Source organism: Oryzias latipes, chromosome 12 (genome assembly GCF_002234675.1).
Source record: "Oryzias latipes chromosome 12, ASM223467v1".
NCBI lineage: Eukaryota > Metazoa > Chordata > Actinopteri > Beloniformes > Adrianichthyidae > Oryzias > Oryzias latipes.
The window spans coordinates 21,623,299-21,767,477 of NC_019870.2; the positions used below are offsets into that span (position 1 = coordinate 21,623,299).

General features: G+C 42.3%; 2 protein-coding genes across 7 annotated transcripts; both read left to right on the forward strand.

The window, feature by feature from the left end:
- The first annotated feature begins 32,856 nt into the window (after positions 1 to 32,856).
- phf24 (PHD finger protein 24) lies at positions 32,857 to 110,327 on the forward strand. The gene is made up of 9 exons (XM_020701796.1): positions 32,857 to 32,876; positions 36,881 to 37,296; positions 44,151 to 44,336; positions 70,342 to 70,420; positions 78,987 to 79,189; positions 96,950 to 97,113; positions 100,011 to 100,043; positions 103,934 to 104,011; positions 109,069 to 110,327. The coding sequence occupies exons 2-9, from the start codon at positions 36,883 to 36,885 to the stop codon at positions 109,163 to 109,165; spliced, it is 1,254 nt and encodes a 417-aa protein (XP_020557455.1). The 5' UTR covers positions 32,857 to 32,876; positions 36,881 to 36,882; the 3' UTR covers positions 109,166 to 110,327.
- Positions 110,328 to 121,081: 10,754 nt separating this feature from the next.
- LOC101155912 (5'-AMP-activated protein kinase subunit beta-1) lies at positions 121,082 to 136,243 on the forward strand. Of its 6 annotated transcripts, XR_002874266.1 has the most exons (10): positions 121,082 to 121,217; positions 122,895 to 123,077; positions 123,210 to 123,379; positions 128,090 to 128,183; positions 130,453 to 130,567; positions 131,609 to 131,742; positions 131,964 to 132,032; positions 134,125 to 134,251; positions 134,621 to 134,682; positions 135,287 to 135,328. XR_002874266.1 is itself a non-coding variant. In XM_023960682.1 (9 exons), exons 2-9 carry the CDS (start codon positions 122,928 to 122,930, stop codon positions 135,297 to 135,299), a joined length of 807 nt encoding a protein of 268 aa, XP_023816450.1. In that variant the 5' UTR covers positions 121,082 to 121,217; positions 122,895 to 122,927; the 3' UTR covers positions 135,300 to 135,415. The 6 variants fall into 6 exon arrangements, 4 of the variants coding, with proteins under 4 accessions (XP_023816450.1, XP_023816448.1, XP_023816449.1 ...); XM_023960682.1 differs by lacking the exon at positions 134,125 to 134,251 and having other exon boundaries at positions 135,287 to 135,415; XM_023960680.1 differs by lacking the exon at positions 134,125 to 134,251 and having other exon boundaries at positions 134,621 to 134,672; positions 135,287 to 135,410.
- Positions 136,244 to 144,179: the final 7,936 nt, after the last annotated feature.

Sequence of the window (144,179 nt, forward strand, 5' to 3'; positions counted from 1 at the left end):
CTCCCTCCTGTCTTTGAGAAGTAGACGCAAATGTGTGTGAGAAGGAGAAGGGAGGGGGCGCGGGGCGAAGAAGGAGAAGGGAGGGGGAGCGGGGTGAAGCGTGCAGGCTGAGAGGTGAGCACGGAGCACAAAACGCATGCGCAAACCTGGCTGGATCTTCTTCCAGGGGGGCAACGGTCGCGGGCCGCGGCTCAGTCCTTGATGAAAAAATGAAAATAAAAATTGCGCCGCCATGTAGCGAATTGGCGCCCCTGGGTGCAGCTGCACGCGCTCCTGCTGGAAATGTTTGACGAACGGGGGGCTGCGGGTATAAAAAAGGTATAAAAAAAATCATGCTTTTTGGGTTATTTTTGTGTGAAATGCCCAAATAAAAAATGGGAAAACAAAAAAAATTCTTCACTTAGATGACAGTTGGTTTAGTCGACAGACTTGATACCTATGTCAGAATAAATGCAGAAACATCTGAAATATGGAGAAAAAAGGTCAAAGCTGGTGCTGAATTTAGAAAGAAAAGAGAAGAACAGGAGAAAAGAGACAAAGAAAAGGGTATTATCGCATAGCTAGATGCACGTTTTCTAAATTCAAATGCTACCTGCCCTACAACAACAACAACGTTGCAGAGGAAAAATCTCTTGTTTGGTCTATCATGACCAAAACTGAAGTTGGCCCAAATATTGCAAATAACGTCCTTTTTAAGATATTTATTCTTAAATGTTTGTTCTGCCTTAACTTGTAACATTAGTTATGATTCGTGTGTCTGTCTGCTCTGCTGTAACACAAAGTTTTTGTTGTGTTTTATTGTTGTATATTAGTTCATAATGTTAAATAAGCTGTGATGGTAGCATGCTGCTGCTGCTGCTGCAGCTGCTAGCTTTTCAAAACTCCAGTTGATCAAGTCATACCTGAGATCACTAATGTCTCAGGAGCAACTCACTAACCTGCTGTTGTTAGTATCAATCATTCAGGGGGGGAGCAGATTTCATATGATGACGTTATTGACAAGCTTGCATCAGGAAGGCCACAAAGGTTAGGTTTTAGTTAGTGTTTTCTGTTCTTAGTGCTGCAGTTACATTTATTCTAGTGTATTATTAGTGTGATTTGTAGTTTATAATATTTATTTCAGATTATTTGTGTTTGATTAAATATTTCCTAACTGTATTTTCAGTTACAATAAATGGACAAAGTGACTCTACTGGGGGGGGGGGCGCCAGAGGAGGGTCTCGCCCGGGGAGTAATTCAGGGTAGAACCGCCACTGTTTTGACAAACTATCTGTTCAGGATTTCAGTAGAATCTTAAGAGTAAAAGAAGGTTAAAGTTTAAAGCACAGCTCCTTAGACTTAACAGATGGCATCAAGGTAGGTGTTGAGAATTCTTCAGGCACTGTCCGCACCCCTCTTAGGCAATATGATGGACCGTGAGCACAGAACAGTCCTGCAGAGCTGCTGCTTCCTGCGTGATCCTGCATGGGATCTGTTGTTGGAAAGGAGGGCAAATTGAATAACACTGAAGCATGAGAAGGCAGAAGCAATTTCCTGTTTGTTAATCTTTGATTAACTAAAATAAATATAAATTTTGGAAGATGTGAAAGAGTAATGATTTGTTCCCTGTTTGCATGTAAAAAAAGGCCACACTAATAAAGAGTGCAAACATTCAAATTTCAACCCCAAACTCTGTTCCTAGTTATTTAAAATCAGGCAGGGTAAAATAAGTTATTTACCAAGTAAATGTCAGCTGTTTATGTGTCTTTAATCTTTGGTAGCCCCAGAGCTAAGTCCATATAATGAATGCACATTAGGCACCACAGTTTTTTGTTCAATTTAATTTGAATTTCATTGTTCGTCATCCTGTTTGCCTCTGATGAAAACATAGAACAAAAATTGTTGTGGGTCCATGCCAACATATGCAAGCAGGCGGACTAGGAAGACGATAAATTAATTTACTTGATGAAGATATATATGCAGTACTCTATAATTATATTTAAATGTATCCATTTAAACCTTTTGGTCTACTATTTTACATTCAACGTTTTTAAAAAAGGATGCCGAGCTCTGGTTACTCAGGTTCTTCAAGCAGTGATTGGCACTTCTGGTAAATTTGTTGCTTTTTTACTTGTTAACATATCCAGTGATTTGGAGGAGCAGCTGTGCTGGAACTGTGGAGGATGTGGAGAAAAAAGTAATTAGATCATTAGGACAACACATGTTTTGCTTTCAGCTGTCTGTCATAATTTTAAGCCAAATGGGTGCACCAGATACCTCTGTCTTCATTGCCACAGGTGTGAAATTTTTGTTACTTCTGAATAAAGAATGGATTTAGGATGGGGTGCTGATTTTTCAGAATATTTACAGATTCTGTCTTTAATTAAAAAAGAATAAAAGAATAAAAATGAAGAAAATAACTGGGAAGAGAAAATGTATTTCTGCTGATATTTTAAAATTAATAGGACACATTGATCTAAAAAAACTTTTCTTTATTTATCATGACAGAGCAATAGAGCAACTACAAACGAAAAAACAAAACAAAAACAAGAATAAAATTGCAAATTTGTTGGAAAAAAAGGTCAAAATTTTAAGAATAAAGTTATAAAATTATGAGGAAAAAGTGGTAATTTTCTTAGAATGAAGTTGTAAAATTATGAGAAAAAGTTAAAAAAAACGAGAATAATGGTGTAAAATGAAAAAAAGCACTTTTATTTATTTATTTATTTATTTTTTTCTTTTTAACTTGTTCTGTCCAACAACTGAGCAAACAGATTAGAGCTGAAGGCTTTTTGTGTTGGACAGGTTTTACTATCACAAAAAGAGGTTATATAGCTTCGAGAAACTAGAGTGTAGATTTGTATAAACCCCTATTTGTCGTATTATTTTTTATTTATTTGTTACATTTAGTGTGTGTGTGTGTGGGGGGGGGGGGGGGAGAATGTGAGGGGAGGGTGGAAGAGAGTAAAAGGAAGAAAGGTGAAAAGGTGGGGGATACAAGCACTGATTTGAATAAGTTAATATTTTAAGCTGTAACAATTATACCAGATCTGCTGGAAAGACGAATGTTACATCAAAGGTGAAAATCTGACACTAAGATGAGCGGAAAAAAAAAATCTGTCCATCAATACACTGTGGGTAAGGAGGAGGGATGAAGCAGACAGGAAGCAGTGGGGCAGTGTGCACGTGCACGTGGGGGTGGAGATACATGCATGCTGCCGACGTGAACCGTGTGTTCATAAGGGGAACCAGATCCTACCCAGCCAGACCAGGAGAGGGGAGGAGAGCCCCCCAGGCCAGAAGCCCCCCCAGCACCCGGACCCAGGCAGCCCGGGAGGGGAGGAGGAGGGGAGGAGGAGGGGACCGCCCACCCCACCAGCCAGGCAAAGAGAGGGCCCCCCTACAGGGCCCCCCCCAATGCCCAGAGGCACAAGCGAACCCAGTGTCCTGCCCCCAGGCCACGAGACAGGAGCGCTTAGCCGTACCAGGCGGCAGCCATGGGGGCCACCGGGCGCCGGACACCGAGACAAAGGCCAGGGACGAAGCCAGGGCCCCCGGGACCCATGAGTCGGCCACCCCCCGACCGGCGCCCCGTCTCCGAAAGCCAGCCCAGGCACGCGACCTAAGCAACCCAGGGATCGCCACGCACCCACAGCCACCCCCCATAACCCTACAACCCTACACACTACAACCCCCCCCCCCGCCATAATATCTGAGCCCCCCTCCCCAACCCTCTCAGTGCCCTCCCCTCTCTGTGATGGGGAGGGAAAGCCCCAGAGGGTCCCAGCGAGCCAGCCCCCAGGTCCGTCCTACCCATGCACTCACGCACACATACTCACAATCATCTGGTTACCCTCCCTCCCCCCGCCGCCACACAGTAACCCCCCCCAGCCGGCCGACCCCCAGCGCCGTATGCCCGACCATTCCCGCAGCTGACAGGATACCCATAAGCCCTGCCGCCCTGAGAGGACCAGGCGGGTGAAGACCGGCCGCCCCCCCCCCCGACCCCACCCATGTATGGAGGTGTGGGTGTGCTGTATGTGTGCTGCAGGTAAAATAGGAGGTCCCCAGTGTGGGGGGCTCCACCGCTGCCAAGCCGCAAAGCCCCCCACTCCGGGGTCCCTGTGTGAGTGGTGTGTATTTGCTGCGTGTGTGCTGCTAGCATGCAGTGTGTGTGTCTACAGAGGAAGTTAAAATTGTGGGGGGGGCCAGCGAAAGGTGAGCACGGATGTTTCACCGTGCCCCCCTCCACCAGACCCTCTCCACAAGGCCCTAGATGAATCAGAGTGTCTAATATGCAAGTAAAAAGCGGGGAGGAGGGCGGGTGCCAACGAGAACCCAGAGATGGGCATCCCCAGTGAGCCCCGCCAGCATACCCCTCCCATCCAGATCCCGGAGCCCTATGTGCCTGTGTGCAATATTTGTTTGGGTGAGAGCGGGGAGGAGCAGGCGGATGGGCACAACCGGGGCCCAAGCCAAGCCAAGCCCCCCCCCCCCCAGCCCCCGCCACGGCGACCAGACACCCAGCACGGCACCCGGTTGCCGTTTTCCCGGTCAGCCGCACTGCCTACCCCGCGCCCAGAAGGCACCCGCCCAGGAACCCCTGCCAAGTTGCTGGCAGAGTGTGCGCCCCCACCACCACCCCACCCAGGCAACCAGAGCCCCGAGCCGGGAGAACGGCAGGCCCGGGAGAGCCCCCCCCCCCCAAACCCACCCCGGCCAACCCAACCAGCCAGGACCCGGCTCAACCTATCACCATCCCACCCCTTCTAGGTGATGTGACTAACCAGCTGGAGCCAGGGTGAGTCTGAAGCCGACAGGTTTTTTGTGGAGGACATTATCTCTAAACTAATATGCTCTGACATGAGGTTTCTGTAGTGGTTGATGCTAAGATTATTTTTAGATTTCCAGTTTAGGAGGATAGTTTTCTTTGCGATACATACAGCGGTGAGAACCATATAGGCCTTGTTAGATTCCATGTTGATGTTATTCAGGTCACCTAATAAGCAGAATTTGGGGCAAGCAGGAATCTTATGATTAAACCAGATTGATAAATCCTCACAAACCTTACGCCAGAATGATTGGACAGGTGGACAGAACCACAGGGCCTGCAAATAGTTGTCTATTCTGTTACCTATGCACTGTGTGCATATAGCAGACTGATTGAGACCCATTTTAAATAACCTCTGTCCGGTGTAGTGAGTTCTGTGGAGAACCTTGTATTGAATAAGTTGCAGATTAGGGCTTTTGGTCATATTAAAGGCATTCAAACAGATCTGACCAGTTTATGGAGTATTCTGAAACTGAGAAAAATCTATTAATTAGGGAGATGATTTGGCAGATGGAAGATTGTGAATTTGGAGTAAATAGTAAAACATCATCTGCATAAAGACTTATTTTGTGTTCTAAATTTTTTGGTTTGAATGCCTTCAATCTATCGACTTTGCCTAATAGCAGCAGCTAGAGGTTCAATAAATAGTGCAAATAAAGATGGAGATAGTGGACAGCCTTGTCTGGTTCCTCTTTGTAAATTAAAGCTTGGAGATGTTTGATCATTTGTTCTGATGCGAGCATTAGGAGAGGCATATAATATTTTAATCCAGTTAATAAATGATTTCCCAAAGCCAAATTTGTTCAGGGTGGCTATTAAAAATTTCCAGTTGACCCGATCAAATGCCTTTTCTGCGTCCAGTGACAAAATGATTGCTTCTCGGTTGTTGATAGTTGTATAATCTATGAGGTTGATTAATCTGCACATGTTGGTAGATGAATGTCTTCCCTTTATAAAACCTGTTTGGTCAGGATGTATTAGAGAGGGAACTACCTTCTCTAGCCTTCCTGCCAAGGCTTTGCAGATTATTTTAAGATCGGCATTAATCAGCGATATGGGTCGATAGCTGGATGGTGATGTGGGATCTTTTCCAGGTTTCAGAAGTAAGATTATATTAGCAGAATTCATATTTGGAGGTAGATAATTGTTGTCCTTAATTTCTATTGTCATTCTGAGAAAAATGGGAGCTAAGATTTCTCAAAACTCTTTATAAAATTCTGCTGGGAAGCCGTCTGGTCCTGGGGCTTTTTTACTAGGCATGTTGGTTAATGCTTTATGTAGCTCTTCTTTAGTAAAAGGGGACTCCAGGGCTGTGATTTGTTCCTCAGTTGGTCTAGGCAAATCTATGCGATTGAGAAAACTGTTGATGTCATTGTCAGAAGGATTAATTTGGGATGAGTAGAGAGATTGGTAAAAGTTTTTAAAAACTGACTTTATTGTAGCTGGATCATGTGTTGCATTTCCTGTTAGGTCTATGACTGATGAAATAGTTGTCTTCTCTTTGTTTATTTTGAGTTGATTTGCCAAATATTTCCCAGATTTATTACTGTGATCAAACCTCTCCAAGCGTAGTCTCTGTAATAAAAACTGTGTTCTTTGATTAGTTATTTCATTTAATTCAATTCTTACTTTCCTTATTTGTTGTAGAGTTTGATCATCCGGAGAGTTGCTGTAGGTTTCCTCTAACAGTCTGATTTTTTGCTCTAAATCCACTAGTTTAGAGTTCTCTTTTCTTTTTTTGTGGGATGAGAAGGCGATTATTTTTCCTCTCATGACTGCTTTCCCGGCTTCCCATAAAAGGCACGAAGAAATACCTGGGTGGTCATTATTTTGAAGATATGAGGACCATTCTTTAGCAAAGAAATCTATAAAATTAGGGTCTCTAAGCAACGATGTATTGAACCTCCAGCTCCTTAATGAAGGTGGTGATGTTTTGTTTTTAAGAGTCATGGAAACTGGTGCGTGGTCGCTGATAGTAATGGGGTGGATCTGTGCTTCCATAGCTATGCTCAACAAGGAGCTGTTAACCAAGAAATAATCTAGCCTTGAGTATGATTGATGAACTGTGGAAAAAAAGGTATAAGCTCTTTTCGTTGGGTGGAATAAACGCCAAACATCACAGAGACCAAAATCCTCCATGTACTGTTTAACAGTGTTTGTGGATTGCCAGATTCTAAGATGTCCTGTGTTATTTAGCCTATCCATCTCTGGATCTAAACACATTTTGAGGTCACCTGCAATGATTAGCGATTTGTCTGTATGTTAAGATAGCGCAGAGAAGAAGGAATGAAAGAATTTAGGGTCATCTACATTGGGGGCGTACACATTAGCTAAACACAGCTGCATATTTTGGGTGAAAGAGTGACTATTATAAATCTTCCTTCTGGGTCTATGACTGTACTAGTTTCTGTGAATTTAATTTCCCTATTTATCATAATTGTTAATCCTCTCTGTCTAGAATTATAACAGGCTGAATATACGTTGGGAAAATCTGCTGTGGCGAGAATATTCACTGAGAAATTAGACATATGAGTTTCTTGAAGAAACGCAAAATCAGTTTTGAGATCTTTTAATTTGCTCATTATTTTCAGTCTCTTCTCTCTGGTTCCAGCTCCGTGCACATTCCAAGAAACTAACCTTAGGGTGGACATGCTGCTGTTGAGGTGAATGTTAGAAACTGTATGTTATTGATGTAGGCAAAAATGAGTATATATGTACACATAATGGTGTGCTTGATGTTGCTATGAGACTTTATGTGTAATGTACAGTGCATGTGATGTAGTTCTGGACATGCTGAGTGTCTGAGTGTGTTGTGCAGATCAGTACTATTGTAGAGTGGCTGGGTTATGTGGCAGCTTAGGTGAGGGGGAGGGAATAGTGTGTGAAAAAAGAAAAAAGGGAAAGGAGTGCAGAGGGGGGATAACTAAGAAAACAGGGAGGGTAGAAACAGAACAAACCTATCATAAACAGGCTTGAAGCTGCTGAGGAGACTGGTGGTGATTTTACCTAAAGTGGAAAACCTTTATGCCCCGTGAGTTCTGCCCAGTGTGTCACATATAAGCATAAACTGACACCTGTGCAGAGAGTGTAAAGGGTGTGGATACATATCTGATTTAGAATAGCCAGGGAGTGACGTTTGGGTCGCGGTGGAGCTGTCCATTCACATAGAGTCGGTCCACAGAGATGACAGCGCGGGCCCCTTCGCTCAGAAATTTCTTCCTGATGGGGAACAGGATCCTTCGGCGCTCCAAGATTTCTTTGGGGAACTGGTCATCCATCCTGAAGTCGGTTCCCCGGAGCTCCCTGCCACGGCGCCTCACCTCTTCCTTCTCCTTGTGAAGGACAAACTTGGCCACGATGGGTCTGGGCCTGCGGTTCCCAGGTCTCGCTGCTCCCATGCGATGCACACGGTGAAAGTTTATGGTTTTAACTTTTTCGTCTGGAAGCTTTAGCTGGGTTTGAATAAAGTTTTAAATTTTTCCTCTGCGTTTTCTTCTGGCGTTTCTGGTATTCCCATGACCACCAGGTTATCTCTCATGGATTTTGATTGAAGATCCAGAATGGACTCCTTGATCTTCTTATTTTCGTCAGAGAGTTGGCTCATTCCATCAGTGATGGACTTTACAGACTCCCTCAGCGCTGAATTCTCCGCGGTCAGGGTTTCCACTTGTTTTTGGGAAAATTCTAGAGTATCCTTGATCTCTTGAAATTCCCGGTGAAGAACTTCCAGGAGGGAAAGACGGCTGTCGAAGCTGGATAGTTTTGTATCAATGCTAAGAAGCATATCCCACGCGTTAGATTCGAACTCCGTCTTCGGTGGAGAAGCTCCCGGTGATTCCTTGGGTCGGCTCCGCTTGGTGGGGGCGGCTGGCTTGGCTGACTGCTTGAAAGCACTTTTATTTAAATAAAGTCGTAACATAATGAAAAGTCAAAATTGTTTGGGAATAAAGTTGTAAAATTATGATAAAGAAGTTGTTATTTTACAAGGAAAACGCCATGCTTTCTCAAAATAAAGTTGATTGTGTACAGTGTAGCCAGATTGGCTTTCTACCCAATTGGGCCGTTTTTCATTCAGAATTTATGGGCAAAAATTGCTTTGGGAGAGTTGACATAATTTGGCCAGGTTTGGGGTCAGTTCTATTTTTTTTCCCTCCTCATCAAAATACTCTCTACCAGGGACATGCGGTCAGGGCGGTCACGTGAGACAGTACCATACATGTCATAGTCCTTTCCATCTTGAGCAACTAATAATAAAATAGATTAGTGTTCACAAATCTGTTCTACAACGCAATTAATCACTTTCGACATTACTTTAGCTAAAATCTGTGTATTTTGCATATTTCTTCTTCAGTTACAATGCAGGCGCGAGGAAAAGCTGTTGGTGTTGTACAAAATTAGGAAAACACCAAATAGTTTCTGGAATAATCTCAAGTGATATTTGTGTTAGTTTTGAATGTTTATCAAAAGGCTTCGTAAGCCTTGTGCTATCCTAGGCACTTTAACATTGCGAGTTGGGTCATCTAGACCAGTGTTTTTCAACCAGTGTGCCGCGGCACACTAGTGTGCCGTGGGAGATGGTCAAGTGTGGGAAATTGCCCTCATTAACTGAAAAATTAAACATTTCCCATCTCCAGGATTTCAGCTCTCTGTTCATCCAAACAGGCCCTGATAAAACACTGAGGAGTTAGGAATATAAAAGATCGCAAAATACTTTTTCTTTGCGTTTATTTTATTTTATTAAAGACATTTTGATAAGAATGACGTACCGCGATTCAGCTGCAACTCCGGCTGTATTTTGGAAAAGTCCCGTCCTTTTAATTGTCTCCACCAATCATTCTTGGGGAGCTTAATCACATGTCATCAGTCTGACCAATCAGAAGTGGTTAAAGTCTTCACTTCCTTGTCCCGATTTAGCTCGTAAAGTCGCTCAGTTCTTACAAAAATACCAGCTAAAGCTCGTCTTTATCGGTGTAGCTTTCCACAGAATCCGATGTCAGACCGTGGAACAAGTGAACAAAACAAGGAAGCTCAGAGACGCGATCTCCGCCGGCCGTTTAATGCACTACATCTCCCATGATGCATTGGGTTGTGAGAGTGACAGCGCTCAAGGAGATCTGTTGTTAAACGTTTTGAAATCAACGAACACACATCAAACTGTTTTTACATCTTCTAACTTAACTTTTATTGCATCTTTTAGAAAAAAAACAGCTGCAGTTTCAAGCTTTTTCTGCCACAATTATCTCAAAAATGCATGTGAGATTGTGGAGGAACTGTAGATAAATACAGACTATGAGTTTCTCTGTTTTTTTTGTTTTTTTTAATTTTTGGATCCTGGTGTGCCGCGGGATTTTTTTTAAGGTTAAAGTGTGCCGTGGCTCAGAAAAGGTTGAAAAACACTGATCTAGACCCACTAGACAGTGCGCTGAACCTTTTTTCTTCAATGATTTGTGATCTTCACTGGTGTCCATGGATTATATGATATCTTTCCACCTTTATCCACCTTTGTCAACGTAGGGAGAACACGTCAATGGTCTTCTAAGATAGCACAAGGGTTAAAGGCTACCTAAAGAATTAGATTCATAGGATTTTGATCACATTTTATGTTTTGCTCTGATTAGCAGCAAACTTGTGGATTTAATCTAATTTAAAAATGTCTCAAAGTTGATCTAAACATAAGCAAACCTTAACATAAACTGACGGCAAAGGGCCTTTTACTAAAGTGCATGTCATTTAAATTGTTTATAAATTATGTAACTGACTCAAAAAATACCTAATAACCATACGGGGGAGCTAGCACATATGTATAACAGTGCTGAACATAATAAGCTAAGAGAAAAAAAAAAGCGTTGTAAAACACTTAAAAAACTTTGATAGTCTTAAAACCTACTAAAACATTTAATTCGAACTGTCTTTAATGATTGTTCCATTATAAACAAAAAATTCACAATTTTATAGTTCGACGTTTAATTTATTCATTTCTAGGGCACCCCCCACCGACATCCAAGGAAGCCCAAAGTACTGTTCACAAGGTCAAATCAATACATAATATAACCATAAAACATAAAAAAAGATAAGAATTAAAGAATGAAAAATACATGTGTTAACATTTTGGGGGCTGAATTACCCCTTATTATATCTGTTTTATTGAGCAAACACTGTTCTTTTTTAATGAATACCTTTTAGATTTTCTAAAAATGTAATCAATGCACATGACACTCACCACATCTAAGCTACGTTCATATCGGGCTCAGCAGGTTCAAGCGACCACTTGAATGTGCTGACCACAATGTGCATTTTCAGCCTCCATATTCAATACTTGGACAGTTAAAGAATCTATCAAATTAAAAGTGTCTAACTGTCGGAAAAAATCTGTTAATCTGTGGAAATTATAATTTTTTCATGAAAGCTTGAGAAAAAGTTCCCACTGCTCATGCATTAGTGCTTAAATGAGAGGTGTGTTTCAAACTACAGATTGACTGTTTTTTCAAAAAGTTGGGTAAAAAGTTTCCTTTGAATATGCGTGCTGCAGATCATATTTGAACTCAAGTCCTTTCGATTCTAATACCTAACAGAAAGTTTTTGTTTAAACCTTAAAAAATAATTTTCTTTCTTTTAAAGATTACAGCTGTGTTATTTAAAGCTAGCAGAGCAACACACCCTGATAAACAAATGCTCTACACCCTTATCTAACCATTTAATCTACAATAATGACATCTTGTTAAAAATTTGCCTCTAAGTGTGCACATTTAAAAATATTTGGATCTCTTTTTCCCAGCAGGAGATAAACCGTGAACATTATCTTGTTGTGCTAGCAAGAGCCACCAGCTGTCTCTGCTGCGTCACCAAGACCATAAATAGACAGAAATCAGTGACATGTTTAAATTAATTTACAGCTCATGATTGAAGATGCTGGTTTTTTTTTTATCTCCATGTGCCAGTCACGGTGGATTCTTGTGCTCTGCAATGTCTACTTCATACATTTTGTATACAATTTTACTGCAAATAATTTTAGATTTGATTTGTCAATGACGTAATTATTTTGTTGACTTTGTTTAAGGAAAAAACCCAGTTGGCACGTGATTTCTGTGAAGGCCTCAATTTAACGGGAAAGAAAGTGAGCAAGTATTGATGCCTGTGCACGACAAAAGGATAAACCACATGTCAAGGAATTAGCACCCCACTGTGACATGACGCAGATGTGTTCCAAAAGCCAATCTGCAACCAAGTGAGTTGATGTTCTTTATCACATTTTTGTCAAAATGTGCAGTGGTTGGCAGGTAGGTAATACACTAGCATCAACATTTGGCTGCAGTCTATCGGCTTTTAGTGAGAGCTCAAAAATCTAATGACTGCTTCACTTGAGCTTATCTTGCAAGTGTGATAATCTACTATCTGACAGAGAATGGATAACCTTAAAGAGAAAAACCCTCACTTTTAAGCCGTCGTTTGCGCTCATTTAGAGATTCAAATAATAATTAAAATCTCTGAGGGAATCACAAGCAGAGCAAGTGTGCCAATGTGCAGGTGCATGAGGAGGGTGTAACAGATTTTCAAATTTGCATTACATGGCTAATTTTGGGATCTAAAAGCACTGATTCTCTGTTGGCTTCTTTTTCATTGATGCTGCTTTTCATCCTAACAAATGTTAAGCAGTCTTAAACCAATCTCTTTTAGCCTCAAGTTTGTGCATTAACTTAGACTTTTGAAAGCTGAGGCTATTGCCTTGAGAGTTTTGCTTTTAACTGCTTTGGCTGTGTACCCTTGAGTTCATGAGTTCAAAATCTCACACTGCAGTGGAAGAAATATGCCATTTCTTTCTAGTTGTTTTGTAAGAAAAATAACAATTAATACAATTTCATCAGCTTCCTTTTGGTGATAAATTGGAGCTCCAAATAGACATTTAATCCTTTATAAAACAGTTTTAAGGACTCACTCATTTGGAATCTAAAACAGAAAATTAATCATTTTAAAATGGTTGGTATTTCTGGCTATTTGATTTTGTGCTGTGCTTCAGCTGTAAAATTTCTGCTAGAGAAGCCTTAATTAACCCTTGTGCTATCTTAGATGACCCCGCCCTTACATTGATGTGTTCTCCCTACCATGACAAAGGTGGATAAAGGTGGAAATATTTCATGTTATCCATGGACACCAGTGAAGATCACAAATCATTGAAGAAAAAAGGTTAAGCGCAATGTCTAGTGGGTCTAGATGACCCAACTCCCAATGTTAAAGTGCTAGCACAAGGGTTACAACCGCACGGTGAAAAAAGAACTTCCGGTCACCTAGTTTAAATGTTTTGTATCACTGCGCAGACTTTTGTAAAACAACCTTTTTCTTCATCATTTGGACAAAAACAACCGGTAAGAGGTGAACTTTCTCTCTGAACTGATGCTTTATTCAACCAATCGGAAAGATCAGCATATATATCGCTTGATACCGCCGAATCTTGACTGCAGCGGTGGTGTGGTCACTGCGGTGCGACGCGGACTATTTGTTACGTAACAAATCGGGAAAAAAACAAGAATTTAGGACTAAAAATTTGGTTAATATTTATTGCTTTTGTAAGTGACCATGTTATAAGCGGGTTAATGGCCTTCGAAGTGTGCATTAACACTTTTTAATGCACTTCGCAGAAGCAACCGTCCCACGTGAAGGTTCAAGCTTCCACGGCGTGCGTTAAAAAGTGATTATGCACAATTCATCGGCCATTAACCCTGAAATGTGGTTTGGAAAACAAAATTATATGATGGGTTATTTCTTTACTGAATAATTTGAAATACCAAAAACTTGATCAAGTATCCAATAACAAATGTCAGTCAGATTCTCAAAATCATTCAGTAACATATAGAGTGACAGAAATAATAAGCACTGAGGTCACCAATTTCTCATGTTTGGGTGTATTTTAAGATTGATCATAATTTCAAAACCAACTATGGCATGGAATAAAACAATACTTTCTGCTTCATTTAAACAACAGTAGTTCAGGTTTAAATGCAAATAACAGTTAGGCGAGTTCTGCCCATTGTCGTCCTTACATTACCACCCCTGGGCTTTACTTTTAAGTTTAAAAAAAAGTATTGGTTCTTAAAGAATTGTTTTCTCAGTGAAAAAAGATAGCCACTTACTGTAGCCATTCTTCAAAGAACAAATGATATACAAAAAAGACATGAAAAACTGAAAGGTGTGTAGAAGAAGTGGATCAGGGTTGTGCCAGAGCTGCATTGTTTTTTGCTCTACAATTAACAATACAAGATAAATCAAAAGAAGAAAGAAACATTGAAGAACATAAAGGGGTAAAATAAATATGTTTCAAATCTTACAGAAAAGTTTATAATGAACACTGGCAATTGTTTACGTTTTATAATGTCATTCTTAAAGACCCACTCTGAATGAAAATTGTGTTTTTTCTGATAATGGTTGACACATAAACAAAATTAAACTCAAAATTGCATTTCCCAGAATTTCTTCTTTCAAATCGTTCTGAATCAGGAGCAGACGCAAAAAGGCAGTGTGAAAAAGAGTGTATAGTATCTGTAGCATAAAAATATGCTGGGCGGGCCACAAGTCCCCAGCTCTGTCCAATTCCAATGCATCCACTTATAGACAATTAGGTCCATGTGCGTCGTTGTTTTCCTCATACGTCTAGATAGCTCAAATATTGAGCGACATTTATTTGTCACACAGGGAATATTAGGTGGGGGGTGTGAGGGGCTATATGCTAGCGGGAGACTATGTAAACAGATGGCTAAGTTATGGGTGATGGGAAGGGAGCGAGGTTGCTCCACGCCAGCAACTCAACTTTCCATCCATGCCTCAGACTCCAGCAGGAATTTTGGTGATGCTCCCAAAAACAAATTCAGTTTCAGGGGGAGAAATAATTGGTTGCCCTGGACGCATCTGCCCAAACGTCATGGCCCCGAGTGTTTCCGTCCAATCAAGAGGCGCCGGGGTCAAAGGCAATGAGCCCGCGACTCTTTCACCTGAACGATCGCTGGACGAAAGGGTTTCTCTGCACGGAGGACGAGGAGGAGGAGTACAGATACGAAGCTCGTAAATCCTTTGCTTAACTTCAGCACTCGGTTGTGAGAGTGCATCAGGATCTCCTCCCACCTGGACTGCCTCCTCAGAAGCTGTGAGAGCGCGGATCTGGAAGACGGAGGGTGAAGAAGAAGGAGGGGTGGGAATGAAGATTTCAGCACTGGAGCTGTCCGCGGCTGTATTTGCTGGAAAATCCTCCCAAAAGCTGCTGTCGCTGCGTATATTTTCCCCCTTCGAGGCTGCAGGGCGCGGATTGATAAACGACACAATCCCCTGCGTGCTTCTAGCGAGCGGAAACGTACGCACTTCATCGGAGCCGAGCCTTGTCATGCTGGACGGCCGGGATTGAGACAGGAAGTCTTCAGTCAGTCGCCTACCTTTAACAGCCTTTTACGGTGAGTTGACATAGACTGCAGGTTTCTTGTTGTTTTTGAAACATTACATAACATATATTCGGCTTTGGTTTCGGTTTGCACAAAAAAACTCGATTTGCTGTCAAGCCTGGTTGCAGATCCTTGTAAAGGGAGGAGTATTTAGGTCAGCAACCATATGGGTGTGGATATAAGTGCTTCAGACTACAGGAGTTCTTGTTGGCTGCTTCTGCACACATATATCATCCAGGGGGGAAAAAGCTGACCTCATTCTGGGAGTTTTACATATTTTACTGCAGACAGTTCATTCAGCTATCATCACTTTTTCCACTGGATGACCCCCCCCCCCCCCCCCCCCCCATGTCTTTGTTGGTATTTTTTGGCCCGTCACTGGTTCCTTCAACAACCCAATTTGTTGCTAACCTTGGAGCCAGTCCTGCCCCCAGCCTGTGACAGATCCCTGCAGCCTGAGCTGCTCAGTGCTCATTGTGAAACTCCCTCAGAGCATTTGGATGGCTGGCACAGCTTCTCATCTTGTCTGAATGCCAGCATAATGTCTCCAGTCTTCCTCCCATTTAGCCTCCATTCATGAAGGTGAATTAACAACCCACCATGTTTAAAAAAAAATGCTTTTTTACTTTCAAAACTCTGTTTTACAATTTCCCTTGAAAGGCAACAAAGAATCAGGCTATGAGGGAAAGTGGGAGCTCCCTGTGTGAGTAGACGAACATATTGCACTGTAGTGAGTCCACTCCCTGGGATTTGGGTGAACTTGTTAATGTAATTAGTTTCAGGTCTTTGCTTCCCTGGTTTGTGGGTGAGATTCTCACTCATTCTCACAAAAAAACATGCTTTGTGGTGCTCTCATTCAAACCTCATCTGAAGCCAGGAATAAAAGGAGAGCTGGTTGGGATTTAAATTAGCTCATACCAGAGATGGCCAGCTTTGGGAAAGGAATCATACAGTCAGAGAAAAAGACACAATACCACAACATAGAAGAAAGCCAGATATCAAAATCATGGCTAATCATAATTTACTCAAAAGCAGCAGTGCTTATTAAGATGAAAATGTATTGTGTTTTTAAAGACTAATAAGACTAATAAGAATGTAAAAAAAACAACAACAACCCGCCAATTAAACACGTACACGTTTCCTAATAGGGGTGTGAGGCTGCACACACTTTGCTTAACTGAAGGTTGCAGCCAAATCACACTCCCCTGTTTTAAGGAGGATATCAAGGACAGCCCTTTGGCTGATTTGTCTGGCTGCCAAACCATTTTTGTTCACTGTCAACATTAAAATTGAGCATGACTGTGCAGATGTGGAACTTGGGACTAATTTACTTTGATTGTGTGAGAGACCACATACCACATGAGGCATCTGATAGATCATCTTAAAACTTGAATAACTGGCATTACAGAAAAAAATGCGTAAATAATTAGGATTAGCAAAAACATGTTAAAACATGTATTAGAGCAAGAATAGTTATTCGTGCAATAGCTATTTATTTCTCTACAGAAGTCTATGGGATTTGAGTTCTTGGAGCCAATGTTTAGAACATGAAGGGGGAGGGGTCATCCAATCCAGTACGTACACACCAGACATGTGATGCACATTCAAGATCGCCCTGAATGCGGGTTCTTGAATGCCCTTTTGCCATACGGTGTTCACACTGGACAGTTGCTACCCAATACTAGCGCATGTCCTCACAGCTGGAAGAGGCTTGCTGTGAAATGTCGCAAGTCTTATTCAGGCCTTTTCCTTTCAGAGCTCTGTTCCGAAAGCTTGGTGTCATATAATTCCAGCGAAGCACAAACCACATTTATTATTTTCTTGAAGTTGTTTTTACATCTTTACAAAATGCAAATGTAATTTTTAAACTTATTCAGTGACTCAGTTAAAAATGACCAAAAGGCTGAGGAACAATATGGGCTTGTATGTATGGTCATGGGCTTGTATTTAAAAATCAATATCTGGTTGTGTGTGCAGGTTTATGCATAGTTTCTTATTTTGAAATGGGAATTGCATACAAAAGTGTTTCCAGACAATCCGCGTTTTAAACCACATGCATCCGCAGCACTCTTAACTGCTATTCTGGGATTTGATTCGTCAGCCCTTAAACTACGACATTTTCTTCAGACTCCTTGTCTCTCATGATGACACATGCCGGTCAGAGGACTCCATAGTAATACATCCTTTAAAGTATTCCTGCAGTTGTCTGCTAGCAGGAGGAGAAGATACAAATACAGAACAATTTGTCACACAATGCACTTAGCTCTCACCAAGTTTCAGGCTTAGGCGAAATTTATTTCTTTTGTGATCGTTGTTGTGGTAGTACAAAATAAAGTCTGGACTGATAAGAAAATTGTACGCTTTGATTCTGTTTGCCTTCTTTTTTGGTCCTTTTGTTGTTTATAGTGATATTACAAAGAGACATCTAAAACTGCAGCTTTTTTTCAAATGCATATGCAATATGCAGTCTAGGAAAATAATTGTTCCCAGACTCAGCAAAACATAGATACGATGTCAGCTAAAACAACACATCAATCTACCCCCCCGTTTTCAAACACTCCAAGTTGCATAAAACATAAAAAAAAAGTGAACTGCGTCTCTGCCTTACCATCTCCAGAACTTGACACGTCTTCCGCCCCTCATATGTGCCAGGTTCTGCCCTAAAGAGTGGCTCGGTCTTCCTTCTCTTCATCCAGATCTTTTTTTATCCAGGGGCATTTTAATCATTCAGAGGGATCTGAGAGGGAATGCAAGGAAGCAAAGGCTGCGTCTTCCACACACGCTAGTATTGCCTATCAATTTTAAAATGGAGGATAAAAGCCCACGACTGCTAAGCCCTACTGTTCAATAGCAGTTATATAGATGGGGACCATGAAATAAAACAGACCACAATAAGATTCTGTCACAGGAAAAACAACGTTATTACAATTTTTGACGCCAAAGCCTGCGCGGAGCAGCTAGCAGAGGTGTACGCAGACATCTTCAACCTCTCCCTCTTGCAGGAAACCGTGCCCTGAATCTTTAAGTCCTCCATGATCGGGCTAGTCCAGAAGAAAGCAAACATCACAACGATGAACGACCTGAGACCTGTGGCTTTCACTCCTGCAGCAATGAAATGCCTGGAAAAGCTGGTCCTGACACACATTTACTCCTTGGTCGATGAACCAGTAGACCCCTATCAGTTTGCCTACCGCCCCAACAGATCAGCATAAGACGCGGTAGCCCTGGCACTTCACTCCACCCCTCAACATCTGGACACTAGGAACACTTATGCCCGGTTACTGTTCCTGGACTACAGCTTTTCCTTCCATTCCAGAGAAGATGTTGCAAAGGGTCATCAACACAGCTCTGCTCCTGCTCCTACACCTGGCTGTGGTTCCTTTTTCCGGCTCGACTCGCGCCTTTGACTGTCCCCATAACCACGGCTGGATGAAGCTCGTCTGCTGGACTTTAAATGTGTAGTTGTAGATTTAGATAAGTTAATTCTTCTCTAAGATTTCTGGTAAATCGCCTGTCCGTCCTGGGGGAGGATCCCTCCTTCATGTGGGCACCCCTGAGGTTTCTTCGTTTTTTCCGGAATCCGTTTTTTTTGGGAGTTTTTCCTTACCGCGAAGGGGGGTCTAAGGGCAGGGATGCCAGTATAGCTTAGTCAGTTTGTTAGTTCATTTTAGTATTTTTCTATTGAACTCTTTGTATTTGTGATCCTTTTGATTTCATGTTTTACTTCGAAGCCCATCGAGACGACTGTTGTTGTGATTTTGGGCTATACCAATAAAATTGAATTGAAATTGAATTGAATTGAAAATATCATTGGTTGCAGCCTTCCATCTATCGAGACGGCAGGAGGAGAGCGGCGAAGATCATCAGGGACAGACACCACCCTGCCCACGCACTGATCCAGTGTGTGGACTCAGGCCATAACCTCAGATACTGCAGGCCTGAAAGCATCCACGCACACACCACATGCTTTCTCAACAGCTTCTTCCCAGCTGCAATCAGAATGTTAGCACAGGACACAAGAGAGGGATTTTTCACTCCACCCCTCTCTTTCTTAACCCTTGTGCTCTCCTATGACCCCACCCTTGCATTGACGTGTTCCCCCTACCAATACAAAGGTGGATAAAGGTGACGAGGATTTCATGTGATCCATGGAGACCAGTGAAGATCACAAATCATTGAAGAAAATAGGTTCAGCGCACTGTATGGAGGGTCTAGATGACCAAACTCCCAATGTTAAAGTGCCCAGGATAGCACAAGGGTTAAATTTTGTTCTTTATCTTGTTTATCCCTTGTGCTATCTTAGAAGACCCCATCCTAGCATTGACGTGTTCTCCCTAACATGAAAAAGGTAAATAAAGGTGGAAAGAGTTCATCTAATCCGTGGACACCAATGAGGATCACAAATCATTGAAGAAAAAAGGTTCAGCGCACTGTCTAGTGGGTCTAGATGACCCAACTCCCAATGTTAAAGTGCCTAGGATAGCACAAGGGTTACGAACCTTGTTAATTTTGTTATTTTGTTGTCTTTCTATAATTACCCTGACTTGAGCTGCCGCAGAAAAATTCCAATGTAGATGTCTTACACGTACAAATGGCAATAAATCCCTTAAACCTGTAACAACCCTACCACTCAAACATTTTTAACCTTCGACGTTAGAACGCATACTTTTATCTGATTGTTTATAACTTGAATAATTTGCACTACAGAAAAAATATGAAAAAACTTATGAGTAGAATAGTGAAAAAAAAGGTAGCAGAGCAAGAATGGTTTTTTTGATAAATATTAATGGCTGAGTAATAGCTGTTTATTTGATGTAATATGTACATAAAATAAAAAAGGAGCCAGTTTAGCTCATGCTGGTTTGCGGCGCCTTCCGGACGTGAAACCAGGGTTCGAATCCAGGCTGCTCCCTATTCCCTTCTCTGCTTCTGTGCCAGTCCCAAGCCCAGATAAATTGAGAGGGTTGCGTCAGGAAGGGCATCCGGCGTAAAACATTGCCAAGTTAACCATGTGACTTGTTCTCGAAGTGGAGGTTGTTTCACTGTGGTGACCCCTGATGGGAAAAGCCGAAAGGGAAAGAAGAAGTACATAAAATAAAAAAAAATTATATTTTTGGCTTCTTGGAACTAGCTGGTACTTCCTGTTTAGAAGGCAAGGTGGGGCGGTGTCTTTCAATCCTGTCCTCATGTACAGTCATTGACTAAACTGCTGTTTAACACTTCTATTTTGGAAGAAAACTTTATATTTGGATTTTGATCTTTTTAAGCAAAAAAATAAGTCTTTCTATGGATATTTAGGCAGGGGCCAGCAGCGTTTATGACATTAAGTGCCAATTTGAAATTTTGTGTCATCGCCAACCATAATGCAAACATAATACACAGAAATATGAAAACATTTCCAATTTATCTTGAAGTTCATTTCAATTCACAAACAGCAGTATGGTGTCAATTCAGCGACTAATATATAGCACACCAAAACCCCAAATCCGCAAATCAAAATGCAAAAATTGAGAACCAAAACCCACAATTTGCAACCAAAAGATATAACCCAAAGCACAATCACATTTCTCAGCTGCCGATTTGTTTTCTAACCATTCTGAAATCGTCGTTTTGAGTTGCACTTTTATTCTAAAATTGTCTTTTTGAATCACGTTTTAATTTTTTGCGTTGCGCTTTTATTTTTTGCGGTTTTGATTCAAAAACCTGCATACGTAAAATCAGCCAATGAGCTAATGGATGTCGGGGATGTCCCGCCTCCCCTCCGCTTGAGTGACGTGTTGCTGATTTTGATGCGCAATACATAAGGCATCAAATTGACACCATACAGAATACAGTCAAATAGATTTTTTAATTTTTTTTTGTCATTATAGGGCCTTCAAACCCCAGGGTAATCATTACATCATTTTATTTTAGTTGGCAAATTTAGTTTAGAAATGTAATTAGATTGTCGCTCAAACCCAATTTTTTTTTTAATCCAAAAAATACAGACGACAGATCAAGTGCTCATCGTTGTCACACCCCCGCGTGCCACTGTCTTTTCCTTTGGCTTGCCAACTGTGTCGCATGCTTTGTCCCTGGGTGAGCTGCCGGGCTCAGGAGGGCCGTGTCTCACTGTAGAACTGTGTCTCCGAGCAGAACTCGGACTGCCAGTTTATACACCGGCTTTGGGGCGATGTGTGAGCTTTTCAAAGTAGAAATGCCACTCAGTTCTTAGAAACCGTTCAAAGAATCAACGTGGATTTGTGTTTCCAGTCGTGTCCCGACAAAATAAAGGCTGATGTTATTCTCAGATATTTACGTGCAGCCAAGATGCAGTTTGTGGCATTTCCCGCATGGATTTTATGTTCATCCAAGGTGAAATTTTGTTAGCGTGTTAGCCTTCTCCTTACCCTTCTTCCGGCTCCGTTCCGCCACAAAAGAAAAGCACTGACCACACGGATTAAAAATAAAATGATGAACGAACAGGCGCTTCATAATAACCAGAACAATAATAAAATCACGTTTAGAAGATCATACATAGGTATGTGGCAGCTCGGCTTGTTTACAGTGGAACTCATTTCTTCTTCCGGTATTTTAGAGCAGTGTTTTTCAGCCAGTGTGCCGCGGCACACAAGTGTGGAAGATGGTCTGGTGTCCCGTGAGATATGGTCAGGTGTACCAAGGGAAATTACCCGCTAACTGATCTAAAAACATTTACCATCTCCAGGATATCAGCTCTTTGTTCATCCAAACAGGCCCTGAGTAGTTAGGAATATTATGAAACATCATAAAAAACTTTTTTCTTTGTGTTTATTTGATTCTATTAAAGACGTTTTGATAAGAATGACGATACCGCGAATTAGCTGCAGCTTCAGCTCTGTTTTCGGAAAAATCCCGCCCCTTTAACTGTCTCCACTAATCATTCTTGGAAGCTTAATCATAAGCCGTACGTCATCAGTCTGACTAAGCAGAGGTGGTTAAAGTCTTCACTTCCTTGTTCCGATTAAGATTGTAAAGTCTCTCAGTTCCAACAAAAATAACAGCTAAAGCTCCTCTTTAGCGGTGTAGCTTTCCACAGAGTCTGGTGTTAGACCGTGGAACAAGTGAACAAAACAATGAATCTCAGAGAAGTTAGTCTGTCTGCCATTTGCGGCAGTTTTCGCACTACATCTCCCATGATGCATAGAGTTAAAGTGACAGTGTCTCAGCATAAAATCAGTCTTCCCTGTTAAATCTCTTGATCCCACAAAAAACACAAATCAAACAGTTTTTAAATCTTCTTGATGAAATCAGAGTTTAGTTGTCCTTCAAAGTTTGTGTTTATTAACAGCCAAACATCCCAGTGTTTGGTCCAAGTCATCTTTCTAACTGAAACACTTTTCTAATAAGGTCTGGATTATTTTATATGTTAAACTTACAAAGAAGTAAGAAGAAAAAGTAATAACAACATTTAAGAAACAGGATTATGGTGAAGTGGCCAACAGACACAATTAAACAATTGAAACAATTTAATTATCTAAAAAGAAATAAAACATTTTTGTTAACATTTTCAAAGACTTCATCTTTGATTAAGACAAGAGAAAAACCAATAAAACTTCAACATGTTCACTTGTTGTGTAGCTAATGCATGAAACATCTCATGGATGTGCTAGGACTCATCCTCAATGATGTATCCTGAGATCATGCGTGTTTTGGGTCTCACAACATTATACACCCTCACCCAGGTGACCCAGCCAGGGTTGATTAGACCCCGACTTGTTTCCTAGTAGCAGTCCACGGATCAGCCCTCTTGATCCACAGCCACCTAGTAGCCTTCTCTCGGCGGCTTCGCTCACGGATTGAATGGCCCTCTTCTTGGCCGCCCCTGTAATGCCTAATCGGCAGAGGACTTGCAAAGGGAACGTCCCGCAAAGCCTCTACAGCCAACTTTTACAGTCTCATACAAGGTTTTCCAGCCTCTCTCCCTGCACCCCTCAACCAGTTCCTGGTACTCTGCGCGTTTCCTCTCATTTGTTTCCTCCATACGCTATTCCCAGGGCACTGTAAATTCCAGCATGATAAGATGTTTTGAAACCTCAGAGATTACTGTCATGTCTGGGCAGAGGTTTGTACTTACAATGTGCTAAAAGGGATTCTTAGCTGTTTTCCTAGGTCGATCCGCAGCTGCCAGTCCGAGGCTTTGTGGAGGAGGCCTGTTGTTAATTGCGGCCGCACCTGAGGTTTTCTCCGGCTTTGATGAAGGAGATCGCCTTCTTTGGAGCACGATGATTTTTTCTGGTTTTAATGACTGAGGCTAAACTCTCAGCAAGTGCTTTAAGCACCTGGTCGTGGCGCCAGCGGTAGCGACCATCAGCTCTCATCACCTGCCAGACGCTCCACTGCATTCTTCATGTGTAAATTCATGCCTTCAATTGAGTAGGAGTGCTGACCTGGGGGTCAGTCACTCCTGACACGGCCCCCTCCTGTGAAGGTAGTGAGCTGCGGGGGATGAAAAACTTCTGCGCCTTTTGTCACTCACCCACAAAGCAGAGGGGGGGTTTTCTGCCTAAAGTTTTATGAGGTCTCAGGGGGGGCCTCTCTTCTGCTTGGAAAGAGATTTAGAAATGTATTAGTCATGTTCATTCTTCACCGTCTCCAACGCCGTCAGTTGATCAGTAATGAAAGCCAGCAAATGGAAAAATCCCTAAAATGTCTTTGTCCGAAATGACGGACCTGGAGTAAAATCTTTGAAAAATATATTGTCTTACATGCATTCTGGCCGCTAATCATTCACTCTTAATCAAAAAAAAAAACAAAGACAAATTGTTCTTACTTACCATTAAGGACTTGCTGCCCTACAAAAAGAATTTGGAGAAGTGCTAAAAGCAACAAATTCCCACAATTTAAGCTTTTCCTTATTTAAGCAAAAACACAATTCACACTCTAAAACACAGACAATCAATACAAAGACAAGAACTTTTAACCGTTTTTGCAAAAGACATAACACAACAAATTAGGTACCTCACACATAAACAAAAATAAACCATTTCACTGAAATGAATCGTTCATAACTAGCGTTTTAACATTCATGTTCCCTCTTGTCCTGTTCTACCAGACCCTGCACTTTCATACCACACCTTCCCATGTCCACAAACCCTCCATTTCACTTACAATGCCTTTCATTTCTCCTGCTTTTCACCTTACATTTCTTGTCTCTACATTGCCACATCCTTCCAAATCCTCAAAAACCATGTTTCCCTTTCCTTTACCTCGTCCTTTTCCCCATTCTGATAACAATTTTCAAATACTATTGATTACGATTCAAACAAACAAAACCACCACTCATTCGCTTCTCATTCAAACTGCAGTGCACAAGATCAAAACAAACAGAAAAACGAAATTAGACAAATTAAAAATGTCAATAATACTTCTTCGAACAAAACTGAACTTAATCGCGGTTATTAGGACATACAAACAAATTAGAGACATGTATTCACAATAAGAAAACCGAAATAATTACAAAATTATTTTACCCCAAATGTATTAGACCCTGCAACCATGCACGTTGATCTCGCCGTTGCGGCAGAGGCTCCCGTCGGAGGCGCTGTGCAACATAAAAACCTTTTTCGGCGAACCGAAAACCCACTGGAATTTGTTTTTCAACGCTGTCTTACAACCGAGGTCATTACCACGCTCGATAACGACGATCCCCACCATGATTTTACCGCAAATTACATCCCAAACTCTTCAAATTTTCATCGTGAAAAAGTTCAGCACGTTCCGTCATACTTGGTCGTCAGGGACGCGTCTCGCCGACCACATGGTACAAACAAAGCCAATCACAGCCACACGTCGCCATTTTGGCTAGGACTCCGTCACGCTTACCACGTGGTACAGTCAAACCCAATCAGAATCGTCGACACATTTGAAGCAACTAAAACGTCCCGTCATTGGTCCATGTGACGTAAACACACTGTGAGCAAGATGGCTGCGTCCATAGAGCAGACAATACACAGGGAAACGTGGAAATACAGTTAAAACACACAGATTTCAAACCCTTTTCATTCCATTCTTTCCAAAATCGCATACATTTCATTCCATTCATCCTCATTCAAGCCATTTTCACCGCTGTTGTCAAGTCAAGTCGTTAGCGTCATGTTGTCTGTCGTCAAAACAAAATTCACCGGTTTCCTCATTTCTTCTGTCTAGTGCACCTTTCATTTTTATTGTGAATCTCTCTGTGGTTTCTCTACGCATTAAAAATAATTTGTGAAGGTTCGCTGCCTTCCTGGTTTTTCCGAAAATCCTAAAGCGCGCAAAATTAGTTCCTATAGTAAACACTGTTTTTCGTGAACGGGTTTCTTCACAGGCTCAATAACAGACGCAAACCTAGTTAATTTTAACGTAATCCATATATCACACGCTCCCAATTTAGTGTTTATTCAATTTTGACAGGCTGAACAGACACAAAACCTGCACAATTTCCTTAAATTCAATTTCATAAATTTACTCAGTCCAATTTGCTGTTTCAGGAGGGTGAACCACAAAACTTATACAGGTGCGCTATGCCGTCCACATACTTCACTTCCCCACAATTTGAGTTATTCACTAAAAGAATAACGTAAACAATATGCAGAATTTACGAACAGGTTCCTGCTTTACCTTTTGTTTGTGAGGCCTCGAGGGAAGTCAAGCACGTGAGGGGGAAGCGTCACCGACTTTTCGCCGAAAGTCTCAGAGATCTCGTTATAAACCACTATGTTCCGGTTCAACCGGTCTAATCCGCGTTGCGATCCGCGTTCCTTCCCCACTTTTCACGTTCAGGGATCACCAATTATTGTAGGAAAAATATAATCTGTCGCTTTGAGATTACTTTCCTTGTTGCATGTTCAATAAAGTCGAGAAGGAGAAACCACGGAACTCGGCCGGATTAAAGATTAACACATTTATTTCCCTAACAATATTTCTAAAAACAGAGTAAAACAAAATATAACAGATATCCGGATTCCCAAAGTTTCAGAGCTTGCACAGCGCCAAATTACAAACGTCTTAACATGTCAGCCTGTTGGGAACAACGAAAGTTCCTCCGTCCAGCTGTTTTAACATCTCGGTTTCAGCCTCCTCCTTCGTAACACAGCATGGTGTCCAGACTCCTCCTCTGGACGCTCGGATTGGCTGGCAGGGAGCCTGCCTACCTCCGTTAGTCCATATTTGGAATTAAAGCATTTGGTCCTGGCTTCCTGCCTCAAACGTCCAGGGGGGTTATTTCAAAGACGGACCACTGTCCGACCACCAACGGTGTCCCCATGGGGGTCCAGCACAGCCGCCCGGATCCCTCTCCGCAGGCAGTCAGTCCCAACCCTTTGTCCTTCTCATGCGAGTTGGCACCTCCAGGGTTTCCCATGATTTAAATTGAATCCTGGAGACAATTTAATTCTGGTCCATGTCAGATCTACAGTTAAGGCTTCCAGATGGTCTTAGAAGATCAAAGACTGTTTTCTCCTGGAGGGGGATGAGTTTGCAGCTGCAGCATGAAAACCTCTTTACATATGCAATTATCAGGAAGTCCCTTTTAATTGAAATGACTGAAACCCACACACAGTAAACCTGAAAGAAAACCTTCAAAGAAATAAAGATAAGATAAAAACCTAGGAGAAATAAGAACCACAAAAAATAAATTCCTTCAGTTGTCATCCATAAAATTAATATAATTTATTGGGTTTACTGGATTTAAATAAATAAATAAAAAGAAACTAGTCTGCATCAAAGTGAATCTGTTTCCATCATCTCATTCATCTTAACTGGGTGTTTGACGGACAGAAAAGTCTATTCAAGGTTGTGGAAAATGGACAAAAGATCAAAGGAAACATCACTCTCATAATGAATAAAAAGAATTAAATAAATATCTTGACCGTATTTTAAATCAATACAAGTACTAAATGAACTATCGCTATATATTGGCAAAAACATTTTTTCCAACACACCTACTGTGTTGCGGCTCCCTCTGCTTTCATCTCAGTGGGAAATAGATCCAAAAGGCTGTTTGAGAGGTACAGGTTGCAAACCCCTGGTATAGCACATCCACGTGCATTCCAGGTTTGTATTGGAACATTATCATGTATAAAGTAAAATGTTTTGTCAAAAAAACAATGTTGTTCCATAATGAGGAAATAAAACACTATGTTCTTAATTTGTTGTTTGTTTATTTATTTTTCATCCTCAATATATTGATAAGAGTATCGCTAAAATACCGGATCGATAAGCAGTATCAATAAGAGTAGTAGTACTGTTAAAACCTTAACGATACCCATCACTACTCCCTAGACAGACCTGCAGGACCGCGACAAGCTTCTACCGCATGGTCTAGATTCTGATAGCCTGCTGATAAGCCCAACGCAGTTGCTCCTGATGTTCCACCACCCACGCATGTTCGTCACCCTCAAAGTCTTCCCTATCCTGACCCAACCAAATATTGAAGGGCCTAAGTAGGGCTCTTCCAAACATCAGGAAATATGGCAAGTTACCTGTGCTGAGGTGTTCGGTGGTGTTATACACATACAACAGCTCAGGAAGGTGTTCAATCCATTGTCTTCTCTGGTGCGGACGCAGTGTGCGCAACAGGTTATGGTAAGTCCCTTGAAGTTAAGATTGCTCACCTCTGAATAGGGGTGTGTATTGGCAAGAGTCTGCCTATACGTATCCCGATATGCGCCCCGCGATACGTTATGTATCCCGATATTTTCCCGAAACATATTTTCTTTTTAATTCAATTAAGTTCATTGTGTCTACAAGTTTAAACTGTGTTGTTAAATTATAATTTTTTCTCAGACACGGTGACTGAGAAAACTTAACAAACCGTGTCTGAGAAATTTTTTTATTTAAGAACACATATTTTCTTTTTTTTTAAATCTGACTGAAAAAACTCTACCTGAATTTCAAAATGTCTTCCGTTGTAATAAAATTACCAAATTCAGTTTATTTTATGAGCACAATGTTAAACACTCCAACTGTATCTCATATAAGTTGCTTTTACCCAAACACATTAATAGTGCTTTTATTTTGGTAACTAAAAATATAGAAAGGGAACAGTCAACATTGTCTGATTTCCACAACAAAATATTTTTCAGTGTAAGAAAAAACAAAGAATGAATGTGCCTTAACCAATAAATTTCTATTGGGGAAATAAAATGCTGTTTATCTTCAATATTGCTTAATGGAGCTTCTCCAATACTTTTAAATGGTTCAGGAGCCTGAATGGTGCTTCAAAGATAAAATAACGGGGGGGATTCTTTCCAGAAACAATGAAGTGTGATGATGAGGCAGCAGGACAGAATGAAGGAAAGGTGCTTTAATGTGGCAAAGGGACTTTGTTTACATATCAATCTGCACTGCATCGTTGCAGCCACGCTTTCTCATACGCGGTAGTAAACTAGTAACGCTGATCGCTAGTAGGTCTGCCTTATTTCAGAGTGTTGTACACATCCCTCTGATCCATCCAGGTCGCTGAATTAGAATCTATTGCTGGGAGGTTCTGCAGAACTTTGGACTGCTTAGCCGATAGCATTTTAGCCGATGCTAAGTGGATTAGCCGCTGCGCAGCTGCACTGCTTTTTGTTTTTATCTGAGCCGCTAAAAAGCACCTCAATCTGCGTTTTTATATGTCAGTGTTTTTCAACCTTTTTTGAGCCACGGCACACATTAACCCTGACAAAAATCCCGCGGCACACCAGCATCCAAAAAAAAAAAAAGCAGAAATTCATGGTCTGTATTGATCGACAACCCCCCCCCCCCGCAATCTCACGTGGATTTTTGTGATAATTGTGGCAGAAAAAGCAGGAAGTTGCGGCTGTTTTTTTCTAAGAGATGAACAACCAGCTAAAGACGAGCTTTAGCTGGTATTTTTGTAAGAACTGAGCGACTTTATCAGCAGAATTAAGAACAAGGAAGTGAAGACTTCAACCACTTCTGATTGGTCAGACTGATGACATGTGATTAAGCCTTCAAGAATGATTGGCGGAGACAGTTAAAGGGGCGCGACTTTTCCTTTCACAGTTATAGCTGCAGCTAAATCGCGGTACCGTGATTCTGATCAAAATGTCTTTAATAGAATTAAATAAACACAAAGAAAAGTAATTTTAAGATCTTTTATATTCCTAAATACTCAGTGTTTTATCAGGGCCTGTTTGGATGAACACAGAGCTGAAATCCTGGAGATGAAAAATGTTTTAAGATCAGTGAATGAGGGCAATTTCTCCACGGCGCACTTGACCATCTCCCACGGCACACTAGTGTGCCGCGGCACACTGGTTGAAAAACACTGTTATATGTTACTGGCAGCAACATGGCACAGAGTTTCTGATTGGTACCCATCCCAAGTAAAAACAAAGTAGTTTATGTCTCATAACAACAGAACACGCTGCCTCTGGCTGCAGTCTTCCTGTTGTTTTGTGTGGAGTACAGCTGCTCCAAGAGGCTGTGTGTGCTCTGCTGCCAACTAGTGGTCGGAGGGTGAAGTGGACAACAAGAGTCAGACACTGAAGGACGCTCACAAATAATTAATGAAATATTGTCCTGACAGCATTTTGAATCGATACAAGTATCACCAAATGAAATATCACGATATTTTGCCGAATCAATTTTTTCTTACACCCCTACCTCTGATGCCACTCTCAGCTGTTCAGTCATCACACCGACATGCTCCTGTACCGCAACCCTTTCCTCTCCTGGACTAACATGTTCAAAGCTGATGCCAGGTATTCAAAGCTGATGCCAGGTGTACCCAGTGGCAAAATATCCCCACAGTGTAATGAACAGAGACGGCTTTGCGTCTTAAGTTCCACATCTGTTGCTTTCTGACTCTCGCTGAGGACAGACATGTTTTCCTCTCGCTCCTCTGGCCTCTCGCCCATCCAGGGCTTTTTGTCCTGTCTGCCCTAGAGCTACATTTTTCATCCTCCTGAAACCACTGCTTTTTCCCACTCTGAATATGGATCTGATCAGCTGGTCTCTGAATTTGATCCACAAAGTTTTCTCCACTCTAAGGAACGGGAAAGTGGACCCTTCCTGACCAGACTGACCCATACGGCTGGATACACCATCAACCAATGGGGCAAGTGCAGGCTGGTGTGCCTGGCCCAGCTGTCTGTGGAAGACGTCATGGATGTGTACCTATTTGGATTTCTGATAATTGGATTTCTCTCAATTGTCATTTCTGATTTATTGGGCGGTCTGGGAGCGGAAGACGGAAAGAAGTAAAGGCTCTGGGTAAAGTTTATTCACCTGCGGATCAAAAGCTCTGTGCTTGTCTTGCCCACTTCAGCAGATTGCTTGAGACCCCTGAACTTGTGCGGAGGATGGAAGCTACCTTGGAGCGAGTTTCTGCCCAGATTGAGGGAAGACTGGGCTAAATTCACCCACTTTCATTTCAATCAAATCTGCCTCAACACTGCAGGGCCTGCCAAGGACTCTGCCAGCAGAACAAAACAACCTGCTGGCGCCCAAATGAATTTAATCTAATCGGTCTCCCCGAGCGAGCTGTGGAAAACCGTCCTTGGCTCCACCAAAACAAATCCGCTTCCAGAGTGGACCAACAGCAGTCGTACCTCTGGCAAACCCCCTTCTTCCACGCTAAGTGCCTCCACAAGGGCAAAAGCATCTAAGGAGGTGTGGCCAAATTGTAAGATGCTGGTGGGGTGCTCGTCTGGGGGTGTGGGCGTCCCTCTCCGGTGGGGCCCTGCGTTGGGCTCTTCCGGCGCGGCGGGGGGGCTGCTTTCCTGGCTGGGCTGGGGCGGCGCTCTCTTTCCCTCCGCGCCTCCCTGCTCTCTGGCTCTGGGGGCCTCGCGGCGGTCTTGCTGGCCCTGGCCTGGGTGGCGGTCTTGGTCGCCCGGGGGGCGGTTGTTCCCTGCCTGTTCCCGTATGGCGTTGGGGGAATTCCGGCTGCCGCTGCTGCTGCGGCGGGGGTCTGGGTGTGGGGGTGGCTGGGCGCTCCTCCTCCTTCTTTTCACATTCCACCATCCATTTTAGAAGAACATAAACACTCACTTGAGCACTGGTGTTAGCTCACCTTTGCACTAATAGTTTGCATGATTGAATGAATGAAAGATTTCACACTAGTTGGTTTAAAGGCATAGGTATGCGTTCGTGAACACTATCTGTTTTGTGTACATGTTGACATGTGGACATTTTTGCAGCTAGCAGGTGTGTTGATAATGTTTGAGTGTGTGTGAACAGGCCCCGCCCTTTTTGTACTACATTTGAACCGTACCGTAGTGATAAACAACCAGTAAACCTGTCTGCTCTATGCTACTTCATGGTCTTACCCCCCTTCCCCTCCTATTATCACCCTCCTACCCCCCCCTCTCTCTAACGTCCCTCTCTCTTCTTCCCCTCTTTCCTTTTCCGTCCGGTCCAACACCAAAGATTTTCAAACATGATTGAAATTAATAAAGTTTGGCCTCAATTACAAAAGGGGTTTATTCAGACATACCTTTGGTTTGTCTGAAGATGAATAACCCCTCTTGTTAAAATAAAATATGTCCAACACAAGAGGCCCTCAGCTCTCATCTGTTTGCCTAGCTGTTGGACAGGACAAGTTAAAAAAACAAACAAAAAAAAACAAAAACAAATTGTAAGATGCTAGGACAAAACAAAGCAGACCAGCTGGGCAGGTAAAAGGAACAGTGGATTAAACATATGTGCTTGCTTAACCAGCCTGTTGAGACTGGCAAACACTGAAGGCATTTTCCCATGCATCGTGGTCCAAATAACTGCACAATTTATAACCATAAACTTCACACTCATGAAAACACTTAATCACGTTTATCCCCAAAATGCAGGGGACAGCATTTCTACTTAGCCTCATAAAGCCAGTCTCAGGATTTTTGACTACAAGGATCCCTCTACTTTTACGGTCACACCAAATGCGTGTACATCTCTTTCCAAATAGCCCAAATAAAGTATAGTTAAACCATTTGCTGCAGAGAGCTAAAAGCTGTTCTCAATGTTTCAAAGAAGGAAGGAAACGTTTGTTGAGAAATGACTCAGTGATTGTTGACATGCTTGCACCAGTGTCCAAAAGACATTTCATCTGCACATCACCGATGAAAACATCGACAGTGGGGCAAACTCCAATTAAAAATTCAACCTCGAGTGCATCTGATTATTTTATTGGATGCCTGTCACTATAATGGTTACTGGATTCTGTTCAGGGAGGTTGCTGCATACTTTTCTCAGAAAGACCATCCATTAACCTTTGTGCTATCTTAGATGACCCCACCCTTACTTTGACCTGTTCTCCCTACCATGTCAATGGTGGATAAAGGTGGAAAGATTTTATGTAATCCATGGACACCAGTGAAGATCACAAATCATTGAAGAAAAAAGGTTCAGCGCACTGTGTAGTGGGGTCTAAATGACCCCACTCCCAATGTCAAAGTGCCTAGGATAGCACAAGGGTTACGCATTGCTGTTATGAGCTGTCACTTTCTCCCATATACATTTCCAGTACTGTTCAGTTTCCAGCATTGGTGGGTCTGCTCTGCTGTTTTTTCCCCGCCACTGGTATTACGCTTTCGCAGGTTGATTTGCGTACAGCCTGTTTATCTGTCTGGCTTCATTGTCTCTTGTGTACCTCTTTAGGCGACTGTTCAAGGCAAGGAGCCTTTGTTTGGCAGTTTCCAATTCATCAGGTATGAGCATCTGGCTGCATCTCTTAGGCACTTTTTTTTCATTGCACCTATTTTGCAACTAACTCACGTTCCCCCAAGCTGCTTCGATTTTAGCCCCAAACTGTTGCTTCCATGGTAGGTAGTGTTTTCTCCCACGGTTGCTCTTATAGCTAAGCATTTCAAGCATCACTGCTGCTGGAGTGTAAACCAGTTTACTGATTTCTGTTATTGTTTTGGTAGGAATTGCCCTCAAAGCTTTATTCACAGTTTCCAGGAGACCTTCAGGGGGTACTTCACTTAACTGTTGTAGCTGGTGTCTGGGTTGCCTGGTGTTTATTTTAGATCTTGGTAAAAGAAAGGGCTAAACAAACAAAACAACCAGTATGCAAAGTCACTGCCACACTTGCATGTGTCCATACACACATTATACACTCACTTTCATAAGATAAGATAAGACTTTATTTCTCCCACAATGGAGAAATTATTTTGTCTGAAGCAGCAAAATGACATCCAAATAGCAAAAGTGACATTCAATAGCAAAGTGACATCCAAATTGCAAAAGTGACATCCAAATATTGCTGGATGGAGCATGTGCTCCAACACTTCAATTATCACTAAACCCCTGATTGGCACCCATCAGACTTACCCACCAGACTGTGGTTTTGCTCAATAGTGAACCTGTGGCTGAAAAGTTCAGATCAAGTTGAAAAACAGACAGCTCAGGAAGTATAGAACTGTAGTGAAGTCTCATGATAGGGAAACGTTTTGCAGCACCTATTATCTATGAAAAAACATGATTGTTGGTGACATGAGGTCTAAGAGGCTTTTAAAGATGTAATTTGGGAAGGAACAGAAGAAAATACTCACATTTCACTTCACATAAATGTAATTAAGTCTCAAACAGGCACTTATCTTGGATGGATGAGCTCAAATTTCAGGGTGAAGATGTGTCCAACAAGCAACCCCTGATTCATAGTAAGTAATCACAGATATAAGCTTGCTGCCCCTTATCAACAGTGCAGATGCAGCTCCCTTGCAGGAACATGATAAATTACTTTTTCTTTAATCTGACTTTACAGCACAGTCAGCAATATCTATTTATATACTTAACACTGATAACAATCAGTTATCATCTGCTTTCCCCTGATTGTGCACCAACATGGTAGAATTAAAAAAATTAAATTATTCTAAAACGCTTAAGATAGCTTTTAAAATACTGATAAAGCTTTTTAGAAGCTTTTAAACATTATTAAAAAAAGAACAAAAAAGAGGAAAACAGTAGAAGAAAAAAAAACTGCCACTGGTAAGTCCCTGAATAAAAGTGGGTTGAGATTTAAAGGGCTTCACTCTCTCTGTGCAAATTTGATGAGCAGGTTGTTTCGCATTCTGGGACTAGCTGAAAAAAAAAGGCTTTAGACCATGGGTCCCCAAACTTTTTTCAGTGAGGGCCACGTGACCTTTCCATTTCATTGGGGGCCAGGGTCAGTTTGAAACAGAAAAAGTGTGACAGTTGCAGGGTTGCCTAAATGTAAATATTTATTGTTTCCCAGAAAGCCACACGTAACCAAATATAAATAACCCAATCTCATATCAAATAATCCTCTCTGGGTTCCTTACCAAAAAAAGAAAATAATAAGAATCCGCAAACATATAATAACTTAATTGCTTAATAGCTATAAAAGCTTTGAGAGTTTGTCTGCTCACATTTGTGAGCTATCATATTTCTCTTTGTGACAGGATTCATAATGTCAGTATAGATTATCTTCTTTGAATATCGCCACCGACTATTGGCAGATGATACAAACAGCCTTTTCTTCATGTTGACAAAAAAATACTTGTTTATCCACCACAGTTTAAATACCCTGCATTCTGGATCAAATCTTCTCTTCCCTAGCCTTTTTGTAATTTTTCCGTTCTGATTGGGGGTCTGTTCCAGTCGCCTCAGAGAGCCATTTGGCAGTTCTACGACTGGGGCAAAGTGAGGTTGCAGTAGCAACATTTTTAGGTTGGCTAACATTTGATGTGTGGCAACAATTCCAGGGATTAAGTTCACCATGCTTCACTTTTCCATGCATCCATGAGTCTCGATCACGTAGCAATGCAAAAAAAAAAATATTTTTTTAAAAACGCAACAAAAAGAAAAGAAAAAGGGTCCCTCTCTGTTATCATTTAGGGGGCCGGGTCAAATGCATGGGCAGGCCGGGTCCGGCCCCCGGGCCGCAATTTGGGGACCCTTGCTTTAGACCTTTATATATTTTTTTTCTTCCTGGGAAAAAGTACAGTAGCTTTGTATTGGGCCTCCTGGGTCTGGCTGGAGCATGTTTTGAAAAAGATTTTAATCTTGTCCCTTGAGGTGTTTTATGGGAAATTTTCTGAGATCCGGTGCCACCTACCGAGGACCGTATTGTCTCCTTTTGCTGGTAGATAATACAATGGACTGTAATACGGTGGACTCTGGTAGTGGTGCCCTTTGTTACTTGTTTTCTTTGCAATTTTTATGGACAGAGTTTGTAGGTGCAGCCAAGGATTGAAGGGAGTTTGGTTTTGGGACTGCATGATTTTGTCTCTCCTTTCTTGATGTAATTTTGTTGTGCTGGTTTAATTAAACCAAGACCTTCAGTGTGCGCAGTGGCAGTTCAAAGTTGTGCAGCTGAAATGAGCATTAGCACCTCCAAGTCGGAGACCATGGTTCTTTACCGAAAAAAGTAGTTTGCCCTCTATGGGTAGCTGGAGAGCTATTGCCCTATTTGAACAAGCTCAAGTATTTTGAGTTCTTGTTCATGATTAAGTGAAGGATTGTGTGTGAGGTTGACATATTGATTGGTGCAGAATCCTCAGGAATGGAGATGTCGTATTGTTCTGTTGAGTCATAACCAAAAGGATAAGATCCCACACACCAGGCAAATGTGGTTTCTGAAGGCATTTTTTGAATGCCTTCCTTTTCCCAGTCAAGCCAGTCTTCCAGACATGTCCCACTGGGAGGTGGCCCATAGGAAGACCCAGGATGTGCTAGGACAACTATGACAGATGGATGGAAAAGATCCATTGTCCTCCTTCTAAGAACTAAACTAAAAATAAAGTTCATAAACAAACAATAGTGATTTTTTTTTTTAGTTTTGACAGATTAATTAATTACGTTTTTCTTTCCAATTTTAGAGAATCAGGCTAAAAAAGTAAGTGACTACAGGTTTGGAAAAGGTGTCTGTAGCTTGTTGGGTTGAGCAGCTCTTCGGTCCAAACCTCAAGCTACTTACACTCCAGGCATTTGATACACAGTCAAGAACACTCAAAGCTTGAATTCTTAAACGTGTGTTTAACCCATGATGTTCACACTGGACAAGCAACGAGGGGCTTTTTTTTTTTTACTGTTTACTTGCACATGTCCACCACCTACAGTTGAAAGGTTGGTAGAAAATGTCAAAGTGGTGCATATCTCCTGATTTGGGCACAAACAGTTCACTTCATTTCTATCATCCTTGCAATGGCAGATTTAGATCACCGTCATATCAGGAGGTGGTTTATCTTTATTTGAAAAACAAATACAGATGTCAGGAGTGTCACCACTGTGTCTGAGTTTATCAGATAAACCAAACTCACTACCAAATCTGAGTTCATTATTGGACAAAGTTTGACCTGGTTTAACATGTAACATGCGTTAAATGGCCTGTGTTTTGTACATAGAGCCTGAAAACAGTTGGAAAAAATTCCATAGTTACACGTGAATACAAGAGTTTTAAACACAGAAGCCCAAAATGTTTTTTTCGTGCGTTTTTATAGGAATTGGAAGTGCAAAACGTAGCTTTAGATTTAATGGTCAAGTCATGTGACCCCACATTGTCTTCATACAGATACATGCAAATGTAGATGTGGAAGTTTGTTCAAACTAATTATGGGTTTTCTACATATACAAACTAGTTTTGAATTAAATTGTTTCCTCCATTCCATGTTGCATGATCTTGTATGATTCTCTCTATTATTTGCTCAGATTTTTAAAGACTTTACGGCTTCTGTTCTTGTGTCGGCAGCCATGGGAGTCCTCATGTCAAAGAAGCAGCAGGTGGAGAAGGTTCAGAAATGCACAGCGGTCGTCTCTGCGTTCCAGTCAAATCTTAAGGATCGGGCATCTAAACAGACAGATGCAGAAACAGAGGAAAACCCTGGACAGATTTCAGCCACTTCAGAGGAGAAGAATACGGCGGAGGCAGAAAAAGATGACTCAGATAAGACTGAGGGTCCCTCAACTTCCCAGCAGGCCGCAGCGCCAGTGAGAGATGAATGCAAGGTCAATGAGGAGGCTTGGTCCAGGTTACGGGACGGGAAAGGAAGGGAGCCAGAGGAGCTTAACAAGACTTGTTCGTTAACGCCTCCTACTTTTGTGCGACCGAAGAGGGAAGCAGACGATGACCAGCCTGTTGAGATTCAGCTGGATGAGAAAGAGCAGGTACTAAAAAAAGCTGTTCCTGTTATCACTTTGTGAATACCCTTAAACTTGTTACAGCTAAAAACCTTTGTTTGCTTACTTTTTGTATTACTAAGACAAAAAAAAAAAACAACCCTGAAAGGTAAACAATAAAACAATGGAAAGGCTATTTCTAAATTTATAAAAACACTTTTTTTTTCTCCAAAAGAGTATTTTAGATAATGTATAATGTTAGCAGGTTTTGACTTGATTTAAGAAAATATATTTTTACCCCGTGAAAAAGGCAAAAGTTTTGTATTATTTAGAATTTATCAGAAAAGGTGATTAATAGAAGACCAAATTGCAGAGAACTCTATTAAATAACCAAACTGAAAATCACGACTTTTTATTATGATTAATTATAACCCCAATTGCTGCAATGGAGGCCAAGGTCCCACCTTCCTTGTGAAATGTGTGTGTACGTGTTTGTGAGCGTGTGCATGTATGTGTGTTGGAGTGTATATGTTTTTGAGGGCTTAACAGTGTGTGTTCTAAGGGGTGCAGTTAAAATTGGTGGGTTAGGCACTGAGAGGACATCTCCTGTTTACTCATGGTGATGTCCAAACACCCTCCCCACCAAGGGGCCCTAAATCAAAGTCATGTTTAAAGTCAAAGTCAGCTATATTGTCAAATAAGTTGCATACACGTGACATACAGCACAGATTAAATTACTTTCCTCTCTGCCCTCAGTGCAAGCAGCTTATAAAAAAATAAAATAAAATAAATAAAATACAAATTATAATAAGAAGAATAACGGCAATCTAAATAGTGCAAAGAGCAAAGAGATGGTTAAAGTGACAGTTTAAAGTGATAACCGTGCTAAGAACAGTAGTACATGAGTCTGTGATGGCAGTCTTTGGTGAGGATGATATTCTGATGCAGGTGTGAAAGTATTTCAGTGTAAGTTTGTAGCAGGGAGTGGAGGGGGCAGAGGAAACTGTCCTTGAGTCTGCTGGTTCTGGCCTGGAGACTTTCCAGTCTCCTCCCTGATGGGAGCAGGCTGAAGTCTCTCTGGGATGGATATGAAGGGTCCCCTCAAATCCTGATGGCTGCGGGTGAGGCGGGATTGATAAATGTCCGAGAGGCCAGTGAGATGGACACCAATGATCTTTTCAGTTGTTTTCACAGTGCACGGTGCAGGCTCCGTACCACACAGTGATGCAGCTGGTCAGGATGCTCTCGATGGCACCTCTGTAGAAGGTCTGCATGATGGGGGAGGAGCTCTGGCCCTCTTCCGTTTGCGGAAGAAGTTAGAATCAGAATAACTTTATTGATCCCACATGTGGGAAATTTGTTCGTTACCATAGCAAATGACAGCATTGTAAACATAAGAAAGGAAAAACAATAAGAATAATATAAAAAACAAAAATGTAACATAAATGTAAACAATAAGGTAGTAAAATATAAAAAGGTATTTACAGACAGTTCAGGTAAGAAAAAAAATATGCAAAAGAAAAAAAAAAAAGAAAGGATGTGCAAGGGTTATGGTATGAGTTATTGTACAGCTTTAATGGTATTGGGTATGAAGGATTTCCAGTATCTGGCAGTTTTCGAGCGGAGCTGTCTGAACCCGCCTTCCTGATCAGCATGTTCAGCCCAACCGTTGTTGGGCTTTCTTGGCCAGTGATGCAGTGTTGTGATCGTCGGAAATGTGGCACCCCCAGGAACTTGGTGCAGTTCACCCTTTTCACAGCAGCACCATTGATGATCAGTGGAGCGTGCTGGATGTGAGTTCTCCTGAAGTCCACAACCATCTCCTTTGTCTTCTCCACATGCAGGTGGAGATTGTTGTCTTTGCACCACAGAGCCAGCCTGCTCATCTCACTCCTGTAGGTGGTCTCACCGTTGTTGTTGATGAGATCCACCACTGTTGTGTCATCCGCAAACTTGATGAATAGACTGGAGCTTGATGTTGGGGTGCAGTCATGAGTCAGGAGAGTGAAGAGAAGAGGGCTCAGCACACAGCCTTGGGGGACCCCTGTGTTCACTGTGATGTTGCTGGAGGTGTTCTTGCTGACACAAACTGCCTGTGGTCACCCTCTCAGAAAGTCCAACAGCCAGTTACACAGGGAGGTGTTGAGTGCAAGATTGTGGATGAGCTGCTGGGGGATAACGGTATTGAAGGCGGAGCTGAAGTCAATGAACAGCAATCTGACAAGAGAGTCTTTGATTTCCAGGTGGGTGAGGGCTGAGTGGAGGGCTGTGGAGATGGTGTAGCAAATATATCGTGGACTAGTGATCTGAAAATCATGAATGGCTCAAGGAGAGAGGTGGAATGCAATATTTGCTTTGAAAAAATACTTTGTAATGATTTGACACAAAAAAAATACAGACATAACATGTAATACTATGAAAAATAGGGAAAGCACAAAGCCAGGAAAGTACAGTGTTTGATTATTCACAAATAGTCCTTTTAGTGATCCAGTGTATCCAAATCAGTTTATGCATCGTCCATACAACCCAGACAGGGATTGATAATTCCAGAAGCAGGTGTCCAGTGAAGGGGAGTGAATTAATTGAATTTAATTTTAAAAATTAAAAAATTAATTACTTTCTGTGTGCACACAAGATCTTCCTCTAAATACAAAAATATAAAATTGTATTACAGTTAGGTAAATAGATTGTCATTTAAAGCTCCGGCATTGTACAATACACATTCAGTTCATCATTCAATTCATTGTGATTCAGTTCATAATTCAATTCATTCTAATTCAGTTCATATTAAAAACTTTCAAGTGAATTATTAGCACTTGAACAAGCACAGGAGAAAAAGGCACATAAGTGTGCGTTTCCATTCAATGGAATGGCTTTTCAATTTAAAGCGCATTTCAGTTCATAATATACCAGCAAAATAATAAATTAATTAGTCAAAATAACAAAAGAACCTATATGTCACGGCGTGAGGGGGGAGGCTCGAGAGCCGGTAGGACCCAGATGCAGAGGCGGAGGCACGAGGATCAGGGACTAGAGGGTTTAATACAAAACAAAAGGCGCTGCAGAGCAGGATGACAAAACCAAAAACAAAAACTCACTGTGGCGTGGCATGAAACAAGGAACATGGCATGAAGACATTAACACCGAGACAAAGGCTAATGGACCAGCACAGGAGGAAGGCAGAGACAAGACTTAAATACAGACAGGGCAGACAAGACACAGGTGAAAACGATCAGGGCAGATGGGGACCAAAGGAAGTTAAACTCAAGAAACAAGACAGGAAACCTTTCAAAATAAAACAGGAAACAGAACCAAACAAGACAGAACAAGAACTAAAACGAAAAACAAGACAAAACAAGGTTCTATATAAATAAAAGTAATTTGAATTTGAATTTGTAAATCTGCTTCTGCTACACTACTCTCTCTTTTGTGTTTTCCTCTTAAATTATCTCCCATATCTTATACTGATAACAGCATAGTTAAGCATTATTTAAATATATGGATTCAGGTCAAACAGCACCTTGGATTCCAAAAATATCTCTTAGGTTGCCACTCTATCTTAACCCTCTGTTTCTTCCATCATTTACTGATAAGACTTTTGCCCTGTGGAGAAGTCGTGGTCTAGTTTCAGTAAAAGACTTTGTGACGGTGCATTAACGCGCATACACCGATCCGCAAACACGTCATTCATTTACTGTAACTTACCTTTTTCTCCCCGTCCCTGTTCCCCTTATGGTAGCCCTGGGTGCACACTACTACTAAAATGTTTAATCTGCCCAACACTCACTTCTTCAGGTAACTGCAGGCTCTTAACGTTATTTGTCGTCACTTCCCTGACCCTTCCAGTGTCCCAATGGCAACCATGATTGATACTTTCATGGGGATCAATCCCTCTCTGAAGGGTACAATATCAAAAATTATAACCTTTTATTATCGACTCTCAATGCAACATCTGACCATCTACGCGTGGCTTGGTCAGAAGAGCTCCATGTAAACATTAACGATGATCAGTGGAGATCTGTGCTTCGGCAAATTTACTCTTCATCAATATGTGCCACTGTATCAATATGCGCCACTGTATCATTCTTATTAATACCACCAATAATAATTAATAAATGTAAAATTTTGCACTTCGATGACATTATTTGTCAGAGTGCTACACCATTGACCAATAAGCCCGGAGTTACTTATTTTACCATCAAGGTTGCTAAAGTTGAAGTGTATTCTTTTCAGGTTTATAAATATTTAATGATTATCTTTTTTTCTTCAACAAACAAAAATTGAAGGTTAAATAAGATTTGGATTTGTTGTGTTGATTTAATTTTAACTTTGAACAAAACAAAATGTAACCTAACAAAAATATAACATATTATTGGAAAAATGTTTCTAATTCCATACATAACCCGGAGAAAATTCAGTTTTAATTCATCTTTAAAAAAACACATTTAAACCAAAATAACCTGTGCATAAATAACTTCAAATACGAGTTTAGAGACACAGTCTTCCAATACCTCTGCCATGCCAAAAAATTGACTGCAAGATGTTAAAGAATCTCTATGGCAACCGCAGGAGGTAATCTCTTTTTCTCTTTCCTCTCAATCATTATGATACAGAAATTCAGGCATTCTGTAAAACAAAAAAAAAAACTATGAGTTTGACATTGTTTTCTGCAGTTCTCTTTTATACACATCAGCTGTGGTATGTTGTTAGCGAGGGTTCTACACAGTAAGTGTTTGTGGGCGGGCTGCTCTGATTGGCTCTAGGGGGTGACTGTATGCAGTGTAGTGCTGACTAGCAGCTGAGGGAGCATGCTTTGACTTGTGCTTGTAAAATTTTGTATGATGCTGAGGATAACGAAGCACTTTCAGTAGACAAGTTAATATCAACTATGTCTTACTCTAAATTAATTCAAAATGACATTTTGCAGGGGTGGAGCAAGAACATTTTATATGGGGGAGGGGTAGGAGTTTTTGGAAGGAGGCCAAAACACCTGGAAGGCTATCAAAAATGAAAGGATTAAAAAATATGATTATTTAATTAAAAATGTTGCTTTTGTAATTTGCTATGCTTGAAGAAGCTTATTGTCACAAAACAGGGAGACAGCTGGTTCCAATTGCAGCAAGTTTATTAGATCGGCTAAAAGTCCACAAAGCTAAATCAGGGTCAGGCCAGGTCAGAGATCGATAATGAGCATGGGATCATCAAAGAAGAAACAGGAGTAGTCAGGATCCAGGTGAGATTTGGAGCAATCAGCAGGTATATGTGTTGGTCTGTTCGGGTGACATCGGTAGGCGTCGATGATCAGGGAGGGGTGAAGGATGTCAACTGCAACCCAGGAGCATTCCTCTAGGCTGTACTCCTCCCAACCCACCAGATATTGAAGCTGACCCCCCCGGCATGGGGAACGTCAGCGGGCTCAGACCGCGACCCTCAATCTGGAGGTCCATTGGTGGGCTTTAGCAACAAGACGTGGAGAAGCTGGGAGCATCATAGGAGAAACAGTCAGGATCCAGGCGAGATTCGGGGCAGGCGGCAGACAAACTGTGTCACAAACAGGGTCAGGGTCAGGAAACAGAAGATCAGATCCAGATATAATACTCGATAAAAAAGGCAGAGTGGCAAAAAAAAAAAAAAATTGCAAGAGGGATGGCCCGTTTGACACAGACGTTCCAGTGCTTGTTTCACCTTCATGAAACAGAGTGGTTCGGCACAATGTTTCGGGGCGTGTGTCAACTAGAGCAGATCCCGTGGTTGATGACGTATGAAGCGCCAAATGTATTGTTTGGTCGAATCACAGTTCAGATGTCACTTGTGTTTGAACAGTTGGGCACTATTATCTGTAAATACAAACAAATGAACTTTTCCCAACGAGTTCTATAGTTTCCCCTGTATTGAAATCAGCGTCAGTTCATTGCACTTTACCATGTCTCCTGGTAAAAAAAACGTACTGTGGCTAAGGATCGTTTCAACTCAGTTTCTCCTAATAAGACAATACACTATGAACGTTATAAGGAAAATACTTCTACGACTATATGATGGCAAGACGTCATTGGAGTAGTAGAGATAGCTCAGTGGAATAGTCACAGCATCTGCATCCAGAGATCCTGGGTTCAAGATTAGTGTTTTACAATTTCTTTTTTTTTTTTTTTTTTTTGGCCTTGTGTTTATTTTCTTCATGTGATGTGTGTTTTGCTGTGTCAAGCACTTCTTCACAGAAGTGAAGCGTGAAACGTGTTATCATCATTGACAACATTGAAGTGTTACAAGGAGCTTAGGTGAAGCATATGTTATATATCCAGTCCGCCACCAGATGCCGCTGTTCTGTGTGGTTGCAAAGCCCTGAATGGTTGGTTTATTCATTTGGCAAATGAAAGTCAGGTGTGCGGCACTCAGAACCTGCATGCTGATATTGCTGGGAAATGAAGTGCATTCAGCACTTTGGAACTGCTCCCGCTGGTGACCAGAGGGGGAGACAGAGCAAGGGCAAAGCACCAGACATCATGTTTAGTATATGAGCCAGGTGAATTTCTGAAAGACCTCTTTGCTCATCTAAATCTTTAATTTCATTTTTATTCACTTTCAGTATTGTGGCCATAGGTTTATAATATTTTTGCTCCAAACCTCAAAAACCTTTTCACCTTTAATACATGCTTTCCGCCAGTGAGTTCCCTTTGGGGCAGACTATCTGATATGTGAGACTCAATTCTTGGGAAGAATTCGGAATTGACACTCAATTCCAAATTCTAGGTACTGGTGGAAAAAGTCTTGGCATTTTAGTCAAAAGAATGTAAATACAAATTAGGTCTTTTTTTTATATAGAAGGACATGTTTAAGTCTTGTGTTGGAAGAAATTTAGATACAGAGAAAACCATCTTGTTTTGAATTTCTGTGTCCTCTTGCAGCCACCGAGCAATGAGATGTGCGACGTGTGCGAGGTGTGGACGGCAGACGACCTCTACCCCTGCAGGATCTGCACACGTGTTTTCCACGACGGGTGCCTGAGGGAATTGGGCTACCTCCGAGCTGAGGCACTGCAGGAGATGAGAGATACGGCCCACACTGTTACTGGTTGGAGCTGCTACTATTGTGTGAGTCCTCACAGCTTACCACAAGACCACAGTCATTTATATGTAAAGATGACAACCGACTGGATAAAGAATATTTTGTGTTTTAACAGAGACAAGTGAACGCTGGTGCTTCTGAGAGCATTGTTAGTTTTGCTCATGGAAGATTACATTAGAAATTTAAGTATTATCTAGACAGTTTCAGATATTTTAACTTTTTTGTCACTGAGGACAATAACTGCAAATATGGCGTACACAATCTTAGCCTTTTTAGGTGTTAAAGTTAAAACTTATATTTAAATAATGGCTTGGATTTTGTACTTTAGAAACATCACAGCAGATGATGTAAGAAACTGCACAAAAAATGTGTTTTTTTCATTTTTTTTTTTAGTGTGTTTTATATGTTTATTAAGTTTTCAGTTTTAAAACACAATACAAACAAATTCAAAACCCAATCCCCCACTCCCTGCTGCTGTCAGTGACATACACATCAATATCAAGTTAAGTAAAGAAAATATAAGAAAATGAAATGGTACATGTTATATGTCACAGTATAGATGAAATAGCATATTTATAAAAAAAAAAACAAAAACAATAAGTAAAGTGCAAATGTATCAATACACGTAGAGAAAAAAGAAAAAAAAAGAGAGAAAAAAAAGGGGGGGGCATCATTCTGTCACGCTCGTAGATGGTAGACTAAAAAAGTTAAGAAATGGTCTCCATATCTTATAAAATTTATGCTCTGACCGTCTCACAGTAAATCTTATTTTTTCAAGTTTAAGACGGTAAAGCACATAGCGAATCCAATGTGATAAAGTGGGTGGGGCAGCATCTTTCCACTTAAGAAGAATGAGGCGTCGCGCTAGCAAAGTTGAAAAAGTAATGATCCTCTGACCACTTGCAGGCAATGTGGGAGCCCCACTGTTTATTCCAAAAAGAAATGCAAGTGGGTTCAAAGTCAGTTTGACTCCCAAGATGGAGCTAAGTGCCTTACAGATATTTCCCCAAAAGCACTGTATTTTGGGGCAGTACCAAAAAGTGTGAATTAGTGTGGCCTCTGCTGATTTGCATCTGTTACACAGTGGATCAATTTGTGGATACATTTGGGCTAATCTGGCTTTACAGAGGTGAGCACGGTGCACAACCTTAAACTGCAGTAGACAATGTTTTGCACACATTGAGGATGAGTTGATGTTCCTTACAATATTTTCCCAGTCTGTTTCACCAATGGTTTCACTAAGATCTTGCTCCCAAGATGTTTTTATGGTTAGCATCGAGGGAGACTCTACGGCTGAGATCATGCTAAGCAATTTAGATATGGATTTCTTCCAGGTGGGATTGAAGATTAAAATGTTATCCAGAGTATTTTGAGGAGGTTTAATAGGGAACCCTGTGATGGAGGTCATGATGAGATGACGCACCTGCAAGTACCTAAAAAAATCTGAGCTAGGAACATTATATTTGTCGACCAATTGTTGAAAAGAGGCAAATTGATTATCAGAAAATAAGTCGTTAAAGGTCTTCAGACCTTGTCGCCGCCACCTCTGAAATGCAGCATCCAACAATGAAGGTTGGAAAAACTTATTGGGTGTTATTGGAACTTGCAGGCTCATACTTAAGTAACCAAAATGCTTCCTGAATTGATGGCAAATTTTAATTGAGTTTTGTATTACAGGATTATCAATAGTCAAAGGTTTAACCAGGGGAAGTGTTGCACCAACGACTGACGGTAACAGACCAGGCCCGGCAGAAAGTTTCTCCATCTCCACCCACGGATTTTTTGTTCATCAAACAAGGCTAATGTTGTTAGCGCGAATGTTAGCCTCTCCTGGGACCTCCGTTCTTCCACATAAAAATCACTGACCACACGGATTCAAAATAAGATGATGAACGAACAGGCGCTTCATAATATTCATAACATTAATAAAAGCACGTTTGGAAGATCATCTCGTATATAACCGAGCTGCTGCATAAATGTATATGAGAGCAAGCTTTGTTTACTGTGGGACTCATTTCCTTTTCCGGTATTTTCAACACTATTGCACATGCCTAAATGATTTATTCCAACCGAAAGTGTGACCCATGTGAACGGTTGTGTCATAGTTCGTAGGCGTGGCAGACCCAGATGCTGGAACCGGGAAGGAAAACACAGGTAGGTAGGAACGTAAGTAATGGATTGTAGTCTTGGCGTGATGAAGGATCCTGGCTTGAATGATGCTCGTGGCCTGAACGATGGTCTTGACGTGGCATGGCTGGAGGTAGTAGCGCGGTAGGCATCAGCGGGTTCCTCCACTGGAACTCTGGAACTGCTCCGTTAGACATCCACACAGGTGACACTTGTGGGTGAGAATCCTGAAGCAGGAGAATAAGATTAGCGAGGTAACAAGACAAGGTAGCTTAGCTAGAGTAGACTTGACCAGGCGTAATCACCATAAGGGGCAACGAGCTGGCGTTGAATACTGGAGCTGGTTCTCCTTATGAAGGGGGCAGAGGCTTGATGATAAGAGTGGTCACAGCTGGTGGAGTCAGGAGCAGAGCAGAGCAGAGGGGGAGGAGATTGACAGAGGCACCATGACAGTTTGTTCTAATCGGAAAAGGTTTTCTGTGCCCATGTGCACGGTTGAATTTTAATCTGACCATTGATCCGATCAAGATATTTTGCCCATGTAACCGCGGCTATTGACTTCTTATACTGAATTCAAATATAGCTTTCAAAATAAAAGTTCTGAACTAAACATGACTGCAGAATAAAGAAAAATCTAATAAAAGAACAGAGGCAAACAAACCGGGGGTCGGAGCATGGAGCTTCTACTTTTTGTAATTTTACAGTGTGTCAACTGTATTAGATTAATATGAATATCTGTAGAACATATATAGATTATTATTATATTTGTATACAAATATGGCTAAATGCGTAAACCATATCAATTCAGATTTAAATCCAACCAAATAAGAGTTGGTTAAAAAAATATCAAGGATATCAAGTTGTTTTTGTTTACACACCAGAAGTATACCCGACAGAAACCAGGGCTTTGGCGATGGGGACTTCCAGCGCCATTGCCAGGATTGGTGCCTTGATCACACCCTTTGGCCGCATTTACACTGCAGGTCTTGATGCTCATATCCGATTTTCTGACTATATCCGATTTTTTTGACGACCCGCTTACATCATCTTTTGAAAGTGACCCGTATCTGATTTTTGCATTTACACTATACAATGCTGAAACTATCAAACATAGACGTTCTGAGGACTATGTAGCAGTATTTCCGCACTCCGCGGACCTCTTTCGGACTTTTATAATTGCGGTTGTCATGGAGGCAAGGCGGCGACGGAAGGAGGCGTTGCCTTGGGCGCTCCAGAGGGGATGCATGGGGGAGTAAAAAGGGGGGCTGCTCGGCCGTCTTATGTGCTCTCTCTGAGTTTTGAATGAGGAAGTGTTTGCAGACGTGCTGTACTAACAGTTTGATCCAAGTGTTGAACCTTTCCTGCGCGATGACTTCTCTTTTCTGACCGTAGTCAGAAACACACGGGAGATTTCCTCGGGGTTCTCTTTTCCGTTCTGAACCCTCAGCCTCCAGAGTGGGTTAAGAAAGACTCCAAAACTTTTGGGCGATACACCTTATTTTTAATTTACGGTAAGCCGACACTCCCCCGCTCCGCACTCACACCCACTCTCTCTCCTTACACACACACGCAAGCACGCGCGCGCTCACACACACGGCCCCCATCATACACGCCCCCCAAAGAAATAAACAGCTTCTAGCCTGTTCCATAGCAACTGTGTCCCGCTTCATTAGTTACCGTTTGCGTCCGGACCGGACATAACAGCAGTTTCCGACTACGGTCTGAAGCCTTAGGCTGAAAGGTAACACGCGGAAAGCAAAATCAGCACAAAAAGCACCTTAATAAGTCATGTGATCTCAGTTGGTGGTGTCCTGAGTTGACGTCACTGACGTACGACTCACAATCATTTACTGGGGAATATCCGATTTGTCTGCTTACATGGCACACGCAAATGCACGTATCCGATTCGTTTCCGATTTATTTCCACATATGAGAGAGGCCTGTATCCGATCTGAGAAAAACGCAATCCATGTGCTTTTGTCCTGCTTACACGTTCACCGGTCATATCCGATCTGTGCCACATGAGAGGAAAAAATCGGAATTGGGTCACTTGAACCATGCAGTGTAAAGGCGGCCTTTGTGGCTCAGGTTTTGCTGAGGAGATCAGTTTACGTTACCCTTGGTGTGTACTGTGCCTGTGGTCTGGTGGCTGGCATCGCTTCCTTGTTGTTACCCATTGAAACATTAGGTAGGGGTCTACAGGAGTCCAGTCTTGATCAGGAAGTTGAGCATCCAGCCTCAGCCCCACCCAGCCAGTCCTACGGTACAACACAGTCCACAGAGCAGCGATGAGATAGTCCACCATGAAAGGAAAAGAAAAGATTTGTTTTTGCTGGTTTCTGGCGCCCTGCAGATGAACCATTTGCTCATTTAACGAGCTAAACCGTTTAAATTATGAAGAGTGAATAGCAGCTAGCTCATTAGAGTAGGAATGAAACTGTGAGTCTGCTGTCCAAGTCCAACAAGAGCGGAGGTGGTTTCCAGTCCTGAGCTGCTTTTGTTTACACCTTTGGTCATGAGCAACAAGAATGCAATTTGGACCAAATATATTGCACATTAGATTCAACTTTCAATATTTTAAGCCAAGACATGCTTGGGAAATATAGTGAACTCCAACACTGCCAATCACTGTGAGATCAAACAGGATTATGGCACTATTTTTGTCTGATTTTCTAATAAAGGGTGGTATGGAACTGCACAGCTGTGCTACCCTCAAGTGCTGCACAATCTGCTATATTCTTTTTGTTTTTCCACAAATAATTGTACAACAGCTTGAAATAGAAACTTGAATGGGTTTATTTAGATTTAAAGTATGACTATTATAGGTTTTATTTATTCAACGTGGGATTTGGCCAGTTATTGATTATTTTGTTGTGCAACAATAAGCCACAACTGTTCAACTTTGTCAGAGTTTTGTCAGCATTTGTTGGCATTGAAGGTCAAATACTTACTACTGAAAGACTATTTGGAGGATTTTTGGATGAAATATTATGCATAACATTTCAGATTATTGTGTTTGATGGAAGTCAACCATAGTGAGACAGAAGTGCAGGTTGGGTTTTCCTCTGATGTGTTATAGAGGTATATTTTGGTCTGTTGGTTTAAATAAAGTGTTATAATAAAAGAAAAAATAAATAAATATATATATATATATATATATTAAATTGAATCGATCCAGGCTTTGATTAATCAAATCAAATCGTTTCTGGAAACTATTGGTAATACCCAGCCCTATTTCTGTAGCTCTTTGATGTACAGATGATTCTCTGATTATTTCCCATCAGCAGTGTAACTTAAGAGAGTGTGATGTGGTTGTATGGAATATGCATTTCTGTTAGGGAGGTGAAGAGTTTGCAACTTAAAGACATTAAAGTATAACCTTAGTTTATTGCTTTTTCCTTCATGATGGATGTATTCTGCTGTTTCATAAGCAATTGCCCATAGACTTCTAAAAGTTTTGATCTAGTTTGAAAATTGATGCAAAATAGTTTAATTTCTCATGTCAACATGAATTTCCATTGAGTTCTCCGACTCCACTTTCCTCAGACTTTAAATAATTCACAACCCACCAGCTGGCTGTCATGACTCAGATGTTTGAGCAGCTTGGAGCACCCTAAGGCAATAGTCTGTGAAATATTAATTAGCATCAACTGTGCATTACAGAACAGAAGGGAAAATAGGCATAATTTCACGAAATCATACATCATAAGAAAATTATGCATAATAACAAAAAAACAAAGACTTGTTGTATTTGCTAAGATGACATACTGTTTGCTGTCTTATGATAAGCGATTATCTACTTTGGGGCAAAAGCATCCAGATATGGTTGGGTTGAGTAAAAGATACTTGCTAAATTCATTCCTTAAAAACCCATTTCAATGAAAATTGCGTTTTTTTTTTTAACATGTTGTTGTAGCATTTTTCTCATGGGGGAGGACAATTACAAAGAAAAGTAACCTTAAAATTGTGTTTTGGAGTATTTGTATTGTTCAAATCGTAATGAATCAAGAGCAGATGAAAAAAGGAAGTTGGAAAAAGCTTGTAGATAGATACGGTGGGGCAAAATATTATTTAGTCAGCTAATTTTGAAACTTAAAAAGGTGAGAGAGGTCTGTAATTTCAACATAGGTTTACCTCAACCCTGAAAAACAAGAAATAAAATACAGGCATTTGTATGATTTTTAAAGAATTAATTTGTAAATTATAGTGGAAAATAAGTATTTGATTAAGAACAAAACATCAACTCAATACTTTGTTTATACCCTTTTTTGGCAAGGAAAGTACTCAAACATTTTCTGTAAGTCTTTACAAGGTTTTTACAAACTGTTGCTTGTATTTTGACCCATTCCTCCATGCAGTTTCTCCTCCAAACACAATGAGTGGAGTTCTTACCAAAAGTTATATTTGGTTTCAACTGACCATTTGACATTCTCTCAATCCTCTTCTGGATCATTTAAATGCTCTCTAGCCAACTTTAGACGGTCATGCACATGTACCGGGTTTAGCAGGGGAACGCGTCTGGCCCTGCAGGATTTGAATGCCTGGTTGCGTAGTGTGTTACTGATAGTAGCCTTTGTTACTTCAGTCCCAACTCTCTGCAGGTCATTCACTAGGTCCCCCTGTGTGGTTCTGGTCTTGGATGTGTTCCATTTCCTAAGAATAGCTCCGCAGTTAATTTCATCACACCGAGTTTCTTACTTTCTGCAGATTCAGGATTCCCAGCCTGGTGCATGTCAACAATTTTGTTTCTGGTGTCTTTAGACAACTCTTGATCTTGGCTATAGTGGAGTTTGGAGTGTGACTGTTTGAGGTTGTAGACAGGTGTCTTTTATATAGATAACAAGTTCAAACAGGTGCCATAAATACATAAATTCATAAAAAATCAGACATTGGGATTCTATAGATTTTTTCTAATTTTGTCTCTTTTGTCTCTCAATCTTAATTATATCTATGACGAAAAATTACAGGCCTCTCTCATCTTTTTAAGAGGGAGAACTTGCACAATTGATTGCTGACTAAATACGTTTTGCCCCACTGTCGGTGCCATAATCGGTGGCCCACAAGCTTCCAACTCCACTCCATTATGATGCATGCACTTGCAGATAAATACAGACATTAATGTTTTTGTTATCCTCGCCCGAATTGGCATCCTGCTTGGTACTGTAAGGCAAGATAGCTCCAATATTGCTCACCATTGTTTGTTTTTGGGATAGGGTTTTAGAGACCCGTTAGCTAGTCGGAGAGCATGTAATCAGCAGGATGTTGGGAAGCAGGGGGAGGGCTTACTCCACACCAGCGGTCCCACCCACAACTCAGAAGCAAATTTCTAATGAACTACTGACACTCTACAAAAATTATGTCTTTTTTTCCCATTATCTTGCCTAAAACAGCATAATTATAACTAGAAGGAGCTGCATTTCCAGAAGAAAATGCAGGGTTGAATGCTGTACTGCTGAATGAAAGCTGAATTTGCTGAAGAAATGACTGAACTCTCCAGGAAGATCCTGGAATATCTTGAAAAATAGAAGGATCAAAAGTCATAGCAGGAATTAGCTGAAAAAGCGGAACATTGTAATATTAGAATGGCTAAAATAGGTCAAAAATTGTAGAAGAAGTTAAGGATGAAAGATGAAGTTGTTGAAGAAATGGCTGAACTGTTGAAAATTTGAAGAACATAAAATGGCTGCCAAACCGTCGCCATCCCATAATGGTTTTAAACCTGATGTTGTAGTCCAAAGTACTGTGATCATTTTAATGTTTAAATGGTGTGTAAAGGAACAAGTACAATGTCTCCCACCAACAAGAGGCCCCTTATGAGATATTGTGCCTAATGTCTACAAGGGAGTCGCAGAAGAACATAAAGTGAGGAAGAAAGAAGCACGTAAAGACAACATGTATCTTCATTGCAGGGCAACTGCTGTTACATACAGCCAATTCTGCTGCATCAAACTTTTTTCTCTCATACATGTCAATAATGGAGAACAATGTAGAGAAGCAGATAGCCCATCACATTTTACAGCAGCTTTGCTAATTTGCTATGTGTTATCGAGTCACAACATCATGAGAGTGACTTCTCTTCACAGACACCTAAACTCATGGTGTGGGAATCAACACTTCCCATGAGTCTTAGTGGCCATGGGCGGGGCTAAGGCCCGGGTCTCAACACTTGTTCACAAGATGGCTGAAGCACTGTTTGAACTGCAGCTATCAGCTACACAGAGGAAAATAAAAAATACTTCAAAACTAACTCAGATTTGCTCCCGCTGTTTTTTGCAGCTTAAAGCACACATTGAGTGTTAATGTGTGCTTTAAGCTGCTGTGCTCATTTTAACGTTTGAATGGTGTCTCTAGCTAAAAGTATGTTGAAGTTTAATGGTTGAAAGAAGCAAAGGTTTTGGAGCAAAAATCCTTGAAAATCCTGGAAAATCTTGATTAGTTAAAGGACCAAAAGTCATAGCAGGAATAAGCTGAACATTGTAATAGTTGAATGGCTAAAATAGGTCAAAAATTGTATATGGAGTTAAGCATAAAAGCTGAAATTGTTGAAGAAATGGCTGAACTGTTTGAAGAATTTGAGGATTTGAAGGAACGAATGTGTTAGCGGAAAGGAATGAGCTGAAAGAGCTGAACTGTTTAATAGGAGAATGGTTAAAGTAGGTAAAAAAAACTGTAAAATGAGTTATGTGCAAGGTTTCCCATTTATTTTAATGGAGCAAAAATCCTGGAATATCGTGAATAGTTCAAGCATTTATAAAAAAAAAAAAAAAAAAATTATAGCTAAAATTAGCTGAAAGAGCTGAACATTTTAATATTGGAATGGTTAAAAAAAATTTGAAATGTCCAAGCCAGGTCTTGAACCGGCGACCTCATGCACCAAAACTTGCCTATGTATTTTAATAGGGCAAAAAATCCCGGAACACCTGGAATATCTTAAAAAGTTGAAGGTGTCATGGCTACAGAACACTTTTCGAACCCAGATGCTGGAACCCAGAAGAAACACAGCGGGAGGCAAGCGTGGCAGGTAAGAGATTTAATTCGAGGAGCAGAGAGCAGAGCGTGAGCAGGACTAGATGTCGGTTCCAAACTGGAGACAGGGGTTAGCGGCGTCACTGGTGGATTTCTCCGTAGGCAGATGCTGGCGAAGGTTGGGATGCTTGAGGTGGCAGAGGCTCGTGGTGGGACCGCAGGGGAGGACAGATTGGCGAGACCGGCTGGAAGCTGATTCAGGCGACCACTCGTGGTACTGGATTCCTGAAGGTGAGTAGAGAGAGACAGATTTAGTCATAGACTTGACGTAGCAAACGAACTATAGCTTGACTTGAAGACCAACTATGCACCATCAGGGGCAACGGACTGGCGAAGACTGATGATCCTGTGGCTCCTTATGAAGGCGGATGAGGTGATGAGGTAAGTGGTCGCAGGTGTTGAGAATCAGCAGCCAAGCGGAGAGGAGAGGGGGAGGAGTCTGACAGAGGCACCATATCAGTACCCCCCCCTCAACGACCGCCTCCAGGCGGTCAAGGGCGGCGATCAGGGTGGGCACAGAAGAAATCCTCAATGAGCGAGGGGTCTAAAATAAACGAGCGGGGAATCCAGGAGCGCTCCTCCAGACCGTAGCCCACCCAGTCGACCAGGAACTGGAATCCACGACCCCTACGACGGACATCCAAAACCCGGCTGACGTCATAGGCCGGAGCGCCGTCGATGACCCGGGCGGGCGGTGGGGAAGTGGACGGCGGGCACAGAGGACTGTCCTGGACTGGCTTGATCTGGGAGATGTGAAACGACGGGTGGACCTTCAGGGCTTTGGGCAAACGAAGACGGACACAGGTAGGGTTGATGAGTTTGTCTATGACGTAAGGACCGATGAATCGGGGAGCCAGTTTCTTGGAGGATGCCTGAATGGGGATATTGCGAGTAGAGAGCCAAACCCTCTGACCTGGTTGATAGTCGGGTCCCACCACCCTGCGACGGTTGGCGATCCGGCAGTTGCTTTCCTTGGTGCGGAGGAGAGCGGCCTTCGTCTGAGTCCAGACGCGTTGACAACGCTGGAGGTGATGGTGGACGGAAGGCACTGCCAGATCCAACTCCTGGGATGGAAACAGAGGTGGTGAGTACCCTAGGGCGGCCTCAAAAGGAGAGATCCCGGTGGCAGATGAAGGATGAGTGTTATGGGCGTACTCTATCCATACCAGGAAGGTGGACCAGTCCTTTTCATTCTGTGCCGCCAGACAGCGGAGAGCTGCCTCCAGCTCCTGGTTCGCTCTCTCCGCTTGGCCATTTGACTGGGGATGATAACCGGACGAGAGACTGACCGTGGCCCCCAAGGCAGAGCAGAAAGCCTTCCACACTTGTGACGTGAATTGGGGGCCACGGTCGGAGACGATGTCCATAGGGATGCCATGGTGGCGAAAAACGTGTTTGACCATCAGGTCAGCAGTTTCAGTGGCCGTGGGGAGTTGAGGAAGGGGAATGAAGTGAGCCATTTTTGAAAAACGATCAATAACAGTGAGGACAGTAGTGTTACCGTGTGACGGGGGGAGACCGGTGACGAAATCCATTGCAAGATGGGACCAGGGTCGATTGGGAGTGGGGAGAGGATGAAGCACACCTGCCGGAGCTGAGGATGAAGATTTTGATCGGGCGCACGTGGAGCAGGCAGCGACATACTCCCGCACGTCCTTTTCCATGGCAGGCCAATGAAACCTTTTGCGGATAAGGTTCAGAGTCCGGTGAACCCCCCCATGGCAAGCCAAGCGGGAAGTATGCCCCCAGGTGATGACCTCGGACCGGAGATCAGCAGGGACGAACAAGGTACCCCTGGGGACAGGAGGGTGGTTACTATTGTCTCTCAGGGCTTGGAGTACCTTGTTTTCGATGTCCCACGTGAGGGCTCCGATGACGCAGGTGGAGGGAAGGATAGTGGCTGGGGCGCGTTCTGATGGGCTGTACTTTCGGGACAGGGCGTCAGGCTTGACATTTCGGGATCCGGGTCTGTAGGTGATTACAAAATTAAAGCGGTCAAAAAAGAGACACCAACGAGCTTGCCTGGAGTTGATCCGTTTGGCTGAGCGGAGATAGGCCAGGTTCTTGTGATCGGTCCAGACGATGAATGGCTGTTCTGCTCCCTCCAACCAGTGACGCCACTCCTCCAAAGCTAGCTTGATGGCAAGTAGTTCTCGGTTGCCGACATCGTAGTTCTGTTCTGCCGGTGATAATTTGCGGGAGAAGAAGGCACAAGGTTTCATTTTGCCTGTTGAGTCTTCCTTTTGGGAGAGGACGGCCCCCACACCGGTATCAGAAGCGTCGACCTCGACGATGAATTGGCGAGATGGGTCCGGTTGGATAAGGATGGGTGCGGAAACGAACAGTTCTTTCAATTTATCAAAGGCTTGTTGGGCTTCAGTGGACCAGACAAAGGGGTGAGAAGTAGAAGTAAGGCGCGTGAGGGGAGAAGCTATGCTGCTGTAATTACGGATAAAGCGCCTGTAAAAATTGGCGAAGCCTAAAAACTGTTGAAGTTTTTTCCGATTGTCTGGAGGAGCCCAGTTGGTGACGGCCTCTAGCTTAGCAGGATCAGGTCGGATGCAACCGGCCTCAATGATATAGCCGAGAAACTGAACGGTTGAAACATGAAACTCGCATTTCTCAAATTTTACATAAAGCTGGTTTTCCAATAATCTCTCCAGCACGAGACGTACGTGGTGTTCATGTTGGGCCTGATCCTGAGAGTAGATGAGAATGTCATCTAGGTATACGAAGACGAACCGATTAAGGAAATCACGGAGTATGTCGTTAACTAACCTCTGGAAGACTGCAGGGGCGTTGGTGAGGCCAAAAGGCATGACCAAATATTCATAGTGGCCTAAGGGTGTTTTGAATGCGGTCTTCCATTCGTCGCCTTCTTTGATGCGAACCAAATGGTACGCATTGCGGAGGTCTAATTTAGTGAAGATTCGAGCTTGTTGAACAGAATCAAAAACGGATGTGATTAGTGGCAGGGAGTATTTATCTTTGACTGTGATCTGATTAAGTTCGCGGTAATCGATACAAGGCCTGAGTGTCTTATCTTTTTTCTCCACGAAGAGAAATCCAGCCCCCACAGGGGAGGAGGAGGGTCGTATGTGCCCTAGCGAAAGCGCTTCCTGGATGTACTGTTCCATGGCGTTTCTTTCGGGGCCCGACAGGTTGAATAGCCGCCCCTTAGGTAAAGGAGCACCAGGAAGGAGGGTAATAGCGCAATCGTAAGGTCTATGCGGGGGAAGGGCGCTAGCCTTCGTTTTACTGAAAACCGCTTTTAAGTCGTGGTAACATGATGGAATGGAAGCAAGATCTACCGAGACGGGACTCTCGGTATCAATGGGACACACACGAGGAACCGCGGACAGTAAACAGTTAGCGAGGCAGTACGAACTCCATTGAGTGACAGATCCTTGAGCCCAGTTAAATTGGGGATTGTGTAACTTAAGCCAGGAGAACCCTAACACTATGGGAGTATGCGCGGACTGGGTGATGTAAAACTGAACTGATTCCCTATGGTTACCTGACGTGACGAGTAGAATGGGCTTGGTACGGTGGGTGATACGAGACAGGTGTTGTCCCCCGAGGCCAGAAGCTTCAATGGGGGTTTCTAGGGGCTCTGTGGGGATAGACAAGTGGTTAACTACATGAAAGTCAATAAGGCTCTGTTCCGCCCCAGAATCTACGAGGGCCCGAAGATCATGAACTTGGAGATCGAGGCATAACTTGACAGGTAAATACATAAATTCTTTACCAGAATTTGTGGCAGATAACTCCCCTCGCGGCCTGTCGTCTAGCGAGGGGCTTGGGAGTTTAAACGTACTGGGCACCCCGAGACTAAATGGCCTTTAGCCCCACAGTAGAAACAAGAACCAGCTTCGCGTCTTTTGCGCCGCTCCTCTTCTGATAGCCTTGAGTGACCGATCTGCATGGGTTCATCCATAGTCTTGGAGGGGACAGGACATTCAGCATACGGGCCTGGATCGATCGGTGGAGCGTGGACTGACTTAGTCGGAAGACGTGGAGGCGGATGATTCCGTTCTTTTTGGCGTTCACGTATCCTAACGTCTGACCTGAGAGCGGCGGAAACTAACTCCTCAAAGGATCGTGCTTCCGGTTGACAACAAAGATGGTCTTTAATTTGTTCATTTAAGGACTGGTAAAAAACACCTTTGAGGGCCAAATCGGGCCAGCCAGCTTCAACCGCTAGAATGCGGAAATCGATGACGTGATCGCTAACAGTACGGTTCCGCTGTTTGAGGGCAAGCAGCCGCCGGGTCGCCTCTTCCTGTTTACGAGGTTGATCGAATATCAGGCGGAATTCGCCGAGGAATCGCTCATAAGACAGGTGAGAGATGGGATTGGCAGAGAGAAAGGCTTGGGCCCACTGGAGAGCTTTGCTTCGTAGAGAAGTGACAATGAGTGTGATCTTACTGTGGTCGGTTTGATAGAATCGGGGAGCTTGTTGACATATTAACTGGCACTGCAGCAAAAATCCTCCGCAGGCTTCCACATCCCCGAAGAAAGGTACTGGTTGGAGTCGGATATTTTCGGCAGACGGACAGGAAACGGAAATAGGGTTGTTGCCGGAAGATGTTAGGCATGAACCTGGGGAAACATTAGCATGGAGGTCTGTTAGCTTAGTAATGCTTTGTGTGTTCCTTTTTACCCGTGTAAGCAAATCCTCTTGAACGGTCGTGATCCGAGTTATGGTACTGTAGAGGAGTTCCAAGAAGGTTCCTTGTTGGGAAACGGCTAATCTGAGTCCTTCTGGGTCAGCTGGGTCGGGGTTATGGCCAGTCCGTTCTGTCATGGCTACAGAACACTTTTCGAACCCAGATGCTGGAACCCAGAAGAAACACAGCGGGAGGCAAGCGTGGCAGGTAAGAGATTTAATTCGAGGAGCAGAGAGCAGAGCGTGAGCAGGACTAGATGTCGGTTCCAAACTGGAGACAGGGGTTAGCGGCGTCACTGGTGGATTTCTCCGTAGGCAGATGCTGGCGAAGGTTGGGATGCTTGAGGTGGCAGAGGCTCGTGGTGGGACCGCAGGGGAGGACAGATTGGCGAGACCGACTGGAAGCTGATTCAGGCGACCACTCGTGGTACTGGATTCCTGAAGGTGAGTAGAGAGAGACAGATTTAGTCATAGACTTGACGTAGCAAACGAACTATAGCTTGACTTGAAGACCAACTATGCACCATCAGGGGCAACGGACTGGCGAAGACTGATGATCCTGTGGCTCCTTATGAAGGCGGATGAGGTGATGAGGTAAGTGGTCGCAGGTGTTGAGAATCAGCAGCCAAGCGGAGAGGAGAGGGGGAGGAGTCTGACAGAGGCACCATATCAGAAGGATTTGAAAAACCAAAAGTCATAGCTGAAATAAGCTGAAAGAGTTGAACATTTTAATAGTTGAGCTGAACATTTTAATAGTTGAATGGTTAAAATAGGTTAAACATTGTAAAAGGAGTTAAGTGCCGAAAAACGGCGGAAGATGAGTGTAATAATAAAGAAAGAGAAACAGGAAAACAAAGGGTTGAATGCTTTACAGCATTCAACCCTTTGTTTTCCTGCTTTACAGCATTCAACCAATTAAAATATCATTGGGAATGCTTTTACTTTATCTTGCTGGGAATGATCAAAAGATGACTTAAAAAAAAAGATGAGGTGGACAGATTTGTACTGAAATTTAAAAACGGATGATTGCACTTCAGCTTTTGCTAATTGGGGTAAAATATGGCTTGATTCGGATATAAGGTGCTGCTGTTTTATCTTTTTTAAAAAAGAGCAGGTAATTTATTCTTTATGTGAACTCATTGCAATCTGACAGAAATAAATCTAATTTTCTTGAAAAGACTGCAATTTTTGTCATTAAGCTATTCCTGCTGTTTAACAGTGCCAGCTTGAACTCCAATGAAGTCACACAGAATTCTCAATGAATGTGGCTTCTCATGTGCAATTTGAGATACAATCCCTTAACCTATGAAACTGTGGTGATGACCACCCTCAAAGCGAATGGTACGGTCTATTTATTGTCAAACAGATGAGGGACATTTCTAACGGACTCTTCAAAGTGAAGTAGGGACTTCACAGTTTTTTTTTCCTTAGCCAGGTGAAAGAAAATCAGCTGCCAAAACTGCACAACAGGGGGATGCTTTTCACACTGTTTTGAAAAAGGACACTGAAAGGATTCTTGTCTTTGGCTGGCTCCTCCAAATCTGTTTACAATGAAGGTGGAAGCGAATGACTCAGAGAGGCACCGAGAGGAATTTATCATTCAGATTGAAGTCTACAGAGATCAGGCCATACAAGTTAGCATGTATCAGATCTCGATCTCAAACCCCCTCCCACACATTTGACATTTAACATTATACTGGCCCCAAAGGCTACCTCCAACAGATGTACAATGTTACATGTTTTTAGTAACACATAAAAAATTAAGAAAACAGTCCAACACAGCTACACGTTAGCTGCTTTAGGAAATTCACAAAAACTCTACCTATGATTTGTGTCAGAGTTTCAAATCAGAGTTTGAGAATTAAATGTGATTGAAAAGGAGGTAGAGCAGAAACCAACGTCAGTGGGGGAGCTGGACCATACCTTGTCATGGTCTGTCATCTCTCCCATGCCAGCGATCTAGCTGTTCATGTTCTAGGGCAAAATCATTGACCGTGGATGCAACAACCTGATGTGCTTTTAATGTGAGAGAGTATAAAAGTCCTTCCCACTCTGCTTTGCCAATCAGTCTGAGCTTGTTTAACCATAGAAAGCATTTCTCTAGCTTGATGGTTCGGATGGATGGCCAGAGATGCATGGGAAACACTTTCTGCCCCCATGCAAAACCATTTATGCTGCTTCTGTGTCAGCTGGACCTCTGCACCCACTCTGTCCTCAGATACAAAAATCTGTTTGTCCTAATCTCTTAATTATTACCTTCTAAATGTGTCGAGAAACTTTCATAATAGAGGTGGTCTTTTTCATGATCATGCAGAAGTGTCACATGGAGGGGTGACACAGGGTAGGAAAGCCATCACAGAAGACTTCCATTTTTGGGATAAACAAAGGAGGCTGACTCCTCCACGTCTCTCAGGGGGTTCACCCATCAAATTTACTGAGGAGAAATTAAAATAACAGTTATCACAGATTCGGTGAATGGCAGATGAGGAGGTTCCCCAGAGAAGCCAACCAAGGACATTGTGCATTATGACAAGCAAACACTAGTTAGAAAATAATTCATGGTTGAATATGTTGTTCCAATATCAACCATCAAAGGAAGATCATAGCCTCCAACTTGTACCGAGAGTGTGCGTTCTGTCAGCCCATCACTCAGGCATCTGATTGGGCAGCATCATTGAGGACCCTCAGGTCCCTCCCCCCAGGATCCCATCATGAACTGTCCTGGGGCAGGTGGGCCTTGTGCCATACCCCCTGATTAGTACTGCCCAGATGGGGTAACCATTGAGCACCAGAACCCTGTGCACATGCCAGGTTGAAAGGGCAGTCTTTTTCCCATTGTGATGGGTCCCCACTGTCCACCCCAGTTTCCACCTCGATTGTGCCCCCCTCCCCCACAGCCATCCTGCCCCTGCCCCCTCCAGTTTCTTCCTCTGCAATTTTGTCCCCAGCTTCTGCTTGTATGTGACTTTGACAATTAGAAAGGATCAGGATATGCACCAGAAGCCATGATTATGATGATTATTGGTGATGGTAACTGAGAAGGTGGCGCCCGAACAACCATCTGAGATGCAGGGATGTCTTATGTTCTGCAATTATTGATAGGTTTTAAATAATAAAAGACTGATCCAGTCTTTGATCAGTGGCCTTGCTTTGGGCCTGTCCGACCTGTAATTGAAATAGATGGAGCTTCAAGTTATCAACTTCAGAATTGTTGTAATCAAGTTCAGTTTTATGCAAATTCATGTGGTGTACTACATGCCTTTCCCACACAACTGAATCTCTCCCAGGCAAATCTGAGCGGCAAGAGAAATTTTTCACGCATCGTTTTGCCAATATGCCCATGAGGTGTGGTAAAATAATCACCATCTGGTTTGAGCAGAGTGCCTGCCGCGCCTTCTACCCCTTGCAGATCTCCTCTTGATATCATGCAAGTAGCTCTGGCTCTCCAAACTTCAAATGCCACCCTATGGCATTTGAATCAACCTCCCTCAAAAGAGGGAGCATCTCTCCACCAGACCCATCACATCTCCAAAGCTATGGAGATCATATTTCAACACCCCCCCTCCTCCTGTTAGTTTCAAGGGGAGGGAGAAAACCTTGCTGCCCCTTGCATGTTCAGTAGGGGTGTAGTTCCCCCACTTACCACCTGGTGCTGGCTTCCCTTTATTCACCATTACTCAGGGTCCTCTGCAGGAAGCTGGAGGAGTTCTCTGATTCTCGACCTCTCAATGCAATCTGCATTGAGAGGGGTGGGGGAGCAACAGCCAGTTTCCCTGTAAAGAAGAGATAGGGTTTTCTCCGACCCCCCACCTCTCTCTCTGCAATCCTTATCTTAACACAAGCTTGATACATCAATTATTGTTTTGCTTCTAAAACATTCCATTCTTTTTAATCCTTCTTCAAAGTAGCCACTTCATTAGTTCCCTTCACATCTTATTCACATTCCTATTCCTTCTAAACTTAATTCTCTGGTTTATACAGTCATATACAGTTTTCTCTCCACATAAAAGAATCTGTGGCAGAGATGCCCGGTTTCTGCAACTCCGCTTCCAACATTTTCTCGATGCCACCCCAGGTCTGTTCACATATATGACTTGTAGTTTCCTTTCATTTTTTTTCCATCTCTCTCCCTATTCACGCACGCACGCACACTCCATTTACATGTCTCCTCTGACCAGAGCACCTCGCCAGCACACAACCATACACCAGCCACTCACTCAATCTTTGCTAATCCACAAACCTGCACTCTTGCACTTTGTGAAGTAATATTACAAAACATAGTAAAACAACATTTTATTCTAATTTAAGCGGCACCAGTTCCCACAGTTCACCATTAACTGAGCTAAAACTGCTGCTGTCCAACAACACTGAAACGGCTGTGTAACCATAACACATTTTAGTCTCCCATAGACTATTGCCTCCCATAGGCTTAGTGTTCCCATGACACTTTTTTGATTCAGCCGGATGTTAAAAATAAATTAATAAATTCGGCAGTCATTGGCAGTCACCAAAAATGTGAGGAAAGCTTCTGCTAACCCCTATGTGTTCATTGGTGAGGAAGAAAGTGACTAAAGAAATTGTAAGAATTGTAATTTAGTCTTTTTAATAAAAAGTTGGATAAAGTCGCACAGAGTACTCTGGATCGATACCATGACAGACAACGTCAAGTAGAACGGCCTCAACAGATATATCCCTAGGGGTGTGCCCTATGTGGCATCAGGCCAATGTCTGGCAGGACAAAAAAAACCCCCATGGTCCTTACTACCTTAAATGGTTGTCTTCACCAACTCTACTTTTTGAGTGGTCTGTGTCAGTGCCCCCTGCTCCTGCCAGCAAGATAATGTATAGCTTTGTTTTTCAGTGGAAAAGTATGGATTAGGTCCTTGAAGCACACCCTAGCTGGTTTTAACTGGCTTGCTTCCTTAGGATTCAATAAGTGGGTTAATGTAAGCTAAATGTAGTAATCAATGAGTTACAATTTGCAGAGAAGTACAAAGAGCCTTCATTTAGGAGTTAAGGGAAGGAAAAAGAAGACTAAATGTTAATTTCTCATGAACTATAACTTAAACCCTGTAAAGCCCACAATATCAAAGATTTCAAAATCCTCCTGCTAACCTAGAAGCCCTAACATCTAGCTCTATCCTATATTAAAGACCTCATAGTACCTTACCACCCAAACGGAACAATTCGCTCACAAAATGCAGGACTGCTTGGGGAGAATCTGTAAAAGCACAGTTGGAGGTTGAGCCTTTAGCCACAAAGGCTCTGTCTTATGGAATAAGCTCCCAGCTCATGTAAGTCAAAGTCTTATCTGTCAAGTATACTGCATACGCTTGATATACAGCACAGATGAAATGCAATGAGATGGTTTAAAGAGACAGTTTAAAGTGAAAACAGTGCTAAGAAACAGTAAGTAGACGAGTTTGTTACAGCAGTCTTTGGTGAAGATTATGTCCTGATGCAGGTGGAAAACTTTTCAGTTTTTTTTTTTTTAAACTTGTCCTGTCCAACAGCTGGGCAGACAGATGAGAGCTGAAGGCCTCTTGTGTTGTACATACTTCCCTTTAACAACAGGGGTTATGAATTTTCTGACAAACCAGAGGTATGTCTGAATAAACCCCTTTGTAATCGAGGCCAAACTTTATTCATTTTAATCACATTTGAAAATCTTTTGTGTTGGACCGGACTGAAAAGGAAAGAAGAGAGAGGGAGGTTAGAGAGGGGGGGATAGGAGGGTGATTATAGAAGGGGGGGGGGTTAAAACCATGAAGCAGCGTAAAGCAACAAGTTTCTGGAGGTTTATCATTACGGTCATTAGATCAGATGTAATACAGATCTAGAAGGGGCGGGGCCTGTCCACACACACTCAAATGTTATAAACACACCTGTTGGCTCCAAAAATGTCCACATTTCAACATGTACACAATACAAATACTGTTCCCACACGCATACTTATGCATTCAAACCAACTAGTGTGAAACATTTCATTGCAAAGGTGAGCTAACACCTGTGCTCAAGCGAGTGTTTATGTTCTTTCTAAAATGGATGATGGAATGTAAAAAGAAGGAGGGAGAGTGCCCAGTCATCCCCACACCAAGACCCCCGCCGCAGCAGCTGCGGCAACCAGAACCCCCAATGCTACACGGCAGCAGGTAGAGAACCACCGCCCCCCGGGCGATCACATCCGCCACCCAGGCCAGGGCCAGCAGGACCACCGTGGGGCCCCCAGAGCCAGAGAGCAGGGAGGCATGGGGGGACAGAGAGTGCAGCTCCAGCTCAACCAGGAGAGGAGCCCCCCGCCCTGCCGGGAGGGCCCAACGCAGGGCCCCACCCCAGAGGAGTGCCCACAGCCCCAGACGAGCGCCTCATCACCACCCAGGAGTTCTGGGCGCCCCCCCCGCCCCAACCCCAGGTACGAGCCAGGACCCCCCAAAGGAGACCCGCCCCACGCTCCAGGCAGCCACCCACCTAGCCCACAGTTGGTCCAGGAAGGAGCAACTGTGGGAAAATTTTTCAGTTTAAGTTGTAGCAGCAAAGGAATGGGGCAGAGGGGGTAGGGCAGGAGGGAGTTGAGATTCCTTTTTCCTGGTGGAGGAAACTGTTCTTGAGTCTGCTGGTTCTGGGCTGAAGACTTTGCAGTCTCCTCCCTGATGACAACAGACTGAAGTGTCTATGGGATGAATGTGATGGGTCACCTGCAATCCTGATGGCTTTGCAGGTAAGGCGAGAGTGGTAAATGTCTTGATCTTGGTAAATGACCAAGGCCCATGATGCAGCCTGCAGGAGAGCTCAAAAGGGGAAGGTGCAATGTGGCTTGGATAGCAGTTGAGGGAGAGTGCGTCGGTGGCCCAAACTCCGGTCATGGAACTTGGATTTTGGAACATGGAACATCACTTCTCTGGGAGGGAAGGAAGAGCTTGTTGAGGAGGTTGAGCGGTACCGGCTAGATATAGCTCTGCAACTCAGTCCTTCGAGATGAGTTGGACTCTGTACCATTCCATTGTGAGAGGTGGCAAGCTGGTGTGGGTTTACTCGTGAGTCCCCAGCTCAGGGGCTTAGTGTTGGAGTTCACTAGATTTAAAAGAATTCATGGAGGCTGATGACATAGCAGTGTGGACCATGTTTTCCACCTTTGTTGTCTCTGCTGCATTTTGAAGCGGTGGTTGTAAGGTCGTAAGGTGGCAACCCCTGAATCCGGTGGTGGACACTGGAAGTAAGGGATGCTGTCAAGCTGAAAAAGGAGTCCTACCAAGCCTGGCTTGCTTGTTGGGCTCCAGAGGCAGTTTACAGATATCGGCAGTCTAAGCGAGCTGTGGGGGGCTGTTGTGGAGGCAAAAATTCAGTCCTGGGAGAAGTGCTGTAAGGCCATGAAGAAAGACTATTGGTTGGCCTCAAATAAATTTTGGCAAACCACCCAGCTCCTTACTTCTGCTTCCAGCCCGCTCACTCATGGTTTTCACCCATGATTCCCCACTTCCCATTAGTCTTATGGGCTGAAGGTGGGGCTAACCCCCTGGTCGCAACACTGCCCCCAACTAAGAGGGTTAAGTGTACCCACAACCCTCACATACCTGAGAACCAAACAACACAGAGAGCAAAACACATGAACACACTGGCTGTAGACTCATGCTCACAATCCTGGGTTCCAACCACCACCGTGTGAAAGTCTTCCTCCCAGCTAGCTGGGTTCGCACACCTGTTACTGACACAGTTCCGTGCCAGTATGTGCCCAGCCAGCAGAATCAAACACTGACCCCGCACCAGTGGCAGCAACACCCTCAGGGTGCACGTCGCCTTGGGGGAGTATACTCTCTCAGAGAGAAGAGCTGCACATCAGCTGCGAAGCTTCCCAGGCATTCGTTGTGCCTACGGCGACGAGACTCCAGCTGCTGTCGTTTCCATTCTGTCGAACCCTACTCTCCAAAGCGTTGGTCTAATGCGTTGCTCTAATGCTGCTGTCAGTCTCCTCGGGACTCCAGGCCTCATGGCCGGCCGCCAAGTTCACCTGAGCCAGATGTAGTTCCAACGGTGTTAAGCCATTTTACAGCGGAAGTTTGATTGGGTTGCGTGCAGTCATCACAGACTGCTCTGGACGGTTCATCACCGGCGTGGAAACCCAACTCGCAGGGACAGGCTGCAGATGACGGCGGGCGGTTGTGCCATCAGGGAGCTGTTTCACCTTTGCCCCTCGCTTGTCCCGAGCTGACTCCAGAATGCGGATTTGTCACTCTATCTCTGCCATCTCCCGTGTCTTAGCTCTCCATGGCTTCCAGCATCGGTTAAGAATCCCACTTCTGACACCAATGTAATGACCCAGCTGGTACGTCACTGTAGCCGAGCTGCTCATAGAGTGGCTTCATTGGAGAGCTGTCGGTGCCTCATACACCGCACGACCCCGGACAATCTCAGAGAGGAAGAAATAGGCAGAGAAGCAAAATCTCCTTTCCAGCATCAACGCCCATTTATTCAAACACACACAAACAGCCAAACACCATGGATGTCACTTCTGCTTCCAGCCCTCTCACTCGTGGTTTTCACACCAAGATTCCCCACTTCCCATGAGTCTTAGGGGCTGAAGGCGGGGCTAACCCCCATGTCGCTACATTACTTTTATTCATTTTACAATTTCATTGTACAATGGACAATGACAATAAAAGCAAATCTATCTATCTAAAGTCAAAATTTTACATACGCTAAGATCACTATGCCTTGAAACAATTTGGGAAACCCCAGATGATGATGTCATCTCTTTGGAAGGTTCTGATACGCTTATTGACAGCTTTTGAGTTAATTAGAAAACACACCTGTGGATCTATATTAGGGCTCATTTGAAACACGCTTGCTTGTTTGTAAAACATCATGAGATAGTCATAAGTAATCAGTCAAGAAATGAGGAAGACAATTATGGATCTGCACAAGTCTGGTTTATCCTTGGGAGCAATTTCCCGATGCCTGAAGGTGCCATGTTCATCTGTTCAGACATTTGTAAGTATAAACATCATGAGCAGGTCCAGCCATCATATTGCTCAGGAAGGAGACGGGTTCTGCGTCTTAGAGATGAACGTACTTTGTTCCGATATGTCCAGAACAAGGATGAAGACAAAAGATGTTGTTAAGATGAAGGCTGAAGATGGTAAGAATGTGTCATTATCAACAGTGAAACAAGTACTATACATACATGGGCTGAAAGGCTACTCTGCCAGGAAGAAGCCATTATTACAAAAGAAACACAGAAAAGCCATATTAAATTTTGCTAATGCACACAAGGATAAAGACTTTAATTTTTGGAGACATGTCCTGTGGTCAGACGGAACTAAAGTTGAAGTGTTTGGCCACAGTGACCATCTTTTTAAGGAAAAAGTTTGAAGGAAAAAGGGAAAAAGTTTGAAGGAAAAAGGGGGAAGCCCGCAGGCCTCGGAACACCATCCCAACTGTAAACATTGGGGTGGCAGCATCATGTTGTGGGGTTGTTTTGCTAGTAAATAGGACTGGTGTACTTCACAAAATAGATGGTATCATGAGGAATTTACAGTATGTGAAAATATTGAAGCAACATTTGAAGACATTAGCCAGAAAGTTGAAGCTTGGGCGCAAATGGATCTTCCAAATGGACAACAACCCGAAGCATACTGCCAAACTGGTTACAAAGTGGGTTCAATGTTTTGTTTGTTTTACTGCGTCTTATTAACCTAAGTGCACCTTTAAAAGCAACCAAGGGGGATGCTCAATAGCAGCTTAAAGCATCAACAGAGAAAGTGTCATGACTTTATTTTAAGAAGAAGACTTCTTTGCATTCAAAGTTGTATAAATAGATCTCATAATACTAAAGGGTGGAGTTTAAAGGCATAATATGAACACATGAAAAAGTGGGTTGTATTATAAAATTAAAAACTATTTTAAGTGTTTAATGGACAGTCTTGTGGTTTTTCAATAATGTGATCATGCTGAGTCAGTCTTTCATTGATTTTTCTTTAAAAAAAAAGTAGCTTATAGACTTGTAGACAGCTGTTAAAAGAAGCTCAAAGCCCACAGGTTCACAGAGTTAATGGGTTTGATATTAGGTTATAGAGCTTTTTATTAATAATTACTATTTTTAGTCAGGTAATTGTGTGAATATCACATTCATTTTTCATATCACACAGTCATCTGGTTCCTTGGAAATCTTGTAATTATGCAAGGCATCCTAAAAAGCAGATTGTTCTTTTAAAAAATCTGCCATATCTAAATGCCTATAAAGTGATTTTTTTTTACTCTTCCATACAACTGGCACTTTTTTTCATGTAAAAGGGCAGCCTCATGCCGCTATTTATAAAGGTTCTTGGCTGAAAGTTGAACAATGTTGGTATTTATATCTTTCGTTCCCACAGGGTTCTCTTTTAGTGCTAATTAACATATTTTAAAGATGTTGTCAGTAAATATTTAATATATGATTCTGTCCCTTTAAAAGCTATTTTGAATCTTAAATCTCACCAGATCTTCAAAGAAGGGACGACCTTTTCCTTTTTTGATGTGTACCATTGTTTTGCAGATACTGAAGTCGCTAATGGTGATGATGCATAATGAGAATATGAGATTAAAGGAATGACGTCTGACACAGAGCAAACGGAGGAAGCAGTTTCCTGATGACAGTGGGATAATTTACTTTGTTCCTGATGATTTATAATGATCTGCATATACAGATAAATGGATCCTTTACCAACTCTTACGGGGGACTATTATCAGATTAATTTGAACAGTTATTTGCAATTCTGCAACAGTAAATGCACTTTAATCATGAAAAATATTGCTGTATTGTGGAAAGCTGATTGTTTTAGGATGACAGCATAAAAGTTATTATTTGTGGGTTAAGTTTATTTTAAAAATAATAAAAATGTTGTTGTAGTAAGAGCGCTTTTTAATCAAATTAAAATAAGAAACAGGCAGCATGTGCATTATTTTCTCAGTGAGGATGTCAAAGCTTTGCCCACCACCTTACTCTCTGGTTATTATTGGAGAAGTGCTTTTTTAATTATTTACTTTATTGAAAAATTAAGTGCAGCATCAATTTGCAAGTTTGCAAAGTTTCTATTGCCTAGTTTTAATGGTATCTTATAGATTTCCTAAAGTGGTTTTCATGATGGCTTGGCAGACTTTATAAGGGTTTGAGAAATGAGTATGCATAAACAAAGAAATTTATAAAAAGTCTAATTTCCTTTGGCAAGCCAATTCATATCTAAGATATTACTGAACCATTTTTTTTAAATACAATTGATTTTTGCTTTGTTTTGTGGGATTTTTTTACACATCAGAAGGTTTTATTTCCCTCTTGAAGCATTGTTACTTGCTGCATGGTGGCGTAGTGATTAGTACACTCGCCTCACAGTGAAAAGGCTCTGGCTCAAATTCCTTCCGGGTTTTTTCTGTGTAGCTTGCATGTTCTCAAGCATGATTTTCTCCGGCTCCCTCCCACAGTCTAAAAACATGCTTTCTAGGTCAAGTAGCATACATTTCAGAGAGTACACCCACATGCTTTACTCAACAGTAGCTGGGATAGGCTCCAGCAACCTATCCTAGCGGATTAGAAAAATTAATAGATAGATAGATAGATAGATAGATAGTCTTTATTGTCATTGCAACATTGTACAATGAGATTAAGGTGCAAAAATAGTCAAATAGTAAAAATAAAATCACAATAAATAGTATAAAAACAATATAAAATACAGCAGACATAACCCACACACGCGTGAACATTCTGTCATATTTCCATTTATGGCTTGTTCTTTACATCGTTTAATGTAGTTATTGCTACGGGATAAAAACTTTCCTTGAATCTGTCAGTCCTTGTTTTGATTGACCTGAACCTTCTCCCTGATGGCAACAGTTCAAAGAGGGAGTGTCCAGGGTGTGAAGTGTCCTTAAGAATCTCCTGGGCTTTTTTGAGGCAGCGCGAGCTGTGGAGTATGTGAATACATACCCATGCTACTCTGGGCTACATGTTATTCAACTTGCTTCTTCATTGAAAATCTGTATTGTACAGGATAATAATGCCAATATATATGTTCTGTATTAAAATAACTTTTAAGTAGTGAAAAACAGCTGCAGATCAAAAGGTATAACACCTCATTCATTTGTGGAAATAAAGAAAACACAGTCCTGTTTTCACTTCATTATTTATGTAAAAGATTATCTATTTTTATCTCGCATAACCCTCATCTCACCCAAACCTTTAGGACAATCTGAATCTGCTCCTGACAGAGGAAGAGATGTACAGTCTGATGGAGACATTCAAGCAGTGCAAGATCATCCCAGGTAAGTCACAGTTCTGTGTTTCACTTTAGGTTACAGTCCACAGATCTGTGTTTGAATTCACTATATTGGTTATTCAGCACTTGTGTTCTGAGTCAACACTCACACATTACATAATATGGCAAGCTTATGACATATATTCATGGCACAATTCTGCATCTTCTCTTTATTAGTTCTCAGCATTCAAGACCAATGTTTTGGGCTGGGCAACACTCAAAGCTGCAGAGTAAAATTAATACACTGACCAAAAATATAAATGCAACACTTTTGTTATTGCTCCCATTTTTTATGGTATGAACTCAAAGATGTGAAACATTTTTCAAATACACAAAATAACCAGTTCTCTGAAATATTGTTCACAAATCTGTCTAAATCTGTGATAGTGAGCACTTCTCCTTTGCCAAGATAATCCATCCCACCTTGCAGTCGTGCCATATCAAGATGCTGATTAGACAGCATGATTATTGCACAAGTGTGCCTTAGACTGGCCACAAGAAAAGGCCACATTTTTCCAAAAGAAAGATGGCAACAACTGCTAGAGGGCACTGCAGATGTGTGTATCAGTACATTGACAGTAAAGCAGAATAAGAAGCGGCCCTCAGTCTTACGCTGGGCTTGATGGATTTGCAAAGGGACACAGGCTACGTTCACACTGCAGGGCTTAATGCTCAATTCGGATTTTTTGAAAAAATCTGATTTGTTTGCTATACCGTTCACATTTCCAAGTAAATCCGAACTTTTGTGATCTCCAGTGTGACCGTGACACGACCCAAACGAGACCCGCATGCGCAGAAGCCAGAAGAATACTCAACGATGAACGACGTCACTTGTTGTTTGCGGAGCAAACGTTAACAATGGATGTCAACAACAGTGTTGTCAAAAGCGGAGCTCTTTTTGTAATATTAAATTTATTTTCACGAAGGAGCAGCACAATTACAATCTTCTCATTTTAAGAAGGCAATGGAGTCGGGATCGTCTGTACCCACTGTTGTGGAATGGAAATGTGCATGTGTTGGGGCCGCGCTCCCACGTGTGTGTGTGTGTGCAAGCGCATGCCGCGATAGAGAATGGGGGGGGGGGCAGTGTGGGCGCGCATGTTAATAAAAGAAGGTTTCCCCCAGAATAAATGGTATGGACTCTTTATTAACCCGTTCTGGAGAATCTAAGGATCAGAACAGGGAGGAGGAGGAGGATCGCCTCGGGTCCCCCGCGCTTCTGATCACGGTCGGAAAGGGGAGAAAGAAAAAAAAGTAATCGCGGGAAAGGTTCAACACCACGCTCTGCCATTTAGCTGGAAATTTTTTCAAAAACCGCCCAGTTGCGATAAGAGCCCTGGAGTTTGGCCTGAAAAGAGCGATCACCCCAAATAATAATCCAATCAGTGACCTCCCTTCCCTTCCACTGACGGGTCTCAGCAGCATCGTCCACCATGGTTGATGTTAACGTTCTCGTTTCAGCCTACTTCAACGCAAAATTATGACGTTTGTTGCGTGTCGATGACGTACGGTTCGGAATCAAGTCGCCTGGCCGGTCAGACGGCGGTCGCAATTGAAAAGATCGGCTACGTTTCGGAATCAGGCCGGCAAACCCACGGGGCCTGGGTCGCATTTGAAAAGAGCGGATCTGTGTCATTCAGACTGTCATGAAAAGATCGGAATTGGGCCGCTTAGGGGCAAAAAATTCGGAATTGGGTCGTTTCAGCCTGCAGTGTGAACGTAGCCACAGAGGATGAAGGATTCAATGGATTTAGTGATTAAAAGTGGTACACAGTGTTTAGTTGACTTGTTAGCATGTTTTTTATGTTACTGTTATCTGAATAATTGTTCATATTTTGCACTAATGTGCTTTTCAATTTCTCCTATGTTACATGAAGCTAAATAAGCCCAAATGTGCTAAAGTAGTGAAGCATGCAGATATCCAGCCTATTATTATTATTATTATTATTATTATTATCTATTCCGTTATTATGATTTGACTATCAAGATAAAATTTCTGTTCTTGGTTCCGTATTTGGTTGAATAAATCTTACCCAAAAGTGTGACGTATACTGTAGTACAACTTATATATGATTTTTTTGTCTTTATTATGCATATTTTGGCTGCTACAACTTACACTTGGAACCAGCTCAATGGCCTTGTGCAGAATGTCCGGCCTGAGAAAGGAAGGTTACAAGTTTAAAGCCAGGCTGAGTCTAAAAATTGCAAGCAACACATCCCTGCATGAAACTAAGCATTAAGGGGTTGGATTGGGGGGTTAAACCACCAAATGGTTCCCGAGCACAGCTGAGTCTGCAGCTCATCGCTCCCTTAGGGGATGGGTCAAATGTCGAGAATTTTTTTTTACAAACCTGGGTGCATATGGGGCTTTAACTTTACTTTGGAGCAACTCATTTATTTTTTGTGGCACCGTTATGCCCTAGTTGTTTTTAATAAAGACAAAGAAAGAAATGTGCATAAAATCCCAGGGAACACTTGCTTGTTTTTCTTATCACAGACAGAAATGACAGAAGCAGTTAGCAGCTTTGATATTATTCCATTTTGTTTTGATATTTCAATAACCAGAACTGCCTTTGCTTCTACTGTCAAAACATTGCTGGTTTCTTATTTCAGCAATGTTTGCTTGGAGTGGATGTATCGATCTGAATATCGATAGTATCGATACCAAGGTGAAGTATCTATACTAGAGTGACGAGATTGGTATTTTTGATACTTTCATCGCAGTTTTTCTTCAATACGTACAGTGAATTTACTCATGGAGTTCATGCAAGCGCTGCATCTATCTGACTCCAGTATTTCCAAAGTGGGGAATACAGTGATCCCTTGCTATAACGCGGTTGACTTTTCACGATTTCGCTACTTCACGGATTTGCATCATGAATTGTGTTCTGCATTCTGATTGGCTAAGAAGTCACTCCGCTTCTTCTCTACCTGTGCGTCAATAATGTTTAATATGTACCCGTACGTAAATCAGCTTGCCAAATTTACGTGCAAATTCTCTTGCAATTTCAAGTTTCTCTAAAACCCATAGAAAAAAGAGCGACAACATCTGCCTATCACTATGTTCTTCTCCTGAACAAACACAGCTGCACCGCGGGCTTCAAAAGAAAAAACACTGCAGAGCGGAGTCAGGATGCAGAGGCTCAGTCTGTAGAGCAGTGAAATACACCTGAGTCACTATTTGTCCCACTGTATTTTGTATTTTTTTCATAATCATTTTAAATTTTCTCTCCTTTAATCCAATACTCGGGTCGCGGTGGGCGGGGCTAATCTCCGCGATTTGAAGCCTTGTTCACATTGATGATTCAAATTAATATTTGACAGTACAGTCTTCTTTCTCTTTCGGCTTTTCCCATCAGGGGTCGCCACAGCGAATCATCCTTTTCCACCTCACTCTATCATGGACATCTTCTACCCTAACATTAGCCAACTTCATGTCCTCTGTTAAGACATCCATGTATCTCCTCTTTGGCCGTCCTCTTGCCCTCCTGCCAGGCAGCTCCATCTCCAACATCCTTCTACCAATATATCCACTATCCCTCCTCTGAACATGTCCAAACCATCTCAGTCTGGCTTCTCTGACTTTGTCGCTAACACAGGCAACATGAGCCGTCCCTCTGATGTACTCGTTCCTTATCCTGTCTAACCTGGTCACTCCTAAGGAGAACCTCAACATTTTCATCTCCGCTACCTCCATCTCAGCCTCTTGTCTCTGTCTCACTGCTACCGTCTCTAACCCATAGAGCAGAGCTGGTCTCACCACTGTCTTGTACACCTTTCCTTTGAGTCTTGCTGGCACTCTTCTGTCACACAACACTCCTGACACTTTCCTCCACCCGCTCCAACCTGCCTGCACTCGCCTCTTCACCTCTTTTCCACACTCCCCATCACACTGAACTGTTGACCCCAAGTACTTAAACTCCTGCACCTTCTTCACCTCAGCCCCCTGTAACCTAACGCTTCTACCTTGATCCCTCTCGTTCAGACACATGTATTCTGTCTTACTATGACTGACCTTCATGCCTCTTCTTTCCAGAGCAAACCTCCACCTCTCTAGCTGTTCCTCCACCTGCTCTCTACTCTCACTGCAAATTACAATGTCATCCGCAAACATCATTGTCCAGGGAGATTCCTGTCTTACCTCGTCTGTCAGCCTGTCCATCAGCATAGCAAACAAAAAAGGACTCAAAGCTGATCCTTGGTGTAGTCCCACCTCCACCTTGAACTCCTCTGTCTGACCTACAGCACATCTCACCACCGTCATACTTCTCTCATACATGTCCTGAACTACTCTGACATACTTCTCTGCCACTCCAGACGACCTCATACAGTACCACAGCTCCTCCCTCGGCACCCTGTCATACGCCTTCTCTAAATCTACGAACACACAATGCAGCTCCTTCTGACCTTCTCTGTACTTTTCCATCAACATTCTCAAAGCAAAAATGGCATCAGTGGTGCTCTTACGGGGCATGAAACCATACTGCTGCTCACAAATCTCCACCTTCTTCCTAAGCCTGGCTTCCACTACTCTTTCCCACAGCTTCATTGTGTGGCTCATCAACTTTATTCCTCTATAGTTGCTGCAGTTCTGCGTGTCACCCTTGTTCTTAAAGATCGGGACCAGAAAGCTTCTCCTCCATTCCTCAGGCATCTTCTCACTCTCTAGAATCCTATTGAACAACCTCGTTAGAAATTCCACTGCTGTCTCTCCTAAGCACTTCCATACCTCCACAGGTAGGTCATCAGGACCAACGGCCTTTCCGCTCTTCATCCTTTTCAGAGCCTTCCTAACCTCATCCTTTCCAATCTCTGCTACTTCCTGCTCCACAACAACCACATCTTCCTCCCTTCTTTCCCTGTCATTTTCCACGTTCATCAGCTCCTCAAAATACTCCTTCCATCTTTTCTGTACACTCTCCTGAGTTGTTAGCGCCTTTCCATCTCTGTCCTTAATCACCCTTATCTGTTGCACGTCCTTCCCATCTCTGTCTCTCTGTCTGGCTAGCCTGTACAAGTCCTTTTCTCCTTCCTTTGTGTCTAACCTGTCATATAGCTCATCGTAAGCTTTCTGTTTGGCCTTTGCCACCTCTCTTTTCACTCTACGCTGCGCTTCCTTGTACTCCTGTCTACCTTCCTCAGTCCTTTCTACATCCCACTTCCTTTTAGCCAACCTCTTCCTCTGGACGCAGTCCTGTACTTCCTCATTCCACCACCAAGTGTCTTTACCGTCTTTCCTCTTTCCAGATGACACACCTAGCACCTTCCTACCTGTTTCCCTGATAATTTCTGCTGTAGTTTCCCAGTCATCTGGAAGCTCATCCTGACCACCCAGGACCTGCCTCAACTTCTGCCTAAATTCCTCACAAGTTTCTTCATTCTGTAGCTTCCACCACTTGGTCTTCTTTTCTGTTTTCCCTCTCTTCTTCTTCCTGACCTCCAGAGTCATCTTACACACCACCATGCGGTGCTGTCTGGCTACACTCTCTCCTACCACCACTTTGCAGTCAATAACCTCTCTCAAATGACCTCGTCTGCATAGGATGTAGTCCACCTGAGTACTCCTACCTCCACTTCTGTATGTCACTCTATGTTCCTCTCTCTTCTGGAAGTAAGTGTTGACTACCGCCATTTCCATCCTCTTCGCAAAGTCCACCACCATCTGTCCCTCCAGATTCCTTTCCTTCACACCAAACCTGCCCATCACCTCCTCATCACCTCTGTTGCCCTCACCAACATGCCCATTAAAGTCTGCTCCAATAACAACTCTCTCTCCTCTGGGGATACTCTCTATGACCTCATCCAACTCACTCCAGAATCTCTCCTTCACTTCTAACTCACAGCCAACCTGTGGCGCATACCCACTGACTACATTCACCATCACCCCTTCAATTTCTAACTTTAGGCTCATCATCCTGTCTGAGACTCTTTTCACCTCTAGAACACTGTTTACAAACTCCCCCTTCAGAATCACACCTACCCCGTTTCTCTTCCTATCGACACCATGATAGAACAGTTTGTATCCTCCTCCAATACTACGTGCCTTGCTGCCCTTCCACCTTGTCTCCTGCACACACAGTACATCTACCTTCCTTCTCTCCATCATGTCTGCCAGCTCCCTGCCTTTCCCTGTCATTGTGCCAACGTTAAGAGTCCCTATTCTCAAACCTATGTTCCTGCCTTTTCCCTTCTCTCTCTGGCCACGGACCCTTCTGCCTCCCCTCTTTCTTCGACCAACAGTAGTCAAATTTCCACCGACACCCTGTAGGTTAACAGCATCGGTGGCGGTCGTTGTTAACCCGGGCCTCGACCGATCCGGTATGTCTAAAGTGTTGTGGATGATTCGCATGGTTATTTTGGCAATTTTTACGCCGGATGCCCTTCCTGACGCAACCCTCTCTATTTATCCGGGCTTGGGACCGGCACAGAGGCAACTGGCTTGCAACCCCTGTGGCTAGATTCATAGAATATTGCCACATAGCTAGCCACATAGAAGTGGCTAGATTCATAGAATATTTGACAGTACAGTACAGAAGTTATTTGTTGAAAAAACGTTTCTAAAGCACTTTGATTTGTGAAACAAATGCTTGAGCCTGTAAAATGGCCTGTTCGTTCTTTTCAATGTATAATAGAGTATTTAATTGTATAATAATTGTTAAAAAAATAGAGGTTTTTACTTCACGGATTTTGTCTATCACTGGTTCTTTTTGGAACGTAACCCCCGCGAAAAACAAGGGTTTACTGTAGCCCAATATAAGTAAATATGTGCAGGAAACTGCCCAATCTGGCAACATTGTCCATCTGTGTAAACAGAGCACATCCTCCTCTCTCGCTGCTGGTCACATCTTGCCCCTCCCCTCCCTGCTTCTTCGGAGAGCGGAGGGATTCATTAAGGAGCCACATATTTGCACCAATGGCAGAATTTTTTTTGCGTTGTTTATATTTTTATGTTTCTTACAATGTTGCTTTTATTTACCTTTTTTACTAGTGAATTTGGTAGTTTATTACTGCCTTTATTTTTTGTTAAATTTACGTTTATTACTGCCTTTATTTTTTGTTAAATTTACGTTTATGATTGTCAAGTTATTTTACCCCACTTGAAAGGGGGAAAGCATCCACGGAGTTTTGTGAGCAGGACTTCACACACTATCCAGACGTACTTTTCCGTTTTTTCTGTTTTATTCAACTTCTTGAGGTTTCCACAGTGATGGCAAGATGCTGGTTATAAATGTGTGGTGAAAAACCTAAACAAGACATAATATTTTCTCAATTTACCACAGTAAATACAACAATAAATATATAACATCAATCAACAGATAAATTCATGACTCCATAATTAGTTAGATTTACACAATTGATAGGTTATAAGTTAACTTCATAATTTCGGGAATTCATTGAAAATACAACAATGCATATATTTCATAAATAGCAGTGCTTGAATAAATGACAATAAATGGAATAAATGACAATAAACGGTAGACTAAACAAACATTTGCACTGACGCGACACCTGATGCGGAAGCGCGCAGCCGGCGCTTATCGCACAGCAGATCACAATAACTACGCCCCGTAATATGATCATATCTTACCGGCTGCCTCCGTGGGTTCGATGCCTTTAACTAGATTTTTAGATGAGTTTATTAAGATGGATCGCAAGTTTGGCGATCGCTCTCGAGCTCTGCTTGATCTGGCGCTACGCATGCACTTCATTCAAAATTGCTCCTGGTGCGAACAGCTGGACCTTGATTAATACCGCGCCCACTACAGACTTAAACTTTCCTTTTCCTCTCTTTAATTTTTTAACTACTTTAAAATTAACTTTCTCTCAAATTTAACAGAATGTACCTTTATGCATTTTTATTTTAGATTTTCATTTGATTTTTTTCTTCTTTTTGTGTTTCTTTTTCTCTCTCTGTTTTTACTTTTAATATAAAATCACTTGAAGCATCAGCTTCCTCAAGTTTGACCTAACAATGATGCTGTTATACTAACATTTTTTTACTTTTCCTTTATCTTGCACAAGTTACTGTTTTCTTATTATTATTGTATTATGCTTTTATTACTATAAATGTTCTATGTTTGATGTGGTCAGTTTAGATTGTTGTAATTAGTTAATTAATATTTTTTTTGTCAAAAGTCTGTCCTGTATTTTATTATGCATATAATTACCAAAACATTGTGTATTTCCAAAATTATTCTAGAATACAAATTTTAAGAAAAAGGATCTGTATCGGTATCAATAGCTAAATAATTACTAGCTCTGTAATTATTTGGTATTGGATCAAACTCCAAGTTCCCAGTATGGCCCACTCCTAATGTTGGCCCAAACTCCAAGAAATTCAACTTTTATTTTTCGTATCAGTTAATTTCTTTCATATTAGAAGGGCTTTTATGATGGGATTAATTTCTATTCTGTTTTCAAAGTTGTGGTTTTATTGCACAGCTTGGCTAAGTGATGGTGGGTGGGAGGTGGTCTCGCCTTTGTTGACAATGAATCACAAGCTAATTTTATCTGGAAGGCTGTAATGTGACTAATTCAATCTGATGTGAAAAATTTGTTCCTTGCTGTTGTAGAATCATGCCTGGTGTCTGACGAGCTGCTCCAGTACCGTCACTTCGCATCCAAGCAGCAGTTTGAGAAGGACCTGTCTGACGAGCAGGAGGAGGAGGTCTTGGCTCAGTTTGCTGCTTTGGATCCTGAGAAGAAGGGTCACATCGAGTGGTCCGACTTTCTCTACTTTGAATCTCTGACTGTTCTGAGGAAGTTTCGGACAGAGGTAAAGTATTTGAATCCTGGGAATAAAAATGTCCGCTGTGTCCGAATTCCTTCCCTACTCACTAAGTAGTGCACTATATAGTGAGTTTGCCATTTGTAGTGCTATCCAAATCTACAATTCCAAAATCGAGTACCCTAATAATTTCCCATAAATCTCTTTGAAAAACCAGCGTGCATCAATGCTAACTAGACTGGCAAATATAGGCCATAATGCATTGCGTCAAGAATTTTTGCCAAAAACTTATATTTAAATATAGTTTTTTAATAAACCATCACCATTTTTATCTTCGTAAGACAGCGGATACATAAATGATTGTTGCAAAAAGCTAATATCAATTAGATTTTAACTTCATAAAACTGATGAGGTCACATTCGCCGTTTAAAAAAAAAAGTAGTGAGCATGGTGTCCGAATTGATTTTAAAATCCAGGGCACTACATGGTGCTATATAGTATTTAGTAGTTAGGGCTTATGGTGGGAATTTGGAGATAGCCTCAGAATTTTCAAATGAATGCAGTGTCTTGCACACTTTCTTGATTTCTTAAAATATCCTATTTATTCATTACACATGGATAAAAATGGCTTCTGATTCTGAAGTACATGCAAAGACAAATGAACAATTATACCCTACTTATACCGTGCTCCAGTGGCGGACCGTGCATTACACACCTGGGCCTTCAGTAGTGCTATATCTGAATCACTCAACTCCTCATTAATCATTTTTATGCCTCTAAATAAATGTAATAAACAAAACAGTAAATAGATCTTGTTATGCAAATACAGGGAGCAAAAAACATTGAAAATAACCACATAAATTTGGAATATTATTTATTTTGATATTTATCTTTTAACTCATCAAAAAATCTGATTATTTAAAGACCATCCTTTCCTTCCTCAAAAACAGTTCGTTCCCCCTGTCATGTAGATTATCGCGCTTCAGTTCCGTCAAGAAGTCCTCTTCTATTGCCATAAAGCCAGTGCTGACAGCAGAGTCTGTCCAGTTGTGTTTCTGCGTAGGTTTTAATTCGATTTAGAGCTGAAAATATCAGACGCAGTGGACATGGAGATGGTCAACGCCAACCACACAATTCTGCACAGCTGTTTCAAGCTCTGAATCAGATTTTTCTGATGAAGGAGGTCAAGGAGATCAGTGGAAGATTTTCCTGCAAAATCATCCATGGAGGACATTACAATCATGGCTGCATGTGACTTCCTGAAACTTCTGTCCAATGAGAATGTCTGGATACCGTGATGTTGTCTTAGCCTGCTAGAAGGCCCTGCTGACGCCAACTCAAAATCTGATTGGTTAAAGAAATGAATGTCCGACATTGGTTTTGCATTAGGAGGCCTTTACAACTCATGGTGAATACCCTTACCTGCCTGGCAACAGAGGACAGCTGAAATGTGATTGGTTAAATGCTCCAATGTGAAAATATGTCTGTCTGGAAGCAGCATAAGCAGGTGCGCAACTACCTAATTTTAGGGAGGTATGCGGCCACATTAAAAAACGCCCCCCCCCCCACACACACACACACAGTCATAAATGCACATTATAAAACGTCCTATCCACCCCTCCAAAGGCTATCTAAACATCCACACATCACTTTTATTGTTTAAATGTATAAATCTCATCACTTCTTATCTGATTGGATATGACCCAGCAGAACATTTTTGTGAGCCATTTTCAACCGTGTATTGCCTTATTGATTCACCAAATTTGTGTGGTGAAGGCCATTCAGAAGAATCTTCTGATTAATGCCTTGCCCCAGCCCTCATCTCTATACCTCTCTGTTCTTCTCCCTCTTCATCATTAGCTGGTCGTCTCTCTTTCTGTCTGTCATCATCATTATTATCATCTGAACTTCTCTCCTCATTCTTCTCTGTTGGGCAGTGGCGGTTCTACACTAACTTACTCCCCGGGCGAGTAAACCCCCCCCCCCCGGCACACATAACAATTTGACAACATCCTTTTGTGTTCCCTATATTTATTTGGTTATTTTACACAATAAAATTATGAATTTTATAAACTCGTATTACAGGGGTCAAACTCAGTCGCACAGGGGGCCTAAATTAAACACACACTTTATGTTGCGGGGCGAAGTAGAGCAACATTTACTGAACACACTAAAGCTAAACTTTAAAACTTTTAAACCTTTAAAACTTAACTTCTTGAACATAAATATGAATACAAACACGAATATTACTCCAGAATAAATCAGGTTAAGGCTTAAATGACATATAATATTTTGCCCTCCATAAATATAAATTCTGTAAAATTTATACACATATGAACATGCTGCAGAACAAAACAAACAAAGCCTAGAAATATTAATAATTAGAAATAAAAAATCAAATCATTCCATTTTCTTTGCTCTTGTATAATTTTGTTAGAGCTGAAGTCCTGGCATCATTTTTAGCAATAAGTTCATTTCTGCTTGGTATGTGACGTCCTATGGGTTGTCTTTGTGAAACGCATCAGATGGATTTGATTTTTTTTAAAAACCTGTTATTGTGAATATCATTTTTAAGTCTTAGAAAATATTAAAAATTAAATCATATAAATAATCAGTGGGAATATTTGGTATTTTTCTAATTTTGTGCAACACTAACAGTAAAAATCCTCCAAAAAACCTCAATCCATTCATAAACAAATGAACAATTGTTTATTTATGATCTCAAAGAGCGCAGCTTTTTTCTGCATTACCTGCTGTCTTTATATCAAATACTGACACCAACAAATAGACAGAAAAGACACTTAATAAAAATATCTACAATAGTTAGTAAATAATGACATCATTAACATGAGCTGAGTGATCCAACAGAGCACAGTTCATCAGCTGGAATTAAGTTAATTGTGAAACCACTTCACAACTGTAAGGTGTAGCATATCAGTGCAAGGCTGCTTTTCTCTGCTTCAGATTCCTCTGGAACCATGTTCATTGTGTAAACGGTTAAAGAGTTACGGTAGTTGAAAAATGTAAACACTGGAAATAAAGTTCTGGTATTAAAGGGTTAAGTTAGCAATACTTGTGTATTCTACAGCAGCATGGCATAGTGATGTTGTCAAAATTTACATCTTATTATGCTTTTATAAATTCTAAGAAAGTTAGAAATGCAAATAGAGAAAAAACAAAAAAATAGATAAACTAAGTTTCCTTAAAACACCATTTTTGGAAGGTTAAAGCTACTTAAAAATGGATGTAACTGCAGGGTTGTGACGGTCATTTTTTTTCTAGCCCTGCTCTCAAATCTTCTTTTCATTGTCTTCTATCTACAATTTTTTTTTTAAAGAAATTAAAACTTTTATTATCGCAGCACTGATGATGTTTTCTTCACAATATAATATCTAAATAAACCTCAGAAGTTACTCATAGATTCACAGGCCAGGGGGAAGGACATTTTTATGTATCTAAAGTTTGCGATTGACAATCCAAATGAATAAATAAATCCTTTCCCAACAAAAACGTTATCTCCTAGGGGACATATTTACAGCATGAAACGGAAAAAAAGTAATTCAAGTTCTTCTAGGATACTGTTTTGTTTGACCAACACAAGATACTTATAAAGTCCCATCCTTTGAATGGATTTTGGGTTTACTTCGGACTTTGGGTGCACCAGATCATAATGCTCACCGCTGATGAAGTAACGCTTGTGCTATCCTAGGCACTCTAACGTTGGTAGTTGGGTCTTCTAGACCCACTAGACAGTGCTCTGAACCTTTTTTCTTCAATGATTTGTGATCTTCACTGGTGTCCATGGATTACATGAAATCTTTTCACCTTTATCCACCTTTGTCATGGTAGGAATAACACGTCAATGCAAGGGTGGGGTCATCTTAGATAGCACAACGGTTAACCCAGGGTTACCAAGTCGAGCGTAATGACGCTAACTCATTTCCCATCTTTCGGAACCAACATACCCAGAGTAAGCAAGCGGATTTCAGCCAAAGTTCAGGGTTAAAGTCAGGGTAGTTTAAACATGCTTTCTGGAATACCCCCAGGGGTGGGCAACTATTTAGACTGGCGGGCCACGTAGGGTTCTAAAATTGGATAGAAGGGTCGGACCAGGAGCAGATGCGGGGAGTGAGAAAGAAATAACATGGAATCTGGATGAAAAAATTTGGATTGAACATTATATGATGATCCTTTTTATTAAAATAAATAACAAAATTTTATGAAATGAAAAATGACCAAATAACTGTGATTTTCAAAGACATAAAGTCAGGAGAAATTATACTGATACATTAATAAGAAAAACCAATAAATAGTGGATCCTCTCCCGTCTTCGTCCCGCTGAGACTTTGAGGGCTGCATGGCAAAGACGATAAAGACATTCTCAATGGATCGCCGATTTCCGGAGTCACCATGGAATGGCATGGAGAAAAAAAGAGAGTGCTATACTTCAGTGAGACGGAGTCTAATATTTTCTTGACTGCGCATGAAGATTATACGTCCATCAAAAAAGTAATACGGCTGCATCAGCAAAAAAAAGAGTTTCTGCTTGGAGAAAAAGAACAAACAAAGTAAACGCACGAGTTTCTATCTCATTTCTATTTTCATTGTGATGCATATATATATAAATTATCCAACTTAAATGAATTAATACAATCTGTAACAAGTAATTGAGTTAAATTTGTCATGGCTAGCAGGCTTTAGCAGACCCAGATGCTGGAACCCGGAAGGATACTCGGCAGACAGAATGGTAAGTTCAAAAGATTCTTTAATTCTGGAGGCAGAATTAATAGGGGAGAAATCCACAGGAGCTGGTTGGAGGATCTTGTGGGCGAACACCGTGGTCCGAGGATCTTCCAGCGAGAAGCCAAGACGAGAGGCAGCGAGAGGTGAGTGCGACCGTAGGTCCAGATGACAGCGAGAGTCCTGAGAGGCAGACAGACAGGGGATTAGACAAGGCAATGAGACTAGAACGAGATTGTGCATGGGCGGCCAGTGAAGCACCGAGGAGTACAACGAACTAGCGTCGAGTACAGGTCCTGGTCCTCCTTAAGAGCCTGGATCCTGATGACGCTGATAAGGCACAGCCGTTGTCAACAGGTGGATGAGATGACGAGGGCCCAGCCGGGGGTACCGTGACAGTACCCCCCCTCAAACGACCGCCTCCAGGCGGAACAGGGCGGCGATCGGGATTGGCCCGGAGGAAATCCTCGATGAGGGAGGGGTCCAAGATGAACGAGCGGGGAATCCACGACCGCTCCTCCGGGCCGTAGCCCTCCCAGTCCACCAGGTATTGGTACCCACGACCCCGGCGCCGAATGTCCAAAACCCGGCTGGCGGTGTAAGCCGGGGCGCCGTCGATGAGCCGGGCGGGTGGTGGGGAAGCGGACGGCGGGCAAAGGGGGCTCTGGCGGACAGGCTTGAGTTGAGAGACATGGAACGATGGGTGGATCTTGAGTGCGGCAGGGAGTTTCAGACGGACACAGGTGGGGTTGATGACGCGTTCCACGGGGAACGGACCAATGAAGCGTGGTGCCAGTTTCCGAGACGTGGCCTGGAGCGGAATGTTCTTGGATGACAGCCACACTTGCTGACCTGGCACATAGGTGGGACTGGCAACACGGTGTCGGTTAGCAATCTGGCGGTTACCTTCTGCAGTCCGGAGGAGGGCAGCCCTGGCCTGGCGCCAAACGTCCTGACAGCGCTGCAGGTGGAGTTGGACAGAAGGTACCGCCAGATCGAGCTCCTGTGAGGGGAACAGAGGTGGAGAATACCCCAATGAGGCCTCAAATGGGGACATGCCCGTAGCCGAGGCCGGGTGGTTGTTATGCGCATACTCCACCCAGACGAGGTAATCTGACCAGTCCTCCGGATTTTGCGCCGCCAGACAACGGAGGGTTGCCTCCAACTCCTGATTAGCCCGCTCTGCCTGGCCATTAGATTGCGGGTGGTACCCAGAGGTGAGACTGACAGACGCTCCGAGGGCGGAGCAGAAAGCCGTCCAAACCTGTGAAGTGAACTGTGGATAGCGGTCAGACACAATATCAGCAGGGATGCCGTGATGACGGAAAACATGATTGACTAAGAGGTTGGCAGTTTCAGTAGCTGAAGGGAGTTGGTGCAACGGAATGAACTGAGCAGCTTTGGAAAAACGGTCAACAACGGTAAGTATGACAGTAAACCCATGCGAGGGTGGCAGGCCTGTGACGAAGTCCATGGCAATGTGGGACCAGGGTCGGTGAGGCGCAGGCAGAGGCAGGAGATGGCCGGCAGGAGGCGAGTTGGAGGTCTTGGCTCTAGCGCAGGTGGAGCAGGCGGCGATGTACTACCGCACATCCGTGTCCATGGAAGGCCAGAAAAACCGTCGTCTGAGGAGTGCGAGGGTCCGGCGCACACCCCCATGGCAGGCGACCTTGGAGCTGTGACCCCAGGTGATGACATCGGACCTGAGCCTATCCGGAACAAACAGAGTGCCAGGGGGACAGGTAACTGAGTCGGGTTTCTCACCTTGGACCTGTAGGAGCTGGGTTTCTACGTCCCAGGTGAGGTTGCCCACAAAAAAGGAGTCCGGAATGATTGGGAGAGTGGTGTTGTCGTCTGAGGTGCAAAACTTACGAGACAGGGCGTCGGGTTTGCCGTTCTTACTGCCCGGGCGGTAAGTGATGGTGAACTTGAATCTATCAAAGAAAAGACACCAGCGTGCTTGTCTGGAGTTTAGTCTCTTTGCGGAACGTAGGTAAGCCAGATTTTTATGGTCGGTCCATACTACAAACGGTTGTTCTGCCCCCTCCAACCAGTGTCTCCACTCTTCGAGAGCCAGCTTGATGGCCAATAGTTCTCGGTTGCCGACGTCGTAGTTCCGCTCTGCAGGGTTCAGCTTTTTAGAAAAGAAGGCACATGGCTTGAGTTTGCCTGATGTAGGATCACGCTGGGACAACACGGCCCCTACACCGGAGTCCGAGGCGTCAACCTCCACAGTAAACTGCTTGTGGATGTCAGGATGGATGAGAATGGGCGCCGAGGTGAAAAGTTCCTTGAGACGAGTGAAGGCAGAGTCAGCAGCAGAGTTCCAAACGTAAGGTACCTTGACAGAAGTGAGACGAGTGAGAGGGGCGGCGATCTGGCTGTAGTTGCGGATGAAACGCCGATAGAAGTTCGAAAACCCCAGAAACTGCTGCAGTTTTTTTCGAGTTGCTGGGATACTCCACTCGGAGACGGCTTGAATTTTGGCCGGATCAGGTTTGATTTTGCCAGCCTCGAGGATGTACCCTAAGAACGAGACGGAGTCAGCATGAAATTCGCATTTTTCGGCTTTTACAAACAGTTGGTTCTCTAAAAGCCGTTCGAGAACCAACCTGACGTGGTGACGATGTTCGGTGGGGCTGTTAGAATAGACCAGAATATCGTCTAGATAGATGAATACAAAACGGTTGAGATAATCACGGAGCACGTCATTAACCAGACGTTGGAAAATGGCGGGGGCGTTGGTGAGGCCGAAAGGCATGACTAGGTATTCGAAATGTCCAAGGGGGTTTTGAAAGCAGTCTTCCATTCGTCCCCCTCCCGGACCCTAACCAGATGGTAGGCGTTCCGGAGATCTAATTTAGAAAAGATGGTAGCCCCCTGGACAGAATCGAAGACAGAATTGAGGAGAGGAAGCGAGTATTTGTCCTTCACAGTTATTTGGTTGAGCTCACGATAATCAATGCAAGGTCTGAGGGACCCGTCCTTCTTTTCAACAAAGAAGAACCCGGCCCCTGCAGGGGAGGAAGAAGGTCGGATGTGCCCCAGAGAAAGGGCTTCCTGAATGTAATTCTCCATGGAGACTTTTTCTGGACCGGATAGATTGTATAACTTCCCCTTGGGGAGGGAGGCACCGTTGAGAAGTTCTATAGCACAGTCGTAGGGTCTGTGCGGCGGTAAAGCACACGCCTTGGATTTACTAAATACGGATCTTAGATCGTGGTAGCATGACGGCACCTTAGCGAGATCAATGTTTTCATTTTCGGGAAGTTTAACCGAAACGGTAGTGGGAAGGGCAGAGTGTAAACAATTCGCCATACAATAAGTACTCCAATTGGTGATCCGAGAGGTAGACCAGTTAATTTGTGGGTTATGTAATTGTAGCCAGGAATAACCCAAGATAACGGGAGTTTGAGGAGAGTCGGTAATAAAGAATTGATGGTACTCACGATGATTACCGGACGTGATTAGCTGTATGGGTTCGGTGCGAGAAGTGATTTTTGACAACAACTTCCCACCTAACCCGGCGGCTTTTACAGGAGCGGCGAGAGGTTCGACAGGTAACCCGAGTTGGCGAACCAGACCAGAGTCGATGAGGCTGTGTTCAGCTCCAGAGTCTATGAGGGCAAAACATTCATGAACTTGATTAATGCTGGGAAACTTGACAGGCATGAACAAGAAAGGCTTACTTTCAGACGGGTCCCCTCGCGACCTGTCTCTTAGCGAGGGGTTCTGGAGTTTAAACGGCTCTTGCACTGAGAAACAACATGACCAGAGTCCCCACAATAGAAACACAACCCTTCATTACGGCGCTTGAGCCTCTCCTCAGAAGAGAGCTTTGAATGTCCAATCTGCATAGGTTCTTCAGACGGCAGGTTGGAATGTTCTGTGCCGACAGATGGCTGTGGGTGGTATTGAGGAGAGTGAAGAAAGGTTTCTGAAGGTGGACGCCGGTTAACACAACTCCGTTCCGCTTGACGTTCCCGAATCCGTATGTCGGAGCGGAGGGCGGCGGTAACCAGCTCCTCGAAATTGTCGGCCTCCGGTTGAGTACATAGATGGTCCTTAATCTTATCGTTCAATGATTGATAGAACACCCCCTTGAGCGCGATATCGGGCCAGCCAGCCTCGACCGCTAAGATGCGGAAGTCAATGATGTGATCACTCACCGGTCGGTTACGCTGCTTGAGGCTTAATAACCGCCGGGTGGCTTCTTCCTGCTTTCGTGGCTGATCGAATACGAGCCGAAATTCTCAGATGAACCGTTCAAAGGGGAGATGCGAGACAGGGTTAGCAGCCAGAAAAGCTTGGGCCCACTGCAGTGCCTTGCTGCGGAGTGAATTGACAATTAGGGAAATTTTCCGTTGATCAGACTGATAGTACCTGGGTGACTGTTGGAAAATCAGACGACATTGTAGCAGAAATCCGCCGCAGGCCTCCACGTCGCCATGAAACGGCTCGGGTTGTGACCGGATGTTTTCATCCAGAGACGCGGACATGACGGTAGTGAGATCACCGGAAACCGGGGAGGCCGCGGTGGCTGTGCTAGCTGTTTGGCTAGTAACTCCGGCGAGGGCTTGCGTAAGGTTGTCCAACCGACGAAATAACTCCTGTTGGGTAGCGGACATTTGCGAGAGAGCATCGGCTTGGCGGGAGAGCAACATACCTTGCTGGGATATGGCCAGGCGGAGTCCTTCCGGGTCAGCTGGGTCGGAGTTCAGGCTAGTTCGTTTTGTCATGGCTAGCAGGCTTTAGCAGACCCAGATGCTGGAACCCGGAAGGATACTCGGCAGACAGAATGGTAAGTTCAAAAGATTCTTTAATTCTGGAGGCAGAATTAATAGGGGAGAAATCCACAGGAGCTGGTTGGAGGATCTTGTGGGCGAACACCGTGGTCCGAGGATCTTCCAGCGAGAAGCCAAGACGAGAGGCAGCGAGAGGTGAGTGCGACCGTAGGTCCAGATGACAGCGAGAGTCCTGAGAGGCAGACAGACAGGGGATTAGACAAGGCAATGAGACTAGAACGAGATTGTGCATGGGCGGCCAGTGAAGCACCGAGGAGTACAACGAACTAGCGTCGAGTACAGGTCCTGGTCCTCCTTAAGAGCCTGGATCCTGATGACGCTGATAAGGCACAGCCGTTGTCAACAGGTGGATGAGATGACGAGGGCCCAGCCGGGGGCACCGTGACAAAATTTATTCAACCTAATTTCTTATGTTTATCCAACTAGGGATGGGTACCGTGCCCCGGTATTGAACCAGCCCCGGGGCCGCATTCTTCAAGACCGCAGTATCGTTAAGAACTGACCTGAACGGTTCTGCTATCTGTACTGGAGACGTTACTTTTTTTTTTTTTTTTTTGTGTGTCCCACAAAAAAAAAGCGTTATCTGCCATATTTAACTCACCAAGTCAGTCATTTTTCCGTTAATTAATGATGATATCAATTTCGGTATTCTCGTTGAAGCGGAGAGCTCTGTCTGTCCATTTGTGTGCACGGGGGGCGGGGCTGTTGTTCAGACAGCACGCGCCGCGCGCGCACACACACAAGACAAGGCAGCGCACACACAGTCAGTGGCGATCTCGTAGGGTACACGTGAGCGCCCTAGACTAAGAACTAACGTTTCTGCGTAAAATTTATTACGTTTACCTACCATGCTGTCACCTTGCTACTACGATGACTGTATGTTGCGCTGTTTGTGTAGAACAGGCTGGGGCAGCGGAGCATACAACAAACAGGTAGAGAGGCGGGGCTTAGACTCACCGCTTATGATTCCAGACCCGCGACAAACTATCAGCTGCTTCCTAATACTTAATAATAATTAATAACTAATGATAGTTGTCATCCGTAAAATTAATATCATTTACTGGATTTAAAGAAAAATAAATGGAGTCTGCATCAAAGTGAATTTGTTTCCATCATTTAACTTAACTTAACTTAACTCTGGTGTTTGACAGACAGAAAAGTCTATTCAAGGTTGTGGAAAATGGACAAAAGATCAAATGAAACATCACACTCATAAATAATAAAAACAATTAGATTAAATAATTAAATAAATATCCTGTCTGGAACATTCTCATATATAAATAAAATGTTTTGTTAAAAAAAACAATGTTGTCGCATAGTGAGGAAATAAAACACTTTATGTTCTTAATTTGTTATTTATTTTTATTTTTTTTCGTCCTCAAAAAGTATCGATAAGAGTACCGATAAGAGTACCGGATCGATAAGCAGTATCGATAAGAGTAGTAGTATCGTTAAAACCTTAACGATACCCATCCCTATATCCAACTCGATATTTTTTTACATCTCAAATTTACATATTTATCTAAATAAATGTCACTTTACTCCATTTCAATAGCCGCGTTTACATGGGCAAAAGTAATCGGAAAGAACTCCCGATCAGAAAGAAAAATGCGTCATGTAAACGCGCCGTTCGGAATACTCTGCCCCGGTCAGACTCATTCGGATCTGAATTTCTTTCCGATCGAGATAGGTGGGTTATACCGATCGTTTATCCGACCGTGAAGCATGTAAACGGTCATTCCGATCATGTGTCACTACTGCTCTGGGTTACGTCATGCATAGACGGTGTTTCGCTGAGAGAAAGCTTTGGAGCGCATACAGGACTGACCAGCTGCTCTGCGGACGCCCCATGAAAAGCGCCGCTCCGCTCTCGCCCCGCTGCCTCTCCCCTCTCTTTCACCCCTCGCGAGGGAGATGCGAAGGAGGAGCGCTTCGTGTCCCCCGACGCTCACTCGGTCCACTGGCACCCGAGTGAGCAGAGGAGCTGGATTAATAACTCCGTATCTGAGGGGAGGAGGATGCTTGTTCAGTGTGCGTTTTTTTTTTTTGCTTTGTTATGTGTGGGAGAATTCAGACTGCGAGCCGTCCCGCCGCTCTGGGTTAGCGGCTGCAGGACTCAGGAGAGCCGCCAGCTCAGGCAGCGAGTTTGGGGAAGCAGAAATAAATGTCGCTCAGTCCTTAGAAAACTGTTCAAACAATCACGTGGATTTGTGTTTCCAGTTGTGTAAAGACTGATGTTATTCCCAGACATTTACGTGCAGCCAAGATGCAGATTGCAGGGTTTCATGGTTCAGGATTTTGTGTCCATCAGGCTAATGTTGTTAGCCTGTGTTTATAGCCTGTCCTAACCCTTCTTCCAGCACTGATCACACGGATTAAATAAAACGATGAGCGGACAGGCGCTTCATACTATTCATGACATTAATAAAAGCACGTTTGGAAGATTGTCTCGAATATTACCGAGTTGCTGCATAAAATAAATGTCTGTGGCAGCTGATTGTTTAGAACGGGACCTATTTCCTCATCCGGGAGTTTTCAACTCTACTGCGCATGCCCAAATGATTTATTCCGAAAGTGTGAGCCATGGGAACGTTTGTTCTAATCGGAAAAAGGTTTTCTGATCCCATGTGCACGGGTGAATTTTAACCCGACCATTTATCCGATCAAGATATTCTGCCCATGTAACCGCGGCTAATGAAATGTTTTTCCATCTTAATTAGTTGTACTTCTTTAACTCTCATATGTCTAAGCTTGACCCTGCAGATATTCTGATTTTTATAACAATAAAATGAATGAGATAAAATGGATTCAGAACATGAAACATAATATCATTTATCATTTCTCAAACTTTAACATTACTTTGCTGGCCAGTAGGAGTGGTAAATAAACTCATCATCCGGTCCCTCCCTCTCACTCATGGTGCAGAAAGAATTAAACATAGTAGGACAAAATAACTCGGCAATGCACAGTAAAACAGCTAAACAACTAAACACATTTGGACAAAAACCCACACTTAAACCCAAATCCGTCCAGACAGGCAAAGGGAATGATATCCCACAATCCCTTGCTGTGCCGATCTAACAGAAGCACCAAACTTACATCTACTTAATTTAATTAATTTAAATGAAAGTAAAATAACTGTCTGATAACTACGTGTTATTTTTAAGCTAACTTAACTAAAAATTGATTTATCTTTACTGAAGCAAATAATTAAGTTAGATCAAAGTAAAAAAGTTTATCTTTCCAACATCCATACGTGGTCTTATCACCCTCTCACGGTGGAAAAAGAAATATCTGAGCTTCTTCATCCACTAAATCATCTTCAAATGGACACGCCATGCTGCTTCACCTCCCTGAAAACAAACTAACCTTCAACTAAACCTGCTCCAGACCAGGTTATGTTCAGAGCATGAGTTGCTATGGCAACTTGACAGACCCTAAAACGTACCTTTTTTTTTGGAACCGAAAGCTGAGGTTATCCGTTTCCTTAGCCTCAAACTTACCGTGGTAACTCGCATAACCTTCTTTCTGGAATACCCCCCAGGTGTAGCCATTTTGTAAAGAATGTTGTGGGGACCGGGACCTTAGCCCCACCTATGGCCATTAAGACTCATGGGAAGTGTTGATTCCCACACCATGAGTTAGGGAGCTGTGAAGAGAAGCAAGTATCATGTTGTTATGCTGTGTACATGTTCAAAGCATATGGGCTATAATGCTATAAACGCGAGAGGATGAACTTTCCCACCGATGACTCCTTACTGAGTGTGATAAGGGTTATGAGGTATGTGGGGCACTGAAAAGATATTCCGAAAAGCTAAACAGAAGTCACGCTTTAGCTGGTTCATATTTCTTTCCCTGATTCGTTCACATCCTTCTTCTGTGCCCCACAATTACACATGAGGCGCAAAGCCTCAAAAAGACTGTCTGGAGAAAATGGAAGACTTTTCAGTGCACCTTATAGTCGTGACAATACGGTACATCTGCTAACCTCTGCGTGTTCGGTGATGAGGAAGAAAGTGACCAAAGTCAATCAGAATTTAATAAAAGTTGACTAAAACTTGTACAGGGATATCTGGGTCTCCACCATGAAAATACCATGACCCGTAAAATGGACCCAACAAATATAGTCCCAGAGGTTGGCCATGCATGGCTGTCATGACAGAGTCCTTAATACCTTAAATGGTAATTGTCATGTAATAAATGATGCAGCTCAGAATTGTTTGTTCACGACACTGTGTGACAGTGCGATTTACGACAGTGCGATCTAGGGCAGTCGAGTTTGATGTGCGTGTCTGGAGAGTGTTAATAAAAGTGTCTGCTGCTAACCACCAAACTATTGCCACTCGTCATTCCACATGGTGTCAGAAGTGACCTGGACAGAACCAACGTCGAATACGGAGTAAGAAGACAAAGAACTGAGCGAAATGGCTAAATTTAATCCGCCCGCCAACTTTCCCTTTGATAAGCCGACTGAATTGCCGGACTGGAGACAGCGCTGGGGACAGTGCAGGTGAGCTGCCTCATCTATGCAATGGGCGCTGAAGCGGAGAATATTTTTAAGTTGTTTACATTTAACGAGGAGGGCGACAGAGACAAAATCGAGGTCGTCCTAGCAAAGTTCGACAACTATTTTTTCCCGCGGCGGAATGTGATCCACGAAAGAGCGTGTTTTCACCAGCGCGTGAACCGGACAGGGGAGAAAGCAGAGAGTTTTATCAGAGCACTGTGACTTCGGAGCGGCCAGAGAGGAGCACATCCACATTACCACATTAGCACATTACCAAGCTGGATCAGGAAAAGAACTGGTCAACTCCAGCAGTCGTCTCGAAGGAGTGTATAACTCCCAGATCATACCTCTTGGAAACTCCACAGGGTGTGATGTTTCGCCGTAACCGTCGTCATCTTCGAAGCAACACCCCACAGCAGGTTGTTACTGCTGCTCTTCCTACTTCAGCTGAGCCGTCTGAGGTGGAGCCCGTTCCTTCAGCCACTGCTCCTGCCTCAGAGACTGAGCTTCAACCTCAGGTCATCACGGCTGCAAGTTCTCCAGAAGCTGCTTTAAAGACTGTGTACACACGTTCTGGACTATGGAAGCGATTCTGTAGCATTAATAAAAAGCAAAGTCAAAACCAGAAATGCTTTTTCATTTTCAAAATGAAGCTGCATTTTTTGACTCAAAAATAAAATGAAAAAGCAATCCACCAAAATGCTTTTTCTTTTCCTTCCTCAACACAGCTTATTCTGTCACTTAATTAAAATTAAAATTAAAATGGTATTTGACATTTCATTTTCAAGACGTTCTCTGGTAAATGTGTAGCATAATTGATTTAGAAATGTTTAATTTGATGTTTAAAATAGATTAATAGAAATGCTTTTTAATTTTCAAAATGAAGCTGAATTTTTTGACTCAAAATTTAAAAGAAAAAGCAATCCACCAAAGTGCTTTATCATTTTATACTTCAACCCAGCTTTTTCTGTCACTTAATTAAAATGATAAAGAAAATGGTATTTGACATTTCATTTTAAAAAAGGTCCACGGTAAATATGTAGCAAAATTCATTTAGAAATGTCTAATTTGACAATTAAAATGGATTAACAGAAATGCTTTTTAATTTTCAAAATGTAAGTGCATCAAATGACTCAAAATTCAAATGAAAAAGCAATATTTCAAAATGCTTTATCATTTTATACTTAAAACCGCTTATTCTGTGTCATAATTAAAACGAAAATGCAAAGAGGGGATTGCATTTGCATTTTAACATCCACCCTGGGAAACTTGTAGCAATATTCATTTCGAAAAAGCATTAGCAGAGGGGAGGCGGGGCGATGACGTCACTGCTTTCTCTGTGTGTACGGCCGCTGACACACACACGCACCAGGAGCAGACTGTGTTAGCGGCAGAGAAGAGGGTTTTGTGATGGTTGTGAACGTCTGATGACTTTACACAGCTTCTCAGGACTACATAACAGCATGTCCTTCTTCTGCGGTCCTCCTCCTGACGCACCGCGGACAAGCTTTTGTTCTTCGGACCGCCAGCTGCCTTCGCACAGCGGAGCGCGAAGCTCCCGATGATCGCTGAAGGCGGAAATGCTGCTGCGATCTGAGAAACCATCATATGAATTTGTGTTTCCAGTGGTGTCCAGATCAAAATAAAGACTGATGCAATTCCCACATATTTACACATTTATTTGCAGCTTCGCGCTGAATTTGCTGTTTGATGACAGCTGGAGCCCCATCAACAGACAGCAGATTTCTCCATGCTAAACGTTGCTGGTTGGACCAAAAACACTCACTCAGCGCGAAGCTGCAGGAGACTATCTTCATAATGTGCTTTTATTACTGTCATGATTATTATTAAGGGCCTGCTCTGCTCGATCATATGTTTTTAAATCCGTGCGGTCAGACGACGCTGAAGAAGTTGGGTTGCGATTCACAGCTTCTGATTCGCGAGGGAGATAAAGGAACATTCTGCTGCATTTCTCGCATTAAGATCCAGGAATCCAGGTTTGAGCAGTCCAGGTCCAGCGGTTTGTGAACAGGACCCGGTTTTAGGTGATCTCAATGCGAACACAGACACACCAGGTCTCTCAGCGACAGCGGCCTTACACACGGAGAAAGCAGTGACGTCATCGCCCCGCCTCCCCTCTGCTAATATTTTTAAGAAATGAATATTGCTCCAAGTTTCCCAGGGTGGATGTTAAAATGCAAATGCAATCCCCTCTTTGCATTTTCGTTTTAATTATGACACAGAATAAGCGATTTTAAGTATAAAATGAAAAAGCATTTTGAAATATTGCTTTTTCATTTGAATTTTGAGTCATTTAATGCAGCTTCATTTTGAAAATTAAAAAGCATTTCTGTTAATCCATTTTAATTGTCAAATTAGACATTTCTAAATGAATTTTGCTACACATTTACCGTGGACCTTTTTTAAAATGAAATGTCAAATACCATTTTCTTTATCATTTTAATTAAGTGACAGAATAAGCTGTGTTGAGGAAGGAAATGAAAAAGCATTTTGAAGTATTGCTTTTTCTTTTTAATTTTGAGTCATTTGATGCAGCTTCATTTTGAAAATTAAAAAGCATTTCTATTAATACATTTTAAATGTCAAATTAGACATTTCTAAATGAATTATGCTACACATTTACCAGAGAACGTCTTGAAAATGAAATGTCAAATACCATTTTAATTTTAATTTTAATTAAGTGACAGAATAAGCTGTGTTGAGGAAGGAAAAGAAAAAGCATTTTGGTGGATTACTTTTTCATTTTATTTTTGAGTCAAAAAATGCAGCTTCATTTTGAAAATGAAAAAGCATTTCTGGTTTTGACTTTGCTTTTTATTAATGCTACAGAATTGCTTCCATACTGGACGGATGAGCAAACCCGTCAAGAGACTGGACTTGTAGTCCCTATGCTGTGCAACATGCACAATATGGCCTTTAGGGGGGTGTTCGGTTCAAAAAAAAAAATAAAAGAAAAGAAAGGGGGGAAGGCACAGCAGAAGACAAGACAGAAGATAAAGATGGACTAAGTTTAAGTTTTATAAACGTTGAAAAGTGAATTTTGAATGTAGTTCATTGAGGATGGTTAATTGCTCCTTGCAATTAACCATTAAGCATTAACGTTCATAATGACACCCATCCAAACATTTTGACTAAGTGCGGTGTACCTGTCAAAATTGCTTTGAGAAGAGTAAACATTGGTGAAAACAACCAGAATTAATCTATATTTAACCCTTGTGCTATCCTAGGCACTTTAACATTGGGAGTTGGGTCATCTAGACCCATTAGACAGTGTGCTGAAGCTTTTTTCTTCAATAATTTCTGATCTTCACTGGTGTCCATGGATTACATGAAATCTTTCCACCTTTATCCACCTTTGTCATGGTAGGGAGAACACATCAATGTAAGTGTGGGATCATCTAAGATAGCACAGGGGATATATATGGTGTTCTGGATTATAAGGCGCATTATCATTTTTTTAAACAAAATTAAGACTTTTAAGTGCTTCTTGGCACCGAAAGTACAATAAACAGTAAACCAATTACATTGTCAGTGTGTGCAGTTCAATTTACACAGTTAACCTGATTGAAAGTGATTCAGGAAAAATGTTTTTAGGAAAAACTCCCGCAGACTGGCTGTCTTATTAAAAAGTAAAATGATAAAAGATTTGAACAAGTCATTGGCATACCAGGAGTGAAAACAGGCCTCCAACTCTGATTTCACGGTGGTGAATCATTTGTTTTTCTTTGTTTCCAGAACTCGCTCGTTCGTCTGTTGACTGCTAAGGAAAGAGATAAAGCCAGGTCTGTTTTCCTCGGTCTGGATCAGGACCAAGATGGTTTGATCACGAGAGCAGAATGCCGTCAGGCCCAACAGTCCTGGTTCAGTGAGCTTAAAGACCCTCAGTCCTGTAACGTGAGGTAAGGATCCCAAACATTATTAGTTTTGCATGATCTTTTTATTTCAGCAAATGAATGCAAAACCAGTTGGTTTGCTTTTTGTAAATCATTGATGCTGAGCAGCACAATATTTTTGTCTTTTTATAGGCTTTTTTTTCTCTAAGATACTTACAACAGCTCTATTTTTAAGCTTGTTAAAGCTTAGGCTACGTTCAAACTGCAGGCTGAAACAACCCAATTCCTATTTTTTTGCCCCTATGCAACCTGTATCTGATCTTTTCACGACAGTCTGAACGACACAGATCTGATCTTTTCAAATGTGACCCAGGCCACTTGGGTATGTGGTCCTGAATCCGATACGTTTCCAATCTTTTGAAATACGACCACTGTCTGACCGGCCAGGCCACATGTATCCGTCCCGTACGTCATTGATACGCTACAAACGCCATAATTCTGCGTTGAAGTAGGCGGGAACGAGAACATAAACATCAACCATGGTGGACGATGCTGCTGAGACCAGTCAGTGGAAGGGAAGCGTGGTCACCGATTTGATTAATATTTGTGGTGACAGCTCTATTCAGGTCAAACTCGAGAGCTCTTATCGCAACAGGGTGGTTTTTGAAACAATTTCCAGCAAAATGGCCTTGCAAAAAAAGTGAATTTTTTCAAAAAATCAGAATTGAGCATTAAGCCCTGCAGTGTCGTGGTTATCTCAGCAGTGGCACATTTTCCCATGATCCTATAGTCTTTTTTTGTATTACATTTGTCTAAAAACAAGCCTTTCTTATTTAAAGAAAGAAAAACATTAAAAAAACAAATAAGCAAATGCTAAAGCAACATCTATTTAAATTAGCTTTTGCTATTCTCTGAATGCTTAGCATGTGGCTTTCACAGATATGAATCTTTTAACCATGCTGAATGCACTGATAATTGATTATATCAGTACTTTCTGTATTTTTTAAGATGCAGTTTGTCACACCTTTTCTGTCCTTTGTAGAACAGAGCACACAGCAGCAATTTTCCTCAATGCACAGTTTTAATGTTGCTGAATATGGTCAATCATATCGTAAAATATTTATATTCATTTTTTCAGTTTAGTGTTGAAAACTCTAAACAACAAAAAGTATTGTTCAAACAGCACGACCAAACAGGAGAAGTTTATTTTATAAAATAGGCATCGTATTCAATGTAAGCCAACTGCAGAGTATGATACTGGTGCTTTCCCAGCATAAAGCTTTGGTCCCCAACTTAACCCCCAATATTAGTATCATTACAGAGAAAGATTAAGAAGTCATCAATAAAAGCTTCTTTTAGCATTGCGAAAAAGGCAAAAGCATTTTTAATTGAAATCTTGAGCCCCTCAAATTATTAGCTTCACCCCTGTATTGTGTATGGCAGCCCATCTTGGCTTTCAACAATTTTTACACATTTATTTGATGGTTCTTTCATTTTCAATGGCACTCTACAGGTTGCCACCTTTCCAAAATCTTCAGCCACCCAACACAGCCCTCGCCAGTGTTCAGCAGCGAAGCCGCCATGTGTGTGTCAATATGTGTGTGCATGGGTGAATGTGACTGTGACTGTAAAGCACTATATAAGTGAACACCTATTTACTATTTACATTATGCTTTGCTCCAAAATGATAAAAAGGAAGGAAAGAAGGTAAAACTCACTGTTTGTCTGATCAGAGCTTTTGTTTTGGACCTTCCTTTCTGAATTACAATCCATGGTTTTAAGATTTCATAGATTGCTTTTTTCCTAGATTGCTTTCATAAAAGTTTGCAAAGCTTAGGCACCAGTACCACATTGCCATTACTCTACTTTTGCTTGTGTTAACCTTTGAAAATGCATCATCAGCCTACAAGCTCTTTCAATTGTGATGTGGAGCAACACTATAAAGATTTGGTTTAATATCAAAACGACAAAAAAAGCTTCTTAAACCACTGCATCAGTTTCTCACTCAAACTTTTGTTTTGAATGGCCTAAAAAGCCCAGTTATACTTTCCTCTATAAGATTTCTTTGAAAATGTTAAGTGTGCCACTGTATTTCTGTCTGTGTTAAACTGCCACATATGTGTAGCTTTGTGATGAGACTGGATCAAAGGTGACACAAAATAGATTTTTGTATCATTCCTTACTTTTCTAACTCCCACAGATTCATGGGATTTTGCTCCAATACTGTTGCTCATAAATGCTCACTTCTGACCTCAGTTAACTTCCTCTACTCTTTCCCATTGCACTGTTGTTGGACTAATGAGCTAATAACTGATATAATTACAATCATATCCCACTGACTTGACTCTGAGAACTGGACTGAGTGAGTGACGTCACCCATAGAAATTGTCTTACTTCCAGTTCCAACAAAATTAAATCAGTTCAGTTCCAATTTCTTTGCGATGCAGATGTTGCAATGTTGGAACCAGAAATCGTCAGAAAGCAGTGATTGGTTCCAGGTCTACCTGAGTCACAATTTGTATTGCAACTACCCTCGCCAATTAGGCGTTAGCTTGTTGGAAGTCCACCGCCTACCACTGAAAGTGGGCTGGGGAAGAGTCTGTCAAACATTTTGAACATTCAACATTGAGACCACATACTTTTGAGGCATCTGATTGGCCAGTTTACTTGAATAACTTGTACTACAAAAAAAGTGAAAAAACCTTTTATCAAGAACATGTTTAAAAAGATAGCAGAGCAAGGATGGTTATTCTGACAGATATAATAACTAGGTAATTGCTGTTTATATTTCTATAGAATCTACAGAATTTTGGCATCTTGAAGCCACATACTTCCTGTTTAGAACGCCAGAGGGATGAGTCTGTCAGTCCAGTTCTCTTATACAGTCAACTTCTGTCTTGTGTTTGCCATGCCCACTTTCTGTCAAAGTGTACCATTCCATACTTCTCACCTATCCCCCACAGACTCATGGGATTCTGCTCCCCTATGAATTGTGGGTGAGTGTGACTCAGCATTGCATGGTCTTTATCCTCACTTGAACAGCCTGCAGCCCCTCTGATGTGTTCCCAGGCAAGCCCTTGAGTTCAATTTGAAAAGGAGAGGTAAAGAGGCAGCTCATCTGAGAGCTGACAGTCATTCAGCACATAAATCAAACAAAGATGCATGCAGTCTAGAATGAAGTTTAATGAGCAGAGTGTTAGCTTTCCACATTTGTTGGTCTTGTTATGCAGGGCCTTCAAAAGGATAAAAGGTAGCCTCTAATTATTGGGATCAAAAGAAAGTCTGTTGTCTTTAATGGCCTTTTGTAACTCAAGGATGTGTTGGAGAAATGATTATGTGTCTGAAGTCCACACCAAACAGTGAATACGGCAAGAATCACAATTGCACATATATATATATAAATATATAAAGAGTATTCTTTATTTTCATGACTATGAAAATTGTAGAGTCACACTAAAGGCATCAAAACTGAATTAACATATGTGGAATTATATGCATAAAAAAGTGAAACAACTGAAAATATGTAATATTGTAGGTTCTTCATAGTAGTCACCTTTTGATTTGTTTACTGCTTTGCACACTCTTGGCATTCTCTTGAATAGAAAAGGTGAATGGATGGACTCTGCGTGCCTGGTTCCCACATTGAACCATGGAGGAGGAGGTGTTATGGTGTGGGGGTGTTTTGCTGGTGACACTGTTTGGGATTTATTCAATATTGAAGGCATAGTGAACCAGCATGGCTACCACAGCATCTTGCAATGCTATTCTATCCAGTTTGCGTTTAGTTGGACCATCATTTAATTTTCAACAGGACAATGACCCCAAACACACCTCCTGGCTGCGTAAGGGCTATTTGACTAAGAAGGAGAAGGATGGCCAGATGACTTGGCCTCCACAGTCACTGGACCTGAGCCCATGTATATATATATATATATATATATATATATATATATATATATATATATATATATATATATATATATATATATATATATATATATATATATATATATATATATATATATATATATATATATATATAACGCCCCTCTCACCCTCCGTGGGTGGTTTCTCCTCCAAGCTCGGGTCCTCTACCAGAGGCCTGGGAGCTTGAGGGTCCTGCGCAGTAGCTTTTCTGGACTGAGAGGTCTGAGGTCTCTCCAGGTATGTGCTGTAGCCACTCCTCCAGCTTGGGGGTAACTGCCCCGAGTGCTCCAATTACCACAGGCACCACTGTCACCTTCACTTTCCAGCCTTTCTCCAGTTTTTTTCTGAGTCCCTGGTATTTCTCCAGTTTCTCATGTTCCTTCTTCCTGATGTTCCCATCGCTTGGCACTGCCACATCCACCACAACGGCTTTCCTCTGTTCTTTGTCCACCACTACAATGTCTGGTTGGTTCGCCTATCAGTCTGGATCTGGAAGTCCCACAGGATCTTTGCCCTCTCATTTTCTACTACCTTCGGAGGTGTTTCCCATTTTGACCTTGGGGTTTCCAGTCCATATTCTGCACACATGTTCCTGCATATTATCCCAGCCTCTTGATTGTGGTGCTCCATGTATGCTTTCCCTGCCAGCATCTTACATACACCCTGCAAATGGACTAGATGTGAGAACAAGGTTCTGTTAGAATATATATATATATATATATATATATATATATATATATACATATATACAACATGCAGGTTGTGTTCGGTGGTCTTATATATAGTTATATATTGTCTTATGTGTAGTTTTTTTTAATTCTGTGCGGCCAGTGCTTCATACTTGGCCGAACTGACCTGGAAGAAGGGTTAGGATTAGGTTAATACGTGCTAACAACATTTAGCCATGCTAACAACATTTAGCCATGAAATAACTTACACTGGAATAACATCAGGCTTTATTTTTGTCATGGTTAGGGTTTTTTGCCTTAGGTGTTTCTTCCATTTTGTTTGTGTCATGATTTGAGTTCTGCTTCCTGTTTTATTTTGAAGGTTTCGTGCATGTCATGGTTTTGTGTTTTACTACCCTGATCAATCTCTACCGATCAATTTCAAGCCTTGTACCTAACAATTTTGTCTGGACCCGACTGGTAACAAATTCACATGATTGTTTGCACGGTTTCTCAGGACTGCTCATTCAAAAGCTGCTTCCACCCGCCCAAAGCCCGTCCTCTGTCTGGAGATACAAATCTCCTGGGAGACACGGTTCTTCTGAGTCCGGCAGCTCGCTCACGAAGAAAACTCAAACGGACTACGGTCCATCCAAGCCTCCTCCATTTCTTGCACACTGTAACAAAGCATCCTCCCTGCCTACAAACAGAGGCTTGGAGTCTGGCTCCTGTGCTCAGAGCAGCCGGACTTGCACCATTTTCTAATCCGTGCAGATGTATTAGTAAACTGTGCACACAGTTTATCAGATTTTTTTTTTTTCTTTTTAACCACTGGCACCTGGAGGGCTCAGTACTTGGGCAAGGCCCTTAACGCTACTGCCTACCTCGTAACACATGAGAGACAGTGAAACACAAGTCATGCCGACTCAGATGTCGCCCAGCCAATCAAGGTCTGCTAAGGAACGCTGGGGAACAGAGCACTGTGATGGAAAGTGGGCTAAAATATACAGAAACATGTGTGGTTGTTATGGGGCTTGATCAGTTTTTTTCTTTAAAGCTATTTAATGAGTTTTTTTAAAGCTGTTTAACTAAGAGTTCTTCTTCTTTCACTATCGGCTTTCCCCATCAGGGGTCGCCACAGCGAAACAACCTCTCAGTCGAGGATGAGTCGCATGGTTAACTTGGCAATGTTTTACGCCGGATGCCCTTCTTGACGCAACCCTCTCAATTTATCCGGGCTTGGGACCGGCACAGAAGCAGAGAAGGGAATGTTTAACAAAGAGTTATACCTTGAAATATGACCAGTCACTCAGAAGAATAATACAATAAAAACACTTAAAGAATGAAAGATTCAGAAAAACACGAGCTTAACTATTTTGAACAGCTTGTGAATCCTGAAACCTGGGAGTTAGAGCTAAAGAGGAAAATGAAAAGTGGAATATTTAGAAAGAACACAGTTAAACAAGTTTTGTTCTTGTATACCAGACCAACAACTTTGGGTATGAATATTTGCTAAGAAACAGTATGATGAAACAAATTTCAAACATAATTAAGTTGATGAAATAAACTTAATTTCAGCCTTACTGAGGGCTGTCCGGTCTCTGTATGACCAGAGTAGGAGCTTGGTTCGCATAGCCGGCAGTAAGTCAGACCTGTTCCCGGTCCACGTTGGACTCCGGCAGGGCTGCCCTTTATCACCGGTTCTGTTCATAGTTTTTATGGACAGAATTTCTAGGCGCAGCCAGGGGCCGGAGGGGATCTGGTTTGGGGACCACAGGATTTCCTCTCTGCTTTTTGCAGATGATGTTGTCCTGGTGGCTTCATCGCGCCAGGACCTCCAGGGTGCATTGGGGCGGTTTGCGGCTGAGTGTGAAGCGGCTGGGATGAGGGTCAGCACCGCTAAATCGCTAAATCCGAGGTGGCGGGGCGCTCCCTTAGAGATAGGGTGAGAAGCTCGGCCACCCGCGGAGAGACGCTTCTCCTTCACATCGAAAGGAGCCAGTTGAGGTGGCTCGGGAATGCCTCGGGGTCCCCCCAGAGGAGCTGGAGGAAGTGGCTGGGGCGAGGGAAGTCTGGGCATCTCTGCTCAGACTGCTGCCCCCGCGACCCGGTTCCGGATAAGCGGAATAAGATGGATGGATGGATGGATGGAAATTAAATGTTTGTTCAATGTTAGATAATTTCCCCCAATTTTTATTTATATAAGTTATTTGTCTCTTTTTTAAATTGCGTATATGTTTAATTTATCTATAACATATGTATATATATATATATGTTTTTTTCCCCCACAGTATAAGTCACGTTGGCCCCATTTGTGAGAACAGCCCAGCCAGCTCTGGAAGTGAAAGGAGCAAAGCCGATGAAAGCAGGTTAGTTGTGAGTGTATGTGGTCACAACTATTGGAAACAAAAACAAAAAACTGTTTTTTGTAGAAATCCTTCCTGTTCGAATGTTGCAGTTTTAAACATCTGTATTGGAGACGTTTCAAACCAGCAAAAATAGATGCTGAAACAGCTACGGGGAGAACTTGGGTCATAATATTAGTTTAAGGCCATGTCACATTGCCGCTACGTAAAATCGGGGCATCCGTATATCACATGCATGATATACGTAAATCATAGGTATTTCTTGTGTTCGTCCTTCGTCAATGTGCGCAGACGTCGCTAGAGGGTTTTGGCTTACGAGTCTGTAGATGAATTTGGTTTTGAGCAGTTTAAAATGTTTTGCTGGCGGTGCCCTGCTCCGCGCGGAAGGCGGGTTTTTAGCTATGTGAAATTTTCACAAATGCATTATGAAGGAACCACGTTAAAACCATGCTTCATTGAATTTGTTCAGTTTGACCTTCAGAGCACTGAGCAGAAATCCCATTGCATCCGCACCATGGTCAGCACCCACCGTGGGCCCTCGCAATGCTTTGTTTTAATTAAAAAGTCGATTCCTCTGATCTGCACCAGTTTTAAGTGACCTGCTAAGTGTCAGGCAAGGCAGCCCGCCAGGGGGATAATGGACGGACGGATAGACTCCCGCCACAGCTTGGGAGATCCAGAAGAAGGGTCCAGTCGCAGCTGTGCCCACCATACTTGGCCCGCAACCCACCTTCTATGTGGCACCAGACACCACCCTGCGGGAAACCTGACCAACCATATGGACAAGACAGATGGGGAAGCAGGAGACCCCCACTGGGTATAGACTAGGGGTGTAACGGTACACTTAGTTGGACCGAACCGTTTCGGTACGGCAATTTCGGTTCGGATCACTTTTGTACCGTTTCGGTTTCTTTCTTTGTTTATGATTTCCCCCCAAATGTATTGCGCTGAGACGGAACTAATGTTAACTGCGAGTTTCCGCTGAGACACTCAATGGTGTCTGCACTCGCGCGCGTTTAGGAAGGAGAGGGGGGCGGAGAGTGGCAGCGCCAGAGTGTGTGTGTGAGCGCACGATCAGGGTGTGCTGCTCAGTTCCCCGGAACAGTTATAAAAACGGTTTCCTCTAAAAGAACAGAGACTGGTTCTTTTAGAACGTCCAGAACGACCAGTTTTCATCTGTGGATAATGCTCAGATTGTTTGCAGCGACAGTGTGATATAGCCTTTATGTAAGGCTGAATTTACACTGCAGGTCTTGATGCCCAAATCGGATTTATATCCGATTTTTTTGACTACCTGCTTACATCATCTTTTAAAAGTGACCCGTATCCGATTTTTGCATTTACACTATACTATGCTGAAACCATCAAATGTAGACGTTCTGAGGACTCCGTAACGTAGCAGCATATCCGATTTTTCTGCTTATATGGCACACGCAAATGCACGTATCCGATTCGTATCCAATTTATTTCCACATATGAATGAGGCCTGTATCCAATCTGAGAAAATCGGAATCCATGCACTTTTGTCCTGCTTACACGTTCACCGGTCATATCCGATCTGTGCCACACGAGAGGAAAAAAAATTGGAATTGGGTCACTTGAACCATGCAGTGTAAATGCGGCCTAAAGGCCTGTTCACACCGGGACAAATTTCCCCGGCGATTTTCGCCGACGTTTAACGCCTCGTGACTAAACAAAGGGCACCAATGAGAGTGTGCACACCGACGCGAAAAAACGCCACGCGTCAAAGCATCAAAAAAAAAAAACGCCTCGGGTTCGTTTTTTTTTTTTGACGCCTCGCGTCAAAATCTATTCGACCAATGAGAATGGCGCTTTTGCACACGTGTCTGGAGCTTCTGAAGTTACAGTAAAACACCACTTGGGGGCGCTCAAACACAAAACTGCCTTGCTAACAACACATACCAGCGAAGAAGATAGACGCCAAGTAGCGTCTACACTGCCGCGAAGAAATAATGATAATAATGGATAATGGTAATTTGATTAAGTTCACGGTAGTCAATACAAGGTCTCAGAGTTTTATCTTTCTTTTGGACAAAGAAGAAACCGATGCCTACTGGGGACGACGAGGGGTGGATGTGTCCCGAAAAAAGTGCCTCATGGATGTAACTCTCCATAGCTGCTTTCTCGGGACCTGAGAGATTGAATAGTCTTCCCTTAGGAAGAGAAGCTCCATCCAATAGATTGATGGAACAATCATACGGTCTGTGAGGAGGTAGCGAACTGGCTTTAGATTTACTAAAGACCGTACGTAAATCATGATAGCATTTCGGCATGTTAGAGAGGTCAATCTTTTCAAGAGTGTTAACGGTGGAGGCCTTAATGGACAGAACAGCGGATTGTAAACAGTTAGCGAGGCAGAAATCACTCCAATCAGTAAGGCGGTGACGAACCCAATCGAACTAAGGATTATGGCACTGAAACCAAGAAAACCCTAACACAATGATGTTTTGAGGAGAGTGGGTGACAAAAAACCGGGTGAACTCTCCATGGTTGCCGGAGGTAATAAGCAGAACGGGTTCGGTACAGTGCGTAATCAAGGGCATATGCTGACCACCCAACCTAGCAGCTTTAACAGGGGCTTGAAGTCTTTCGGTGGGCAGTGACAGACGAGAAACAATACTGTGGTCAATAAGACTCTGTTCAGCTCCAGAGGCGATTAAAGCCTGTAAGTCCATGATCTCAGATGGATGGCAAAGCTTGACAGGGATGAAGAGGAAATACTTAGTACAAGAGGAGAAATCACCCGCCCGTGGCTTGTCTTCTAGCGGGGGGCTCCAGAGTTTAAACGTACGCTGCATTTATTTACTTGGTGTCCTGGTTTGCCACAATAAAAACACGCACCTTCAACTCGACGTCTCTGCCACTCTTCCGAGGAAAGTTTGGAGTGCCCAATCTGCATGGGCTCATCCGGTTGACTATAGGGGTTTTCAGACGGAGGAGCGGGTGAAGATTGCTTCGCCGTACCCTGGGCTTTTGCGGGGATGAGAAGGCCTTTCATGTTGCCACTCCCGTAAACGGGTGTCTGAACGTAGGGATGCAGTGACGAGCTCCTAAAAAGTGTGGGTCTCTGTTTGCGCACATAGGTGGTCTTTGATTGTTTCGCTGAAGGATTGGTAAAAGACCCCCCATAACGCGGGATCTGACCAACCTGCTTCCACCACCAGGATCCTGAAATCAATAACATGGTCACTCACAGACCGGTTACGTTACTTGAGAGCCAATAGCTTACGGGTGGCTTCCTCCTGTCTCTTTGGCTGATCAAACACTAGCTGGAATTCTTCAATGAAACTTTGGAAAGTTAGGTGGGATATTGGGTTGATCGCCAGGAATGCCTGGACCCATTGTAGTGCTTTGCTGCGGAGAGAGTTGATGATTTGTGTAATTTTGCAATGATCAGAGTGGTAATACCTCGGAGTTTGTTGGAACAGGAGACGACACTGAAGCAGAAAGACGCCACATGCTTCGACATCGCCGAAGAACGGCTCTGGTTGTAGGCGGATGTTTTCCGGAGTCGAGGCAGAAGCGGAAGTGGTGACGTTGCTGGAAGCAGGAAGGGTAGCCGTAGTAACAGGGGTAGCCATTTGCCCTGTAACATCCATTAATGTTTGCGTTAGCCCGTCTAGACGTCGAAAAAGTTCCTGTTGGGCGGACCCTATTTGGGACAGAGCGTCGGCTTGACGACCCAGGGCGATGCCTTGTTGGTTTAGGGCGAAACAAAGTCCTTCTGGGTGAGCTGGGTCCGGAGTTTGGCCAGTTGGTTCTGTCATGATTCTCAGAGCATGGCGAACCCAGATGCTGGAACCCAGAATAAAGACAGGTAAGTGGCAGGTAAGAAATGATTTATTTCTTCCAGGATGGTTTAGGCTTTGATTAGAAGAGGTCCGGGCTGGACAGTGGTTTGTGGTGTGGCTGGAGGTGTTAGCGCGGTAAGCGTAGGCCGAGAGGTCTTCAGGTTTTCCAAGAGGCTTGGCAGAGGATTCCAACTGATGTCACTCGTGAAGTGGTTTTCCTGAGGCAGGAGAATATGGTTAGAGCCAGAACGAGAGAAAGACAATATTCAACCATAGCATGACAAGACCAGGCTTCGTCACCATAAGGGGCAACGAACCGGCGTTGAATACTGGAGCTGGGTCTCCTTTTGAGCAGCAGAGGTTGATGAGCTGAGTGACGACAGCTGGCGGTGATCAGGAGCAGAGCAGAGCTGGAGGGGGAGGAGTCTGACAGAGGCCCCATGACAGTTACTTGGGATTAAGAGGTTTTAAAAGGTTCAAATTTTAAACTGTTGGAACAAATAGACGCCATCCATACGTCACTATCAAATCCGCCTCCCTGATTGGTCAAAGGGCCTGAATGACCTTTTTTTTTTTTTGTATATGCTGTTTTTCAGATATTTAAATTGTTTCTTACTGTTCTAATCTTTCTAATTTTTGTAGTCACTGTGCTGTTTTTTCCTTTTTCCTATATGTATGTCAACCAGTGCTGTATGCGATGGAGATGTCAATTTCCATGCGGGAACCTCCCAAATGGATAAATAAAGTTGTCTATCTAAAGTTTAACCTGGTTTAACATTAGACGGCTATTCAATGGCCATGTGTTTTGTACGTGGAACCCAAAATGTTGTAGAAACCTGTGTAGCTACTTGTGAATGCAGGAGCTTTGAATGCAGAAGCCTGAAACGCACATTTTTAATGCGTTTATGTAGACTTGTTATTGGAAGTTGTTGTGTGGGCGCACTTTGCCAAGGGCGGCGTGAATTTAGACCAAGATATTTTCTGTTACTAATAAGCTCTTTTTCAAACTGTGTTTTTTTTGTCTCCTCCTGATTCACAATGATATGAATAAAAAAATGCTCAGAAATGCAATTTTAAGCTTAATTTTATTTATGCACGTCCTGTATTATCAACACAGCACCACATAAACATGCTAAAAACACCATTATCATCAGAGTGGGTCTTTACACATTTAATTATACAGTTTTTGCTTGAAACAAATGTCAACTAATTATGAACTTTACGGTTTGCTTTTTATCTGTTCAACAGGCCTTTCACTTGGGCAGACTTTATAAGAGAGAGTGCCATTTATATATTGGCTGCAAGGCCCAATAGTTCTGCTATGCACATCCGCTTGCCCCTATAGTCCAGGACCTTCCACTGAAGTCAGCAGAGAGGGAGAGAGCGGTACACTCCACAGCACAGATGAGCGGGGGAACACAGACATCCCGACATGGTGTCACCAGGAGGACCTCTGATGGACCAGAGTGGAGCATGGCAGACCCTCACCTCGTTTGCATCACCTCAACACTGACAACACACATGCTGACTGATACAACAACAATATAAGCTCTTCTTTCCTATCCCAGTCAGTTCCCAACACACATGAACGAATGGAGGGAGTTTAGTAGTTCTGAAAGGAAAAGTCAGGGACAGAAACACACTGGCCGTCCTCACAGTTCAGTAAAACATAAGCTACACACTGCAGAGTAGATTAGTGTGACAAGTTGTTTTTTGTTTGTTTTCTGCTTTCCATATTAACTTCATTTTGCTGTGACAGTGTTTTCGTTTACAAATTGTTCACCTCACCACAACAGGCACTTATAAATCCAATATAGCCTCTGTTTGATTCCTGGATGGAGATTAAGTTCCCTGCTGCTGCCGCCACGACATAACAAACAAGAATAAAAGCTATCCATATACACCCTATTATACCGTATCTGCTTTGCATTCACAATAAATTATTGAGTATTAAAAGGCTGCATTTATTCGTGTATCCTATATTATCTTCCCATCCTCACATTTTTTGTCCATCTGTTCTTTTGAATTACTAACTGTGAAAAGGGAGTGAATATTAATAAATGCTAATCTTGTAAGTGATATGTATATATTATTGCTTTACTGTATGTAATGGGCTTGTGCTTTAAAAGCTGCACAATGTTTGCTGTGGAAAGACTAGCTCCTAGAAGTGTCTTTCTTCACCAATTAAGCAAGTTCACAGAAATGTCATGTTTAAAGACAGTTACACACTTGATTTAACATTTTCTTTTTTGTTTTAATACTTTACATTGTAATTAGCAAAGTATTTGAAGGTTGCTATGAAAAACATGATGGAATTTATGTGATGTCTTATATTGTACCTGTACTTGACTTCAAAAAACAAAAAGCCATGTAGTGTTTGAATGTGTTGGAGGTTCAATGATGTGCTGCTGTAGTGACACAAGTGTAGATGGCATGAAACCCTATGTTGAGAGAGAAATGTCACAGAGCTGAAATAAATGCATGGCATACTAACCATTTATTGGAAATTTCCAAATTATTGTTTGTTCTTTATTTAAAGCATACATTGTTTAAGTACAATTGTTCATGAAGACTCTCATTCATCCAGGTAGATTCCATCATAGTGTTAGGTTTAAAGGTTGTCATCTGGACTTGGTTTTTAAAGTTAAAGACATTTCACCTCTTATCCAAAAGGCTTTGTCAATTCTGAAATAGCTGGTAAAAAGCTGGTTTATTTGTGCTCATGGGGGAGGAGTGAGACCTGAAACTGGATAGTCTACTTAGACTACATGGTTTCGGGTCGTTAGGAGTCCTGGAGTACTGCCCTGCCTAACAGGATCCCCACAAGCCAGACAGCCCTGAGAGGACTCAAGTGGTGAAGACCGGCCGCCCCTCCTCGATCCCACCTATGTATTGGGGTGTGGGTGTGAAGTGTGTGTACTGCAGGTAAAATGATTGGTCTCCAGTGGGGTTGTGGGCCCCACTGCTGCCAAGCAGTAGAGCTCCCCCACCCCTGGGTCCCTCTGTGTGTTGTGTGTACGTGTTGTGTGTGGTGCCAACATGCAGTCTGTGAAAATTGAAATTGGGGGAGGGACCGACATGAGCCCGGATATTTCACCATGCCCCCCTTCATCAGACCACCCACAAGGCCCTAGATGAATCAAGGTGTCTGATGTGTGAGTAAAAGTGGAATGGAGGGCAGGTGCCGACGTGACCCCAAAGAGAGTCACTCCCGGTCAGCCCCGCCAGCATATCCCTAAGAGTCCTATACTACATCGACTGTCCGTCATGGGGGAAGATCCCTCCTTCATGTGGACACCTGTTTAGTTTCTCCATTTTTTCCGGAATCTGTTTTTTAAGGACTTTTCCTTACCGCGAAGGTGGTTCTAAGGGCAGGGATGCCCAGTTTAGTTTAGTCTAGTTTAGTTTACCTATTGAATTCTATGACCTTAAGATCCTTAGGGTTTTATGTTTACTACACAGTTACTGGTATGAAGCCCATTGAGATGACTATTGTTGTAATATTGTGCTATATTAATAAAATTGGAAATTGAAAGAAAGCTTCAGTGTAAAAGAGTTAAACCGGTGTCAGACACGTGCAGTACTGAATCAGAATCAGAATCAGAATCAGAAAGCCTTTATTGTCATTGTAACACAAGAAACTTGTGACAACGAAATTTCCGGTGCTCTCCAGCTGCTTAAACAATAAAATAGATAATCTACTAAGAACAATAAAATTGAGTTTAACTGAAAATATACATATGTACAAAGCTACATAACTATTCTAAATTGCATTATATTGCACTGGGGATTGTTAATATTGCACATTGGTTTCAGATATTGCACGAGTTACAGTTTTTGTGGGATTCACATTTATTTAGGAGGTTGACTGCTCTGGGAAAAAACTGTTCTTTAGTCTATTTGTGCGAGCCTTGTGGGATCTGTACCGTCGGCCTGACAGTAGTAGTTGGAACAGGTGGTGGTTGGGATGGTGGGAGTCCTTGATGATTTGCCTGGCTCTGCTCGTGTAGCGAGAGCTAGCAATGTCCTCTAGGCTGGGCAGGGGGGAGCCGGTGATTTTCTGGGCCGTGTTGATCACCCTCTGCAGCGCCTTCCTGTCTGCGGCCGAGAATCCTGCATACCAGGCTGTGATGCAGTACGTGAGGATGCTCTCGATGGTGGCTCTGTAGAAGGTCACCAGCAGCTTCTTGTACAGGTTGTTCCTCCTGAGTATTCTCAGGAAGTGGAGACGCTGCTGGGCCTTCCCTACTGCCGCAGTGGTGTTTGCCGTCCAGGAGAGGTCCTCTGTGATCAGCACACCTAGGTAGCGGATAGAGGGAACCCTGTCCACGCTGACCCCCTTTATATAAAGTGGGGGCGGGTCCACTCTCCCCTTTCTGAAGTCCAGGATTATTTCTTTGGTTTTGGTGGTGTTCAGGTGGAGATTGTTTCCTGAACACCACTTTTTCAGTCTGCTGACTTCATCCCTGTAGAGAGTCTCATCTTCCCCTGAGATGAGCCCGACCACAGCGGTGTCATCAGCAAATTTGATGATTGTGTTGCAGGGGTGGGTTGGCGTGCAGTCCGATGTGTAGAGCGTGAAGAGGAGAGGGCTCAGTACACATCCTTGTGGTGATCCTGTGCTGATGATGATGGTGGATGAAAGGTGGGGTCCAAGTTTAACAGATTGTGGTCTTTCTGACAGAAAGTCTTTAATCCATGAGCAGATGGGGGAAGAAAGGCCCAGGTGAAGCAGTTTCTCTGTCAGGATGTCTGGGATGATGTTGTTAAAGGCTGAGCTGAAGTCCAGAAAGAGCAGCCTAACGTAGTTCCCTGGGTGGTCCAGGTGGCTCAGGGCAGAGTGAAGAGTGGTGGAAATAGCATCATCTGTTGAGCGATTTGGTTTGTAGGCAAACTGAAGCGGGTCGAGGGTGGGTGGGAGATTATCTTTGATGTGTTTTGCTATCAGTCTTTCAAAACACTTCATGATTACAGGCGTGAGGGCGACTGGCCTGTAGTCATTGAGGCTGTCTGCTGCTGGCTTTTTGAGAACTGGAATTATGGTGGAGGTTTTGAGGCAGGCTGGGATACTGCACTGTTGTAGGGACTGATTAAAGATACTGGTGAAGACGTCCGCTAATTGGTCGGCGCATGCGCTGAGTACTTTGCCTGGTACTCCATCTGGTCCCGTTGCCTTCCTGGGGTTGGCTGATTTAAGCACCCGTCGTACTTCCTGCTCCTGGAGTACTAGGGTGCTGTTGGTGTGGGGTGGTGATGATTGTGGCGTGTCTGCTGGGGGCCTCTGCGTGTCAAACCTGGCAAAGAAATGGTTTAGCTCCCTTGCCAAGGAGGCATCCGCTCCAGTGGACATTGTGTTGCTGCTCCTTTGATTTGTGATGTGGTTTATCCCCTACCACATCTTCCTGGGGTTGTTGTCAGCGAAGTGCTCTTCAATCTCCTTTTTGTAGGCCATTTTGGCCTTCTTTATGCCTTTTTTTAGGGCAGATCTGGCTGCGCTGTATTGGAGCCAGTCACTGTCCCTTGACCTGAAGGCGGTGTCTCGTTTTTTAAGGAGAGATTTTACATCGCTGGTCATCCATAGTTTCTGATTTGGGAAAGTTCTGATCCTTTTGTTCACAGTCACATTGCCTATGCAGTGGTTTATATAGGAAAGGACTGTGTCCGTGTGTTCTTGTAGATTTTGGCTGTAGAAAGTGTCCCAGAGTGTGTTTGAGAAGCAGTCCTGCAGTTGTGTGAGGGCAGCTTCGGGCCAGATCCTGATGGTCTTTGTTTCTGGCTTTGTTGTCCTTCTTAGGGGGGTGTAGGTGGGGGTGAGGGACAAGCAGAGGTGGTCTGAGCCTGCTAGATGGGGGAGGGGGGTGACTTTGTAAGCCTGTTTAATGTTTGAGTAAACTTGGTCTAAAGTGTTTACTCCTCTGGTGGCAAACTTCACATACTGTGTGAATTTGGGGAGCACAGTTTTAAGGCGTGCTTGGTTGAAATACCCAGCAATAATCAAGAGTCCATCAGGGTGGGCGAGCTGTTGCTTGTTGATGATGGTTACCAGGAGGTTGAGAGCCGTGCTAGTGTTAGCATCTGGTGGTATGTAAACAGCTAGCACCAGAACAGCTGTGAATTCCCTCGGGAGATAGAAGGGCCTGCATAAGATGGCTACAGCCTCCAAGTCCGGGGAGCAGTGTCTTTCGGTGATCCTGCTGTTGCTACACCACTCGTTGTGCACATAAACACAAAGCCCCCCTCCTCTGCTCTTACCGGAGCTGTGATCTCTGTCCTGACGATGTAGCGTGCGTCCCGCTAGCTCAATCGCGGCGTCGGGGATACGCGGTTGTAGCCAACTGCCCCACTGCCCCACCCTCATTATTCCACTGTGGTGTTCCTAAACAAAGCCTTTCAACCTAGTTGCTCCAGTAAGCCTGCTGAGAGGCAGGAAGGATCTGTGGTTGTTCATTGTCTCAAATATGAACGTCAAACTAGGACTGTGGAGTCCTTGTTAAAGACAGCAGATATTCTGCTGCAACTGAATTGATGTCCAATTGACGTCGAATTCTCCATTGTTTTATGAAATCTTTGCCAGTAAAAGAAACCCTCTCACGACATGGTAAACTCTAAAGAGGACAGTTTTAATCAAGAATTATCCCTCTGCCCATCCTGCTACGAGCTGATAACTTTCCTCTGTACAACACAAAATCCCCTGTCAGGCGCCATGGTGGCTGAGATCAGTAAAGCTCAGGACATGAAAAGAACCAGAAGGGGATTAGATGCAACAAGAAAGGAGCAACAAAACACTGAATGGTTAGGCAGATGAAAACTCACAATGCAAACAAACTCAAAACCTGATACTGCACTGCAGACATTGCTCATGGAACTGCAGTATTGAGAGGAAAGTAACAATCATTTATCTTCTTCCGTTTATTCCCTTTCGGGGTCATGGGGCTGCTGGAGCCTATCCCGCCCACTTGTGGGAGAAGGCAGGGGTCACCCTTGACAGGTCGCCAGTCTGTCGCAAGGTAGAGTGACCACAATCACACGGTCTCTCAAATTCACACCTAGGGACAATTTAAATTAACCAATGAAGCATGTTTTTTCGGACAGTGGAAGGAAGCCGGAGTCCCCGGAGAAAACCCACTCATGCACGGGGAGAACATGCAAACTCCACACAGAAAGGTCCCCCATTGATGTTCTGATTCAGGTCCCCCAGCCGGGACTTAAACCTTCTTGCTGTGAGGCAAGAGTGCTAACCACCTTGCAGTCCGGAAAGTAACAATCTTCATCTGGAACTCACTGGGGAGAGAACCTGTACAGGCTGGTTAAAGGTGAAATGTACCAATGAGTATTGGGTAATCGCATTATTAGGAGTGAACATAGCTTAACTTAAAGGGGTTGAACTACCAGAAATTGGCATAACTGATGGTAAGGAAACTTAGTGGTAAACTATGACAAGATTTTTAAAAAGAATTCAAGACATCCAAATTACAAGAATGCACAGAAACAATTCTACTCAGAACAGAAGTATATTACTGGTAAAAGCACACATCTCAAATCGACCCATCATAAGAGAGCATTAAATCATTTCTTGATAATGTAAAATTACCCAAACTAACCCTTGTGCTGTCCTAGGCACTTTGACGTTGGGAGTTGGGTCATCTAGACCACTCGATGGTGCTCTGAACCTTTTTTCTTCAATGATTTGTGATCTTCACTGTTGTCCATGGATTACATGAAATCTTTCCACCTTTATCCACCTTTGTCATGGTAGGGAGAACACGTCAATGTAAGGGTGGGGTCATCTAAGATAGCACAAGGGTTATACTGCGGCAGAACTTCATGAATCTCTGCAGCTGATGCTCCAGGCCCGGATGGCTTCTGGATTCTGCAAAGAATCCTGGGACCTCTTGGCACCAGTTTTTAATAAAATTGTTATATTTATTAAAGATCACCTCTCAATACCAGCTAAGATTAATTCACCAAGATTAACATCATTCTTCTGAAGCCAGAAAAAGATCCCACCCTGCCTTCAAGCTACCATCCCATCTCTCTGATCAATGCAGATCTTAAAGTTTTACGAAAAGCACTTGCTAGGGGACTGGAGGAGATAACTCTCCAGATATTTCACCCTAATCAAACTGGATTTATTAAAGGAAGATACTCCACAAATAATGCTCAAAGATTTATTAATCTAAGAGACCATTTCATTGAAAAAACAGGAAGCAACCATGAGATTTCAGAGTGGCCTTTTCTTGTGGCCCGTCTAAGGCACACCTGTGTAATAATCATGTTGTCTAATCAGCATCTTGATATGGCACACCTGTGAGGTGGGATGGATTGTCTTGGCAAAGGAGAAGTGCTCACTATCACAGATTTAGACAGATTTGTGAACAATATTTTAGAGAACTGGTTATTTTGTGTATGTGGAAAATGTTTCACATCTTTGAGTTCATACCATAATAAATAGGAGCAATAACAAAAGTGTTGCGTTTATATTTTTGGTCAGTGTACTTTAAAATAGCATAGTAATAATCCAGCAGATCACTACACGCTCTAATATATCAATTTCAAAACCATGTTAACAGGCTCTTCGGATTTCCTTAAAATGAACAACTCCTCTCTGACACCAAGCAAACTGACATCCATTTCCCATTAAGAACAATCCTGACATCCTGATAAGAAAGAAAATGCTTAACTTTCCAACCTGGAAGGCAAATGGAATTACACATCTAGAACATTTAATTCAAGATGAAACTTTTGTAGCATTTGAGAACTTGAAAGGATGGTATGAATTAAGCAATAGCAATTTCTTAGAATATCAGCAACTGAAAGGCTGACAAACTCATGCAATATGGTGTCAGTGTGTGTGCGGCCTGCCATCTGCTCCTGCTTTGTATTTTAATGTTTTTTGTTTTTGTTAATGATTGTGACACAAAAATCTTCCTGCCTGCTGGTGTATGATTGAAAATCTCTACTGGATCTTGGTTTCCCAAGCACAAGTCTCGACTCGACGTTTTCGTGGTCAAAAACCCCTGCTGCCTTTTCAAGAGGGAGTTCCTGCGTTTCTCTGCCGCCCGCCGGCTTTCCCCTTAACCCATGTGAGAGGTTTTACAGGACACACCAAGGCTGAATTTACATATTTTCTCTCTTTCCTATCGCTCCCTGGAGCCTCTGATCAGCTGGCAGACTCCTGCCGGCCCTGCTCGCCCTATGCCATAGAGGAGTTCACGCCCAAAACCTGCGACCCCTGCACCGGGAAATCCGGGGAACCCGGCGCTTTGGATCAGCTGAGGATCAACTCCGGTTTGCGCTGTTGAACTTATGGTCCTTCTCTAACAAAACTTTTCATCAGCATGAGTCCTTCAGATCGCAGCACTTGGAGTTCCTTAGCCTGACGGACACAAACAGACCGCACCCCTAACGGGCGGCCAGTCCGGCGGCTAACTAAGCTTCGCTCTAATGCTGCTGTCAGTGCCGACAGGTCTCGCAGCTCAGCAGATGAGAGGTCCAGCAGTACCTGGAGTATAGCGCCCTCCATCACCAGGCCTGGGTGTGTAACAAGTCTCCTCGGGACTCCCCCCCTCATAGCCGGTCCCCAAGTTGACCTGAGCCAGGTGTGGTTCCAGTGGTATTCAGCCATTGCATCGCAAAAGTTCGACTGAGCTGCGGCTCTTTGCATCTGATCACATTGTAGCGACCAGGGGGTTAGCCCCGCCTTCAGCACCTAAGACTCATGGGAAGTGGCTAATCTTGGGTGTAAAATTCCTCACCATGAGTGAGGGGACTGTGAGCAGAAGTCATGTCCATGCTGTTTGGCTGTTTGCACATATACGTGGGCTTTGATGCCGGAGAGAAGAATATGTTATTCGCTCCCCTGTTTACTTATTCTTCTCTGAGACTGATCACAGTCATGCTGTGTATGGGGCACGGATAGTTCTCCAATGCAGCCAATTAATTAGCAGCTCGGCTCTCGTCTCCCCGCTACAGTCGTTTGTTTGTTTTCGATTATGTGCTTCATTTCATAGTTATTTCCCTGTTAAACAACACTCAAATCCATCAGAGGGTATTAAAAATAAATAATAAAAGTAATTTGGCGGTGTGTGTGTTTTGATGCTGCTCCCGACACATAGGTGACCGCCAATCATTTGCGCGGGTTACGCCCAATGCCGGAAAATATAGATAAACATTTAATGTGCGTGCAGAATGTCACCCTAATGGTCAAAATTGCTTAATTCAAAGTATAAAGATAAACACAGGATGTTTCTGGAAGAATGGGAAGATTCTTACTTTTCTACTAAACGGAATCGCAAGTCACTTCCTGATTTGACACAAATTGACACAAACGGCAATCTGTCCCACTCTCCTTCCTTGAGGAGCTCACAGCAGAAGGCTGCAATCAAAATAAATAAACCGCAGAATGTGACAGTGCTTGCGCAACTTTACTTTGCGGTTTGAGGACCTGCAGCAGAAACAACCCCAGATCACTTTTCTCATCGACCCTTCTAATGCAGAGAGTGACTGCCTGAGATCCCCGCTTGTCACTGATGAGGCAGCGAGCAAACCGGAGAGGATTGAGCTGAAATCTCTTTTGAAAGAAGGCCCTGTTAGGTTTTGGAGAACTGTGCCAACGGAAAAATACCCGTGTGTAAAAAGAGCCGCTCTCAAGCTGCTGTCGATGTTCTCCTCAATATATGTCTGCGAGTCCCTGTTTATTACCTTGAAACACGTGAAATCAAGGCATCGGACCGTTCTGACCGACACTCACGTAAAGGAACTGCTCAGAGTGGCTACAACAGAATATAAACCTGGTCTGCAGAGGATTAATAGAAACAAGAGATGTCAGAAATCCCACTGAGATCATCATCCCATCACTTCAGCAAGGTAAGAACTTCTGAGATGTAGTTTGGAAAACACACCTGACTGAGCAAGCTTGTGTGACTATTTTAATATTCCATCAATTATCAGTTCTTCATGCAAAAGTCAATCATTAGTTTTTAAATAAAAAAAAAAAGAAAAGTTATAAAAGTAAAACATTTTTACTGAAGGTCAAAATTTAATGTATACTACACACATCTGAAATGTAATGAATTTAATGTGTTTATTGTGAATAGGAATTAGGTAGACACCAGAATGATGCTCTGTCCAGATGTTTGTGTATTTGTTGGTGTAAGTGTCACTAAGGCTACGTTCACACTGCAGGGCTTAATGCTCAATTCGGATTTTTTGAAAAAATCGGATTTGTTTGCTAGACCGTTCACATTTCCAAGTAAATCCGAACTTTTGTGATCTCCAGTGTGACCGTGACACGACCCAAACGAGACCCGCATGCGCAGAAGCCAGAAGAATACTCAACGGTGAACGACGTCACTTGTTGTTTGACGAGCAAACGTTAACATGGATGTCAACAACAGTGTTGTCAAATGCGGAACTCTTTTTGTAATATTAAATTTATTTTCACGAAGGAGCAGCACAATTACAATCTTCTCATTTTAAGAAGGCAATGGAGTCGGGATCGTCTGTACCCACTGTAGTGGAAGAGGAATGTGTATGTGTTGGGCCCGCGCGCCCGCGTGTTTGTGTGTGCAAGCGCGTGCCACGATAGAGAATACGGGGGGGGGGCAGTGTGTGTGCGCATTCATGTTGTGTGTTACGGATGACGGTAATAAAAGAAGGTTTCCCCCAGAATAAATGCTATGGACTCTTTATTAACCTGTTCTGGAGAATCTAAGGATCAGAACAGGGAGGAGAAGGAGGGGGATCGCCTGGGTCCCCCGCGCTTCTGAGCACGTCGGAAAGGGGAGAAAGAAAAAAAAGTTATCGCGGGAAAGGTTCAACACCACGCTCTGCCATTTAGCTGGAAATTTTTTCAAAAACCGCCCAGCCCTGGAGTTTGGCCTGAATAGAGCGATTACCCCAACTATTAATCCAATCGGGGATCTCGCTTCCCTTCCACTGACTGGTCTCAGCAGCATCGTCCACCATGGTTGATGTTTACGTTCTCGTTCCCGCCTACTTCAACGCAAAATGATGACGTTTGTTGCGTGTCGATGACGTACGATTCGGAATCAAGTCGCCTGGCCGGTCAGAGGGCGGTCGCAATTGAAAAGAACGGCTACAATTCGGAATCAGGACGGCAAACCCACGGGGCCTGGGTCGCAATTGAAAAGATCGGAATTGTGTCATTCAGACTGTCATGAAAAGATCGGAATTGGGCCGCTTAGGGGCAAAAAATTCGGAATTGGGTCGTTTCAGCCTGCAGTGTGAACGTAGCCTAAAAGAGGAATACTGATGAGTTATAAAGAATTACCTGTTAAATAATGTAGGATAAATGTTGATGTTTTCAGTTTTATAATTGTAAATCTGACTTCAGAGGAGTCAGTGCTTCACCAGCCATTAACTTTACCGCACGTAGTAGTTGAGTAGTTTTGTGTTTAAGAGAGAGGCAGAGAAAAGAGTGAGATAGAAAGATAGTGTGTGTCTGTGTGTGTGTGTGTGTGTGAGATGAGAAAGAGGTGCCTGTGTGTGTGGAGGGGGTATCTGACCTCCAGGTTAGTTGCTGTGTTAACTCTGGCTAAGCTGGATTTGATGTATGTATTGAGGGTGGACACCGTCCTTGAAATAAACACAAGTACAATACTTGCTGTTGTATTGTAGGGAGAGGAGTGTGTCATTTGGCTTTATTTGCGTGTTTGTGTGTGTATGTCTTGGCAGTTCAGTGTGTGGTGTGGCTCTCTGACTCTCACAGTTAAAAATTTCGGCTCTTGGTGTCAAACTTGTTCGCCACCCCTGGAGTAGTACTATCCTGTTTATTCCTTTCATATCAACCTCTTCTCTATAGGCATATTTAGCATATTTATCCCTTGTGCTATCCTATGACCCCACCCTTACATTGACGTGTTATCCCTGCCATGACAAGGGTGGATAAAGGTGAAGAGGATTTCATGTAATCCATGGACACCAGTGAAGATCACAAATTATTGAAAAAAAAGGTTGTCTTTTGGGGTCTAGATGACCCAATGTTACCTAAGATAGCACAAGGGTTATTTTGTGTTTATATCCTGCACTTTACTTCTTGTCGCACTCTGCATTTCATTACCTTGTAACTGTACAGGTGTAATGACAATAAGGTTGGATCTAATCTCTTCTCAAAAATCTCCTGATGAAATTGAAGTTCTGGCCAACGTTGCCATCTAGTGTTGAGCCAATGTAATTACATCTCCATCATGAGCAGAAAAGAAATATCGCGACTTTTCAGGAGTTTGCACAAGGTGACTTTTTTTTTCTCTGTCTTTTATCTTCTGCGCATGAGCAAAAGGGGCGGGTTTGTTTTGCCGGTTAGTCCAGTGTTATCTTTTTCGATGAAGTTAACTAGACTCCAGCAGGAACTGTCCTCGACGGTCGACGGTTTTCAGGTAACCAATTAGGGACATTATTTATTCTCAGCCATTTATTCTCAGTCATTTTTGCTGCTGACTCGGTAGCAGTAGCTTTTAGCACATGGTCGTGACGCTGATGGGGGTGATAGCACGGCGACCACCAAGCGATCAATAAACAACCATGCTAGAAGGTGATACCATGCTTTGCTTTAAGTATCTTTAATTTCTACTGTCGTAAAAGCTTTAGAATTCTTTACAGAAGTGAACAAATGAACGTGATATTATGCGTTATTATTTACGCGTTATCGTTGGTTACATCCTCGGTCGTTGGCAAATATTTACGTAACTACAAACAGGTCAGTAATTATTCATTTATTCTTTCTTTCTTCCTGGTCCCAAGTACACTGTCGAAAAGAACCACGTACACTAACACCGTTCTTAGTTTTATGTTCGCAACGGCTAAACTTGCAATTGGTTAACGACGAAGTATCGCTTACTCTGGAATGTTTAAATGTTCCCTTTAATTATGTTTTTTTCCCTTCTGAAAAGTCGCGTGAATGTGGAATTTGCTTATTTTAAGTTGATTGGTGATCTTCAAAAGTTTCAAAGCATGTGGGCTTTGGAGGGAGTTCGGTGTAGTATTGGGGATGACAATAATTTTGTGTTTAAATTCTTATTGATTACTGGCTTGCATAAAGTTTTTTGTATTTGTTTTTTGGGGTATCATTTTGGTTTTATTTTTTAGTGTATAGTGTTTAATTGTTGTAATGTGATTTATTAAAGGACTAAAATCTCAATCTCTTTCTTTCTTTAACATGCCTTTTTACAGTGAACATAATTATAATAAAACACGATGCAGGAATATTTTCAAAATGAAATGCCTTTTCATGTTTCATTTATTCACTACTCTATGTACCAGTCAGTTTTGTACACACTAAGTTTTGATAAAATAGAAGATAATATAACACACTTTACAGTAATTAGGGATTTACTGTGTGAGTCATATGTAATTTTGTGACCTGCTGATTGTGGACGCAAACAACTGCAACAATTGGAATAAAGACATACCCAGAAACCCACTTGTAGGATTAATGTTATTTTTTATATGTATTTTTTATCCTTAGAAAAATGGGGCAAAGACATCAAAACATCAAAAAACATCAAAAACAAGATTTTCATTGGAGCTTGTCTTACAGAGTACAACTCTGGGAAGCAATTAGTAATAATAGAAATACTGGTAATTTTTTGCAGAAGTCAGCTTGTCTAAAGCATAGCATTGTCCCATTGCTGAGTTTAGAAATCACGTTTGGACAAGTACCACGTGAGTGTAATGCTGAAACTAAAACAACCAGTTAGTGAAGCGCTCACAGAGCAGAAGCAGAGGTGAGATGCTAAAAATCAACAGTGCTCGTGTAAGCAAACATTACCCTGTTTTTTGAACATGTCCAGCAGTAGAAATGGATATTAGGTTGAAATTTGAAATGTAAGAAGAAAAAACGAAGGTTTTTCTTCTTACATCTTAAAAAAAACGTATTAAATGCTGTATTGTATTATTATTATGTATAACTAACCCCCCAGGTGTTTTAGTTTGGTAAATATCCATGTATCCATCCATAAGTGTAAACCCTTTAAAACTTAACTATGTTGACTGAATTTTGTACTATATGTATTCATTTTTTATTATCCAGTAAACTGTTTCCTCTTGTGTCTCAGTGATTATACAGTAAACTAAACAGCAACACAGTTATGGGGAATACTAGCAGCGAGAGGGCTGCTATGGGCCATGGTGAGAAGTCTCAGCGGAGGGACAGCCGAGGAATAAAAGAGGGAGAAAGACCTAAAATCCTAATGGACAGCCCAGAAGATGCAGATATTTTTCATGGGGAAGATATCAAAGTGTGTACAGATTCTTTCATCCAAAATTTACAAATTTGTAACAACTTGCTTCGTAACTTTAATGCTTTTTTCCCCCTTTTTTTATTATTATTATTATTATTTTTTTTTTTTGCTGTTCTGTGTATATTTTAGGCTCCTTCGGAAAAAGATGAGTTCCTTGCCTGGCAGCAAGACCTAGAAGCAGAGGACAAGGATCCAAATCTAGATCGGCCCACAGTCTTTCGCTGGACTGGAGATGGAAAGGAAGTCTTTGTGTCCGGATCCTTCAACAACTGGGCCAATAAGATTCCTCTAATTAGAAGGTAAGAGTGTGTGCTAAACTCAGGGATGTTTTTCATTTATTTGTTTTAACTTCCTACCTGTCCCATTTATTTCAAAAGTAACAGTATTTAAATATTCACATATTTTTTTTATCTGACATGTTGTAGAAAACTAATGTTTTTTTTTTCTAGTGTTGTAGTCACAACTGCTCTTAAAGGTGGATAGGGCTGTCTACGGGCAAAAAATTAGCAAATCTGTACGGGACATGCTGGTGGCTCGCAGGAAATATCAAGGTCGCAGATGCTCTGTGAACCGGTAGAGTGAAAATGTTCATGCACAATTTTTCTACAGTCTTGCTTGAGGAGACAGGTCCTAGTGAAAACTTACACAACAAGTAAATGTAAGTAAGGGGAAGCAGGTGAGATGCAGGCACGTTGTAGGTTTTTTATTTTTAGACTACCCCAAATCCTGCGCATTGCGCAGGGAGCCCATTGGTGCTGTTCAGTTGATAAGTGCATGCCCCTCTGTTTGCAGCCTAACTATTAGAAATGAGGGAATTGGACAATCTGAGCAATTTTGGAACATTGTGTGGGCCTTCTATGGCTGGGCTGCTATGGGCCGCACGAAATCTCAACAGTCACTCCTACATCGCTTCTAGGTCGCTTATGTATCACCTGAAAACCCCAGGCAATCAGCATGTGCCCGCAGTCAGTAAGGAGCTTGTCTGCGCATCTTACTAACGACTAAAGTATGGCATAAGAGGAGTCACGTGATGAGGTGCCAGGAAATGGCTGCATAGTAGATGAGCTCCGTACCCCGTCTTAGTTTTTTACGTCAAATTATGAAACTCTTCCCGTCTGCATAATTTAAAAACAGCAAAACTTGTTAAGATACAAAATTTTTTTTTTCTCCCAGCCGAAACATGAGTCAGAAAAAACGAAGTATACAAACGCGCCTCCCGACTGTCTCTACTGGCGAAGCTAGCCCTGCTAATCAACATGAGGGCCAGAGGACCGAAATAAGCGACCTGCTTGCAGGAAATTACTAAAGTGGGAGCTACACTGAATACGGTGGCAAGTGATGTTTCCCTAACTAAGTCTGACACGACAGAGTTAAATAACACCGTAAGTGCAATCCAACTATGGCTAACTGGAGCCGAGAACCGCATCTCGGACATGGAGGACCAAGTTGCTAACGTGGCTAAAGACAAGAAGCTGCTAGCTAAGAAGCTTGAGCTACTTTGGGCTCGTGCTGATGATCAAGAAAACAGACATCGTCAGAAAAATATAAGATTGGTGGGGCCGAAAGAAGGAATGGAAGGAAACAGCGCTCTATGTGATTACATTAAAAAGTTACTCTCCGACGGCCTTGGGCTGGATGGATTGTAATACGAGATTGAAAGCTGCTACAGAAGCCCGGGACCATGTCCAGGACCTAATCAACCTCCGCGCATCATACTGGTGAGATTTTTGCGATATGCAGCTTGGCAGAAAAGTCCTCATGGCTGCCAAGAAGAAAAGAAGCATATTGTGGGAAACTGTAAGCTGTCATTTTTTGAAGACTTGACCAAGGAGCATGTCGCTCAGCGGAAGCTGTTTTCGCCAGTGATGAAGCTGTTGTGGCAACGCCAGGTGAAACACACACACTGGCACATCCAGCAATCCTCAGATTTACGTGAAAGCAGGAGCGCATGAGCTTCACAGACGCGAAGGAAGCTGAAAACTTTGTTAAAGAAAACATGGCCGTGGAGAAGGAGTAATACAAGCAGAGGGGAGAGAGGAAGATTTTTACACATGACGGGGGAGGAGAGCATCGAGGCGTTGCTAGATCCAGAAGACAGGTGGAGGACAGGTAGAGTCTTCGAAACCCACACGGACCAAAATAAAGTCTACACTTGGTTGGGGAGTTATTACACTGCCATGTTCTGTTTTAGTGCAGTGTTTAAGTTTTTGTGTTTTTGTTAATTATGGGAAAATTTCAAACAGTGAGGAATTTGTTTATGTTGCATGTGTATTTGTTCTAAGATGTCATTGGATACTAGATCACCTTAAACGAGAAGCAGAAGCTAATTTTAAAATTCTATTACAATGGGTAATGTGGATATGAACCTGGTGTCTTGGAATATAAATGGCTGCAGCACGCCGATTAAAAGGAAAAAAGTTCTCGGGTACCTCAAATCCCATGATACTGATGTTGCATTTATCCAAGAAACGCATTTTGGAAATGATAAGGAAGCCTTAAAAATGAGAAGAGACTGGGTTGGCAAAGTGTTTCACAACTCAGTATCGAGTAAAAGCCGTGGTGTGATGACACTTCTCAACAAAAAACTTAACTTTGTATTTCTAAAGCAGCTTCAGGATGATGATGGACGACTGCTATGCATTCAGGCCCTTATTAATGAGATTAAGGTTGTTTTGGTGAATGTGTATGACTTTATTTACAAGATTAATAAGATGCTGAGTAATTTAGAAGGACAGATATTGATAGGTGGGGACTTTAACCAGGTGCCTGATGATTTTCTAGATAAAAGTACTAACAATGTTAAGTCAAACACCAGAAAAGGGTTGGCATTAAATTCTCTCAAACAGGAAATTGGGTTGGTAGATATGTGGAGACTTGTACACCCCTCGGAAAGGGAATATACATTCTACTTACACTCCCACAAATCTTATTCTCGAATTGATTATTTTCTTATCTCAAACTCAAGCACTGAACTAGTTACTAATTGTGAAATAGGTGTTATTGCCCTCACTGATCATGCACCAGTGGAACTACACATTCATTTACAAATGGGTAAAACTAAGCGTGGTAGATGGAGATTAAACTTGGGTATCCTGCGGGATGAACAGTTTGTAGAATCATTAAAAGAGAAAATCAAATGTTTCTTAGATATAAATATTGGGTCAACTGACAGGCTGGCCACAGTATGGGATGCTCTTAAGGTATTCATGAAAAAAACAGGAAAATGTCTGGGCTATAGCTCTAAAAAAGCAAGAGAGAGCAGGGAGAAAATAAAAATACTGGAGAATCAATTAAAGGAATGGGAAAAACGGCTAGCACAAAACTATAATGAAAGTAAATTTAAAGAAATTTGTAAACTGAAGTTTAACCTCCATGAAACATATAACAAAAAGGGTGAATATGCACTTTTTCGGCTCAAAACAAACTTCTATGAGAAGGGTGAAAAGACGATAAAACTACTGGCCAGACAACTCAAACAGCTGGACAATCAAAATTTCATCACAGCAATAAACAAGAATGATAGACTGGTGACATCATCTGGTGAAATTAACACCGTCTTTAAACAGTTCTACCAAAAATTGTATACATCGGAAACTGTTGTTAGCACAGAACAGTTAGATGCTTTTTACAATAAGGTGATGATACCACAGATTTCACAAGAGGGAAAGGATGCAATGGACTTTACTTTAACGGAAGCTGAGGTCAGGAAAGCAATTAGTAAGATGAAAACTGGAAAATAACCTGGAATAGATGGCTTTCCAGTTGAATACTACCAAATATTTGCAGACGTATTGTGCCCGTTCTTAACTAAAGTACTTCAAGAAGCCTATGATTTTGGGACACTCCCTGAAAGTTTTAACCAGGCAATAATATCATTAATACCAAAAGGTGACAAAGACTTAAGGGACCCAGCCAATTACAGACCCATAAGTTTAATAAATGTGGATTGCAAATTACTATCAAAAATATTAGCAATGAGGCTAGAGAAGGAGCTGCCAAAGATTATTCATAAAGATCAAGTTGGTTTTGTCAAAAATAGATTGTCAGCTGATAACATGAATCACGCTTTTCCATTTGGTAATCTGACGGACGAGTCTGGGTTTGGAGGTTGCCAGGAGAACAGTACATTTCGGACTGCGTGTGTGAAATTTGGTGAAGGAGGAATTATGGTGTGGGGTTGTTTTTTAGGACTTGGGCCTGACCCCTTAGTTCCGGTGAAAGGAACATTAAAATTTTCATGAGACCAAAACATTTTGGACAATTCCATGCTCCCAACCTCGTGGGAACAGTTTGGAGCGGCCCCTTCCTCTTTCAGCACGACTGTGCACCAGTCCACAAAGCAAGGTCCATAAAGACATGGATGACAAAGTCTGGTGTGGATAAACTTGACTGTTCTGCACAGAGTCCTGACCTGAACCCGATAGAACACCTTTTGGATGAATTAGACCAGAGACTGAGAGCCAGGCCTTCTCAACAAACGTCAGTTTTTGACCTCACCAATGCAGTTTAGGAAGGTTCATATTGAACTCATATGGGTTTGGAATGGGATGGCACTTTAGATTATGTGAGTCAAGGCAGGTGAGCAAATACTTTTTGTAAAATAGTTTATGTGCATCTTATACGCAATATAAAAATTATACATCTGTGGTACATGTGTGAAAAGTCCATTAGACAGACTTGGTACATTCTTGGAGAGCCACAAATTACGTGCAATTGCCTAAGATTTACGTGATAATTGTGTATAAACTACGTTAAAAACCCATAAACTGGATATTTCTTAACTGACCCAAAATTTTGAACAGGTCAAAACCGATTTCATGTGAACCGTTGGCCGAAACCCTCGACGGACATCTGCGCACATCAAAGAAAGAAACACAAGAAAGACCCTCTGAACTACGTATATATCACAAAAGACTGAAATTTCATATTTGCAAAGTGTGCAAAATGTATGTAGTGGCTGTGTGAAACTGCCTTTGCATCACCAACGCTTTCTTTTTTGTCTGTCAAAGCCAGAATACTTTTGTGGCTATTGTTGATCTACCTGAAGGGGAACACCAGTACAAGTTTTACGTGGATGGACAGTGGACTCATGACCCCACTGAGGTATGCTCAGTTTATTATGATCTGTAGTCCCACAGTCATCAGTGAAGAAAACGGGAACATTTTCTTTGACTGAGCCTCAAATCTGTTCTGACAGATTTGGTTTTTTAATCTAAGAGGCTGGAAAACCACATTCAACACTGCTGATTCTCTAAAGCACGTGTCAAACTCAAGGCCCGCGAGATTATTTTATATTATTGTTATTGCCCGCTAGTCCTCACGATGCCGAAGATGAAAGTTGATTCTGAAAACAGAGCCTTAAAAAAAAGGTTAAAGGGAGACTAAATGTTAACTGACGTTACTGGTAAACCCATGGTGCTATGCTAACATCAAATATGCACTTTGCCAAGAAGCTGAGCACACAGTTTGCCTGGTGCCTTTGTAACTTTGAAGAAAAAAAAGGAATTTTGAGTTGCTTCACAACCCATTTGGCGTCAACGTGGAAACATGTCAGATGGAGCTGCAGTGTTTTGGCACACTGAAGAAAAAGTACGACATTGCAAGACCTACACCGTTTATTCACTCCATTTCTGCAGAAATGCCCTAGCTCTGTCTACATGTAGCTCCGACCTTGTGCATGTTCGATAGCATTTTTCTATGTGAGAAGCTCTTCTCAGTGAAGAAAAGTAACAAAACAGCAGACAGGGGTCATCTCACTAATGACCTCCTGCAGTCCATCCTGAGAATCTCCCACAGGACCTCTACCAAACACAAACCAAGTTTTTGCTAAAACGTTATGCCAGGTGTCCAGCTCTGATAAAAGGACACAAAAGCAAAGAAAACAGAATAATTTGATTTTTTTATTGCTGAAAAGCACACATTTTATTCAAATTTCCAGGTTTTGTTTGTTTTGCTTTGCAGCATATTGCTATTTTGAATTTGTATTACTTTGACAGGATATCTTTTTATGAAGAGAAAAATCTTATGGTATATTTAAAATTAAAGTATCTTTTTTTAAATATAAAATGACATAAGACTAAGGAAATGTCAATGCTTTTTTCTTTTAACGTTTACTTTATTTCTAACGTGTATACATGTGACAGGATATATTTTTATGTAGAGAAAAATAAATGTTATTAAGGATTTAAGTTTATTTATTCCGGAACAATATCTTCTGCCTATTTTTATTCATATTTATGTGGGGGGGAAAAGAGTTACATTTTAAATATTTAGTTTCAGTGTGTAATCAATCAATCAATGTTTATCCTGTTCGGCCCACGACCTTCAGTGTGTTTTGGATTTTGGCGATCAAGTTTGACACCCCTGCTCTAGAGTAATTCTTTTGATAAATGCATCAATAGGTTATGGAAGCTCCACTCAATGTTCTCAACAAAAGAAGGTTTAAATTGTAACCAGATTAGTAAAAGCAAGTCAGTGCTGCTCCAGCATCTGCAGTGAAATTCCACTTAGCTGTTTTATGTACTGCAGTCTGCATAGTGTCTTTGCACTGAGCAGTAATTTATTTAGAACACTGTGTTCATTTAGGGGTCTGCAGACAGAATGCATTGCAGGTGAAACAACATACTAATTTTGCTGCACTTTATCCTTGTTTGATAATATTCAGTAAATGTGTTCTGATTTTGAACATCAGAAAATTTGTTTTCATCAGCTCTAAGCAGCAAAACCATATGTTCTCCATATACTGTATTTTACACCATTAATTTGCAGTTCACGTCAATCATCATGGACTTTTATTTTCTTGTCTCCTCAACATTTTCTTAAACTGTTACCTTCATGTATAAATAATTCAGAGATGAGTTTGAATTGATGGATTTTTCTTTTCCTATTTCATATACTTGATCTTTATGGAGTTTGCATGTTCACCCTGTGCATGCGTAGGTTTTCTCCGGGAACTCCGTCCAAAAAGATGCTTCATAGGTTAATTGGTCACTCTAAATAGTCCCTAGGTGTGAATGTGAGTGTACATGGGTACATGGATAGGCTCTAGCAGCCCCACAACCCCGAAAGGGTCAAAACGGGTTTAAAGTATGAATGAATGGATGAATCATTTACTAAATCTTAAATATATGTTAAGCTGTCGTTCTTTTTTTACGTAACTTATAGTTAAAACTACTAAAGATTCGATCTATTTAGTGGCAAATAAACTATAAGTTGTGCCAAATTTAAGTTATCAAAAGTTAAAAATAAAAAACTATAACTCCTGCAATGCATTTCTTTTTGTAATTATTGCTTCAAAGTTTAATCATTTTTTAAAGGAAAACCTTTTGTCCGTGTAGGTGTATATTGTCTCGCTTTTTTCCCCCCCTCATAGCCTGTCATAACCAGCCAGTTAGGGACGGTGAACAACATCATCCAGGTGAAGAAGACTGACTTTGAGGTGTTTGATGCTCTCATGGTGGATTCACAGAAATCTTCAGATATGTCAGGTGAGTGCTGGCAACCATGATCCAAAACCGCACAAATGACGACTGGGAAATTTTAAAACAGAGACCAAAGTTTATTTGAATTTTTTTGCTTTTAAGATTTTTTAATATATATATTGGGAGTTTATCAACACCCCCCCCCCCCACACCACCACCACCACCACCACCAATAGTGTGACCACAGATCCTCGAAAAAGTCTTAATGTCTTGGACTTAGGATAAGGAGTTTAAAAGACATTTTATTGTCTCCATATGTTTTACTTTAGGTAGTGACTTAGTCATAAGTCATTTCTCACCAACCTATGTGACAAAGTCTGTGGTTGAAAGTTTTAATTTTGGAAGAGAAAAACGATGTTTTGAACCATAAACGTCCTTAAAAGCTTCAGCATCAGCAGAACACTAGTGTCAAAGAGGATTTAAATGTGGTACTTTTGCTAATAAAGGTACAAGGATACCAGCATACATGGTATAGTTTTTGCTTTGGTCATAACAGAAATAGCAGTACTGGTGACAAAAATAAATGTCATCACAACCTCTAAAGACATTAAGTTAAAACAATACGCAGAGATCTTTATGAAACAATGTGAATTGTTTACCAGAAGAGCAACAGCAATGACATTTGTTAATACATTTTTTACTTCAGGTTTTCGACACCGGTGCACTAAGTGGGTGATTATTTTGCCATTTTTTCACAGAGGATCGCAAGTTTGGTCCACGTATTGTCTGTTGTATTGTCGAAATGTCCATGGGTAAAACACTGAACCCCACATTTACTCCTGGTGGTTTTAGGTTTGCGCCAGTGTTCAGCAGTGTAGCTGCCTTCAATGTGTGTGTGTGAGTGGGTGAATGGAACTGTGACTGTAAAGCACTTTGGACCCTAAACAAATTTTAAAAAGTGCTATATCAATATGTCTATGTATCTTTGTTTTCTCAAGTAAAGGTTTTAAATAAACATTTTCAGTTTAGCTTTTGTAGGAGCTATGGGGTCGATTGATTAAAATGTTTAAAATATTAAATTATTGCATTAGATTTTCCTTGTGTCAGATCTGTCCAGCTCTCCTCCAGGACCATACCATCAGGACCCTTATGTTCCCAAACAGGAAGAGAAGTTTAAGTCTCCACCCATTCTTCCTCCTCACCTGCTGCAGGTCATCCTCAACAAAGACACAGGGATTTCAGTGAGTAATGCAGTTAAAACAAAAACATTTTAAAGCTTTTGTTTATGCCGTAAATCTTCATTGGCTCTTTTTTTTACAGTTCCCCTAATTTGTTTCCACGTTGATATTCAAAATACCTTTTGATCTCTAGAATTAAAAAGCTATAAAATGTTGAAGCTCTGTGCCTCTGTTTTTCCCCCAGTTGTTTTTATTGTCTTTCTCTACATTGTTTTCTCATCCAGTGTGATCCTGCATTACTTCCAGAACCCAACCACGTCATGCTCAACCATCTGTATGCTCTTTCCATTAAGGTAAAGTTTCTGCTTGAGAGACTCCAGGATTTGGCAGCTGACTGTTTGAAGTTTCCTTTCGAGACTATAGTTACACTCTTTTTCTTGAAAGTTTGCTTTTGGAATGTCCAAATTATAAGCATAAATAATGATAAACAAGACACCCGTATGGACAGAAATGCTTAAAAAAAGTTCATCAATCTGAGGGTTTGTTTTGATATATGGATTTACAAAGCTATGCAGAGATGAGTTTGGAAAAAAGCTCTGGAGCTTTTAATTATCAAATTAAAAGCTGCTTTTGGGCTGGAGTGTTTTTTCTTAAAGATCAGATTCGATCCGATTCAATGACCTAAGATCGATCTAGGACAGGGGTCGGCAACCTTTTTTACTCAAAGAGCCATTTGGGACCACCCCTAATAAAAAAGAAAGCACCCGGAGCCACAACCCGTTTTGACATCATTATATATATTATGCATGTATATATTATATCAAGGGTGCTCATTACGTCGATCTTCAAGGACATGAGTGTAGATCGCGGGCCAGAAAAGATTTAAAAACAAAAAAAAGTACTTCTTTAAAATCCACCAAAGTCCTCACTGAGAAGTACGGGACTTGATTGACATGTAGATTGGCCAATCGACATCTCTGAAGCATACGACGCTGCAAATGCACATTATGTTCTTAAAAGGATGATACCGTGGCCGCGTGTGGGAGGAGCTACTGGTTCTGGTCTGATCGCTGCATGGAGCGATGTGTTTATCAATGCATGGTTGACACTGAGAATGTGGAGATATTAGGTTTATTATTTTTAAGAGTTCTACTTGGTAATCATGTTTCCATGTTTGGGTTTATAAAATCATACCAGGGAAAGTCTCTGCTTCAACTCCCGCAGGGAAAGCTGTATCTCAATCTGACACCCGTGTTTGCATCTCTCTGACAGAGTTGAAGCCAAAGCCCCTCCTCCGCCTCTCCACCTGCTTTTCCTCTCTACCTGTTCACCTGTTCACATCCTCTGCAGCTGAGATTTGTTTCCCCCGCGCTCCTCAGTGTGTCCTACACAGAGAGCGCAAAATACGATAGTCAGGGCGCTCCAGCGCCGCACAAGGATGAAAGAGCTGGACGCAGGTTATAGCGGGGATAGAGCGGGTTAAGCAAATGAATTAAAGGAGGCGCTCCGCTGAAGAAATATTCAATATTGTACACATTTTATTATTGGTCAGAACTATCTTTTATTTAGAAAAATCTTTTATTTTATCAGTCCAGTACGAAAAAAAACATCAACAAAAGCTGTTTTGGGCGGATTTGGCTGGGTCTGGCGGTTTTCAGATGACTTTTCGGCTGGAAAACTGTGACTCTATCTGGCAACGCTGGCGCGAACTCTCAGTCTGTCATCAGCGAGTTGGTCTCTGCCCCGCGGCACGTCAAGTTCCCGGCAGAAGATCGGAGTGTTTATTGAAACCGCCCCGCCTATCAGCTCTCGCCCGATAAATACGAGCTCATTAAAAGGTCAAATAACTGCATTGTAAAAACATATTCTGGCCTCATTACTTCTTGTAACATGTGGCAAGTTTAAAGAGAAACAAGACAGCAGTGAAAACAACAATCTTTAATATGATACACTTCTGTAGCATACAAAGTGTCATCCCGATAAAATTTGTTTTAAGTACAAAACAGTACAAAGGAGCATTCTAAAAAACACACTATTGGCCTGAGGGTCGTGCTTTTTGTCCGTCAGAATTTCTTCAGCAGGGTTTGGTAACGGTGCAGGACTTCTTCAGGGTTTGTAACTGCAAGAAAATTTACAATAAAAGCTCAAATGAACATAAAAAGCATAACGACTTTGATGAAATAAAAAATACATTTTATTTATTTAATCATTTCTGTAATGAGTTTGATAAATCTCTGTGAATTCTTTATTGCTTTGACTGCAATGCTTGAAATTAATCAATTATCCTCATTTATAAATATGATAATAAATTATTCAAAACTTGATTTTTTTTTTATATTGTTCTAAACATGAACCTGTTTTAATATATAATGTCAGGAAAATATGTAAAACAACAAGGCTAAATATTTACTTTTAATACTAAAAACAGTGTGTGTTTTTGTTAAGTAGGTCGGGGCGAGTAACGTTGCAAATTCCCAGTGCACTTGAATGCAGCTACCCCCAAAGTGAACGTGCATTAATCCGGAGAGCCTCGAGGCGCACGCAAAAGTTTGAATTTCTCTTCGTCTGGCAGGTAAGCCAGTGTTTTTTTAAATATGGGATAAATTACATGTAAATATTCAAACTGATCAAACTTTATAAAGAAGCCAACCTCGTGATTTAAAGCCGCTCTATCTGTGTTTGAAACGTGACATAAGAGCATGTCTGCTACCTTACTGCAATAATTTCAGTTATTTCAAAATGTATACATTTTCAAAGTTTGCAATGAAAATCTACAAACATTGTTGTTACTTACCAGGTGAGGGGCCGCTGTAAAACAAGCACGTAGCCTAAATGACTGTTCTGTCCACGTTTGACTGAGCGCACGTCTTAATGGGAAAATCAAAGAAAGGCGTTTATTTAAAAATAATGATGACGTACTTCCGTCTTTTTACCGCTTTAGATCAGCTACGGTGAAGAAGACATCCCAGATGAATCCGTGAAGCCACAGGAGGGTAAGCAAAAGTAAGTTAAATCCTCCAAGTGGACATATTATTTACACGAATGAGCAGTTTAACTGCATTTTCCCCATTTTCTTTTCTTTCTCCGTTTTTATTTTATTTTTATTTATTTTATCAAATATGATAGAGACAACAATACCACCGAACAGTGAAGGTTACTGTTTGAAAATTTAAAACATATTTTTGAGTAACTGTGTTGAATTTGAAATTGCCTATTTATTTCGTTTTTTCCTTTTCTTTTACACTACCATATTTTTCATGCTAATGCGAATTGTAGGTGTGAATAATATTTATAAAAAAATTAATTTTGTCATTCTTTGTCTAAACTAATTAGATTGTTTTATGGCAATTTTGATTTTTTTTCTTCTTTGATTTCTTTTTTGTTCTTGTTTATGTAGCTAAAATATAAAGTTGTGAATAATCTATCATGTTTAAAAATGAGGATAATTGATTAATTTCAAGCATTGCAGTCAAAGCAATAAAGAATTCACAGAGATTTATCAAACTCATTACAGAAATGATTAAATAAGTAAAATATACTTTGTATTTCATCAAAGTCGTTATGCTTTTTATGTTCATTTGAGCTTTTATTGTAAATTTTCTTGCAGTTACAAACCCTGAAGAAGTCCTGCACCATTACCAAACCCTGCTGAAGAAATTCTGACGGACAAAAAGCACGACCCTCAGGCCAATAGTGTGTTTTTTGGAATGCTCCTTTGTATTGTTTTGTACTTAAAACAAATTTTATCGTGATGACACTTTGTATGCTGCAGAAGTGTATCATATTAAAGATTGTTGTTTTCACTGCTGTCTTGTTTCTCTTTAAACTTGCCACATGTTACAAGAAGTAATGAGGCCAGAATATGTTTTTACAATGCAGTTATTTGACCTTTTAATGAGCTCGTATTTATCGGGCGAGAGCTGATAGGCGGGGCGGTTTCAATAAACACTCCGATCTTCTGCCGGGAACTTGACGTGCTGCGGGGCAGAGACCAACTCGCTGATGACAGACTGAGAGTTTGCGCCAGCGTTGCCAGATAGAGTCACAGTTTTCCAGCCGAAAAGTCATCTGAAAACCGCCAGACCCAGCCAAATCCGCCCAAAACAGCTTTTGGGCTTCTTCTTTTGCGTTGATGTCAGTAGCACATAGCGATACACACACCTACAGCACCCTTTACTGGTTGTTAGTGTGAAAATACTGAACATAGGAGCCTATTTTTTCCCCAATTACATATATATATATTGCACCTGAGTATAAGTCGCACCCTCAGCTAAACACTGATGACTTATACTCTATAAAATACAGTATTTTTTGTCAACCAATATGCCAATATAAAAGAGTCATGCTGTGTAACTTTTTTAATACATTTCTCCTCCACTTGGCTTCTTTTGTCACAGGATGGAGTGATGGTTCTGAGTGCAACACACCGTTATAAGAAGAAGTATGTCACCACCCTGCTGTATAAGCCCATCTGACTGCCTGTCTTTCCAACTTTGTGTGTCTAATTGAGTGGCAAGTTTTCCATTAAATTAAGTGACCAGGCAAAGCCAGCTCTGCAACGCCACCCCCTACCCTCCTGTTCATCCTTAACCTGTGATTTGTTTCTGAATGACATTATGAGCTGAAGTAAGAAAGGACTCCATAAAGATCCAACATAATTTAAAGGAAAATGTAGGACTTATTTAAATACTAAAGTCAAACTAGATTATTATATATAAGAATTTGTATATATGTAGAATTATTTTGTTAACTTTTCGTCACTTAGGGCATTGTTTTAACATTCTTAACTGCTTTAAAGAAAAGCAAAGTTTTTCGTCTGCATCTCAGTTTTTTTTAATTTAAATTAAAAGGTATAAAATGTGTAAAGTTTCAAATTTGTAAGCCACAAATAGTTTCTCTAGGATTTAGAGAGATATTTTTTTGTCACATAAAAGGTCGAAATTGCATTTTTTAAGTCTTATGTTTATTTACAGCAAAAAACTGAAGTAATTACTTGTTTAAAACACCACATTTATGAAGCATATTTCACACATAACTTTTGTTGCCATTGTGCTGTAATTGACTTAAAATAGACTTAAAAAAAGATCTAAGCTTGTTAAAGTAAATATTTAAAATAATCTACTGTTATAAGTTTTAAAAGTAAACCCTTAAATACCAAATGTTATCGAATCAAGGATGTTAGATTATCCTCTCTACATATTACTTAAATAAATCAAAAATTAGATCACTTATTTAGTGTGCATGTAAACAAGATTAAAGTCCCACTCCGATCATCTTTTGGTCCATTTTAGAATTGTTCTCAGCAGTCTTGTAATTATGATTATGTTGTTTTTTGGCAAAATCCAAAAACTTTTGTGATTTTGTAGGACATTGTTTCAGTTCATTAGAAATTCGACTGTGATTTGTGAGCGGGACCGTTGGCGTGGAGCAACTCTGCCCCCCTTCCCCTTACCGATGCTGAGAGCTCAGGCTAGTTAGCTTGTGGCCCTCTCAGCATATTTTCTGTATAGGAAATAAGCTCTTTTTCCTACTCAATTTTTTGGTCCTGATTTACAACTATTTAAATAGAGAAATACTAAGAAATGCAATTTTAAGACTTTATGTATATCCTCCATCATCAATCAGAAAAATGCCACAAGAACATGTTAAAAACACAATTTTCATCGGAGCAGGATTTTAATGAAACCTATTGTTAAAATGTTATGACATCATCATTTTAACTACATTTGAAACACTATATAAACAGGCAAAGGGTATTTTTTCCATCTACATTCATGTTATTGGTTGTTTTGGTCATTTATAGATGCGTCCTATTTGAGAAACATATCGCCATTTTATGCCTTGCTATAATTTGCCCTCTGTTTCAGCTCAATTCAGTGTAGTTTTTCAACACTAAAGATTCCAACACATCTGGACCTAAGAGTTGTGTCACATTTGTGGAGTAGATTAAAGTAAAGCACCTCAACTAATGTCATACAAATGTATAAATAAATACACATTTGTTTAGGTACATGATCTACCATGGAGAGAATGATCATACAATTTTTCAATTTTAGTTTAATTTTGAAATAATTAAAGAAAGTCAATTACCGTGCTGTTCATAACCTCTATATCCATCCATCCATTTCCAAACTTGCTTAATTCCTGTTGGGGTCCCTGGGATGCTGGAGCCTATCCGAGTCGCTGTTGGGTGAAGGGATACCCTAAATGGGTTACCTGTACATTGCAGTGACAGTGACAGACAACCATCCTCACATTTACACATAGGGACAATTTACAGTCACCAATTGATTTATAATTCATGTAAGCTGGAGTGCCTGGAGAAACCCACACATGCACAGTGGGTACATGCAAACTCCATAGCTGGTATTGGACACAGAGCCTTCTTGCTTAAAGCTAGACCGCTAACCACTACACAAGCCACAAATAGAAAAAGATTTACAAATACACTTAGGTTATGCCAAAAAATTCTGAACAGGTTAACTGTTGATTTTAATTGAACAGTTGCCTTAAATGTTTTGTACTGACAAAGTCTGCATTTTAATGTTGCACCTTGTTTTGAAGGAAAAAAATGCTCTGGAGTCATACTCCAAAAGCCAAAAATAAATGAGTAAAATTTAACCAATGGTAGTAAATTTAATCATTCAATTTTGTTTTATTTATTTGGTCTCGACACATTCAGAACTCTTGATTCTTTAGTTTCTGAAAACTTGAACAAATTGTAGCAAAAAAATATAATCAGCAAGTTGCATAATCTTCAAGGACACCTGAAAGAAGATAATGTGGCTGAGATGTAAACCTCTGCACTCATTGTATTTCCTGTACAAACCTAACTGAGGCTGGAACATTTCTCAGCCATCCCAGGCTTATATAATCACCCTGCAGTTGTTCACAGACTGCTCTGGGTATAGTTTTCCAGAAAAAAAAAAGTTTGGCTCATTAAATGCAAAAGTGAAAAAAAAAAAACAATTCCATGTTTGCAAATGAAATCAGAAACAGAAAATAAATGCAATCATTGAACGTTAGGCAATTAAAAATAAGAATATTTAGGTTAAAGACCAATGAAGCACTGCTGTAGTTTTCACTGTTACTTTTGTTACTTTTTATGTCTATGTGTTCAAATTGTTAAAATGCACTTAATAATATTTATTAGATGGTACTTTTTATGGATTATTATTTTTATTAAGTTAGTTTTCAATTTTGATGTAATAATTTAAATAAACAGAAAAAGGTTTAAGTAATTTTATTTAATATTAAAATTATTTACTTACGGCATGGTAATTATTTGGTAATATAGAAGTTGTCTTGTATAACTTAACCAGTGTGTAAACAAAGAACATGTTTGCCACATATGTACAGTTTGACTGCAATAAATCAAGAATTGGAACATGAAGTGAAATCTTTTCGGTTCTGTTTATATTTTATTATTTGTTTCATTTTGCTTGTGATTTGTATACAGTGATGGTGATCAACAAGATTATTAACATATCCTGAACACTAAGTAAAGAATTTTAGCACAGAACGTGACTTTAAGTCAGTAACAAACTTTATGTATATAGTTTGTATATACATGTATAAATTCATTGTATATATATATTCATCCATTTTCCAAATCTGCTGAATTCCTTTTGGGGTCATGGGGTTGCTGGAGCCTATCCCAGCTACTGTTGGGTGAAGGCAGGGTGCTCCCTGAATTGGTCACTAGTCTGTCACAGGGCCACACATTCACACCTGGAGGCAATATAAAGTCACCAATTCACCTATGAAGCAAGTTTTTGGACTGTAGGAAGACTGTGGGACTGTGCCCAAAGAATCCCATGCACAGGAAGCTCCCACACACAACGGTCCCGGCCAGGACTTCAACCAGTACCTTCTTACTGTCTCCCCCCCCCGCATCCTTTTGTGTTCAATATTTTTATTTGGCCTTTTTACACAAAATAATGCATGAATTTGATATACTTGTATTGCAGGGGTGTCAAACTCAATTGCACATGGGGGCCTAAATCCAAAACACGCTTTAGGTTGCAGGCCGAACAACACAAACATTTATTGAACACGCTAAAGTTAAGCTATTAAAACTTTTAGACGGAACTGGTAGTAATATCTGGAGAAACAAGTGAGTCAGCATGCAGAAAATGCCTTGGCTTGGCTTGGGTCAGTTTACTCTGCCGCAGGAAGCAGACAGACTGATGTTGGCTGAAGGGTGAGGTAGTCCATATAAAGGCTGCAGGCTAATGAGCTATTGGGGAAAAGGTGAGCAGTTCGTTGCCCTCTATGGTGACTCTACCTGGTCTCAAGTCTAGTTCATGTTTCCATGTTTTTTTTTTTTTTTGTTTTTTTTTTTAACTTGTCCTGTCCAACAGCTGGGCAGACAGATGAGAGCTGAGGGCCTCTTGAGTTGGACATATTTTGCTTTAACAAGAGGGTTTATTAATCTTCAGACAAACCAAAGGTATGTCTGAATAAACCCCTTTTGTAATTGAGGCCAAACTTTATTAATTTCAATCATGTCTGAAAATCTTTGGTGTTGGACCGGACGGAAAAGGAAAGAGGGGAAGAAGAGAGAGGGACGCTAGAGAGAGGGGGGGTAGGGGGGTGATAATAGGAGGGGAAGGGGGATAAGACCATGAAGCAGCATACAGCAACAAGTTTACTGGTTGTTAATCATTATGGTAAGGTTCAAATGCAGTACAAAAAGGGCGGGGCCCGTCCACACACACACTCAAATGTTATAAACACACCTGCTAGCTGCAAAAATGTCCACCTGTCGACATGTACACAAAACAGATAGTGTTCACACACGCATACTTATGCCTTAAAACCAACTAGTGTGAAATATTTCAGTCATTCAGTCATGCAAACTGTTAGTGCAAAGGTGAGCTAACACCAGTGCTCAGGTGAGTGTTTATGTTCTTCTAAAATGGATGGTGGAACGTGAAAAGAAGGAGGGAGAGTGCCCAGCCATCCCCACCCCAAGACCCCCACCGCAGCAGCAGCGGCAGCCGGAATCCCCCCAACGCCACACGGGAACCGGCAGGGAACAACCGCCGCCCGGGCGACCAAGCCCGCCACCCAGGCCAGGGCCAGCAGGGCCGCCGCAAGGCCCCCAGAGCCAGAGGCCAGGGAGGCACGGATGGAAAGAGAGCGCCGCCCCAGCCCAACCAGGAGAGCAGCCCCCCCGCCGCGCCGGGAGAACCCAACGCAGGGCCCCACCGGAGAAGGACGCCCACAGCCCCAAACGAGCACCCCACCACCACCCAGGAGTTCCGGGCATCCCCCCGCCCCAACCCCCGGTACGAGCCAGGACCCCCCAAGGGAGACCCGCTCCGCACTCCAGGCAGCCATCCGCCCGGCCCACGGTTGGTCCAGGGAGGAGCGAGGCAGGGGGCCCGCCGCCCCCGCCCAGGAGGGGGGAACCCCGGGAAAAAAAGAGGGCCCACAAGGGGTGTTGTAAATATGGCCCGACCAGGCTCGGCCGCAGTTGGAAATTTGGCGGGGCCCAGCACTCAGGAGCGAGGACCAGAACCCACCCCCCCCAGGGACCACACACCCCCGGCTCAGATGTAATGTGAACCCCCCCACCGCGCGGAGAGAGCACCGCCGGGCCCAGGAAGCCGGCACCCCGGGGACACGGCCGCCGTTGCAAAGGGGCCCGTACCCCCCACCAGGGAAGAGGCAGGGGACAGATGGACCCAGGTCCCACCTTCCTTGCAAAATGTGTGTGCGTGTATGTGTGTTTGAGAGGGTGTGTGTGTGCATGTGTGTGTGTTTATGTTGGGATGTATATATTGAGGGGGGAGGGGTGTGTGTACTAAGGGGGGTGCAGTTAAAATTGGCGGGTAGGGCCCCCCCCCCCCCCCCAGCAAGGGGGCCAGGCCCACCCAGCCCAGGGTTGGGTGGGCCTGATTACTCATGAGCTGAGTAATCTAAAGGCACACGATGATCCAGGTGTTGCGCAATCGAGGCTGTGCTTCCGTGCACCCTTTCACCCGCAGCCTGCGCCTACCACCCCTCCCCCTTTTCTTCACAGACATTTGCGGCACCTTCTCAAAGACAGGAGTTCATGCAGCTGCATGGGGCATCAGTTCGCAGGTTTCAGGCGGTTCCAAACTGTGATTTAAAAGTTAATTGAAAACCAATAGCGGTGCAGATTTTTTGTTTGTTTCAAAGCACTGAGCCGCCCGCCCCCTTTAAATTTGTGCCCCAGGCAATTGCATCCAGTGTTGCCAGATTGGGTGGTTTTCCGCCCAATTGGGCCGTTTTGGTTCTAAATTTGCGGGTAAAAATGGCTTTGGGCGGGCATGCATAATTTGGGCGGTTTTAGGGTCGGTTCGGCGGGTTTTTCCCCTCACGAATATATAATAACGGACTACGTTAGGCTGTGTGCCTGTTGGAGTCTTATGTACTGAAGCTCCGTGTACACACCAGGCAGAGACGATAATGGGCTCTGTCATTAGAACCTGTTGGGGGTGTGCAATGCCCCTCCTCTTAGAAATTGTGTTCTTCAAAGGATGATACCGTGGTCGCGTGTGGGCGGAGCTAAAGTTATGGTCTGATCGCTGCATGGAGCGATGTCTGTTTACATCAATGCACAGAGAATGTGGAGAGATCATGTTTATTATTTTGAAGAGTTCTATTTGGTAATCATGTTTCCATGTTTGAGTTGATAAAATTATCACAGAGAAAGTCTCTGCTTCAACTCCTGTCTTAATCTGACGCCCGTGTTTCCATCTGACAGAGTTTGAAGCCAAAGCCCCTACCCCGCCTCTCTACCTGTTCACCTGTTCACATCCTCTGCAGTTAAGAGGATGTGAACCCCCCCCCCCCCCCCCCCGTTGGGCGGTTTTTGGACGAGTCTGGCGGTTTTCAGATGACTTTTGGGCTGGAAAACTGTGACTCTATCTGGCAACACTGATTGCATCGTGCCTAAAACCGCTACTGCTGTGAGGATGTTGGAATGTGATCTCAATGTCTCCTTTGTTTTGCATTTGTTTTTCTAGTGTGTATTTTATTTTGAAAGTGGTTTGTGTTATTTGCTGTTTTGTTTGTTGTCCATGTGTGTTGGATAAATGAACATGGGTGTGTCTAAATAAATGAGGGGATCACTCACAGCTGTGTGTTGGCTTAGAGTGAAGTCGGAGAAAGAGGAATTGTTTGGTGTGACTTATTTGATTCTGGAGGAAATTATCCAGGTAAAGTTGACACGGTAGTCCAGGTACCACATAACCTGCTAACAGAGGCGAAAGTGCTAACCACTATAAAATCATGCACCCCTTTGTTTATAATACAGTGTATCTCAAACATTTATACACCATATGTTTCAGTGCGTAAGTCACAGTTTTTTTGCATAGTTTCACTGGGGGGTGTAACTTTTTACAAATAAATAGCAACCACTGCTAGAGGGCACTGTAGGTGTGTGTATCAGTATTTGCAACTGACAGCAACACAGAAGAAATGCAGCTCAGTCTTACACTGGGCTTAGTGGAATTGTTCCAAATCAACACAGAGGATGAAGACTTGGTAGTTTGAAGCGATATAAAGGGTTTAGTTGACTTGTTAGCATGTTCTTTATGCTACGATTATCTGACTAATTGTTCATATGTTGCTCTACTATACTAGAGTCCTCCTATGTTTCATAAAGCTAAATGAATGTAATTGTTTTATGGTATTGAAGCATACATTTATTCAGTCTTTATTTCATATATTCGCTATATATCCTGTTATTATGATTTGCCTTTTAAGATAAAATGTCCTTTCTTGGTCCCATATTTTGTTAAATACATTTATCCCAAAAGTGCAGCTATTGATCCAGTGCGACTAATGCTACGTTCACACCAGACGTGATGCACGTTCCAGAATCCGCCAAACTCGTGTTCTTGAACACATATTTGCCTCATGGAGTTCACACTGCAGGAGCAGAAAGGGACTTCTTTTTCTTTATTACTGATTACTAGCGCATGTCCACCACTTTCAGTTGGAAGAGGTTTGGTATGAAATGTCGAAGCTCCAGGCTTTTTCTTTCACAGGTCTGTTCCGATACATAAAAGACATAAAAGTCCCATGATCAATATTCAAATGGTTGGCACTTCCATATGTAACTACCACAGTGTTTTTCAACCGGTGTGCCGCTTTACACTAGTGGTAAATGGTAAATGGCGTATACTTATATAGCGCCTTTCTTCCTACAAGGACAAAGCGCTTTACAGTCACAGACCCATTCACCCAGTCACACACACATTCACACACACAGTCACACACTGGTGGTCGCTCCGCTGCCAAACACAGGCGCCCGCCTACCACCAGAGGCAAGGTGGGGTTCAGTGTCTTGCCCAAGGACACTTCGACTCATGGGCGTACAAGGCGGGAATCGAACCTGCAACCTTACGATCATGGGACGACCGCCCTACCGCTGCACCACGGCCGCCCCAAGTGTGCTGTAGGAATATGAAAGATCATAAAATACTTTTTTCTTTCTGTTTATTTAATTCTATTAAATTCTA

Bases quoted from the DNA above. Each gene is read 5' to 3' on its own strand.
- LOC101155912 (XM_023960680.1), top strand. From the start codon at position 122,928: ATGGGGAATACTAGCAGCGAGAGGGCTGCTATGGGCCATGGTGAGAAG. The intron at 123,380-128,089 runs GTAAGAGTGTGT...TGTCTGTCAAAG, and splicing joins AAGATTCCTCTAATTAGAAG to CCAGAATACTTTTGTGGCTA. The intron at 128,184-130,452 runs GTATGCTCAGTT...CCCCCCTCATAG, and splicing joins GGACTCATGACCCCACTGAG to CCTGTCATAACCAGCCAGTT.
- phf24 (XM_020701796.1), top strand. From the start codon at position 36,883: ATGGGAGTCCTCATGTCAAAGAAGCAGCAGGTGGAGAAGGTTCAGAAA. The intron at 70,421-78,986 runs GTAAGTCACAGT...TTGCTGTTGTAG, and splicing joins GCAGTGCAAGATCATCCCAG to AATCATGCCTGGTGTCTGAC. The intron at 100,044-103,933 runs GTGAGTGTGACT...TTTCCCCCACAG, and splicing joins TGCTCCCCTATGAATTGTGG to TATAAGTCACGTTGGCCCCA.